Below are 140,067 nucleotides of genomic sequence, written 5' to 3'. Positions count from 1 at the left end.
AGATGCTACCTGGGGCCACAGGTGCGTGCGGCAGGGCTCTAAGGGGTGGTTTGCGGCTTCCGTTTCACTCGCTACCCCCTCCCCGCCTCCCCAGGGGCCGGCTGAGCTCTCGGATCCCTCCCCAGGCTCTGGCCCGCGGCAGGGCACGCAGTTAGCTCTGGGCTCGGCCTGCCGGCAGCCGGGACTCCAGAGGCTGCTTGGCGATGCGGAGCGCGTCTGGGCCTCGGCGGGCCGGCCGGGCGGGGGGAGCGGGAGGGGGGGCCGTTTAGCCGTGATAGATCCGCGCGCCGCTTGTCTCTTAATCTCCGGAGCGACCGATCGATTCGCTATTTCCCTTTGTTGCCAGAAAATTCGATCCTGGGCCTGGAATTAGGTCCCCGGCTTAATCTGAGCGGAAACCAGCGAGGGGGAGACAGAGACAGAGACACTGGGAGAGACAGAGACAGAGAGACAGTGAGAGACAGAGGCAGAGAGATGCTGAGAAAGGTAGGGGAAGGGCAGAGATAGTCACAGAGATTCTGAGAGATGGTCTAAGAGTTGGACCCAAAGAGGTAGAGACAGACGCTGTGAGAGGCAGAGACAGAGAGACAAAAAGAGACAGAGAGACAAATTCTGGGAGAATTAGAGATGGACACAGAGACCCTGGAAGAGACAGGGACAGAGAGTCAGTGAGGAGAGACCCCGCCAGAAAAGAGATGTCAGAGGTGGTCCAGCATGGTCCCGGGACAGCTGTGGAATGACTGGGACAGAAAAGGCATGTGGCACTAGGCCACCTGTCCCCAGGACATGGCCCCCCCAAAGGTCAAGGCCAGGCCTGCACTCCCAGCCAGGAAGTATGCAGACCCCAAACTTGGCTCAAATATCCTCCCCACAGCCCCTGGGACCTCTCACACCAAATATCCAGACCCCAAATATCCAGGGCCAAATTTGCAGATCCTCAGCTCTGAACTCTAGCTCCAAATCCAGACCTCCCAGCCCCCCAAACCCAACCCCCCATGCGGACCCCATCTCCAGATATCCACACCCCTAGTCCTGATCCCCAACCCCAAACAGCTTTTCATCCCCAATATCCAGTCTCTTGGCTCTGAGCCCCTAGGTCCCAAATTTCAAGCCCTCAGCCTTGCTCTCTACACCCACGACTCTCGCCCCTAAGTGCAGACCCGCCCTCACGTCTGGCCGCCAGCGTGCGCTCTCACGGCGCGGTCTACCGCGCTCTCCACACTCCCTGCGCCGCTGTCCTTGGACCCCTGCCCCGAGGGCGCACCTCCAGCCCTCGGCCCCTCCCTCCTCCCGGGAGTCCGAGGCAGCCCCACCCGCCCCCACCGCCCGGGAGGAGACCCCACCCGCCTCCCCGCCCCCAGCTTGGGGAACCCAGCTCTCTCGGGAGCACCTCCCGCGGCCAGGCCCCCGCCCCGGGCAGGAATCCCCGCCCCCCATCCCCGCCCCTGTGCCGGCCGCGGCGCTCACTCACTTTCCGGGGTTTGCGCATCCGCACAGGTCCGGGGAGAAGTGTTTAAAGTTCGGATCCCGCAGCCATGGCCCCCGCGGCGTTCTGGGGAGGGGGCACCTGGGCGGGGGCGGGGGTTGGGGGAGATGCCCAGAGCCCCCGAGGAGGGGACGGAACCAGAGAGGGCGGGAGCAGGGAGCGAGAGTCACTGCGAGACCCGGACACCGAGAGATGTCCGGAGACAGAGAGACGGTAGCGAAGCAGAGACAGGGAGATGCAGAGAGAGACCCCGACACGGAGACGCGCCAAGAGAGATGGAGACGCGGGAAGCTGGGGACGGAGCTCCGAGCGGACAGCGGCTCCGCGAGCCAGGCGCGGGGCAGCAGGGCCGGGGCGGGGGGCGCGGGGGCGGCCGGCCGCCGGCGCCTCCTCCCGCTCCTCCTCCCGCTGCTCCTCCGCGCGCGCTGCGCGCCTCCCGCCCTCGCGGCCGCCCGGCCCGGCTCCGCGCGCAGATATATGGAGGCGGCGGCGGCGGCGGGCGGTGCGGGGGAGGGGGCGGGAGCGCGATCGATGGAATATAATTTTCCTCAAACTCGGAAAATAAAGTTCAGAGCTGATCAAATTTGAAAACAGATGTCGAATCGCGACTCTAAATAAGGTTCGATCCCGGGACCGAGGGAGTGGGGGCTGGGGGCGGGGGTGGGTGGAGAGGTGGAGACCCCCTCTCCTCTCCTTTTCCCTCCGCTCCCTGCCCCGCCCCTCCCGAGGAGGACAGGCGGACAAACGGACGGGCGTGAGATGGAGGTGGCAACCACGGCGGCCAGGACCCCTGCTGGACACGCGGAACTGGACTCGGACGCGGCTGAAACGCACACAGTCTGGGGAGCAGACACACAGACATAGGGACACACCGATACACTAACAGCGCGAACACACATCGGGGACACGGCCTGTGGGCACGTGGACACACAGCTATCGTAGACACACACACACACACCCAGATGGACACAGCTGCACACACAGACCTACCCTGCCCCACTGCCACTCCCTCACCCCCTGACCTGCAGACTGGACACACACAGATCCATGGTGACATACAGCTACAGTCCGGCCTGACGCACGCCCTCTGACACACGAGCCCAGGGCATGTGGACAGGCAGAAGCCAGGTCAGGCACACTGACACTCCCCTTCACATGGACACGTGGTCACAGGGTCACTGAGGCCGTGTACACACACACACACACACACCCCTGCAGTGACCAGGGATCTGCTCTCATTGAAATCATAAGGACCTAGCCACTGGCCTCCGGGCCCTGAGCGGAGCCCCCTCCCAGCCCGCCCCACCCCAGAATTCAGCCCCCACTCAGGCGCCCTGCGCCAGCCTGACGCTACTGTCCACTGGCCACGCTCCTTTCCCCTCTCTTGCCCACTTCTCGCCCCTTCTCCTTCCCCTCTCCCCCTTGCCACTTCTCTCCCCCACTTTTCTCTCCCACCCCAGGGCCATGCTCTACCCGCTCAGGGGATCACCCCTGGAGTCACCTGCCTCCAGAGGGGAGGGTGGGTGGGACAACTCTGTGAGGCTCTCCCCTGCCCCGCTGACCCCCAGGTGCCAATGCCAACGAGCTGAATGGACGCAGAAGGCTCCAGACGGGCTCCAGCTCCACCCCACCCCGCGTCAGCACTCCTCACACGGACAAGTCACTAAACATCCCACGGTCTCAGTTTTCTCATCTGCAAAATGGGGCAATGATGCCAACTACATGCTAGAGTTAGACAGGACATGGGCACCATGCCAGTCTCCAAATAAACACCCTAGCTCTGGACATTAGCACTTCCAAATAATCATCCTGAAAATACTAAACATTTGGCCAGAAAATGAGAACTCCTTCCCTTGTCTGTACATAGCACAACACTCTCAAGAAGACAGCAGGAAGCCCCTGCCTCCACTGTCTCTACCCCATCATTAAGCTGAACTTGAGAGCCCCCGCCTTCCGGAAAACCAACCTCCTTGGGTATCTAAAACAACCCAGACTGTACATAGCATCCTTGAAGATCGCTCACCAGCTGGACCTGTATCTTTGGGGTGTCTGTGACCCCCACCATACCATAGAGAGCGTCTTCTGGGGCAACTTCACAGCAGGTGGCTCTGAGTGCTACAGAGCAGATTCTGAAATACCCTCTGGGGGTAGGATTTCTCGTCTGTATGGGAAGCTCTTTGAGAGAGAGACAGCACCCTTCAGGTGCATATACACCCTTTGAGAAAGCTAGAACACCATCAAAGCATCAAGAACACCAACTGGAACGCATTTGATGACTATGAAATGAGCAAAGGGACACCTGGGAAAAAAGAAAGAACACCTTCTGGGAGGAAAGAACTCAGCTGATGGTATGTTACACCCTTCAGTAAGACAACACACCTTCTGAGAAGACAGCGTGTATTACAATTTACACAGCCCCCATCCTTGAAATGTGAGTGGTACCCATAAGACAGCAAAGATGATCAGCCAAGATAGTTTTCACACCTTCTATCTCTAAGCCCTGCCTCCAGGAGAGATGAAGGCATCTCAGGGCATCAGAAACACTGTTAGAATGTAAGTAATACCCGTGAGGGGCTTACAATGCCCAATCAGAGCGTAGGAGGGACCCCTGGGAGAGCTGTGATACCCTTAGTGGCCAGGACCAGATAGACAGACATCACCCATCTGACTGCTCAGGAACCCCCTTCAGAGAAGATGTCTTCTGGATTACTGGCCTGTGCATCTTTGGGCAATCTACTTGAAGCCCAGGTGGTTGGGAGGATTCCGGAGAAGATGGATATCAGGGTGTGCCCTGTCCTGTGAGCACACAGTAGCTGCTCAATAAAAGCCAGGGCTCTTGTATGACATTTTCACATTTCCAAGGAGGGGTGTGACACTCAGCAGGGTGTGTATTCACTCACAGCATCACCAGCACCTACCTGACTTGAAGGAAGCATCTCACAGGAGGGGGACCATTAAGCTGCAGTTAACATCCCCAGGGAGGCTGCAATAGCAGACGGCTGTAGTTAACACCCCTGCTGAGAGAGAACATCCTCAGGGTGTTTAATGCCCCCTGGAAATGAGAGAGGGAGAGAGAAAAGAAAGAAGGGACACTCTCGTCTGCCTAAAGCACCCAGTGGGCTGAATTTATTACCCTTGAAGGAGAGAGAACACCTCTGGGTCTGTAACATCCATTAGACTCTTTTCAATGCCCCAGGGAGTGCGAGGACTCCGCTGTGAGGGCTGACGTATCCATTTAGGTTGAGGGTAACACCCTTGAAAGAGGTCTTCAGGTGCCTGAATACCACTAAAGGTGACTGAGGGTGAAACCAGGAAGGGCATAAGCTGACCACCTCCCTGAACCAGGAGCCCAGGAAGCAAGGATGGAGGGTGGGGGCAGAGGGTGGGGTTGGGCTGAACAGAAGCCAGGACAAGTGTCACTTTAATGTGTTTGTTCTGAGCAGGCACTGGCCCAAACTCTACTTACAGATTAACTCAACTAATTCAACAACCCTATGAGATAGGTGCTGTTAATAGCATCATCCCCATTTTACAGATGAGGAAACTGAACCTCAGAAGTGACTTGCACTTTGTTACACAGCTAGTTAGTGTTGGAAGTGGAACCTGAGCCTGGCGGGGGTGAGGAATGGCTGGGTGGGGGATGGGATGGAGGGGTGGCGGTCTGTGTTCCTAACCACTAGGCTATACTGCCCTGCTGCATACACCCCCACATATTCGATTCTGATCTTCAGCTCTGACCGACACCCCCCCCAAACAGAGTCCAACCCTATTCCCCCGAGGCTCTCTGCACTTCCTCTGACACAGTGATACCCCCACCCTCACCCCCAGGGCCCACACCTGGCTCCAGGGTCCCCGGGGCAGGGCTTGTGTCTGATTCATCTCTGGGTCCCCACTGAAGGCAGAGCCTGGGAGAGGGGGGAGGGGAGGACGTTAAAGAGCGCAAGGCGGGGAGAAGGAGCGGTGCAGAAGGGTCCCGGGAGGAGGGCAAGCGGCCCTGGGTTCCTGGGGAGGTGGCTGAGGAAGAGCAAGGGCAGCCGGGCTTCAACTAGGCCAGGCCAGGCCCAGGGTGTTGGGGAGCGCTGGGGAATCCAGAGCAGGGGGAGTCACGTCTGCGGGGGGAGGGGGAGCAGCCGGCATCCACACCCCTCCCCCACCCCTCCCCACCCCTCCCCCACCCTTCCCTACCTCCACCTCCTGGAAGATGGTGGAAGGATGCAGGCAGGGGGATGACAGGGAGGACAGACAGACAGACACACGGAGACACCTCCAGCCAGCGAAAGGTGGGGGAGGGGTGGGAGTCAGACAGACGGACAAAGACGGAGTGTTGAGAAGACTGGTGGACAGATCGGGGGAGGGGGGGTCCCAGGAAAAGGATGGACAGACTTAGGGCTTGGGGCGGAAAGGACAAACAGACAGCAGGAGAGAGTGGCCCCGTGCGAGGGGAGGACAGACAGAGGACACGCAGGGAATCGGGGGACAGATGGACGCCGGAGGGACGGCGGGGCAGGCGCGGCCCGCGAGGCCGGGGCCAGGCCGAGGGCGCGCGCGGTGGCGGCCGGAGCGGGGAGGCGGAGGCCGGGCGAGCGGCGGTGTTTGTGGAGCTGTCGGCTGCGGTGGAATTATGAAAAATAGCAGGCATCGGAGCCGGCCTTCAGCTTCGATTAGGGGAGATGGGACATGACAGGTGCGATCAATACGCAGCCGTTCTATAAAGTGTCAAGTAATGAATCAATTTCGACTAAATTTTCCATTTTTCAGAGGCCGTTCTCCGAGAGAAGAATATCCTCTTTTGTAAAGATATTATTATCGATTTCGGCGGCAATTTGACATCAGGGGTAGTTAATTCCACTCAGAATAAAATTGAAAACACTTGAGAGAGAAAAGAGAGAGGCGAAGAGTGAGACAGAGAGGGAGAGAGGGGGAGGGAAGGAGGGGCTGGGAAGAGAGAGAGATGGATGGACAGAGAGACAGAGAGAGGGACGGACAGTGAGGGAGACAGGAGCCCAGAGAGATGGGCGGGGAGAGACAGAGACACGCAGAGACATGGAGACACACAGAGAGAAATGTAGACAGCAAAGCCTGGAGTTACAGGGAGACAGAGAGACATTCCGAGAGAGACGCAGAGATAGAGAGACGGAAAGGGGCGGGGGGACCAGGAAATCAAAGCTGAGACAAAGTGAGCGCATCTAAGAGAGAAACCCTGGGCGTGAGAGACTTGCCGCAGAGGTGCAGAGAATAGGACAAAGACAAATTCAGAGAAAGAAAGATGGAGAAGGAGGCAGGAGAAACTGACAGACAGAGGGAAGAGACACTGAAAGTGAGAGATGAGAGGGAGAAACTTAAGGATCTGGAGAGAGAGACTGAGGGAGTGCTGAGTACAGAGAAGAGGGAAACAGGGAAGGAGGGAGATGGGGTGCGGGCAGAGGGGAGGAGAGGGGCGCAGGCTGCCCCGAAGGAAAGGAGGGGGCAGAGGCTGAGGGGCCCCTGGAGCGGAGGGTGCACAGCGAGATGGGGGGTCTGCCCTGAGTTGTCCCCCAAAGTCACTCTGAGTGGAGGGGAGGAGAGTGTGTGAGTGTGAATGTGTGTGTGCAGGTGTGTCGCAGTCCGAACGGCAGGGCTGGTTGAGGCAAAGGATGAGTGCGTGTGTTGTGTGTCTGTGAGCTTCTCTGGGGGGCCCGGAGGCTCTGATCCAGAGTTCCCGGGGTGTGACTGGGGCAGGGGTGTGTGTGTGCCCTTGTGTGTCATGACAGGATCCTGTTACTTGTGTGTTTCCTGGAATCCGTCCCTCCTTCTGTGCCCACACACGCCGTGGGGCCCTGGCCTTGCAGCCCCATGGGTCTCAACATGGGGCAGCGGTGACAGCATTTCTGGTTAGTGCCTGTCAGTCCCCCAGCTGAAATCTCCATTTATCCTGGAGCAGGTCACAGCCTGCCTGGAGGGGAGGAGAGAGGGGGCTGGAAGATAGGAGCCCTGGGTTCTGAGAGAGAAGGTGACTGGGGGCCCCAACGCCCGGGTCTGAGGGTGGAGGAGGCTGGGGGACTGGACTCCCGGGTCTGAGGGTGGAGGGGGCTGGTTCGCCTGGACACTCCTGAACGGGATGGTCTGCGGACAGGCAGCCCAGTGGGGCTGGGAAGCTCAGCCAGCCCGTCAGCCTCCCCACCAGAAAAGCCTGTACCTGCTGCCCCCTAGTGGACACGGAAGTTGGGCCAGCGGCGGGATATGGAGCCCAGAGGTCAAGGAAGCCCAGGGAGGGAACGCAGAGGGACTGCGCCAGAGGGGCTCAGAGACAGAGAGACAGAGACTGAGAGATCCGGACAGAGAAACAGTGGACACAGACAGGAAGGGAGATGAGGCGAGGACAGAAGGTAGGGAGATGAAGGAGCAAGGGTCAGGCAGACAGGATTGAGGGCTGAGATCCTGGTAGAGAGAGAGAGGATGTGACCGGGCCGGATTAGAGAGGGCCAGGGAAAGATGGGGGACAGAGGGGGATGTGCCCATAGGCAGTGGGAACAGAGCGAGAGAGAAAGGAAGACTGCTGTTGGACAGAGGGAGGCTGGGCTGGTGGAAAGAGGCAGGACAGAGAGCACCGAGAGACAGACAAGAGCCATGTGGACAGAAGGACAGTGTGACAGACGGGTGGGAGGTAGACCTAAGGAAGGGAGGAGGCGGGAGATGCAAAGAAGAAGAAAAAACTAGGGAGCAGGCAGAGAGATAGCAGACGGACAGAGAGAGAGAGAAAGGAAATACAGGCAGACAGAGAAAAGGAAAGAGAAGGGCAGACACTCAGAGACAGATGGACAGACAGAAACAAGCAGACACACCCAGAAAAACAAAAAAGAGGTGGACAGAGAAAGACAGGTGGACAGAGCGGGTATGGAGAAGCCAGGGCCCCCGAAGCCAAGTGGACACCCCTGGATGGAGCAGAAAGTGGTCCATGGAGGCGAGGGTGGACCTAGGACTGGGTGACACTGTGAGCTGGCTGGGGGTCCGGACTAAGGGGCTACCCGAGGCACAGCTTTGGCGTGGAGCTGCGGACAGGGCTCCCCTGGTCGGGGTCTCTGCCCGCCACCCCCTCCTAATCCCCCCCCTACCCGGCGGGCTGCCCGGCGGAGGCGACAGATTGAGCGATGAGACGCATTACGCACTTAATCCGCCTGATTGAATGTTTTGCTTTCGCCCAAATTGAAACATTAAACAACACGGGACGAGAAGAGGCGGCCGCAAATCACTCATGAAAGATTCATCTTCTCCCCGGCAGCCGCCACCGCCCGCCCCAGTCGGGAAACCATGGGGTGCGGGGCGGGGGCGGGGGCGGGGGCCGGGGCAGCGCCCCTGCCGGCTGTGTGGGCCCCCCCTGCCTTCCCGGCCCAGGGAAGTTCTTCCCACTGTCTAGCCTCCATCCCACAGGTGGTGACAGAGACTGAGACCCCCATCCCTGCCTGGATCAACTAGGACAACGTGATCTCGGCCCCGCCCCTCTGGAGGAGACGCCCATTTTTCTTGCCCAGATGGGAGTCTACCGCTCTAGCTCCCTTCTTGACCCAGCCTAGGACCATGGGGTGTGGAGGGGGCCGCTCAGTTGGTTTGGAGCAGGGAGTGAGATCTGAGAACCTTGTCCCTGTGAAGGGCCTTTCTGGCTTCTAGATGCATTCGTGGGGTTGGCACCTGGTGGGGGTGAGTCCGAGGACAGTGGTGTTCTGTCAGAATGAGTGAAGACGGGGGACAGGGAATGCGGGTGTATTTAGTCACACTGGAGTTGAGTCTGTCAGTCTGTCGGCCTCGCAGGGATAATCTCCTACTTTCTGTCCCTCTGTCTCACTCTGCCTCTGTTGTGGTGACTTGCTGGGTGACTGTGCCTGTCTCTGGGTGTCACTACCCCCATGCCCATGGGATCCCGTGTGTGTAGTTGTAACCCCTGGGCCTGCTCACATCTGTCTGTCTGCCTGTGGGTATCTGAGTATAGCTGTCTCTCCCTCTGCACCCCGTATGTAGTATTTTTGTGTGTCTGTGTCTGTGTGACTTTCAGGGTGTGACTATCTGTGACTTCCTGCATGTTCATCAGTGGGTGCTTGTGTGCCTGTCTGTCTGTCTGTCTGCCTGGGTTGGTGTCTCCAGTTGCTTGCTCTGGGTCTGCATTTAACTGTTTCAGGTCGGGGTCTGTTTTGGGCACCCCTCTATCTCTGAGACTGTGTGTCTCTCAAGCTCTCTCTTGTCTGGGTGTGCCTTTCTCTGTCTGGCTGAGAGGGCACCCAGGGCCCAGGCACTCACCAGAACAAGTGGGGCCAGGGTGGGGAGAAGCAGAGGAGAGAGGAGGCAAGAAAGACAGAGAAAGACAGGACAGCAGTGACGGTGACGCCTGAGAGCAGGGGAGCAGGGAGCAAGCGTGAGGGAGCTGGGGGGGGCCGTAGTGGGCGCCACGGCCGGAGCGGGTGATCAATATTCGATTTAGGTTTTAATTCCGGGGCTTTCGGAGCCTGTCAGCCCTGATGTATGAGCTCACACCGGGGCCGCCCAGCCAGCCACCCCACAGATGCCCATGGCCTGGTGGCCTGTCCTGGCCCCAGCTCCCTTGCCCGGGCTGGCTGCTGGCTGTGGATGAGGGGGAAGGGGAGAGCGGGGCTGGGAAGGAGGAGGCCCCGTCCGGGGGCAGAGGGAGGCGGCTACACACGCACCTGTGCACAAGTTCACCTAAGTTCACAGTTGAGTTCACGCCTGGTCACTCACTTATCCAGCAGACCTGCAGGCCTGCTCCTGCCTGCCTGTGCCGGATGGAAACAGGAAGGGGACCCTGGCTCTGTCCCTAGGGACCCCCAGAGGTCCTCAAACACTGTCCCAGGGACAACACAGCCCTCCTGTCAGCACGGGTCACACACATCTAGACACACATGCTACTGGGCTCATGCATACCTGTGTGCATATGAGCCCTGACATATGTCCACACATAATCCCCAACAATCAGGTGTCCGCACACTTGCTCCTGGACTCAAGTACACACCTGCACACTCCAACTCTGACACACATGTGACCTCTGACATACACACATGCCCACATACATAACCCAGCACCCACATGTGTCCTCACACATAACCCCAAGACACACACGGACCTTCCCCATTAATGGGAGGTGGGAGCAACCTGGGGAGACCGCCTTCTGGCAAGAGATCATAAAGAGACAGAGAGAGACCCAGAAACTCAGAGACAAGAGACTGACATGGCCACAGAGATGGAAGAGACACAGGCAGATACAAGGAGCATCGGAGAAAAACTCAAGAGATGCAAAGAGAGAAAAGCAGGGGAGGCTGGGGGAGAGGTGGGAGAGCAGTGGGCAGGAATCGTTGGGGGGCGGGGGGGGGGGCTCTCCCTTCTTCTCCAGATGCCCCCCCAAACGCTGTCTCTCTCTCAGGAAGATGGATCCACCGCCCTCCCTGATGACAATGCTGTCTGCGCAAACTTTAATTAACACTTTGAGTTAATTAGTTCGAGATCATTTAGGAGTAAAATGTTTTTATTAGGGAGGCTGCGAGCCTGTTGATGGATGGGGCGCGATTCGCTCTTCCGCCCGCCGGGGACAGCCGGTAAACAGAAATCAATCAGGGGCCTCCCAACCCAGCCCCCACCCCCCACCCCAGGCCAAGCTCCCGGCCCATCCCAGGCCCCTGGGGCTCCCGGGTCCCCGAGTCCACCTCTTTCCCAGGTCCAGGCTTCCGGACCCTCAGCCTTGGCAGGACCCCCGCCCCGACTCCTTCCCGGGCTCTTGGGCCGAGAACCAAGGACCTATTCGCGGTCGCGGGGGCGGGGGCGGGGTGGGGGTGCTCCACGTGCTGCCGATCAGACCCTTCCCTCAACTCCCTCCCACGGTCCCTGACTCCGCGTCCCCGGAACTTTGTCTTCGTCGTCTCGGCATCTCTGTCTGGCTGTCTCAACGGGTCTCTGCGAGGCCGCCCCGCTGACGGCTTCATCAGGTGTCCGGACGGCGGGCGCCGGGGGAGGGGGAGGCCGGGCCGGGCGAGGGGGAGGCCCGGGCGGAGGGGGCGGGGGTTCCGGGGCCGATAAATCTTCATCAGGCGGCGGCGGGGGGGCCATTAGGCGCTAATGGGAAGATGGAGGGGCCTGTCGGCCGCGCGGGCCGGGCCTCATTTGTCCTGCTTCCCGCTCCATTGGCCGCCGCCCCCGCCCCGCCCCTCCCCCGCCGCCGCCGCCCCTCCCCCGCCGCGCGCCCCATTTCCGCTTCCAACCTTTGGAAGGGATGGGTGGGGAGAGGGGGTGCAGAAAATCCGGGGGGAGGGTGGGGGTTGAAGAAGGAGGGAGTTGGATGACCGGGGAAGAGTTAGGAAAGGAGGAGGGGGTATCGGAGGCGGAGGGGAAGGGGGTTAGGCCGCTGAGGCAGAGTTTAGAAAGTGGGCGACATGGATAGAAAGCAGGCGGAGTACGCGGGGAGAAGGTGCCGCGCCTAGGGGTCAGGACGTGGAGAAAGTAAACAGAACTCCCTGGAGGGAGGGAGAACTCGGGAGGGGCACAGGGGACCCAAGAGGGGGCCTGGATCCCGGGAGGGTGGGGGACGGGAACCCAGAGGGGCGCGGGGTTGGAATTAGGGAAGGGGTCGGGTCACCGGCTCCAGCCTCCAGGGCGGGGGTCCCCGGGAAGGCGCGCGGGCGGCATCCCCCGAGGCAGAGGCGCGGCCCCCGCCAGCCGCCGCCCGCTCCCGGACTCGCGCCCCCCGCGCGTCCACTCTGATTTCTCGGCCCATTTTTCTTCCTCTCCTGTCACTCCGGCGCTCGCCCTCCCGCCGCCGGCTGCCCCGCCGCGCTCTGCTTCCCGCGGGAACCCCCGCCGCAGCCAGCCCCCCGGGCCGCAGCCCGGCTCTGCGCCGCAGCGCCCCCACGCCCGCCCGCCCGGGCCGCCTCTGTCCCCTCCAGACCCCCCAAATCAGTCATCCCAGAAATGGATCAGCCCGCAAGATCCACAGGAGGGGCCCAGCCTTGGGGGCAGCACTGAAGCTGGGGGTCCCCAGACCTGGGGATGGATGGGATCTTTAGCACTTCTGGGCCCCAGTCTCCAATTCCCCCAAAGGAGGCTGCAAACCCACAAACCAGGCGCCTGAGTCCCCACCATCTCTCAGAAATCCCTGAGAGATGAAATCCCAAGATGAGAGAAGAATCCCAAGCAGACCATAGACCCCTATGATCAGACCCATACCTTGAGCTGAGTCACCCCAAGCCATGTAAAGTTACTCAGACTCAGACACCCACTCTACCTACAGCCCAGCCCCAGACACCCCTAGACGAGGGTTCTGGACCTCAGCCCCATTCACTCCAAACTGCCATCCCAAGACACTGAGAGGATAAGGGAGCTGGGCCTCAGATCAGTCACCCCCAAATAAGTCAATAACTCCACAAGTCACCCCTAAAGTAGACAGTTATTCCCTCAGACTCATTCACCCCAGAGTTAGGCATTAGAGGCCCTAAAGTTGGCACGCCCGAACTAGACTTTCCTCACTGAACCCTAAGCAAACATCGGGACCTTGAGATAAATCACCCAGGAGCTAGACAAACAGGCCCCCCAGATGCTGTCACCCCACTCAGGGCATGACTGCTGCTGTCAACACAGACTAGGAAATGGGGCTGAGACTCGGTCACCCCAGAACTGAGCAACTCCAGTCCTGACAGCTGGGGCCCCCCCAGACTCAATCAGTCCAAACTTGGGATCTGGGCCCCACCCTGCTTAAGATTCCCCCAAACGAGACGGTTGGCTGGCTCCTCAGACTCAGTGTCCACTGAGACAAGGTCAGGAATCTCAGAGCAAGTCACCTTGACGTTAGTCACCTAGTTGCCCCGACAGAGTCAGACACCACTCTCCCCACAGCCCAGCCTTGCATCTGGACCCAATACTGGCAACTCTAACCGAGGCATTTGAATAACCAGCTTGACTAACTCCCCAACTTGCCCTCTGGAACTCCATCATCAATTGTCCTTAAAATGCACATCTGAGCTCCCTCCCCCATTACCTCCCCTAAGACTTGGGAACTTAATAAGTTAACCCACAAACTAGGCAGCTAGCCTCCCAACCTCAGGCATCCCCAAAGACAGAATTCTGACTGACACTGAAGCTTATTGATCCCCAAATTGGCTCCCCTGGTTGCTCAGCTGGTAAAGAATCCGCTTGCAGTTCAGGAGACCCAGGTTCGATTCCTGGGACGGGAAGATCCCCCTGGAGAAGGGGATAGACTACCAATATTCTTGGGCTTCCCTGGTGGTTCAACTGGTAAAAAATCCACTCTCAATGCGTTAGACCTGGGTTTGATCCCTGGGTTGGGACGATCCCTTGGAGAAGGTAATGGCTACCCACCCCAGTATTCTGGCCTGGAGAAATGGCCTGGACTATACAGTCCATGGGGTTGCAAGGAGTCAGACACGACTGAGCAACCAGAAACTACAGTCCCCAAACTACACCTCTGGCCCCCAACCTTCAGTTGTCCTACACTAACTATTAGTATCTCACAGGCTGTTACCCTAAAAGTAGGCACATCAAGCCAGGAACCCCCAAATCAGGCATGTGTAGTTGACCCTCAAGGTCAGTCATCCTGAAATAAATTCTGGGAACCTCATAATCAGAGAGACTCAAACTCAGAATGTAAGGTGCCTTCCTCAAACACCCCTGTGCTGGGTTGCGGTGGTCCCCCAAAAGATGCCCATGTCCTAACCTGCTAATGTGACATTATTGCATAAAGAGTCTTTGAAGATGTCATTAAGCTGGGGCTTCCCCAGCAGCTCCATGGAAAAGAATCCACCTGCCAATGCAGGAGACACGGGTTTGATCCCTGGTCCAGGAAGATTCCATGTGCATGGGGCAGCTAAGACCATGCACCACAACTGTTGAGCCTGCACTCCAGATTTGGGGATCAGTAGCTACTGAAGCCCCTATGCCCTAGAACCCATGATCCGCAACAAGAGAAGCCACTGCAATGAGAAGCCTGCATGCCGCAATTAGAGAGTAGCCCCTGCTCATTGCAAACTAGAGAAAAGTCCATGGAGCAATGAAAACCCAGCACAGCAAAAAAAAAATTAAATAAATAATAAATACATTTTAAAAAATATTTAGGTTAAAGAAAAAAAAGGATATCATTCAGTGATGGATCTCCAGATGTAGACCATCCTGCATTAGCTGGGGAGAGGTCCTAAATCCAATGACGATGATGATGTCCTTATAAGAGACGGAAGAGAAGCAAGCCACAGAGGCAGAGAAGGCCATGTGAGGACCGAGGCAGGAAGAAACCAGGAAGTATCCTCCCCTTGAGGCTTTGCAGGGATCGCAGCCCTGTTGACATCTTCATTTGAGGCTTCTGGCCTCCAGAACTGGGAGAGAATAAATTCCTCCTGTTTTAAGCCACTTGGTTTGTTACCGGCCACAGGAGACTAATTCAAGCCCTCCCCAAGCCAAGTCTCTGTGTCCCTAAGTTCAGCGATCCTCCCAGACTAGAAATGTGAACCCCACAGTCAGATGCCTCAAACTAGCCTCAATTCCCCAGCTCAAACTTCTGGATCTCAATCCCATTACCTACCATCATGATGTTGGGGATCCATAGTCACCCCCAAATTTGTTAACCAAGTCCCGAGGCTCATCCAGCCCCAAGTGTGTACATGGATTCAGAGCCACTGTCACCATTGAAATAAACGACAGGGACTTCCCTGGTGGTCCATCGGCTGGGGCTCCATGCTTCCATTGTGGGGGGCGTGGGCTCAATCTTTCATCAGGGAACTGGGATCCCACATGCCAAGTGTCGTGGCCAAAAATTAAAAATAAAAGAATTTTTAAATGATTTAAAAAATAAAATAAGCAGTGGGACCCCCACCGGCAGTAATCCCTAACCTCTTCATCACCACAGTCTAAACAACACCCGACACTTGAGACACCTCAAAAAGAGGCAGCTGGACTCTTGGTCTCAGTACCAAAGTAAAATAAGCATTAGAAAGTCCCTAGTTGGTAAACCTAAATTCAGCGTCTGGGCTCCAAGGTCGGTTGACCCCAAACGAGGTATTGAGATCCCCACATTGAGCCACTCCTGAACGGCGTCTAGGCCCTCCAAGGGCTAAGCCTCAGTGTCGTCACCCCTTAACTAGGCGCCCGGGTGATGAGCCTCAGACACCACCGTGTGCTGGGCTTAGTTGCTCGGGCCTGTCTGACTCTGCGACCCCATGGACTGTAGCCCACCGGCTCCTCCGTCCATGGGGGTTCTCCAGGCAAGAAGACTGGAGTGGGCTGCCATCTCCTCCAACCCCCACAACAGGCAACTCCAAACTCCATCACCCCTAAACCGGATAAAAGGAAGCCCAGTGAAAGTCACTTCACACCTTGGCTACTAGGCCTCAAGGCTCAGTGAACCCCAAATTGTATGTATTAATTGGTTAATCCCCAGCTAGTCAAGCATTCCCCCTCTAAAATGTCCCCCAAAACTAGTCTTCTGATACACAAGAGTGACACCCCCCAAGGAGGCATCTGAAGACAGAGTCAACTGCAGGTAACAAGGGGGGTCACCGTCAAACTTGACATTTAGGCCCCAGCTGTCATCCTGGGCTGGCACGTGGGCTCTCTGGTGGTCATCTCACCCTCACCATCTGGAAAGCCCATATTCGGCCCCCCAAAACTAGACATTGGGGCTTCCCTGGTAGCTCAGCTGGTAAAGAATCTGCCTGCAATGCAAGAGACCCCGATCCGATCCCTGGGTCGGGAAGATCCCCTGGAGGAGGGCACAGCAACCCACTCGAGCATTCTTGCCTGGACAATCCCATGGACAGAGGAGCCTGGCGGGTTACAGTCCAGGGGTGGCAAAGAGTCGGACACGACTGAGCAGCTAAGCAGAGCAAAACTAGACATCTGAGCAGCTGCCTCAGTTGTCCCCAGACTAGGGCTCTGGAGTCCCAGGACCTGCCATCTGGATGCCAGGGTAAGTCACCTCTAAGTCAGCATTTAGGGCCCCAGCATTAGTCGTCAAGTTAGAATGCAAAGATGGTACTGATGAGTCTACTTGCAGGGCAGCAATGGAGACGCAGACATTAGAGAACAGACTTGGCGACACAGTGGGAGAAAGAGAAGGTAGGATGATCTGAGAGAGTATCATTGAAACATACACATTACCATATGTAAGACAGGTAACATTACACATTACCCTGTGTAAGATAGGTAACATGTGGTAGGTAAGATAGGTAACATGTAAGATAGGTAACATATGGTAGGACTGTAGGCTACCAGGTCCCTCCGTCCATCGAATTTTCTAGGCAAGAGTACTGGAGTGGGTTGCCATTTCCTTCTTCTGGGGATCTTCCCGACCCGGGGATCAAACCCAGGTCTCCCGCATTGCAGGCAGATGCTTTACCATCTGAGCCACCAGGGGAATTGTAAGATAGACAGCCAGTGGGAATTTGCTCCGTGACACAGGGAACCCAAAACCGGTGCTCTGTGACAACGTCGGGGGTGGGATGGGGAGGGAGGTGGGAGGGAGGTTCAAGAGGTCGGGGACATAGGTATGCTTATGGCTGATTCATGTTGGTGAATGGCAGACACCATCACAAGATTGTCATTATCTTCCAATTTAAAATAAAATAAAACTAGAGTGTGGACCACAGTCTCACCCCTAAATTTACCTGGCTTCAGGGCCCCACAGTCAGTAAAGCCACAGCAAGTCCATCTCAGAATACACACCTGAAACCCATGGCAAGTCACCCACAAGCTTGGCATCTGGGCTCCCAGGGTCAGATACCCTCTACACCAGGGTGTGGGAAACCCATGCTTAGTGAGCCCCAAACTTCAGTCAGCTCTAAAGTAATCAATAGGACCCCCAAATGAACATGTTGTTTAGTCACTAGGTCGTGTCCGACTCTTTTGTGACCCGTGGACCGTAGCCTGCCAAGGCTCCTTTGTCCATGGGATTTCCCAGGCAAGAATACTGGAGTGGGTTGCCATTTTCTTTAACCAGGGATCTTCCCGACCCAGGGATCGAACTCTCGTCTCCTGCATTGGCAGGCGGGTTCTTTACCACCGAGCCATCTGGGAAGCCCCCACACGAGCAAAGGGGCTGCCAGATGTGGTCACCACGAAACCCCAAGCCAGTCAGTCTCAACTGGACAGCTGAGTCCCCAGGCTCACCCAGACTTGACAGGGAAGCGCCCCACGAGGCCCCTCCAGTCTTACCATCCAGGCTGTCTCCTGCTATCCCCATGGAAGTCTGCACTGTCACAGAGTTAGAACCTGGGCACCCAAATCAGGAACATGGGCTCATGAGCAGCAAAACTTGGCAGGAGGGACTCCAGTCACCCCAAATTCAGGATCTTCCCAAAGTAGGGATCTGAGTCCCCAGTTTTCATCACCTGCAACAACACACCTCAACCACCACAACCACGTGCCCCTAGACTCAACCTTGACCTTCAGGACGCTGTTGCGTTTGATTAAGGCAGTTGAACCAGCCTGATCCCCGAGCCAGAAAGCTCCACAGCCCACTGTGCCCCCGCCTTAGAGAGCCGCTCCTCCCCCAAGGCCTGCATTTGGGTCTTGTCCTCAATCTCCCCCACACTGGGTATCTCTGCCCAGGACCCGTCACCTCCACACTCACGTGCTGACGTGTCCCTATCTTGAAAGCCCTCGGCCTTTCATGTTGCAGACGTCCCCAGACCCAATCAAGAACCCCTCAAGTGGATCCTGGGTCCTGGCTCCCAACCTCTTCTGTTCCACTTTTTTTTTGGCCTTATCACACAACTTGCGGGATCTTAGCTCCTCAACTGGGGATTGCACCTGAGCCCTTGGCAGTGGAAGCGGGAACCTCTGGTCTGCCGGGGAATTTCTTCTCTGCTTTCAACAGCCAGACTCTTCAGCTTCAGTAACCCCTAAACAGGGCTGCACACCCAGGCCACGCTTACTCAGGGACCCTACCCCTGGGTGCAGGAGACCCCTAACTCAGTCTGTCCCAGGGGCATTCAGGCACCAGCACTCTCAGATTCAGCATTTGGAAGACGCCACGTGCCCAGGCTCTGCACCCCAAACCAGAGGACTCGAGTGACAGTTTCTGCCTCCTTGGACTAAAACTGATTGTCCTTAGTCTGACCAGCTGCACTACCACACCCCCAGTCTCTGCGCCCTAAGCTAGACACCTGGGCTCCCCCTAACACCCACTACAGTCTGGACTCCTGGCCTAATGCCCCAAACTAGACCCTGAACCTTAATCTCTGTCATAAGAAACTAGGTCCCCTCACCCCCTGTCACACCACCCTCAATGGAGCACCAGACCCTTGGTATGGAGACATAACCCGTCTCCACAGTGCCATGTGTCATCTTGAATCGGGTCATTGGATCCCCAGGTTGCATCTCCCCAAGCTAGCCAATTGAGTGTTCATCTGTCACTCCAAAGTAGACTAGCAGAACCCCAGTCTCTGACCCCCAACAAGGTACTCAGCCTCTGTCACCCACAGGAAGCAAGCTACCCCCCATCTCAGTTCCTTCCAACTCTCCACTGGCACCCCCACTCTCAGTTACCCCATCCATCACCCCCAAAGATATTTTGAGAACTCCAATTCTATCATTCCAAAGTAAATGATTGGCCTCACAATTTCTGTCACCCTCAACTGAACCATTGTTCACATACATATGTGCATGCTAAGTCGCTTCAATCGTGTCTGACTCTGCGACCCTATGGACTGTAGCCCACCAGGCTCCTCTGTCCATGGAATTCTCCAGGCAAGGATACTGGAGTGGGTTGCGTACCCTCCTCCAGGGGATCTTCCCAACCCAGGGATCGACCTTGCATCTCTTAGGTCTGCTGCGTTGGCAGGTGGGTTCTTTACTGCTAATGCCGTTGTTCACGTGAATTGGCTCCAGATCCAGGGACAAGCAGTCTCTGTCACCTGGAAGGGAGAGATGCTGTCCCCCCACCTATGTTACTTTTGATACCTGGTCTTATCACCTCAAACTAGACAGTTGATCCCAGTACCCGTCTCTCCCAAATGGACAACTGAACCCTGATCACTGTCAACCCAAACTAGACAAAAGATGCCAGTCATCATTCCAGATTAGAAAACAAGACAGTTACCCCCAACACCCTGGATTCCAGCCGCTCAGTCCCACAACACAGACAACCACACCCCAGGCTTTGTCACCCCAGACGCTCCCTGGGACCTCAGTCACTGTCATGTGAAATGAGACCCAGACCCCAACCTCGGTCACCCCAAATATGCTCTGGGACCTCGTGTTTATTCCACAAAACTAGACAGACTTCAACCTTGGCCACCCTCAGTGACTCTGAGATCCCAGTCACTGTCCTAACAAATGAGATAACCAGACCCCATTCTCTGTCTCCTCAAATATACCCTGGGACCCCAGTCTCTGATCCCCCAAACTAGACAACCTTTCTGTCACCCCCAATATACCCTGAGACCATGAACTCTGTCTCCCCAAAGCCACACAGCCATGCCCCTGGTCTCTCACCCCAAATAACCTTGGAGCCCAAGATTATGATCCCCAAAACTAGATAACAGATCCATAGTTAACCCCCCAAATATTCCTTGGAACCCCCAATTTGACCCTCAACAACCAGATTCCAGTCTGTCACTCCATATAGAACCAGAACCCTAAGCTCTGTCCCACGAAAGTAGGCAAGCAGACCTCCAGATTCTGTCAACTGAATGTCCCTGGAATCCAGTTTTTCCCCACAAAAGGGTAAAATCAAACCCTCAGTCTCTGACACCCCAAATATGACCTGGGACCCAGTCTCTGTCCCCCCCTAAACAAGACAAGGGTACCTCTAGGCTCTGTCACTCCACACTGGGCACCTGGATACATAAAATGTCACCTCCAACTAGAGACCTGGTGCCTGGCCCCTGCAGCCTTCATATCAGTCAAACTCCAGTCTGTCATCCTCAACTGGTCAACCAGAACCCTGTTCTCACTTCTGCCAAACTAAACAAGCAAACTTCCATTCTACGTCACCCTAAGCGCAACCCTGAAGTCACAGTCATTTCATCCCCAAATGAACAACTGATCCCTAATCTCCAAACTAGGCAACTAACTTCCAAGTCTCCATCGCCCTAAACCAGGTTCTGAATCCCAGAACCTCTGGTCTCTGACACCTCAGTCTAAACACATGAATCCCCATTTCTTTTTTTTTTTCTCTTCTGGCTGCCCTGGGTCTTCATTGCTCATGCTGTGCGGGCTTTCTCTAGTTTTGGTGAGCATGGACTTTCTCTAGTTGCGATGCACAGGCTTCCCACTGCAGTGGTTTCTCTTGCAGAGCACAGGCTCCTGAGCGCACAGGCTCCTGAGCGCACAGGCTCCGTAACTGAGGTGCACTGGCTTAGTTGCCCTGCAGCCTGTGGGATCTTCCCAGACCAGGGATCCGACCCATGTTCCCTGCATTGGCAGGCAGATTCTCAGCCACTGGGCCACCGGGGATGTCCCTGAATCACCACTTCTGATGTCCCAAGCCAGACATCTGGACCCCCAGGCTCTGGCATTTCGCATTAGACAAAGACACCCCACAGTCCTCTGAAATCTCATGACGATGGTAATCCTGGTCTCTGCCTTTCAAGACAGACAGGAGTCCAGTTGGTCTGTCACCCCAACGAGGCAGCCAGACCTGTGGTGTCTGCCTCTTCATACTATCCAGGTGGTCACCCCAGTGTCTTTCACCCATACTAACACCCCTATGCCCAGTGTCATCACCCTAAACTAGATAACCAGGCCTTTGGCCTCTATAAACCCGAGCCAGACAACCAGGCTTGTGTCTCTGAACCCCAAAAGAGATAATCAGACTACAAGTCTCAGACACCCCAATGGAGCCCACCAGACCCCAGTTTCTAGTGCTCCAAACTAGAAATGGAATCTTCAATCTGGCATCCCAAACCTTAGAATTTTGGCATCTCAGCCTAACAACTAGACTACCATTCTGTCACCCTCAAAAAGACTAGACCCCAACTCTGACACCCCTAAAGAAACTCCGGAGCCCAGTCTTGGTCACCAAAAACTAGACAATAAGATCCTCAGTCTGTCACCCCAGACTAGACTAGTTCCCATTATCCCAACCTTGACAAGAACCCCAGTGCCTAACACCTCCCAAAACTCTGTTCTCTGTCACTTCCAACCAGATAAAAGAGTCCCAGACCTGTCACTTAAACTTTGAGAACTAGGAACTTCCCTGAAAGTCCAGTGATTAGGACTCCACACCTCCACTGCAGAGGGTGCAGGTTCAATCCCTGGTTGGGGAACTAAGATCCTACATGCAGCTTGCAGCGTGTCAAAAAAGAGAAAAATTTGAGAACTAGATCCAGTGTTTTTAATCTCAAACTAGACAAGCAGATATTCTTCAAACTAAAAAAAAAAAGGTCTCCTGGGGAGTTCCCTGGTAGTCTAGTGGTTAGGATTCAGCGCTTTCCCTGCCATGGCCTGGGTGTTCAAGCCCTGATTGGGGGACTGAGATTCCACAAGCTAGGTGACAGAGCTGGAAAAAAAAGGCAAATGTTGTTTTAAAAAAAATCTCTCATTTGCTGTCACTTCACACTGGGCAAAGAGCCCCCCAATCTCTGGTGTCCTAAATTACACAAGGGCACCTCCAGGCTCTGTCACCACCAGCCAGGCAGTATTTCCTGTCTCTGCCACCTCAAGGAAACAACCAGACCCCCATCGGGGGGCCCCCAGTGCAGGGGGCCCCCTACCTTGTCATCCCAGACTAGGGCCCTGGACTCCCAGTGTCACCAGGACTCCCAGTCTGTCACCTCAAGCCAGATAAATGACCTCCAGCTTGACAACAGATCCTCAATTTCCGGGGCTTCTCAGGTGGTGCTAGTGGTAAAGAATCTACCTGGTAATTCAAGAGACCTGGGTTTGATCCCTGGGTCAGGAAGATCCCTTGGAGAAGGAGGTGGCAACCCACTACCCATTCCAGGATTCCTGCCTGGAGAATCCCATGGACAGAGGAGCCTGGCGGGCTACAGTCCACAGGGTTACAAAGAGTCAGACACGACTGAGGAACTGAGCACCCCAATTTCTATTACCCCAAATCAGGGACTGGACTCCAAGCTGTCACCCCAAACAAGACAATCAGATGCGCAGTCTGACACCCCAGGTGAAGGGCAAGCACTCCCTGATTCTGTCACTCTACACTGGACAAGTAGGTCCACTGTCCCTGTCACCCCAAACCTGAGCCAACGGGCTCTTCAGTCATGAAATTGACAGCCAGAGCCTCAATCTGTCACCCCGACCAGCCAGCTGGAACCCCAACCTCCATCACCAAAACAGACAACCAGACTTTTGGTTCTTGGTGAGACACCAAGTCCCCAGTTTCTGTTACCCCAAAACAAACCTTTCAACTCCGGTTCAGGAAGGGACAGATAGGGAAGTGACCCCCTACTCATGAACAGCCCCGTGGAAGCTGCTGGTCTCAATATCAGAATTAGGGAGCTGGAGTCAGTCACCGCCAGATGAGGCCTCTGGCCCGAGCCCCAGCCTCCCACTCCCGGACCCGGGCTTTGACGCCTCGCCGCAGTGACCTCAGTCCCAGACCCTCGGGCCTCGGGCCTCGGTCACCTTCAAACGAGGCAGTCTGACCGCTTTCACTCCAGGCCCGGCGACGGAAACTGGGCAGAGTGACCACCCACGCTGATGGCAGGCTCCCCTGGGAGTACTGGCATCTGGATTAACAAACTGAACAGCTTCAGCCATCCTCAAGCTGGGAACGTGGCCTCTGAGCAGACCCAGGAGCCTGACCCTCAGGCGCAGACGCTCCAGGTCTCCTCGGCCAGGAGGAGCCCATCCCGGCGCCCTCCCGGGAGAAGGGCTGGAGGAAGCGCTTTTCCACCCCCTGGTGGCAACCACTGGAACTGCGCCCCCGGTGCCTGGGAACACTGTGAACCCGGACACACGAGCCCCCTGGTCTCCCCATTTTGCCGAAAGCCTGGGGGTTCCCCTTGCCTGCACCCTCCCACACAGGCCAGTCACCAAGCCCCCACCTTCATCTTCCTGGATCTTCTTTTCCTGTCCGTCCTTTCCATTTCACAGTCTCTGCCTCATCTTCCCCAGCTTGGTTCATCCTCCATGATCTTACTGCCTCCAGCCCATCTTCCACAGGACCCCAAAGGATAGTGGGGTTTTTTGTTTGTTTGTTTTGTTTTTTGCCACACTGGGCGGCTTGTGGGATGTTAGTTCCCCACTAGGGATTGAACCTGTGCCCCCTGCAGAGGAAGCACAGAGTCTTAACCACTAGACCTCCAAGGGAAGTTGCTTGGGGATATTCCTGACATTCATACCTGACCTTCTCCCTTCCTTGCTCAAAAGCCTTCCATAGTTTCACATTGCCTTAAGCTATAGTTCAAAAGCTCCGCGTGGCTCCCAGGTCCTGCCTGCTCTGGCCCCTGACATCCTCTGCAGGGTCATCCCTTTATGGCTCCCTTCACCCCACCCACAGCAGTGCCGTGTCATTGAGCAAGTCCTGCCTCAGGGCCTTTGCACTTGCAATTCCCTTGAGCCAGAACACTCTTCCCTGAGACCTCTGAGGGGCGAGCTCCTCCTCACTGCCCGCAAGTCCCTGCCCCTCTACTCTAGTCTAGCCCCGACCTTCCACAATTACCCTTTAGTCACATCCAGTCTCCTGTTTCATAGGCTTGGCCGTCTGAGAGCTTCCTATTGGTTGGTTGTTTGGTCCATAAATGTGAGTTCCAAGAAGGCAGGGCCTCAATTGTGGTGCTGTTCTTTCTTCAACGGTGGTGCTGTTGTTTTTAAGCCAGCATGTCTAGTAGAAACAGGATAGCAGCTACAGATGTAATGTTATATTATTTACCTAATCACACTTTTTGGCCGTGCTGTGCGGCATGTGGGATCTTAGTTCCCTAACCAGGAATCGAACCCTGGTCCCCATAGTGAAAGTGCCAAGTCCTAACCACTAGACCACCAGCGAATTCCTTGACATTTTAAAAAGTAAAGAAAAAAGTGAAAGTACTAATTTACCCTAACATATCCAACCCTAGCATATCCAACAGGTACCCAACATATCCACCAGCTTCCCAGGTGGCTTAGTGGTGAAGAATCTGCCTGCAATGCAGGAGACTGCGGTTAGAACCCTGGGTTGGGAAGATCCCCTGGAGAAGGAAATGGCAACCCACTCTAGTATTCTTACCTGGAGAATCCCACAGATAGAAGAGCCTGGTGGGCTACATTTCACGGGGGTCACAAGAGTTGGACATGATTTAGCAACTAAACAACAACAAGATCCAACAGATTATCCTTCCAACACATAACCAATATAAAAATTATTAATGAGATATTTTACACTCTTTTCTGACTAAGTCTTAGAAATCTGGTGTGTATTTTATACTCACAGCACGTCTCAATCCAGATCAGCCATGTTTCAAGTAGCTAGTAACCATATATGGCTATGAAGTCACTCAGTTGTGTCTGACTCTTTTGCAGCCCCACAGACTAGTTTGCCAGGCTCCTCTGTCCATGGGATTTCCCGGGCAAGGATACTGGAGTGGGTTGCCATTTCCTTCTCCGGGGGATCTTCCCGACCTAGGGACCAAACGCAGGTCTCCTGCATCGCAGGCAGACGCTTTACCGTCTGAGCCACCAGGGGAGCCTGCCATACATGGCTGATGGCCACCATATGTGATGGAATTCCGGAACAATACTGGGCACTCAGTTCAGTTCAGTCACTCAGTCGTGTCCGACTCTTTGTGACCCCAAGAACCGCAGCACGCCAGGCCTCGCTGTTCATCACCAACTCCCTGAGTTTACCCAAACTCATGTCCATTGATTCAGTGATGCCATTTAATCATGTCATCCTCTGTTGTCCCCTTCTCCTCCTGACTTCAATCTTTCCCAACATCAGGGTCTTTTCCAATGAGTCACCCCTTCGCATCAGGTGGCCAAAATATTGGAGTTTCAGCTTCAATATCAGTCCTTCCAATGAACACCCAGGACTGATCTCCTTTAGGATGGACTGGTTGGATCTCCTTGCAGTCCAAGGGACTCTCAAGAGTCTTCTCCAACACCACAGTTCAAAAGCGTCAATTCTTTAGCACTCAGCTTTCTTTATAGTCCAACTCTCACATCCATACGTGACTACTGGAAAAACCATAGCCTTGACTAGACGAACCTTTGTTGACAAAGTAATGTCTCTGCTTTTTAATATGCTGTCTAGGTTGGTCATAACTTTCCTTCCAAGGAGTAAGCGTCTTTTAATTTCATGGCTGCAGTCAACATCTGCAGTGATTTTGAAGTCCAAAAAAATAAAGTCAGCCACTGTTTCCACTGTTTCCCCATCTATTTGCCGAGAAGTGATGGGACTGGATGCCATGATCTTAGTTTTCTGAATGTTGAACTTTAAGCCAACTTTTTCACTCTCCTCTTTCATTTTTATCAAGAAGCTCTTTAGTTCTTCTTCACTTTCTGCCATAAGGGTGGTGTCATCTGCATAACTGAGGTTATTGATATTTCTCCCAGCAATCTTGATTCCAGCTTGTGCTTCATCCAGCCCAGCGTTTCTCATGATGTACTCTGCATATAAGTTAAATAAGCAGGGTGACAATATACAGCCTTGACATACTCCTTTTCCTGTTTAGAACCAGTCTGTTGTTCCATGTCCAGTTCTAACTGTTGCTTCCTGACCTGCATACAGGTTTCTCAAGAGGCAGGTCAGGTGGTCTGGTATTCCCATCTCTTTCAGAATTTTCCACAGTTTATTGTGATCCACACAGTCAAAGGCTTTGGCATAGTCAATAAAGCAGAAATAGATGTTTTTCTGGAACTCTCTTGCTTTCTCAATGATCCACCAGATGTTGGCAATTTGATCTCTGGTTCCTCTGCCTTTTCTAAAACCAGCTTGAACATCTGGAAGTTCATGGTTCACATATTGCTGAAGCCTGGCCTGGGGAATTTTGAGCATTACTTTACCAGTGTGTGAGATGAGTGCAACTGTGCAATAGGTTGAGCATTCTTTGGCATTGCCTTTCTTTGGGATTGGAATGAAAACTGGCCTTTTCCAGTCCTGCGGCCACTGTGCACTCGGTGGGCCCTCAATAAACACTTGCTGAAAAGAATTCTGAACTAGTGAGTTTTGACGAGACCGGAGGTTGGGGAGGCCAGCCTCAGCTGGCTGTGTGGGGCACTGTGCCTCTGCTGGCCACCGCTCTGCCCCGTGGCTCTTCCTGTGGCCGGCTCTGCGTCCCTCAGAGCGCACGGGAATGTCACCTCCTGAGAGAGCCCTCCTGGACCCGGCCCTCTGAAGTAGCTCTTCAGCCCCGTCTGTCACCTCTTTGTTGTCTCGCCTGCCAACTGCTTTCCCTGCCACGTGTCTTTCTTCTTAGTCCGTGGTTGTACCACAGTGGCCTTCACGTTACAGCGAAGAGCCAAGTGCGTCTCTCTCACCTCACTCAGGAAAACCAACGTCCTTCCCCACCAGAGGGAGGGCAGTTCTCCCGTCCACCCGCCCCCATCCGCTCCAGCCACACGGGCCTCCTCGCTTTTCCTCAGACCTCCAGGCCCACTGCTGTCTCCTGGCATTTGCACCTACTATTTCCTCTCACCAGAACGTTCTCCCTCTGGGAGGGAGGGATCTGTGGCTGCTCCCGCTCTCAATTTATTATTATTCAGGGGCTTCCCTGATAGCTCAATTGGTAAAGAACCCGCCTGCAATGGAGGATCCCTGGGTTCGATCCCTGGGTTGGGAAATCTCCTGGAGAAGGAAAAGGCTACCCACTCCAGTATTCTGGCCCAGAGAATCCGTGGACTATAAAGTCCATGGGGTCGCAAAGAGTTGGACACGCCTGAGCGACTTTTACTCACTTCACAAACTAAAGGTGATTAGCCACCAGTATCTAAGTGTGAAAGCTAGTAGGTCTTTTTCCAAAAAAATTTTTTTTCCACACCACATGGCTTATGGGATCTTAATTCCCTGACCAGGGACTGACCCTGGGTCCCTGGCAGTGAAAGCAAGGAGTCCTAACCACTTGACCACCAGGGAATTCCCTCCCTCACTCAATTTTTTTTTTAACATGATTTATGTATTTAAATTGTTTGGCTGTGCTGGGTCTTCCTTGCTGGGCACGGGGCGGGGGTGGGGGGCTTCTCTCGTTTCAGAGTGGGGGCTCTAGGGGCGCGGGCTCAGGAGCTGTGGCGCATGGGCTTAGCTGGCCCGCAGCACGTGGAATCTTCTTGGCGTAGGGATCAAACCCATGCTCCCTGCATTGGCAGGCAGATTCTTAATCGCTGGAACCACCAGCGAAGTCTGCCTCACTCAATTTAAGTCTTCACTGAACATCACCTCAGGGAAGCTTCTTAAACCTATAACTCATTTCCAGAACTTCCTCTATGAAGAGTTACCATGAAGATGGCCATCCTTAGAGAGGCTTTGCTTGTGTAGTGGCCCCTGTCTGGCCTCTGGGAGCCTGGATTTCAGCAGGGTCCTTGCTGCTCCCTGAAAGAATGGCTCTTGTGTCTACACTGTTTGTGCAAACCACGTTGTTTATGCTGAAGACCTGCTTTCTTTCTGGGTACTGAGTCTGTGATGAACTTCTCTGCAGACAGCATTTCACTGTTGCGGCGACTGCACTCAATCTGGTGATCGCACTGGGAGAGGGCTCTGGGAAGCTTATGGTTTCTTCTGGACTTCGCCCCACGTGCCTTTTTTCTTTGCTGATTTTGCTTCATAGGTAACAGTGCCTGTAATGCAGGAGAACTGGGTTCGATCCCTGGATCGGGAAGATCCCCTGGAGAAGGGTATGGCAATCCACTGCAGTGTTCTTGCCTGGAGAATCCCATGGACAGAGGAGCCTGGTGGGCTACAGTCCATGGGGTCACAAAGTGTCGGACACAACTATGCGACATTTTGCTTCATAACCTTTCACGATAATAAATCACAGCTGTGAATATGGCTAGTGCCTGAGTCCTGAGTCCTCCTAGCAAATCATGAAACATGGGGGTGATCTCAGGGGCCCCGACATACTCTTTTCTCCTCCTTAGAACTTATCACCACTGACCATCCTATCATATTTGCTATTTATCTTGCTTATTGTACACTTCCCACTCCCACCTGTGTCCACGGCCCACCCCCACCTTCTTGGTCTCTGCAGGACCCCAGCATCACCAGCACAGACCCACAGAAGACCTCGGGAGAATATTTGCTGAACAACTGTAACAGTTTTATTCCCAAAGCTGGAGTCCCTCCCTGGTCTTGATGTGGGAAAGGGGCCTTTGGCCGGAGCGGAGTGAACAGGGGCAGCTGGCTCCAGAGGCTGGCGGGCCTGCGAAGCCACATCACACAGGTTCCATCTGCAGCTCCTCCCCGTCCACAGCCTCCATCTGGTGGAAGGCGGCGTGGGAGCCAATGACTACGAGAGTGGCTCCTGCAGGCAAATGGGCAGTTCAGGGCCTGGTGGCCTCACCTGGCCCCCACCGCCCACAGTGCTGCCTAGACCCTGTACTCACCCAGGACCCAGAAGACGGCAGAGCCCGCGCCAGCCAGCCAGAAGAAGGGAAAGGAGACGCCCCCGGCCAGGGCATACTGATGGGCAGGGCTCACCTCACGACCTGCGGGGCAGAGGGCACTGGGGCAGCTGTTCCGACTCGTGCCTCCTCCCAGAGTAACCCCTGATGCTCCCCCAAAATTCTGGTCTTGCAAGCTCCAGGAGCCTCAGGGTCTAAACTTGTGCCAACCCTTGGCCCCACTCACTGACCATGGGAACACAGAGTGCCTTCCTCAGCCCCCTGCCCTCTGCCCTTCAACCCCACTTCTGCTAGGAAGCTCCCAGCCTCCCTCTCCTGACTATAGTTCTGCTCCAACCTGCCCTCGCGCAGATCTGGAACCTCCGACTGGCAGCCCAAGAGCCAAGTCTGACCTGGGGATGTCTCTTTTGAGTCTGCACATTATTCCAACAGAATTTGGTTTGTGGCTGCCGGAAAAACTGGCTAATTTCACGTAACAAGAGGCTGGCCCTCTGTATCCACGGATGGAAACCCGTGGATCATTGTACTACATCATTTTTCATAAGGGACTTGAGCATCGGTGGACTTTGCCATCCATGTGGGGGCTCCTGGAACAATCCCCTATGGACACCAACGGGCGGCTGTACAGATGTCTGGCTTCTCATGGTGGAGTGGAAGGTCGGATCTGCAGGTACTGGTGGCGCAGTGGCTGAAGCCAAGTCGTGTCTATGCTCCAAGCACTTCCTCCATGCCCTGGGCTAGCCCGACGCACCCCTCCACCCAGCCCACCTTTGTCGTGTACATGACCAGTAGGCTTCTGAAGCATTCTATCTTAGGTCTGCCTGTCCATCTGAGCCCAATTCCCTCTTATCTCCACTCCAAAGCCCTTGAGCATCTTCTAGTTGGGAACTCAGGGCCATCTGTTATTTCCAAACCCTCTGCCAGCACTGCACATAATGTGTGACTTAGTTCCCTGATGGGGGATGGAACCCATGCCCTCTGCGTTGGAAGCATGGTCTTAACCACTGAACCACCAGGGAAGTCCCCAGGCCTGTCTTTCTTCTCGGCGGTGTTTCCGGTGCCAGTCTTGGACCACCTGAGCCACAGGGCTCAGCTTTCCTCTCTGAGAAATCCCAAGATTTCCACTTCTACCCCAGGAAGCAGGAAAGGGGGTGCACGGATATAGGCCAGTGGGAAGTCGCCACCTGGTGGCCGATGTGGGTACGTGCAGCTGACGTTTTTGGCAGGAGGTTTAGGCAGCAGGGAGAGGGAAGGAGGAGGTTTGAGGATTCAGGCGGAGGTGGGTTCTGGGGTATCTTCTGCACTTGGGGGATAGCAATTTTGGGGGGCTGAGAGTGGTGGGAGCATCAGGTGTGTCTGAGACTTTAAGGGACCGAGTTTGGAGGAATCTAGTGTAGATAGAGGCTTGGGCAGACGTGGGTTCAAAAGGACCTGGGTTTGATGTCAAGAGATTTGCGTTCCAAGAGACCAGGATGTGAAGAGTCTGGGCAAGGGATTTCTCACCGAACAGCACAAACTTGGACTGCAGTGTGCGCAGATAGAGGATGTAGCAGGCGCCAAAGAAGACAGCCAGAGCCACCAGCAGCATGGGAGACGTCGCCCTGGAAGCGGGCAGGGAGCCATGCGTCAGGGAGCTGGGGCTAGGCCAGACAAGGAGGCCCTGACCTTCCCACCGGCGGATGGCAGGGGATCTGCTTGGGGTCGGGGAAGCCTAGGTCACATTTGGTCACACTGAATCCTGGCCAGGCTGATGGCGGGGACTAGGGATCTGGCCCTTTTGTGAAAACTTCCGGCAGAACTCTCCCACGGGAATGGGGCCTGGTCAGTGAGAGGTGGGGCCGGATGCTGAGGGCGGGGTCGGCCAGCGCGGGCCACGCAGCCTGGTGGGGGTAGGGACTGGGGCGCGGACGGGCCGCAGAGGCACTCACACACAGTACAGGATGAGGCCCAGAAACACGAAGACATAGTTGCTCTGGTAGTACTCCACGTTGCGTACGAGGCGCTGGCACAGCTCGCCCAGGTTGCGGGGCCGCGAGAAGCGCCGCTGGTCCACGAAGGAGCCCCAGGACCGGATGGTCGCACGGCGCCGCTCCAGCCACTCACGGCCCGCGCCAGATGGAATCAGTTTCGGCAGCAGGGTCCTGGTGGGTGAGGGGCCACGTCAGCGATCGACCGACCGGAATTGAGTCCGGACCCTCCAGCAAGAAGAGGACCGAGGGGGGCCGGACTCCGGGGTTCTGGGGTGGATAATGGTCCCAGGCTCCTAGATCTCAGGGGAGATAGGGGCTGAGGGCCCAGACTCCAGAGTCCTCGAAGAGGACAACAGAGGCCCAAACTCTTATGTCTAGAGGTCGGGATTCCTAGGACCCCCAGGGAGGAGCGGTCGGGGGACCAGGACTCCCGGGTCTAGGTTGCTCACGCGGCGCTCAGTCCTTCCGCCTCGGCATCCCTCTGCTGGTCCTTCTCGGTCGCCATGTCTGTGTTGTCTGGGGAAGAACTAAGGAGCCCAGGGCTCTGCAGACCCCGCGGGCCCCGCCCGAGGCCGGCCTCACCCAGCAGAGCTGGAGCGGACGTGTAGCCGTCCTGGAGCCGCTGGGGAACGTTAGTTCTGCTGTCGAGCATTGTGGGAGTTGTAGTCCTGATGGTGCCGGCGAGAATGGGCACCATGATGGTGGTGTGACTCGCGAGGCACTTTGGGAGTTGTAGTCGTGTAAAATAACCCAGAGCCCCTCTGAACATTGTGGGAGTTGTAGTTTCCGAATCCGGACGCGTGGAGTCGGGGAAGGTGGGCTGTCAGGAGTCAGGGCGTTAGGCGAGCTCTAAAGGAAAGAAGACGCTGTGTACTCCCCCGTGCGGGCTATAAAGGGGACCGTGTAGAGCTGTCATTCTGTCTCTGGGAGGTATAAAAAAACACTTGATAAAACACTCAGATGTTCTGATTCAGCAGATCTAGGGCGAGACCCTTCATCCGCGTTTCTAACAAGTTTCTAGGTGATGTTGATGCTTCTGTTCCATGGCCCACATTTTGAATAGCGAGACTAAAGAATTCGTGGGAGTCTATTCCTTCCTTCTTTAAGAGGCTAGTGATGGGGCCGTGGTTGCTGGAGGGGGTGTCTAAGGTGGGGAGCAGAGCTCCACCCCCACCCTTGGGCTCCCAAGTTAGAATCTATTAGGATTAGGAATCTAGGCATGTCCCTGCTTTAGTTAGGGTGGAGGGAAGTGTAGGGAAAGGCTGAGATTTTTTTTTTTTTTCATTTTTTCATTCAGTTTTATTGAAGGGATGAGAATTTTTTAAAGATGTAGATGTCATAACTAAAGTAGCTGGGATTCTGGGGTCAGAGGTCAAACTTCAAGCTGTGTTGACCTCATCACCTCCCTGAACCTCAGTGTTTTCATCTGGACAGTAACGATCCTGGGGGTACCACACTCATGGGATTGAGATTGGGTTGAATGATTCATGTGAAGTGCTTGAAAGAGTCTTGATATTTCACAACTGTTCGATAAACAGTAGTCCATGCTATTGCCACTACATTATCATGGCTGTTATAATTATTTCTAGAGTTCAGCTTTCTCAAAAAATTTTAAAAATTTTATTTGTTTACTTTGGGCTACATCAACTCTTAGTTATAACACATGGTGCTTAGTTGCTTTGTGACATGTGGGATCTTGGTTCCCAGACCAGGAATCGAACCCAGGTCCCTGGCATTGGAAGGTGGATTCTTAAGTACTGTATCACCAGGGAAGTCCCAGCCTTCTCACTGGCCCCTTGGATGTTCCAAACAGTGGCTGGTGTCTGAGACATGGGCCTTTCTTTCCCCTGGTTCCCAAAATCTTAACACTCTCAGTCTTTGCCCCTGCTGCGGGGTGAGTTGTAGAAAACCAGCCAGAGTTCTAACGCGGTGCACCAGAATGGCCTCAAGAAATGTGTAGAAGTTTCAGGAAGCCTGGGTTTCCTTACACAGACTGAGAACCTCATTTTCCAAAGCTGGGTGGGGCTAAAGGAAAATACCCAATGAGATATTTGGTGGCTCAGGCGGTAAAGAATCTGCCTGCAATGCGGGAGACCCGGGTTCGATCCCTGGGTCGGGAAGATCTCCTGGAGATGGGAATGGCTACCCACTCTAGTTTTCTTGCCTGGAGAATTCCATGGACAGAGGAGCCTTGCAAGCTATGGGGTCAAGTGAGCGACTAACATTTTCACTTTTCCTCTTTGTCAACCCCAGGCTTTTAGTAGAAGCTTGTTCAGGTTTCCCACTTGGGTCGAGTTGGGCTTCAGGAAATCGGCGTAGGGGGTTTCTTGTGAGTCCACAGTTAGTCCAGAGCATTAATGGGGGAGCAGCCCCCTGATTTCAAAGTAATGGGAGCAGTGGAGGTAACCGGAAGAGCCTCCAAGAGGAAGATGAGTCTTGAGGAACAGAGGGCTGGAGGCATAGACCCAACTGCCTTCTTCCAGGGCCAACCTTGGGGAAATGGGATTTAACTTCTGTTATGAGAGCTCTGGGGCTTCCTCATAGAACACAAATAAAAGTAATTTCACTCATAATTCATGTTTGTGTTCCTGTGAGTACTTGCTCAGAGCAGAGCACATAACAAGCAAAGCCCTGGAGGTGTCAAAAGGCATGGGCTGTGGACGGTGGGGTCGAGAGGCAAGGACATTGTGGGGAGGGACCCACTGAGTGGGGCAGGGGGGACTTGGCATAAGGGCAATGGGAGGGAGGAGCCCCTTGAAACAGGGATTGTGGGAGGAAGCCCTAAGGCGGAGATATTGTGAGAGATGGGAAGATCCCTGAGACAGGGGGATGAGGGGAGACCAGGGAAAAGGGGCCTATAGCAAGTGAGCCATGAATTAGGGGGATGGCCAGAGATAAGGGAGTCCCTCCAGCCTGAGGCCTCCTTCCTGCCTCTTGGATCCCTGGAAGAAATGGAGCTGGGAGAGTAGGAAGATAGACAATTGGAAACCTGGGTTTCCGAAATCTGCTGTGTGACCTCAAGGAAGTCTCTGCCCTCTCTGGGCCTCAGATTGCTCACCTGTCTATGGGAGTATTCCTCACCCTGTACCTGATGAATAAAGGAGGCTCTCTGGCCCCCCTAAGGGAGGTCCAGGCTCACAACACTTATCAGGACCAGGCTCTGCCCTGGGCATCACAGACGGTGTCTGGTCACGGCCCCTATCCTCCGACTGTCTTCCCCTTCAGATTAAGGCACTCTTCCTCAGCACCGTCTTGTGCAGTGGGCATGCACACACACTCACACTCATGTGGACTCTCAGCATCCCAGACATTTGAGCTGGGAGGCAGGTAGGCCAAGGACCAGCCCCAGGCCCTCCTCTCACTGCCAACTCTGTTAGAAAGACCGTCTCAAGGGAAGTGGTAGGGCTGCCCAACCAGAAGGGCTAAAATTCAAAAGACTGACAATAACAAGTGTTGACAAGGATGTGGAGCAACTGGAACTTTGATGCATTGTGGCAATGCTGATGACACAAGAGCTTTGGAAAGGGCTGGCTATTTCTGTGAAAGGTAAACACAGTCTATCCCTGATCACCAATTCCATTTCTAGGCATGTACCCAACAGAGATGCCCACATGTGTCATCAGAGGCTCCCAAAAGGGAAACAACAAATCCATCAACAGGAGGATGGATTGACAAATAGTATAATAGTCACACAGTGGAAAACCCTGCAATGAAAAAGCGTTGGCTACCAATACCTAAGACACCATGGATGACCCTCATAGGGGTCCTCTCCGGTATGAGAGGATCCAAAGCCTGACTCTTTCTCCCGTGTTCTGATCCCAGGATCCCATCACCTGGCGAATTCACAGTGTCCTCACACTAACCCTTGTTGGGTCTAAAACTCCGTGATTGGATGACTTTGAGATTCCATGACTCCCAAGTTCATGCCAGGCTAAATTTCTGGGCTTCTGTGAATCACCCAGTCATGGGCGCCAGCACAGGGAACGCTGTCCCGCCCACACTCCCCCCCCTGCTCCCCCACTCCCCCAACAAAGCAAAGCGCGACACACATGGCTTCTCTCTCCCCACTGATATATTTGATAATCGTCCAGAACCAGAGACGGCATCAGCCAGGGGGCGACGGGGAGTAAAAAAGAGTCCAGGGAGGGGTCTGGGAGGCAGGGGTGAGGTGGAGAGGAACAGACACACACAAAAGAGAGGGGGGGGCGGGGGGAGGAGGCAGGGGGCGGGGCGCGGGCGCGGGGGCGGGGCGCGAAGCCAGTCAGGGGGCGGGGCGTGGGCGAGGGAGGCGGGAGATTGCTTGGAGGGGGCGGGGCCACGGGGAGAGAGGGCCCCTCCCCCAGAATACAAAATAAGGGGGACTGGAGTGGGCGGTCCTGGGCTCGCGGGGGCAGGGAAGAGACGGGAGACGTGGTGGGGCTGAGGTCAGTAGTAGGTTTCCTTCTCCACCCAACCTGGAGAGACAAAGGAGGAAAGAGACAGAGACAGAGAGACAGCGACACAGAAAGAAGCCCAAAGGGGCAGAGACACAGGGAAAGACACCGGAAGGAGGAGGCCCGGAGAGGAGGGGAGAGGGAAGAGGTGCCAAGGGGATGGAGAGACAGCGGAAGGGAGGAGGGGGTACGGGAGGGGCGGGGAGGAGGGGGAAGGCAGAGTGAGGTCAGCATCGTCACCAGGCGGCGCTCTCCCGCCTCCCGCTCCAGCTGCCCGGTCCCATTCCCCCCAGCCTCCCACCTCTACCCCGCTTAGCCCCTCACCCCCGGGGTTCCTGCGCAGGATGAGTTTGCGGATTTCGTCGTAGACGAAGATGAGGAAACTGTAGGGGAAGGCACAGAACCACCAGCTGGGCCTGCGAAGAAGCGAGAGGAGCGAGTCAGCGCCGGGCAACACGTTGGAAAGGAGGGGCCAGGCCCAGAGCACTGCCTCCTCGTACCCAAGGTGACGGGTGCCCTGGCCATGGCTCTGGGTTTGGGTCTACAGAGCCCCCCCACCCCGCACCCCGTGAGGGTGTTCCACTGCAAAGGCTCCTGGGAGGACCCTGGAGCAGGTGGTACCTGAGGGGGAAAGGCACTCACTTGAGAGGGTACATGCGAAGGGCCACGTCCATGCCTGGGCAGTAGGACAGGAAGGCTGCCAGGGCTGTCTCCTCAAACAAGCCGAAGATCAGGATCTTGTTCCTGCAGGCACAGTCAGGGCTGGACCCAGTGAAGCCCACCCGGCATCCCCACCCCATAGACACAGAGGCACCCCCACAGGCAGAGGGAGAGAGACAGACAGGGAGACACGCAGGGATGGAGACAGAAAGAGGCAGCGAGGCACAGATGGGTCCAGGGAGATGGTGACAGTGAAATATGAAGACAGACACACAGACAGGCAGGGGTATAAAAAGATAAAACAGATCTGGAGAGAGACCCAGGAAGATCCCAGCAGTGCGCGGGTGCACACACACACACACACACCGAGGTAGAGAGGGAATTCAAGATAGGTGTGACCACTGGAGAGAAAATGAACTCAGAGGCAAAACCAGAACAGACAGACGTGGGGCTGGACGGAAAGCAGCCACAGCAACCATGACCCTCACTTCATGCCCTGCTGGAAGACAGAGTTCCTCCGGGTCTTGCAGATGATCAGGTCAGCCCACTGCACAACCACTATGCTCACAAAGAAAGCCGTGTGGCACGTGAACTCCACCACCTTCCTCTGCTCGTAAGTCTGCGAGGGTGACAATGCACGTGTCAGTCAGCGGTCAGTGTGGCCGCAGCCCTGGCCCCCACTCCTTGCCCACGTGCTCCTTGTGTGCACCCCTGCGTAGGTCCCCAAGGCAAAGTGGGGACTCTGTCCAGACGGGGTGCCCTGGGGGGACATGTCTGCCCTCTGTAGCTCAGAGCCCCTCAGGAAGAGTCAGGCAATGGAGAAGGAAGGAGAGAGTGTGCTGGTGACCTTAGCTGTGGACCAGAGACCCTGGGGGCCTCCTGGGGGGACACTGGCTGGGCTTTGAAGGGAAGACAGAGACTGGGAAGGGGGGTCTGGCAGGGCAGAGAGCCTGGCCAGGGGACAGGACCACGATGGGTTGAGGCAAGAGCGCCAGGAGACCCCTTGTGTCCGGGGGAGGGTCTTGATGACCCCTAGGGCAGAGGGGCCATCACAGGAAGCCACCTGTGCATGGATAGGACAGCTCACCGTGGCCCAGGATGCTGTGGGCAGAGACCCCTGCTGGGAGGCCCACGGCCACGCTGTGGGACCCAGCCCTACGCACCCACTGCTGTCCGTAACTGTCCTCCAGATCGTTAACCGTGCGGTCATCCCAGTTCAGCCGGATGCCCACCAGGTTGCCAGGCAAGAAGCCATTTTCTGCCAGGATCACGAAGTAGGAGAAGAAGCCACCAAGAGCCTGGATCATTCCTGGAGGAGGAGGGTAGGGAGATGCGGTGAGGCTCAGGTCGGGGCGGGCAGCCAGCCCAGGGCACCTCTGGGGCCCTTGAGACGCGCACAGGGGTCTGGTGCAGCGCTGGGTCCCCTGGCCTGAGCATCCTCCTGGCTGCGCTCCCAGAGGACGACCTGAGAGCGCCACCTGGTGGTGAGCATCTGAAACGGGCTCCCTGGAGCAGCAGACTTAGGGAGGGGGCTCCCCAGAGATGGAGAACATGGAGGCTGCCTCCCACTTGACCCGGGCCACTTGGCCATCAGGAAATCCCTGAGGACCACTATGCACGAATGACTTTCCCAGGCCTCTGACCACCACCACCAAGCCTCTGCTGGGACACCAGTAAAGCTCTGCACGCCTCACCTCCAGCAGCAGAGGGAGGAGGAGGCAGGAAGGGGTGGGGCTCGCCCCTGCCCTCAGAGAGCTCACAGGCTGACAGGTCGTCCCCAGCATGCTGGGGGGTGGAGCAGTGGCGTGGCCCTCCTGGGGCCAGCCCTGACCTGCCACTCAATATTCGACATGCCCCCCGGGGAGGCCTTTTCTCCACCCGTGCCTGCCCCACCTCAGTGACCACCCCCCATCTCTAAGTCACTCCTTCCAAACTTGTGGAGTCCCACACCAAGCCCACAGAAGGGGAGTCCAGAACCAATGTCACCTCTGGAACTGACTGAACCCCACTGTAACTGTTGCCAAGCCTCCCACACTGCGATCCTTCCTGACCCCATATTAGGTAAAAATGCCCACCCCTGTACTCACCCTCTAGCGCCCTAACCAGTCACCTAATGCCACCCTTCTAGCAGGAGTTTTCTTCATCTTGAGGCTAAAAAACTGGCTACTAACCCATGAAAAGCATTGACTCTCCCCCACCCACTACATTTGCAGTATCTTCATTATCTCTGCTCCTTGCTCTTAATACATTCACTCCCTTCTGAAATGCTCTGTGTCTGGAAATTCTTTTCCAGCTCGTGCTGGTACTGCCACGACTAGACCTCTGGTAGCATGTCCTGCTTTTCACTCCACTCATTCAACACGAGGTTCCCAAGCGCCCAGGTGGGCCAGGCGCTGGGCATTCAGCCGTGAGCCAGGCGGGGGCCCAGGTCCTCACCGATCTGTCCGTAGGCCATGCTGATGAGTCTCTCATTGACCAGCTTGTCGGTGCGTGGGTTCCTGGGCTGTCTCTTCATGATGTCACTCTCGGCAGCCTCGTATGCCAATGAGATGGCAGGGACCTGGGCGGGAGAAGCTGGTGAATCGGGGTGGTGGTGGGGGACCCGGCCCTCCCGGAGTCTGGGGGTGGCCGGGGCTCACCATGTCGGTGCCCAGGTCGATGCAGAGGATGGTGATGGTGCCCAGAGGCAGTGGGATGTTGGCCATGATGAACAGCAGGAAGGGCGTGATCTCCGGGATATTGCTGGTCAGGGTGTAGGCAATGGACTTCTTCAGGTTGTCGAAAATCAGGCGGCCTGTTGGCAGGGGTGGGCTCAGACCTCAGCACCCACGCCAGGGCGCCCTAGTCCTGGTGCCTCTTCCCTACCCAGTCCTTCCTAATCCATCCCCTCACCACCCACCTTTCCATTCAGACATCCGACCAGGTTGCCTCTGTTCAAACATTCTCAAAATACAACCACTTAGGAAGACTGTGTAGCAGTTTCTTTTCTTTTCCTTTTTTGGCCGTGCCGCGTGGCTTGCAGAATCTTAGTTGCCCCAACCAGTGATTGAAGCTGTGCTCCCAGCAGCAAAAGTGCAGAGTCTTAACCACTGGACCGCCAGGGAGTTCCCAGTAGCTTTTGTTAAAGTTAAGCATCCCTGCCTTATTGACCCAACAATCCTCATCATAGGTTTATGGGATGAGTGTTTATGTCTACCAAAAAGCCAGTACAAGAATGTTCACCACAGCATTGAAAGTCACTCAGTTGTGTCCAACTCTTTGCGACCTCATGGACTATACAGTTCATGGAACTTTCCAGACAGAATACTGGAGTGGGTAGCCTTTCCTTTCTCCAAGAGATTTTCCCAACCCAGGGATTGAGCCTGTCTCCTGCATTGCAGGAAGATTCTTTATCAGCTGAGCCATAAGGGAACCCCAAGAATACTGGAGTGGGTTGCCTATCACTTCTTCATCAGATCTTCTCGACCCAGAAATCAAACCGGGGTCTCCTGCATTGCAGGCAGATTCTTTACCAACTTTATCATTATCTTTATCAGGGAAGCCCCACCATAACATTATAATAGCCAAAAAAGAGGGACTTCCCTAGTGGGCTATTGGTTAAGACTCCCTGCTTCCACTGCAGGGGCGTAAGTTTGATCCCTGGATGGAGAATTAAGATCCTACAAGCCAAACAGCACAGCAAAAAAAAAAAAGAAAAAAATACATACATACATATATATATATATATATAAAGGAATTGCCATACTTATTTTTTTTTAAAGGCAGAGAAAGGCAGGCTGCTCTGTAGGCAGTGGTATAGATGGTATGATCACCTTTGTGTAAACAATAGGCACCTGGTTGTTCACACCTGCTGTTGCCTATCCCTGCCATGTGTTGCTCTCCACAAACTACTGGGGTCTCACCCTAAATATTTATGGGTGGTGATTTAAGTGAACTTCAACATAACCCAGTGTGTGTACTGAGCTGGGCGGTGTGATGTGGGGGTTCACTGTGCCACTTGCTCTGCTCTGCCACCTCCCCCTACTGAAGTTAAACTGTGCTTCTTCTTTCACTTCAGAGAGGCCTTCCTTGCCCCTCCTTATGTAGGTGGGACCCCTGCTGGGGCTTCCCTGGAGGTCCAGTGGTTAGGACTCTGTGGTTCCAACGCAGGAGGTGCGAGTTCAATCCCTGGTGGGGGAACTAGGATCCCCAACTCCATGCAGTGCAGCCAAAAAATTTTTTAAAAAGGTAGGACCCCTGTTATCACCTATCATAGCACCCTGCTGGTTTTCTTCTTAGGACCTGTCACAATAAGTAATTATTTGGTTTTTTTTGTTTGTTTGTTTTGTGTTTTTTTTTGGGGGGGGGGGAACCGTGCTGCATGAAATGTGGGATCTTAGCTCTCTGACCAGGGATAGAACCCGTGCCTCCTGCATTGGAAGCATGGAGTCTTAAGTACTGGACTTCCAGGCAAGTCCCTGTAATTACGTTTGTTATGTTATAATTTGTTAACTTGGGGAAGGCCCCCCAGTTCCTGGAGGGCAGGGACCATGTCTGCTTTGCTCACAGCTGATTCTCCAGCCCCCAGCGTGATGCACAAGGGAGGAGCCCAAAAAATGTCTGGGAGGCATGAACTAGGGCACCCATGAGTGTGTGCTCTGCACATGCGTGGAAGATGTTTTGGGGGGACGGTGAGAAAGGGTTAACTGTGTGTCCTCTGGGCCACAGGAGACAAGGGCTCAGGGCATTTAACCTGAGGCTGTAGGCTCAGCTCTACTATTTGACTTCTTGCTTATCACAAGTTATTTTTTACACTGGGCACATTTGAAATCTGAGAGAGACTGGAAGAAAATGCACCACAGTGTGAACAGTGAATATTTCTGGACAGTGAGGTTGTGGGTGATGCTAATGTGCTTCTTAATGCTTTTCTGTGTTTTCTAAAATTATCGTGAATTACTTGGATGATCAGAATAAAACTGAACGTGAACAAGCCCCATCTGCGGCCGCATCCAGACCCGTCAGGAAGTGGTGCCCAGGGGAGCCTGAGGTCTGGATTCTTGGTGGCCTGGCCTCACCCGCCAGCGCCCCTACACAGCCTTGCCTCTGCCTGCAACTCCGTTCACTGGCATTTCTCTGTGTGAAAACTCCCACATGGTCCTGGGGACTTGGCACAGGGACTCCTGCCCACTTGGGGAAGCTTCTTGGCCCCCGGCTGCAGACTGGGGGAGGGGCCTCCTCAGGGCCCCTCTGCTGGACCCTCTGCCTCCCTGAGGTTGTACTTATGAGTATTTTTTAAATACTTCCACCTCTGCCTTGCCCAACAGACTGGGCTCTCGCTGGGCAACACGGGGACCCTGAAGTGTATCAGCTCAGTCCTGCCCCCAGGGAGCCCCCGACACTGCGGGGGGAAGAAAATTGAAAAGGACAAGCTCAGGCTGTGCAGGGGGCCTGGTGGGATTCCGCGGTCTCCCCGTCGTGCACCCGCTGCAGCCCTGGCCTGTTCCCCTCAACCTTCTCTGGTTTCACGCAGGGACCCCAGTCTCCAGGGCCACCTGGGCTGACTCACTCACCCTCCTCCACACCCGTGACGATGGAGGCAAAGTTGTCGTCCAGAAGAATCATGTCGGCTGCCTGTTTGGAGACGTCAGAGCCAGCGATGCCCATGGCCACCCCGATGTCGGCCTTCTTCAGGGCGGGGGAGTCGTTCACGCCATCTCCGGTCACGGCCACGATGGCTCCCTGGAGGGGGACAGGGTGAGCACGGCGCCCGGAGGCCTGGCACCACCCTCTTCTCACCGTGGATCCTGGAGTCCAGGCCCCCAGCCCCCTTCCCCTGAGGGACCCCAGCCCAGCCCACCTGTCTCTGACAGCCCTCCACGATGATGAGCTTCTGCTGGGGGGAGGTGCGGGCGAAGACGATCTCGGTGTGGTTCTGTAGGATCTCATCAATTTGCTCGGAGGTGAAGTCCTTGAGGTCAGTGCCGTGAATCACGCAGGCCTTGGCGTCCCTGGGGAGAGCAGAGAGTGGTCAGGACATGCGGACAGACCCACAGACAGGGGAGGACGGACCAGGCTCTGAGAGAGGGACAAAGGGCTTTGCAGGGGTGGCGGTGGTGGGATCAGAGATGAAGGGAAATGGGAGAGGAGGGGCTGCAGGAGGGATGGAGGGCAGACCTCAGGAAGAACTTTGGGACCCTGGACTTAGAGGAACAGAGATATGCAGACAAGCAGGAAATGGAAACAGACCCAGAGAGAGACATGAGGATGGGAAAGCTAAGGGAGTCAGAGCATAGATGAGAGACAAAGACATAAAGACAGGCAGGAAGACAGACTGACGGACACAGGGACGAGGGATATCATAGAATCCTCTCAGATGGGAATTACTAGCAGCCCATTTTAGAGAGGAGGAAACTGGAGCTCAGAGAGGCTAAATGACTCGCCCAAGGTCACAGAGCTCATGCGTGGCCAAGCTGGGATGTGAGCCTACCCCTTGCCAGCCTCACGCAGCTGGAGCACCAGGCTGCTCATCATTAAGATAGAAGTGGAACGGGGCCCAGATGCTGAGTCAACAGAGGAGACCCAGGAGGAAGGGGACCCACCATCCCAGAGGGGCCCGAGTCGGGCCGGGCGGGGCTCACCGGGGGTTGACCTGGCTGACAGGAATGTTGAGCCGGGCAGCAATGTCCTCCACAGTCTCGTTGCCCTCCGAGATGATGCCCACGCCCTTGGCAATGGCCTTGGCCGTGATGGGGTGATCGCCGGTGACCATGATGACCTGCAGGCATTGTGTGCAAATGGTCCAGCCTCCCCGCTGGCCCCTGGAGCCCTGGCCCTGCCTCCCCCGCTGCCTCCCGGGCCACACCTTGATGCCTGCACTGCGGCACTTGCCCACCGCATCGGGGACAGCTGCTCGGGGAGGGTCAATCATGGACATGAGGCCCACGAAGCAGAGGTTGTCGGTAGTGAAGTTCACATCATCACAGTCGAAGGCAAAGCCCTTGGGGAACTGCTCCTCGGGCAGGTAGTAGTGGCAGAAACCTGGTGAGGGGAGAAAGGAACGGGCGCTCCAGCCTCCGTCCTCCCTGCCTCCTGCCCACAGCTCCCATGGCAGCAATCAGACTCCCCAGCTGACCAGAGTCGGTCCACACTCACTTCTGAAAGATGGCTTCCCCTGTCATTCATTCAATCATGGTGCATTCTGGGAGATCCTACTCTGAGCCAGGCTCTGGCTGGCTCACATCCCTCCTTACCCTCCGGTCCCTGCCCCAACTTGGCCCCACCCCTGGTGCCCACCAAGCACGCGCTCGCCCAGGCCGCCGAGCTCGAGGTAGGCGTTCTGGAAGGCCTCCTTCATCTCTTCATCCAGCGGCTGCTCCTTGCCGTGTAGCAGGATGGTGGAGCAGCGGTCCAGGATGCGCTCGGGGGCACCCTTCATCACCAGCAGGTACCGGTTGTCATTGGGGTCCTCGGTCTCGTGGATGGAAAGCTGCGAACAGAGCCGGGGGTGGCCGTGCCTGAGCCTCCCAGGGACCTGGAGGCTATCTGTGCCCAGCCGGGGGGAAGAGGACTCCCTGCCACCCCCTCGGGTGCCAGGATGCCACGGATGCCAGGACGGACCACCGCCGGGTTCCCCAGAGGGCACTGCCTGGATCTCTCTGCTTGAGAGATTGTCATCTGTTTCTCAGACTCTCTCACAGAGATCTCTGCTCATCCCTGCCTGTTTCTGCCTCTTTGTCTGATGAATATTTCTTCTCCTCTGTGTCTCTCTCACAAAAATCTCAAGGGTCCTGAGGACGCGTGCATTTCTCTCTACCTTGCCCGATGTCTCTCATCTCAAACTAGACCCCATCACCAAATCTGTTCAGCTCACCTCTGGAGTACCCAGATTCTGAACTCTTCTCATCTCCCCTGCCTTCCCATTCAGCCACCAGCATCTCTCATGTGAAATGTCACAGCAGCACCCCCACATCGAGTCCCTGTGTCTGCCTTCCCCTCCCCACTGTATTTTTATTTCCTCCTCATGGTAGGCAGAAGGAGACTTTAAAATATGAGAGTCAGTGAAAAATGGTGCAGCCACTTTGGAAAACAGCCTGGCTATCCCCACAAAGCTTAAACATAGAGTTACGACGTAAGCTGGCAATCCCCGGGTATATACCCAGGAGGCATGCAGACGATGTCCACACAGAAACTTGTAGCGGATATTCACAGCAGCATTATTCATAGTAGCCAGAGGGTGCAAATAACCCAAATGTCCATTGGTAGATGAATGGATCAACAAAATGTGATCTCGCTATACAATGCAAAGTTATTCAGCCATATAAAGGAACAGAGTACTGATACGTGCTGCAAATGGAAGGAAAGGGAAGTGAAAGTCGCTCGGTTGTGTCTGACTCTGTGACCCCATGGACTCTACAGTCCATGGAATTCTCTAGGCCAGAATACTGGAGTGGGTAGTCATTCCTTCTCCAGGGGATCTTCCCAACCTAGGGATCAAACCCAGGTCTCCCACAGTGCAGGCGGATTCTTTACTGTCTGAGCCAGCAGGGAAGCCCTGAGCCTGGAAAACATGATGCTGAGTGAGAGAACTCAGACTCAAAAACACATATTGTAGGATTGTGTTTACATGAAGTGTCGAGAATAAGCCAAGGCATAGAGACAGGACGTAGATTAGTAGTTGCTTAGGGCTTGGGGAGAGGGGGGGAGGTAGGGGAACAAAGCCAGAGAGTGTGAGGGTATTTTTTGTGTGTGTGTGAGGGTATTTTTTGAGATGATGGAAATTCTCTAAAACTGACTGAGTAGATGCTAGCTATTCTATGCTGTATATACTATACTGTACTATATACTATGTGTGACTATACTAAAACTCTTGGATTATGTACTTTACGTGGGTGATCTATGATGGTGTATGAACTAGATCTCCATAAAGCAGCTTTTAAAAATGTGAGTCAGGTCCCATCTCTACCCTGCTCCTTGGCTCACGTTCCCCCCAGGGTCACACCCAAGTTGTGTCCACAGCTCATAAGGCCTGACGGGACCTGGCCCAGCAAACACAGCCCTCATCTCCCACCATGCTTTCTGGCTCCACACCCCCTGACTACTGTTCAGATAGATACCTCAACACATTCCTGCCTCAGGACCTTTGCACATACCATGCCCACTGCCCCCCAGATACCTGGCAGGGCTTCCTCCCTCAGCACGGTGACTGGCTGACAGATTCCAAATTTTCTCAAGTCCTCATGCCTCTGTCATTGTCTGTCTCCTGGCACAAGAGCATACGTTCCACAAGAGGAGGAACTTCACTGTTTCACTCACTGCTGTTATGTCTCTTCAGCACCTAACACAAGCATCTCAGACATATGGTGGCTACTTAAAAATATATCTGCTGAATGAATGAATGAGATCTCTGGCTGGTTCCCACTCTGCTACAGGAAGATCTTTACTCCTCTGCCTCCCACTCCCATAGAGACCTCGCTCTCACTCCCATCTCTGTTCCTCTCTCCATTATCAGTCCCATTTTACAGATGGGTAAACTGAGGCTCTGGGAAAGTTAATAGCTTGCCCAAAGCAGGAGGGCAGTAGGGCAGAGCTGACTGCTTTTTCAGCATCACAGAGAAAGTGGAGAGCCCCAGGGTACCTGGTATTTGTTAGTGGAGTTGAAGGGGATCTCAGCCACTTTCTTATTACGTTCACGCATCAGCTTCACGGAGCCAGAGGACAATTCGATGCACTTGAGCAGAGCAGATTCAGAAGCATCCCCGGCCACATCCCTCTGTAGGGCAGGAGAGGGGGCTGTCAGAACAGAGAGTGGGGTGGGCAGGGGCCGGGCTGAGGCCAGTGGGAGGTGGGACCCACCTTGAGCACGGGGACATTATCCTGACCCCCCTTGAAGACAGCACGGTTGCAGAGTCCAGCGATGTGGGACAGGGCCACCCAGGTATGCGAACTCTTGTCGAATGAAGTCCCTGAAAAATCCACCAGTCAGGGCAAGGGACACCTGGGGGGTCCAAGCACCCTTAGTCCTGTCTGGGCTCCACCCTCACCTGACTGGTCCTCAGTGGTGTCGGCCTCGTGGATCTGGTTGTCGAACCACATGTGGGCGACTGTCATGCGGTTCTGGGTGAGGGTCCCTGTCTTGTCTGAGCAGATGGTGGACGTGGAGCCCAGGGTCTCCACAGCCTCTAGGTTTTTCACAAGGCAGTTCTTCCGAGCCATGCGCTTGGCAGTCAGTGTCAGACACACCTGCAGCGTGTGCAAGGACAGGTGAGTTACAGGTAGAGTCAGGTGGCAGGGCTGGGCCAGCAACAACCTGACTGCTGAGCCCAAAGAGAATCCTGGGCAAAGAATCACCCAGAGACTCCACCCAAGGCACAGACCCATAGAAATGGGCTCAGATGCACCCCCCCAAAATATACTAGAATGTTCACAGCAGTGACATAATAGTCCCAAACAGAAACAACCAAAATGTTCCCTAGCAACAGAAGTGAAAAATGGAGAAATAAAAGATGGGAATACTATACAGTGATGAAAAAGGATAAGAGATCACTGCCTACAACCACATGGGTGAAGCTCAAAACTAACATTCAGCAAAGAAGAGGCAGAAACAAGAGTTGCTGCTGAATGATTCCACTGACGTGAAGTACAAAAAGTACTGTTTGAAACCAGGCTATCCTAGGGGTAATCCTGGGGTTGTGGGGGAGGAGCTGAACAAGGTCTTGAGAGGGTTTCTGGGGAACTCCATCTGGGGGCAGCTGACCTAGGGTGTCTTCAGCTGACTCCAGCTCATCAGGTTGTATGTTCACATGTGCAACTCTCGTGTGTACCGTGTAGGTCAATAAAAGGCCTTGACCTAGAGTAGCTTTGACTATGCTAATATGGAAAAGTTTGCAGGATCTATTGATTCTAAAAGAATCAAGGAGCAGAATAGTATTCCTAGAATGGTCCCTTCTGTGTACCCTGAAAACAGTTACTACATATGTGGGAATATGCCCACCTCTGCTGGGAACAGTGCAGTGAGCCTGCTTCTGAGGGGGGTTGAAGGCTAGGCTAGGTAGTGGGTTCAGACTTATTTTACTTTTAACTATTTTAATATATTCTTTTGACTTTTTACCATGAGAGTGTGCTTCCTAATTTTGTAAGTTAACTTCAAAAATGATAGGGTGGTTAGCTTGTGGGATCTTAGTTCCCCGACCAGGGATCAAATCCAGGCCCTTGGCAGTGAAAGCACAGAGTCCTAACCACTGGACAGCCAGGGAAATCCCTGTTGGTTTATTTTGTTCAGGAGGCCCTCTGAGTCCCAGGACCCTCCTTATTCAATGTCTGGGAGGATTTGGCCCTTGATGTCTTGATTGCAATTTGTCCCCCCAAGTTGCAATCAAGATCATTGCCATTGGACTTCAGTGGCTAAGAATTCACCTTCTAATGCAAGAGGCACAGGTTCGACTCCTGGCCGGGGCACTAAGATCTCACAAGCTGTGTGGGGCAGCCAAAAAATAAATAAGTAAATAAAATAAGATCATTGCCTAAGGGTTCTGCATGCAGCAACTAAGACCCAGTGCAGCCAAATAAAAAAACTTTTTTAAAGAAAAGATCTTTGCCATTGGGTCCCCAGCCCCCTCCTCCCTCAGACCCGGGGGTCTGGGCCTTACGGTGACAGTGGCCAGCAGGCCCTCTGGGACATTGGCCACGATGATGCCGATGAGGAAGATGACAGCCTCGAGCCAGGTGTATCCAAGAATGAGGGACAGGATGAAGAAGGAGACACCCAGGAAGACGGCCACGCCGGTGATGAGCTGGATGAAGTGCTCGATCTCGATGGCGATGGGTGTCTTGCCCACCTCCAGCCCCGAAGCCAGAGTCGCAATGCGACCCATGACGGTGCGGTCACCCGTGGCCACCACCACGCCCCGAGCCGTACCTGTGGGGCCAGAGGGTTCGGGGCTGAGGCTCAGCGAGGTGCAGAGGGACCCCGAGCCCCGGAGGCGCATCTGTCTGTCTGGACCGGCTCGGCCCCACCTGGGTGCCCGCCCCACCTTGACTGTCTCACCTTCCACGCAGTTGGTGGAAAAGAAGGTGATGTTCCGGGTCTCCAGGGGGTTGTCGTGCGTGCAATCGGGGGAGCGGGTCTGGGGCTCTGATTCGCCGGTCAGGGAAGAGTTGTCCACCTGGGGTGGGGGCATAGGGGACAGTGCTCAACCTCGGGCCTGGGCTCAACTGGCATTTGCTCAGAGGCGATTTCAAGATTTTTGTTTGTTCATTTGTTTTGTTAATGAGGTGGAAATCTCATTAATAAAAGAAACCTGTGTCTGTGGAGGTCACAGCTAGAGACATAGAAGTCTGGGTGTCTGTGTCTGGAGGACAGAGGTTGGGCTCTTGAAGGTGGAGAGGGTGCAACTTCTAGGCAAGGTCAAAGGTACTTGCAGGTCTGAGGGAGGAGGAGGAGGCCTGGACTCCTGGGTCTGAGGGAGGAAGGGCTGGGGGCTTGGATTCTTAGGTCTGAGGGAGGAGGGGCTGGGGGCCTGGACCCCTGGGTTGAGGGAGGAGGGACTGGGAGCCTGGATCCAGGGTCTGAGGGAGGAGGGGCTGCGGGCCTGGACTCCTGGGCCGCTCCAGGAAGGGCAGAGCTGGGCCCCACGCCCACCTTGCAGCCATGGGCTGAGATGATGCGCAGGTCGGCTGGAACTCGGTCTCCACCCTTGATCTCCACCAGGTCCCCAACCACCACCTCCTCAGCGTTCACCTGCATCTTCTCACCTTCCCGGATGACCAGGGCTTGCTGCGGGTGGGATGGAGAAGTGTCACCTCCCTGACGCTCTCTGCCTGAGGTCACTGGGCATAGCCTCGGCAGCTGTCCACACCCCACCTGGCCCCTTCCTGGGCACCCCTCACCTGGGGAACCATGTTCTTGAAGGATTCCATGATCTTGGAGCTCTTGGCTTCCTGGTAGTAGGAGAAGCAGCCAGTGATGATGACCACGGCCGCCAGCACGATGCCCAGGTACAGCTGTGGGGAGACGCAAGGTCACGGCCCGCCCCACAGCAACTCCCCACCGGCCCTACCCTGAGATGTGTGCAGTCTGGGGAGAGAGCTCTGAGTCCGTGGGCTTCTGCAATTGTATGTCTGACCTCAGGTCTGTGTCTGTATTTGAGGGTCTGTGTCTCTCTGGCTGTCCACGTTTGAGTCTTTCTCTTTTTAAAATGTTGGTTCTATTTATTTATTGGCCTCGCCACACAGTTTATGGGATCTTAGTTCCCTGACCAGGGATCAAACACAGGTCCTCGGCAGTGAAAGCATGGAGTCCTAACCACTGGACCACCAGGGAATTCCCTTGAATCCCTCTTTCTGAACAAAAGTGTGTCTGAGCCTCTGGTCTGTCCATCTCTCTATTTTGTGGGTCTTTCAGCCTGTGTCAGAGAATTGGTGGGTATGCTATTATTCATGTGTCTGTCTGTGTTAAGGTCAACATGCCTGTCTGTCTGACTGAATGCCTGACTTTAAATGGATGAGACTGTTTGTGTTTGACTCTCTCTAGGTGGATCTCTGTCTCTGTCTCTGTCTGTTGGTCTGCGTAGGTCTGAGACTCTGGGTCTGTTCACCTGTTTAGGTTTTAATTTCTGAGAATCCTGTCTGCGCTTGACTCTCACACCTCTCTGTCCGCCACCAGGTTATGCCTGCGACTGTGTGTTTGGGTGCTTGTGTCTGTCTGTCTATCAGTCCATGTCTGTGTCTGTGCCTGTGTGTCCGAACTAGGTGGCTGTGCTTGAATCTATGTGTTCGTGTGACTGCCTGCACTGACTCTCTGCACTAGTGTGTACATGTGCATGCATGGGTGTGTGCATACAAGGATCGCCATGTAGTCAGAACACAGGTCTATGTTTATGAGCATCATGTCTGTTGGGACCGTGAGTGTGTGTGTCCCCTGTGCTGAGTGAACAGCACGTGGGTGTGCCTAGGTCTCTATGCGAGCCCATTCAGTGAGCATCTTTCAGGCCATGACCATCTGCTAGTGTCTATCCTCAAGGCCAGTGATGTCACACAGCTTTGGGATGGAGCCCCAGCTCATACTTCCTAATGTGTGACCTTGAACAAGCAACTTGGCCTTTTTTTTTTCAACTGTACCACGTGGCTTGCAGGATCTTAGTTCCCGACGAGGAATCGAACCCAGGCCCCCCCACATTGGAAGCGCCAAGCCCTAACCACTGGACCAACAGGAAGTCCCATACTTGTCTTTTCTGCACCCGTTTTCCTCCTTACATCTCTGGTTCTCTCACCGGGTGATTGTGAACGTTAGATGGGAAGAAGTCGGAGGCAGGGCTTTGAAAAGTCCAAGGGGAGAAGTGAGACATGCCTCCGTGTCTCTACGGGGACAAGCTCCTGGGCGGGGCCGGGTGGAGGGCACTCACGTTGTCGCCAGAAGGGTCATCCTCTGTGCCCGCCTGGATGCCGTAGGCCAGGAAGCAGAGGATGGCCCCGATCCACAGCAGGATTGAGAAGCCCCCGAAGAGCTGGCGGCAGAACTTGACCCACTCCGGGGTGGTCGGCGGCGGTGTGAGCGCGTTGGGCCCATCTCGGGCCAGGATCTCCTGGGCTTTGCTGTGGGTCAGACCCTGGGGGACACAGGACTCACTTAGGGCCCTCCCAGAGAAGCCCTGGCACCCCCAACACTACAGAGCACCCTCAGGCCTTGGGGGGTCACACCTACCCCCCACCCCGGGGACCCCTGTCCCTCCAGCCCAGCCTCACCTGTACACAGTCGGTGTTGTATTTCCGGCAGACCTCTTCCACCGACATCTTGTGCTCTGTCTGAAGAACAGGAGTTTGGGGGGACATCGGGTGAGCATGGAGGCCTGGCGGCGGGGGGGGGGGGGGGGGGTCGTTGGGGGAGGGGCCTGCTCCGGGCAGGCGCAGAGGCTGGGACTCACCATCGCCACCTCCTTCTTGAGGTCATCCAGGTCCCGGCGGTCTTTGGTGCCCTTGCTCTTCTTGGGCGAGCCCTTGTCATCTTTCTTGTCCTGCGAGGTGGCGACACGATAGCTGTCAGAACCACCAGACTGCGGGCGAGAAGGGGTTACAGGGGGCAGCGCCCTGCGGCTGTGCAGCTGCGTCTCCGGGCAGGCCCTGCTCTGGGGGGTCCGTCTGTCCCTGCCCTGCAGCCTGGGTGTCTCTCAGAACTCCCGAGGCCTGTCTCCTCCTATTGCTTCCAACTCCCCAGCCCCTCCCAACGCCCCCACCCCACCCCCCATCTCTGGCCCCTTGGATTTCTGTGTCAGCGAGCCTCCATCTGGGTCTGTCTATGCCTCTCTCTCTGTCTGTCTCTAGGTCTCTCCCCTTCAGTCTCCGTCTTTTTTGTCTCTGTGTGTCTTTCTGTCTCTTTCTCCCTCTCCCTGGGCTTGCCCAATCCCCACCCCCACCCCCCAAGTGTCTGTCTCTCGCTATGTCTGTTGGTCTGTCTCTCTTGATCTGTCTCTCCGGACCTCTGTTTGCGCCTGTGTCTTATCCCCTTCCCTTCTGTCTCTCTCTGTCTCCTTCTGCCGCTGTACCTCTCCCCCTCTCCAACTGTCGGGATCTCCATCTCTCTGATCTCAGTCTCTCATCACTTCACATTCTCTGTGTCTGCAGCTTGACGCGTGTCTCTCTGAGTCTCTCTCTGATCTCCGGCTCTTTATGTTTTCCATCTCATACAATGTCCGTCCCCGTCTCTCGCACTCTCTCCCTGAGTCTGGCTGAGTCCGTCTCTCTGTGTGCTCCCTGGGCCCCTATCTCTTTCCAAGTTGGTGTGTGGGGCTCTTAGATTATCTCTGAGTGTCAGTATTTTCTGTCCATCCTTATCTCTTCTCTGTCTTCATCTCTCAAGGTACCTCCTTTTCTGTAATGCTCGATATGCCTCTCCCTGTCTCTACTGTTTCAACTGTCTTGTCTGTCTATCTGTCTCTCACGGCCTCGCTCTGCGATCTTCCTCTCTACCCTCGTATCTCTCACTCTCTCTCTCATCCATCTTGGCATCTCTGTGCTTCCAGCTCCAGGTCTCCCCCATATAACTCCCCCAGGTCTCTCCCTGTCTTTTCTTCCTGGCTCTTCTCTTGGGTCTCTTCTCCCAACTCCATGGATGTCTCTTTCAATGGACCCAGTTGGGACAAATGCCCAGGAGGTCGCCTGTTGGGCCCAGGGATGGTGGCCTGGCTGGATGTGCAGTCGGGACTGAGGGGCTTGACTGACAAGCTGTGGGCCTAGCTTCTCTCCTGGGGGCTGGCGGAAGCCATGAACGTGTTTGGACGGGGGTGGGTATGTTTAGGTCTCTGAAGGACATACTAGCTGCTGGCTGGGATTCCAGGTGCAGAAGAGCAAGAGGCAGAAATCCTCCAGGCCTGGCGTGAACTGGATGTAGTGTGGGGGGAGCGATGGAAGTTCCAGTTTGGGGGCTTGGGCTCATGGGGAAGGCAGCATCCTTGGAGGCTGGCAGGAGGGGTGGGAACCGCTGACAAATCTTACGGGCCCAGAGCCAAGCTGGGATCCCAGGCTCAGCGCGGCTCAGCGCTAATCCCCTCGTGACCTTGTAGAGGGTTGAGCTGCCTGCTCTCTGCCCCCAGACCCAGAGGCTGAGCCCGGGGGGCTACTGCATCTTAGAGGCCTGGGAGCCTGGGTTTCAGGGGGCAGGAGAGTGGCTTGGCCCTGGGCCAGCCCTGCAGCAGTGCTGCGTATGACATGGAGCATGGAGATTCGGGGGGCAGGGAGGACCCTCCTCCACCCCCGCTTTGGGAGGGGTCTCAGCCTCTGCAAGAGGCAGACCCAAGGACGGAGAGAGTGGAGATACAAGGTCGTGGGCACAAGTTAGAGAAATGAGAGGCAGGCAAGAGAGGAGAGAGGGGGCCTGGAGGGAGGTGGGAAGAAAACTAGCTGCTCACCCCTGAGGCCTTAGGGAAAGCCAGGGAGCTGATGCTTGGGTCCCTGTGAGACCCAGGGGTGGAGCTCCAGACTCCTCCATCTGAGAGAGGAAAGGCTGGAGCCTGGACTCCTGAGTCTGAGGGAGGAGGGGCTGTGGGTCTGGACTCCTGGATCTGAGGGAGGAGGGGCTGGGATACCCCGGTCCCTGGCAGGCGAGCCTTGGCTCCTGCTTGCCCTTGCCATGACCAGACTCCCTTGGGGGCGGGCTTCCATCTGTTGGAGGGGGAGCCGAGGCTTTCCCAGTCAAGGCAGGAGGCCCAGATGGGCGCACTGCGGGGCGGGAGCACCTCGGAGGGTGGGGGACACGCCTGTCTGGCCGCTGCAGCCTGCCTCTGCAGCTCCTCGCCATTTTCCATGCTGCCAGCCTCGGAAGCTGGCTGAACTCAAGCAGGCTCTGCCCCTCAGCCCACCCCTCCCTCCCCGTTTCAAGGTGTCTGAGGCCTCGTCTCAGCGTCTCTCTGTCGACCTCCCCTTATGCCCTCTGTCCCCTTTTCCTGTCATTCAGGCTTACTCTGGTTGTCTCTAGATGGGATATGTCTGCCCTTGGGTCTCCTCATCTCAGCCTCAGTTTCTCTGTCTCTCCATGTCTCTCCTTGTGTGTCTCTCTCTATCTTTCCATATCCTCCTGCCTCTGTCTGTCTCTTTCTTTGTCTCTATGTCTCTTTTTCTCTGTCTCTTTGTCTCTTTCAGAGCATCTCTCTCTGTGTCCACTCATTTCTCTCTGTCTTTCCAAGTCTCTGTCTCCCATGTCTGAAGCGCTTACTTCTCCTGTCCCACGTCTTTTCCTAAGACCCGTCCCCAATTTCTTATCTAAGGCATTTAGCCTCAGTCCTCTCTTCCACTCTGCCCACGGCTTCCCTTCCATTTCCACTTACCTGGAAGCCATCACTGACTCCCACCTACCCCTTCTCTCTCCCAGTCCTCTCCCCATCCAATTCTTCTTCCCTTCTCCCCTCGCCCACCCCCATCCCCCGATCTGCAGCCCCACCCCCCCCACCTCCGTCCCTGGACCCAACAGCCTTCATCCGCCATCTTTCTCCCCATCCCTCATATTCCCTCTCCTATCCCAACCCCCTCTCCCTTCATCCCACCCAGCCCAGCCCACCAGCCTCCTTCCCCCCACCCCCTCCCTCTGGCCCCGCCCCAGACACTCAGGGAGGGATCCAGGGCTGCAGCTGGGGGGTCAGGTGGTCAGCCAGGGAAAGAGGCGGCATCTGCTGGAGAAACTCACAGACAAGGACACACGGACACAGAGGAAAGGGCATAGCCGGGCATGCACAATACCCCACAACACGCATTTGCACACACAGCCCTCAGCCAGGCACTCATTCTCCCTGCCGTGGCTCTCCTGCTACACCCAGCCCCCAGATCTGCTCCCCCAGATTAGGAGGTAGACACACGCTGCAGAACCAGACTGCTCCGCACTGCGGAGCACCCCCATGCGGGCCTGGAAGGAGAAAGGGAGGTCATCGGGTGTGCATCTCATAGCCTGGACCTATCCCCGCCTGGCCACGGAAGCAGACAGCCTTCAACACCCCCAGACACAAACACCAGCGTTCAGACACACCCAGACACGGGTGCAGGCATTCAGACATGACCCGGGCCACACAATCGCAGGCGAACGGTGTTGCCAGGCCTGACAGAACCAGGAACGCACACACGCACACGCACATCTTCGGCTGAGCAGGGAACCACAGCAGGTCAGACAGAGGGGCCGAAGGCCGGTCCGTGCCCCGCGGACCCCGCACACAAAGGACACGCCAACATGCGCCACAGACTCCCGCCGACCCAGGCGGCCCCGCGCACACACTCAACCAGCGACACAACCACACGGACGGGCCGGGTCAGCCGGCTCCCAGGGTCCTGCACTCCGGTCCCGGAAAGCAGAGGTCCTAGAGTCCTCGCCCCCGCTCTCCGCAGACACCCAATGTCACTGGACCCACAATGTCACACACACAGGCGCGCACGCACACACACACACACACACACACACACACACACACACACACAGAGGCATCGCCTGGCTGGCCTGAGCACCTACCCCCATCTTGGCGGCTCCGGGGGACAGGGGCACGCGGGCGGGGCAGGGGCCGGGGCAGGGGGCCTCAGGGTGGGCTCAGGCGCGGGCTCGGGCTGGGGGCCTCTGCAGCGCCCGCGCCTCGGTCCGCGCGTGGGTCCGGCGGTCAGCCCTACCGCACAGAGTCTGCGGCGCCCGCCGCCGCCTCCGCCTCCTCATATGCCCGCGCCCGCGGGGGGGCCGGCGCCAGCCAATCAGGGGCGCCGCCGCCCTGATGGATGGCCCGCGGCCCCGCCCCCGGTACTGCAGCTGTTCTCCCCGCCCCCCAGCCTCCGCAAAGTGGCCGCTCGGCGGCGAAGGGGGAGCGCTTCGGGAGGCGGAGAACCCGGAGACCTCCCCCCCGCAATGAGGGACCTGGAAACCCACGCAGTGTGGGGTGTCGCCTCCAAGGAGAGGGCGCTGAGTGGGGAGAGCCCCGGAGCCCCCCTCATTGTGTGCCACCAAAGGGAGGGGGCGCTGTGGAAGGTGAACCTCGGGTGGGGGGAAGCCCCGTAAACCACTGCAATAAGGCAGGAAAGCCAGAGCACCCTTCTCTGCAATGAGGCAGGGGGAGCCCTGGAGACTAGGGTGCTGTTCAGGAGGGGTAGGTGGAGGGAACCCAAGAGGCGAGAAAGAGACCCCGCAATGAGCAGGGACGCTGCAGAGGGGGGCGGGCCCCTGAGGCCCCCTCACCGTGTGACCACCCCCTACCCACTATGGTATGGCAGTTATCCAACGAGACACAACTGCACAGGTACACAGGAGACTCATCACAGCCAGAGAATCCCACCAAGCATCGGACTCACACCTGACCATCACCCAGAGAGCCCAGATGCTAGGGACACCCACCAACACCACCCACCACACACCACCAGTTTCACAATCACATTCCATCACACACCAGCTTATCACCTCCCACACATCCTACAGTACCCCATCAAAACAAGCCCAGAGACTCACAAACACATAGCAAGGAAAACACACGTAACACACACACTGCACACCCCATCACACCACAACAGAATCACAGTCATTAAATGCCATGCAGAGGAACACACACCCTTAAAACACCACCTCACAGACACACACGTCACATGCTCCATCATAGCTGGCCTTAAACCATCTCACACAGAGACCAGCAAACATATAATCTATGGGCCCATGAACCAGTACACATTCACACTCAGCACCGTCACACAGACACAGGCCTCACACTGCCCCAGGCACCACTTGAACCTTTGTAGACTCTGCTGTGTAGTCACACAACATCACACACACTCCTCCCCAATATATCTGGGCATATGCAAAGACCCTCCATGCAAAATTGTCAAAGTATTGCTAATTGTGAATGACAGACAAAGGGTGCACACAGACTCATGCACGGCACAATAATTCACAGACACAGATCACACAACACCATCCCACACACCTCACACACTACACTTATCATGTATTGCAGTGCTGTCTTATACAGTTGTATTGTAGCTTCAGTGTAACACCCCCAATGCCCACACTCCCACGCTGTGCACATCCCAGCTTGGTATATATTGATATACACACACACAGATGCACAGCTAGCACCCACACCCCAGGCTTGCCACAATACAAAACACCCCATTGGCCACCCACTGGAGCCTGAGGAGTTACAGCCTCCCACCCCCACCTCTCTGCTCTATGAGGAACACTCCCAGACTCTGGGGATGGCAGAAAGGGCAGAGAGCAGCCAAGAGCCTGTCTCTGTAGCTTTTTCAGAATGTGGGTATCCTACCACTTATGGAAGTCAAGATGTGGGGGACAGGCAAGGGGGATGAAGGTTAAGGACCAAGTCACTGATATGTGTGAAAGGCTGAAGGCTGGAGTGAGACACAAAAAATGGGAGACTCAAAACCACAGAACCACAGGACAGGGAGACTGAGTCAAAGAGTAAAAGGGGGCAGGAAGGTGGGTTCCTTCATTCCTCCAGCACCCAGAGCCTCAGCCCAGTCCTGTACTCTGACCCGTCCCCATCCTTCCCTGCTGTCCTTTGTTGCCATAGTAACAGGGAGGCAGCATATGCAGCAAAGGAGGCTGGGCTTACAGATCTGGCCTGTCTCCATGGAGACTGGGGGGGGGGGGGGAGCCACATCTTCTAGCCCTGGTAGTTGGCCCCTCTGCGGAACTCTGTCCCCTTCCAGGAGGAGGATGGGAGGGAAGGAGGGAGGCTCTGTCAACATATTATCTTTTTCCTCTCCACCTTATCCTGCAGGGATGAGCCTGGACCATGGCAGAGAGATTGGGGGGATGGAGAAACCTGGGGGGTTTCAGGATCCCAGGAGATTCTTGGCCCTCTCTCCTGCTCACCAGCTGGGCTGGGGGAGACTGCACCCCAGACAGGCTCATGTCCCCCCTCATGCATTCCCTCCTCAGTTTGGGGAGACTGATGACTGTGCATAGTGTTCCCAGCGTGAGGCTTTGCGGAAGTTGGGTGGGGGAGGAGGAAGATTTACGAAGGTCACAGGGATGGATGGGGACAAGGGAACTCAGCAAGAGAGACGGAAGGAAAGACTAAGGGGACGAATGGACACAGAGTTCAGAACCAGAGACATGCAAATAGGAAAGGAAAAACAGAAAGATGGACAAAGACAGACAGACCTACAAAGACAGAAATGAGGAAACAGATGGAGGAGACAGATCAACTGCATTACTTAGTGATGACAGAGCAACACAGGGACATAGAGAGTCAGGCGGACATGTTTGGCAAACTGTGGGAGACAGAGATAAAGACTGAAGAGACAGAGCAGAGATGCGGGTGGGGGAGACTCAGAAATGGGAGACCTGATGCTTGGTATTGGGACAGAGAATGGGAGAGACCAGAAATGTCTGCAGCCATATTCTATCACCTTGACAGACTGACATTCCTGCTCAAGGGCAGAGACATTGATTTAGTTTCTAAGAGATGTGGAAACAAGAAACATCCTGAGACACAAGCTCGCCCCCACACCTGCCTCTGAAGGGCACACATGTGGCAAGTGTCTGAGACACGGAAGAGGCCAGGTTGAGACGGGGTGCTGTGTGCCAGGCGGGGTCCCCCGGATGTGGCGTGCCCAAGCACTGCGAAGGCTGGCAGGTCCTGTCGGGGAGACAGGGCGATGCTGCGCGCCAGGCCGGTGCTGAACGGACAGCTCCCGAGCTCTGGGCCGCCTGCCCGAAGGGCGGGGCCCAGCCTCGCTCCTCTCCCTCGCTCGATCTCTAGCATTTCCACTGTTCGGGCCCCCTAACGTCTGCATCTAGTTTTCCAAGGCTTGTTTCTCACCCATCTCTGCTCCACTTCAGTCTCTGCCTCTCTCAGCCCCAACTCCCCCGGTCTCTTAACTTCTGCTTTCTCTGTCTACCCCTCCTCTCTCCCATTCTGTCTCACCCTTGTCCCACCTCAATATGGCTTGTCTCCCTGTGTCTTCCTCTTGGGCCTGTTTCCCCATCCCTCTCTGCTCCCCTCCGTAATCTCGCCCCATCGCTACTTCATTTCTGTCTCTTCCCCATTCCTGTCCCATCTCTTTCTCTCCACCTCTCCATCTCTCCCCCTTCCACTCGGCCTCGTTTTGGCTCTGGCTGTGTGACCTTCACTCGTCCTTTCTCAGCGGCAGTTTCCACAGAAACCTCCAGCAGGGCGGGGGAGGGCGGGGACAGAAAGCAGACCCACCCTTTTCCCCCGGCTCCACCGGCCCTTCGGCCTCCCGCCCCCCTACCTCCCCCTCCACTGGGATTTCTCACTTCCTCTCTTGGGGGCTGGGGAATTAACGTTTTCAGCAGAAACACAGGATCAGGGTCACAGACACTGAAGGTGGTCTCGGGGAGGTACACACATGCACATGATTACAAAGCCAACAAATCACCCTGGCCCAGGCACACACCTGTCACTGTCCGGGCTAGCCGGCGCACCACCACACTGAACTGATCACTCGCCCTCCCCTCCCCCAGCCCCATCTGGTTTCTGTCATTCTATGTCTCCTTTTCCTGGTGTCTCCGCCTCTCCAGATCCCTGCATCTCTCCATCTGTCCCAGGGAGAGCTGCCTCCTTCTGTCCTGGGAGAAGGTCAGTGGAGAAGGGCCAGCTGCCCGGACCTGCGCTGACCTGCTGTCTGTGGGCAGGGCGGAGAATCGAGAGAGTGCAGGGGTGCCCATCCAGTCTGTGGTTCTCAGCAGTCTCCCTGGGGGGTGGGGAGGGGAAGCCCAACTCTTCGGTGCCCTCACTCCCCCAGGAAATGAGACCCGCGGATCCCCAGCTTTGGGGTTTTGTTCTTTTTTTTATTCCAACAGGGACTGGGCTGTGGCAGGGGGAGGGATGGGGGCCCAACTGACCCCCTCCCTGTGGGGGTCTCATAGAAATTCGGAGGTTTCTCCCCAAAAAAAAGAGAGAAAGAGAAGAGTCGAGGGGCGCCAGGGGACACCCATCTGCCCAGAGGCTTCCCACTTCTCCAGAAGTGGGGAGGGCTGCGTCAAGTCTTGGGGAGCCTGAGCAGTCCCAGGATGGGGTTCTCCCCGCGGACTGCTTTCCGCTTCCGGGAACTACCCCTGCAGTCCCGGGCCCCGGAGGCCTCAGTCCCCGCGCTCCTCTTTGTCCGCAGGCGGGGGCGGCGTGCAGGAGTCCGCGGCTCCCTCCGGCGAGTCCAGTAGGGGGCGCAGGCGGGCTCTGGAACCGAGCCTCGGACTTCACCGGGAACCCAAGGCAAAATCGCGGCGTCCGGCGCCCTGCGGGCGCAAGTCCCGTCCCTCGCCCACTGGGGAAGCGAGGGCGACCGGGGCCTGGGGCGGGCCCGGCCCCTGCGTCAGTCCGGGCACCCGCCCGTGGTCACTCGTGCTCGGCCAGCTCGCGGGGGCCGGCGGGGCCGGGCCGGGGCCGGGGCGGGCTGGTGGCTTCGACGGGGGCGCCCAGGCCACGCGGGGGCGCGCCGGCCCCGGACGCCCGCAGCGCCTGGATGCGCCGGCACTCCTGGCAGACGCGCACGTGGGTGCAGGGCGTGGGGGCGGCGGGCCGGGCCCCGCCTGGCGGCCCCGGATCGTCCAGGAGGCGCTGGGGGCCCCCGTGCGCGCTGCCCGCATCCGCGCCAGCGGAGTAGAGCTTGCCGTTGCTAAGGCGCATCTCGCGGACGGCGCGCAGCGACAGCAGGGCCCGGCTGGGGCCGCCGGGCCGCCGGCGCCGGCGGGAACGCGACGTCTTGCGGCAGGACACCGCGTGCCGCAGCTCCTGCAGCATTTCCTGGCACACCGACACCTGGGGGCGGCGCGGGGCGGCGGTCACGGTCTGCGCCCTCCTTGCGGCCGCGCCTCCTCCCTCTCCACCCCTCTGGTCCTCTAGGCAACGTTCTTCACGTCCTCCGGCTCTCCCCGCCCCACCGCTGTGTTCACCTCTTTCTCTTTCCCACCTGCGCTCTCATCGTCTCCCTTCCATCCTCTCCTCACTCCCTACTCTCTTCCCTCGCAGGTCCCTTCTCTCTCCGTACTCTTCCTTCTTCTCACCTCTCAACTCCTGTCTGTCCTCCACTTCTCTCTCCCTTCTCCCTTATTCTCTGGATTTGTTCTTAAATCGGCCCTTCACCTCCGAGCCATGCTCCTTCATCTCTTCCCCTCTCTCGCCTCTTGTCTTTTCACTCCAGAGTTTCTGACTGCGTCTATTCCTTCCCTCCTACTTGTTCTCCATCCTCTGTCACTGATTCCTCTGCGCGGTACTGACCGCCTACTGGTGGCTCAGATGCTAAAGAGTCTGCCTGCATAGCAGGAGACCCAGGTTTGATCCCTGGGTGGGGAATATCCCCTGGAGAAGGGAATGGTTACTTACTCCAGTATTCTTGCCTGGAAAACCCCATGGACAGAGGAGCCTGGAGAGCTACAACCCATGGGGTCGCAAAGAGTCGGACACAACTGAGTGACTAACATCTTCACAACATACTGGCAGACCACCTACGGTGTCCAGGCACTGTCTGGGAGCATTAGGGCCACAGCAGAGAACAGATGGAAGCCCCTGCCCTCCTGGAGGTTATATTCCAGCACGCAGAGACAAAACATAAAGACATAGTATGTTCGATGGTGATGAGTGCTTTGGAGAAAATTTAAATTTGGAAAAGAGATGGGGGTGTGGGTGGGGAGCAAGGTTGAATGTTGAGATGAGACCTTAGGGGAGATTCGTTGAGAAGACGACCTGCAAGTAGACAAAGGCAGGGCGGGGATGAGCTGCATGGGACCTGGTAGGAGGGAGGGCAGACATTTCAGCTAGATACAGGTGCGGAGGTTCTGGAAGAACCTGGAGCAGGTCAGAGAGGCCAGGGAAGGGTGGCAAGGGGGCATGGGAGGAGAGGAGGTCAGAGGAGCCACGGGGGCTGGCTTGTTTAAGGCCCAGAGTCCACGGTAAGCATTTGGCCTTCACTCTGAGTCAGATGAGCTGACTCACTGGAAAAGACCCTGATGCTGGGAAAGATTGAAGCAGGAGAAGGGGATGACAGAGGACGAGATGGGTGGATGGCATCACCGACACAATGGACATGAGTTTGAGCAAGCTCCAGGAGATGGTGAAGGACAGGCAAGCCTGGCGTGCTGCAGTCCATGGGGTCGCAAAGAGTCGGACACGACTGAGCGACTGAACAACAACAGAACAACTGAGTCAGAAGAGTTTTAGATACAGGGCCGCTGTGCCTTCACCGGATCACTCTGGAGCTGTGCTGAGAAGACTGTAGGGAGGCCAAGGGCAAGAGCAGGGAGCCCTCTAGGGAACCACTCTGATCACCAGGCAAGAGATGGCAGTGACCAGACCGGTGTTGTGGCGGCCAAGGAGGTGAGAAGAGTTTGAATTCTGGGTGTGTTTCAAAGGTGGAGCCAACAGTTTTTGCTGAGATCAGGAAGAGGGCGTGAGAAAGAGGGAGGGGAACGACCGACGGCCTTGCCTGATGGGCGGGCAGGAGCTCCGTGTTGGCCACGTGACGTCACGTACCGCCTGGTGGACAGCCAGGTGGAGAACAGGGAGCTGAATTTACAAACTTGGTGGGTTCAGGGCGAGGTCCCTGGAAAGGATACACACCTGGGGGCTATGGTAGTCAGCCTCCAAGATCCTGCCCCGGGATGCTCACACCCTTGTGTAATCCCCTTTGCCTTTGTAGGAGGGTCCCTGTGTGATCCACAGAATAAGGTTAGGTCGGCTGACATTTCGGCTTTCTCTTGGATCCCTCGCTCTGGGGCAAGTCGACTGCCACGGCCTCAGGACACTCAAGCAGCTCTATGGAGAAGTCCTGAGTAAGAACTGAGGCCTCCTGCCTGCGGCCATGTGAATGAGTGTATTTTTATTCTATCTCAGGATGTTTTGACTTCTTAAACATCTTGCTAGCCAGGCAGAGACCGCCCTCCCAGAGCTAGCCGATTCTTACGGACAGCGAAGGGTTGGAAACCTGCCTTTCATACGAAAACCCAACCAGTTCTGAATCTATACTCCCCCTTTATCTGACTCACACACCAAACCCTAAAACAACCCAGGGCAGGTACCGGACGAGTAGAGACCACCCCTCTAGCCCAGAACCTGCTAACAGCGTTCACATGGCCGAGTACTAAGCCGTTCCCCCACTTGTCTTGCCTTTCCCAATAAAGGTTTGCTTATTGCAAACCCAATAAGGTCTGCTCAAGGTTTCTCTCTCCCTTCTTCTGCTTCCTGACCAAAGCTGGTGCTTTCCTTGTGGCCCTAGCGGCGTTGGTGGTCGGGGGGCGGCGGCAATCTGTTAGGTGATATAAGTAATAAATTCTTCTTTCCCTGGCACTGGCTTCTCCGTGTCATCACCCAGTCACTCCCATAAATTAAAACCCCAAGTACATTGTGAGACAGGGAGCCATCCTAGAAGTAGATCCTCTAGCCCCAGTGGGGCCTCTGTGCGTGCGTGCTAAGTCACTTCAGTCGTGTCCAACTCTGTGCAAATCTGTGGACTGCAGCCGCCAGGCTCCTATGTTCATGGGATTCTCCAGGCAAGAATACTGGAGTGGGTTGCCATGCCCCCTCCTCCAGGGGATCTTCCTGACCCAGGAATCAAACCTGCATCTCTTATGTATCCTGGATTGGCAGGCAGGTTCTTTACCACTAGCGCCACCTGGGAAGCCTCCAGACAACAGCAACTCCCCATGACATCGTGCACGTGACCTCATCAGAGACACTGAGGTGCCAGGACCACCCAGCTGAGCCACTCCCAGATTCCTGACCTGTGGAAACTGTGAACTGGTATCAGTTTGCTGTTGGAAGTTGCTAAAATGGGGGATAGCTTGTTACGTGGCAAAAGATGAATAATGCAGGAGTCATCAGCATACAGTTTTGCAAACCATTTGGCTGGAAGAGATCACCGAGGGAGGGGAGGAAGAGAAGAGCTGTTCAAGGCCCGAGCCCTAGGGCCCCCCAAGGAGAATGTCAGAGAGGTAGGAGGAAGATGACAGGAGCAGGGACCAGAGAGGGCTGAGGAGATGGTGACCAGCTATGTGGGAGCCCAGGGCTACCTCACCGTGATGAGGCTGGAGACTCAGGCACTGGATTTCAGATGTGAAGGTCGTGGGTGGCGAGACTGGCTTCGGCAGAGGGGCGGGGACAGAAGGTGGATGGGAGTGTGTCCAAGAATGAATGGAAGGACAGAAACTGGAAACACCCTGTCGAGGCTACCACAGAAGGGAAGAAATGGGCTGGTGACCAGGAGGGGAATCGGGGTGGAGAGAGAGGATTCCTTGAAGATGGGAGAAACGATAGTGTATCTATCTGCCACCCGGCTTGATCTGATAGAGAGATGAAAACTGATGATGCTGGAGGGAAGGAGGGAAGGCTGAGGAATGTCCTTGGGAAGGCGAGAGGGGAGGAGGGAACCGGGCACAGGTGGAGGGAGTGTTAGCGAGGAGGAGCGTGGACGCTCATTTGGAATAACTAACGGGCGCGTGGGGAAGGCAGGCGGGTGGCGGCATGTGGAGGTGAGGGCTGGCAGGCTCTCGGACTCCTCTGTTTTTCTCAGGCAAGCAGAAGCAAGGTTAAGGGCTCACAGCGAGGAGGGGGAGGAGGGGCTGGAGGCTGGCAGAAGGCGGGGAAGGTGGGAATCTCAGAGGAGCAGTGAGCGGCGGGGTTAGCGGTGGAGTGTGGGTGGGCAGCCTGCGCACACAGGGCGTGAGAGCGGCCAGCACGCCTGCTTCCTTGCTGCCGCATACAGCTGCATTCTCCTTGCCCCATTGTCTCTCCTGCTATTTCTTCCTTATCTACCACCTCATTCTCTCCAGGGAGCCTTCTCTCTGGTGCCCCTCCTCAATCCTTCCCCCGCATCCTCACTGCTACCTGCGCCCTCTTCCCCCTCTATCCTTCCTCATGTCCGTGGACCCTCTCTCTCGTCTTCCTTCTGCCCTCGCCTTTTTTTTTTTTTTTTAATTGGCTGCACTGCAGCTTGTGGGATCTTAGTTTCCTGACCAGGGATTGAACCGGGACCCTCTGCCTTGAGAACACCAGTCCTAACCACTGGACCACCAGCGAAGTCCCTGCTCTCACCTCCTTCTGGAGCTCCAGGACCCCTGGAAGATCGTCTCTCCCCTCCCTGGCTCCCACCCCTTCCCCCGCATTCCTCCAGGAATGGCTCCCAATGCCACAGTCTTCACGACCCCACCACCACCCCCAGGGTCCCACTTCTCCCCGCACACCCTTCCTCAGCCTCCTTACCTCTTCCGACTCTGCCGACCTCCGCGTGGACCATATGAACTCCATGACCGCCACGAAGACAGCGATGATGAGGCCACAGATGAGCACGACAAAAATGCCCCCGATGTTCTCCATGCCCAAGCCTGGGGGTGGAGGGAAAGAGCCAGGGGTCGGGCCTTGTGGGTGGGGGAGGAGCAGGCCAGTGAGGGGTCTTCGGGAAGGGCAGGGCATGCAGGGGCGGCTGACCTTTGGCTCGGTGGTCCTCCTCCTTGGGGCAGCGGCCCCCCTCCCACCACTTGCGCTTCAGGATCTCCAGCCGGTTGTTCTCCTGAAGCTGAAGGATGGCCAGCGTGATCTCATCCCGGAACGGGGAGCCTGGACCGGGCACACGGCGGGGGCGGGTCATCAGGACCCTGGAGCCCTGCCCCCCAAGGCCCAGCTCCTCTCCTCCCGGCTCTGCTGCATGCCCAGCATCTTCCCTGTCCACCCTCTATCTGACTGCTGCTCGCCACCTCCCCTTAACCACCCCTGGGCCAAGCCCCCGACTTGTCACATTTGTCACCATTTCCCCCTCCTTGGACAGCAAGGAGATTAAACCAGTCAATCCTAAAGGAAATCAACCCTGAATAGTCATTGGAAGGACTGATGCTGAAGCTGAGGCTCCAATACTTTGGCCACCTGATGGGAAGAGTCGGCTCACTGGAAAAGACCCTGATGCTGAGAAAGACTGAGGGCAGGAGGAGAAGGGGGCGACAGAGGATGAGATGGTTGGATGGCATCATCCACTCAATGGACATGAGTTTCAGCAGACTCTGGGAGACAGTGAAGGACAGTGAAGCCTGGCGTGCTGCAGTCATGGGATTGCAGAGAGTCAGACACAACTGGGCGACTGAACACCACCACTCCCCTCCTTGTGGCCCCCACCCTTACTCCCCACTGAAGCTCTTCTCAACACAGCAGCCAGAGAGACAATTTCAGAAACACAGTCATAGATCACACCTCTCTGGTGCTTAAAACTCTCCAATGACTTCTGTTTGCAGCTAGAAAAAAAAATGTTCACAGGTTCAACAAGATGCTGCATTCACTGGTCCTGCCACCTGGGGCTCTCTTAGGACCTTTGCTTCTGCCTGGAATGTTCCTTACTTCACTCAAGGTGCAGCTCAGATGGTGCCTCAGAAGGGTCTTCTCTAACTCTATTTGAAATGCCAGGGTTTTCCCCAGCAGCCCAGTGGTTAGGACGCTATGCTTTCACTGCGGGGGGCCTGGGTTCAGTCCCTGGTTGGTGAACTAAGAAATGGCAAGCCACGTGGTGCATACAAATTAAAAAAAAAAAATGACAACAAGCACCCCACTCCCCGTCCATCTTTTCCCCTAATTTACTTCAGAGCAGTTGTGACCACATGACATCACCGTATAAGGCTATGTGTTAACTGACTGCCATTTTTTGCCCCAGTAAACAGCTCAGGTGGGGGCTGAGCAGCTAGCTCCCCACTGTGGCCTCTGAGTACCCAGCACAGTCCTAGCACACAGTAGGGCATCAGACCTGCCACATGAATGAGTCCCCACCACACCTCTCCTCTGACTGGCCCCAAACCTCGACCACCTCTTTCCTCCCTGCCCTCAGATCCTTCCCTTAAACCATCCTTGGGTCCCACCCACATCCTACCCTCTACTAATTATGATAATTCTTTTGTAAAAAATATTTCTTCTGTGGACCATTTGTAAGGTCTTTATTGAATTTGTTACAATATTGCTTCTGTTTTATGTTTTGGTTTTTTCACTGTAAGGCATCTTAGCTTCCCAACCAGGGATCAAACCTGCGCCCCGCATTGGAAGGTGAAGTATTAACCACTTGTAATCCAGGTTGGTGTGACTCCAGATCCTGCCTCTCAGAGCACCAGGTGCCACGGTTTCCCCGATAACATCACTGACCTTACTGCAAGGCTGCTAAGATTTGGGCTCGTTTGTTATGTAGTCACAGGTAAGTAATGCAGCAATCATCAGAATATAGATAGGCTTAAAGCCAAAACTGGGTGACCCAACCGGTGGTGAGTTTCCAGCACCAGCCTTGGAAAAACACGTCCAGGTCTCCCTGGCAGATCCATCCATCATTCTTCCTCCCTCCCTCTCTCCCTCCCTTCCACCCATCCAACAACATCCACTGTTATTTCCAGAGCACCTGTGCTGAACCAGGCTGTGGGTCTGGTGCAGAGAATGCGAAGTCAGTGGAACCACAGCCTCCCCCTGGAGGGGCCCTGGGGCCAACGGGAGAAGGTGGTGAGCCTCACAGAGTTCTCTCTGCCGCCCTGCAGGGCTGGAGTGGATGGCTCCGAGGCCTGTTTATCCAGGTGTAGGGCTCAGAGGCTCAGGAAGGTGGCAACACCTGCCCAAGGCCACACAGGCAGGAGCCTACACACAGCACACCCAGCCTGCTCAGGGAGGGTCTGGCCCACCCCATGGCCTGCTCACACAGCTTGGTTCCGGCTGCCCGGGGCCCCAGGGCCGCCATACCCAGCGGCATGCCGATGCCGTAGCCCTTGGTGTCGAGGAGGCCCCCGATCTGGGTGAGGTTGCAGTTGAGGCGCCGGTGGTACTCGTTCATGGTGGACTCGAGCAGGAAGGCGTAGCGGGAGTTGAGGACGCGGGCGATGCCCTCCTCTGTGCTCTTGACAAACACGCTGGGCTGCTTCGACTGCATGTAGTTCCACATCCGCTGGTACGTCTGGTACCGTGAATTCTGCGCAGAGGGAGCACAGAGGAGGGGAGGAGGACGCGTGAGGGTCCTCCCACTCCTGCCTTTCCCCGAGCCTGGTCCTCTGCCCTCCAGGAGGTCTCCCTCAAGCCGAGAGAGCAAGGAGATCAGAGGAAGACAGAGCCAAGGACAGAGAGAGACAAGACAGACAGACCGCTCAAGGCCAGGTACAAACCATCCCCACACCCACCAGCCCAGCAAGGAACCTGAGGACCAAAGGCATGGGAAGGAGGGGGCATGGCCTGTTTTCTAACCCTCTTTCTCTCTCCCACCCTTGGGTCTTGGTGCGTCTTGACGTCCAGCCTGTCTTCCCAGTGTTCCCAGGGTATATCCAGAGAAGCTGGGAGCAGAGGCTGCACCCCCATTAACACCCCAGGGCCCAGCCAGCTTGAGAGAGACCTCCATCCAGGCCAAACAGGACAGCGCTCCTCCTCCAGGCCCGGCGGGGACCTTCTGAGCAATGCCCTCCCCTGCCCTGAGCCGCTGTGCGTGGCGGTGACCCCACACCGAGCCAGGGTGGCCCCGGGGCCCCACCTGAAAGAAGGTCATGGTGGAGCCGGCGTGGATGGTGCCGTACTCGATGTTGGTCTGGTCCGCCAGGTCGTCGGCCGACTCCACGGGCACCTCCATGCGCTGCACGGTGAGGAAGGCGGCCAGGTTGGCCGTGTAGGAGGAGATGATGATCAAGGTGAAGGCCCACCTGAGGGGTGGGAGGGGTGAGCTGCGGGCTGGCGCCACCCCTGCCACCTCGCCCCCGCGGCCATGCACCCCACTGGCGGTTCCCCTGCTCAGCGACCCCAGCATCTAGAAGGCTGACAGGGGTCACAGAATCCCACGGACAGAGGAGCCTGGCAGGCTACCGTCCATGGCGTCGCAAAGAGTTGGGAGGGGCTTGGGATCATAGAATCTGGAGCCAGATCCCTGGGTTTACATTTTTAAAAAGATTTTTATTTATTTATTTGGCTGTACCAGGTCTTAGTGGAGCATGTGGGATCTAGTTCTCTGAGCAGGGATTGAACAAGGGTCCCCTGCACTGGGAGAGCAGAGGTGAAACCACTGGACCACCAGGGAAGTCCCTTCTCTGGGTTTAAGTATTACTTCCACGGACTTCCTGGTGGCTCAGACAGTAAAGAATCCATCTGCAATGCAGAAGGCCCGGATTTAATCCCTGGGTCGGAAAGATCCTCTGGAGAAGGAAATGGCTACCTACTCCAGTATTCTTTCCTGGAGAATCCCATGGACAGAGGAGCCTGGCGGGCTACAGTCCATGGCGTCACAAAGAGTTGGACACAACTGAGCGACTAATACTTTCTTTCCAGAGACTTCTGCTCCCAGAAACACAAGAGAATAAGACAGTCTGGAAATACCCTCTCACTGTGAACTATTAATAGAAAACTGGACGTGGTATAGGAAATGACCTTAGACAAAGGACCACAGGCATCACAGCACCAGGATCCCTGAGGAAAGAGGAATAATGAAGTAAGACTTGCTTGCCATTACTCAGCTGGACTTAATTTATAGACAGCCGTGCCAGGAAGGAAAACCCAGAGTCTGGCAAACTCACTGAGCTGTAGAGATGGAGATCAGAGATCAAGAAGGCCAAGATGGCTGGCATTCATGAGACAGAAAGCCCAAGAGGAAGAAGCAGAATGCTCCGAGTTCTAGTAATCTGCATAGCTTTCTCTTTTGAATCTTTGGCTGAATGTCAGTCTGTGTATGCACTGGATAAAACTCCAAGTGGTCAGATAAGAATGACTTTCAAAGGGAGAACAATTTCCAGGGCTCAGAGAGGGATAGGAATCTTTTGAGCTCCTAACCAGAGTAGAGAGATTTCTTTGAATGCATAAGACATTCAATAGAGATCCAAAAGGATAACACATTAGAATTAGAGTTAAGTTAGCCCAAGAATATGTTATGCTAGACCTACCCTAAAAGAGCTTAAAAACAGGCCTGGAAAGGCTCAAAAGAATCCACAAGTAACTGTCTTGCAGGAAAAAAAAACAACAAACCCCAAGATTCTTTAATACATGCAACAATGTAAACAACATAAAATCCACAATGTCTGTCATCCAATAAAAAAAATACCAGATAAACAAACGTGCAGGAAACTGTGACTTACAACTAGGAAAAAGTTGCTCAATGGAAGCCGAACTAGAATTGGCAGAGATGATGGAATTAGCAGACAAGGACATTAAACAGCTATTACAAAGACATTCAGAATGATCAAGGATGTAAAGAAAAACATGAACATATTGCAGAGGGAAATGGAAGAAAGGAACAGAAATCTGTGTATGAAATATACAACATTTAAAAGGAAATTTTTATTGGAAGGATCTACACAGATTAAACACTGCAGAGAAAAGAAAACAGATTTTGAAGACAGCAAAAGAATCTATTCAAAAGAAACACACGAACACAAAAAATGAAACACAAAGAGGGAAAAAATGACCGACAATGAGCACAGAGCCTCAGTGGCCTGAGGAATAATACCAAGTGGTCTTACATCCATGACTGAAGTCCCAGAGAGAGAAGAGAGTAAGGGGGTAACAGAAAAAAATATGTGAAAAAGTAATGTCCAAAATTTTTCAAAGTTAGTCAAAATTATAAGCTTGCAGGTCCAAGAATCTCAATAAATCCCAAGTAAGACAAACGTACATACACACATGTTATTAGTTATTTCTTGTTTTAGAAATAGCTAGTAACATTTTACATCAAGTTTATAAAGTCTGAATTTTTTCTGAATGAATGCAATTAATTTTTATAAGTAAATGCTGGGTTTTATGAGTTTTCCAGGTGGCTCAGTGGTGAAGAATCCACCTGCAATGCAGGAGACATGGAGACCCAGGTTTCATCTCTGGGTCAGGAAGATCCCCTGGAGAAGGAAATGGCAACCCACTCTAGTATTCCTGCCTGGGAAATCCCATGGACAGAGAAGCCTGGCGGGCTACAGTCCATGGGGTCGAAAAAATACACGACTTAGCAATTAAACAACATCAAACAAATACCAATAATTATACTGCAGGTAAATGGTCTCAGCCTGGGGTTGGCAAACTATGGCCCACAGGCCAGATCTGACTTTCTGTTTTTGTGCAGCCCACAGGCTAAGAGTGGCTTTCACATTTTTAAATGCTTAAAAAGAAACTGAAGGAAGAGTAACAGCTCATGACATGCGACACATAAAATTCAAATTTCACTGTCAATGTCCATAAAGTTTTATTGGGGGAATTCCCTGGTGATCCAGCGGTTAGGACTCTGAGCTTCCAATGTGGGGGGAATGGGGAGTGGGTTGGATCCCTGGTTGGGGAGCTAAGATCCCACATGCCCCGCTGTGCAGCCAAAAAAGAAAGTTTAATTGGAACACAACCACACGCATTCAATCAAGGCTGCTTTTGTACCACAATCAGGGTTAAGTAGATGCAACAGATACCATATGACCAGCAAAGCCTGAAATATTTATAATTTGGCCCAATACTCAAAAGTTTCCCAATCCCTAGTCCAAGGCCTAAGTACGTGCCGTCTATAAGAAAACTACTTTAAATATAATAGTGTAGGTAAGCTGACAATGAAAGGATGGGGAAAAGACATACTATGAAACACTACACTAAAAAAGTTGGGGATAGCCCTGGTTGGTCCAGTGGCTAAGACTCCGTGCTACAGTGATTGAACAGGGGGCCCTGGTTTGATCCCTGGTCAGGGAACTAGATCCCACATGCCGCAACTAAGATGCAGTGCAGCCAGATAAATAGGTACTTTTTTTAAAAAAAATCTGGGATGGCTATATGAATATCAAGAAAGGTAACCCCAAAACAAGGAATTTATCAGGAATAAAGAGGAAGTGAAAGTGACTCAGTCGTGTCCGACTCTGAGACCCCATGGACTATATAGAATTCTCTAGGCCAGAATACTGTAGTGGGTAGCCTTTCCCTTCTCCAGGGGATCTTCCCAACCCAGGGATTGAACCCAGGTCTCCTACATTGCAGGTGGGTTCTTTACCAGCTGAGCCACAAGGGAAGCCCAAGAATACTGGAGTGGGTAGCCTATCCGTTCTTCAGCGGATCTTCCCAACCCAGGAATCGAACCAGGGTCTCCTGCATTGCAGGCAGATTCTTTACCAACTGAGCTACATAATAGCAAAGGGGTCAGTTCATCAAAAGGACACAACAGTCCCAAACATTGATGCACCTAATGACAGGGCTTCAAAATTCATGAAGCCAAACCTGATAGAATTGAAAAGAGAAACATAAAATTTCTCCAAAATTATAAGTGGTGATCTCAACACTCTTCTCTCAGTAATTGATAGAATCAGTAAACAGAAGGGCAGTAAGCATATAGAAGACATGAAGACAAGAGTAACCTACTGGTCCTAATTGACATTTACAAAACACTACACCCACCGACAGCAAAACACACATTCTATGCCAGTGCATGTAGAACATTTACCAGAATAGACTCTATGCTGAGTCATAAAACAAGTCTCAATAAGTGACAAATGATTAAAATCCTACAGAGAATATTCACTGACCACAGTGGAAACAAAGTAGAAATCAAGGTCCCTGGAAAATCCCCAAATCTTGGCTCCATCACTGATGAGCTGTGAGACCACAGATTCACCCATGAGGTTAAGTATAATCGTAGGCCCCCATAGGAATTCCCTCACAGGCCAGTGGTTAGGACTCTGTGCGTTCAATATCAAGTGGGTGGGTTCAGTCCCTGGTGGAGGAACTAAGATCCCATAAGCCTCAGAGTGTGACCAAAATCACAGCATTTATAATAATAGTAATGATGATGATGATGATTGTAGGCTGCTCCTCATAGGGCTGGGCTAAGAGTGAGTTACAACACAGGCCAAGTGCCACGCACGTGTGTGCCTTTGTGGTCCTGGTGACTCAGGACGGACTTGGGAAAAGAAGTACCCACCGGCCTGGCTCTAGACCCAAAGGTGGTCACCTGTCTTGGCCTGGCCCTCTGTCCTCCCATCAGACAGATGAGAGGGGTTAGACTCCCTGCCGAAGTACAGATACAGATCTGTGGGGCCTGAAGTCAGGAAAGATGCCAAGAGGTCCTTCCAGACCACTCCCTCCTCCAGCGGATAATGATGAAAAGAGCAGCTGTCCTCTTCTGAGCATGCATGCACACTCCCGTGCTAGGCGCTGGGATGCGGGTGGAGTGTAGGATAAACGGATGGATAATACGCCTTTTCCTAAAGCAACCCAAACTCAACACACACAAAGTTCCAGGGTCTGCCATGAGCTCTCTGGAAGCCAAGTCTCTTCAAACCTACCCCACTGGTCAATGCTGTCATTCACTCAAGACAAAACTATTCAGTGCCTGGTACACCCCAGGTACCCCGAGACCTCAGGGACAGCATGGCAGACGGGTGGTGGCGATGGTGGGGGTGATGGGGCCATTCACCAAGACTGAGCCTGGGGACCAATTTGGGAGTAAGGACGTGAGCTCCATTTTGGGCAAGCTGAGCTTGAGGATGCCTGTTGGGCTCATGGAGGGATCTGCAGTTGAGGACTTGGGAAGGGAAGCTGGGGGTATAGAGTGGTGGTTCCTGGGCAGGGAGCGGCCCTAGGGTTGTTTAAGGAAAGTGCTTGGTGAGGTGTGGGGCACTCTGGTGACCAAAGTGATTGTGTGGGGTCCTGATGTCAGTGGGTGGGGACAGGTATTGACCAGGCAGCCCAGTCTAAACATGGAAAATCCCGTACATGATTATCTGACTCTTAACTCCCTGATACATAAAAATCAGGGCTTCCTAGGTGGCGCTAGTGGTAAACAGTCTGCTTGCCAACACAGGAGACTCAGGTTCTATCCCTGGGTTAGGAAGATCTGGAGAATGAAATGGCAACCCACCCCAGTATTCCTGCCTGGAGAATCCCATGGACAGAGGAGCCTGGTGGGCGATGGGCCTTGGGGTTGCAAAGAGTTGGACATGACTGAGCATGCACGGACATAAAAACAAAAATATTTTTGGCATGGCTAGAATAGAAACCAACATTTCTAGAAAGATACCTATTGTTTAGATTGAGGAACAAAGCTGGATGTTGTTTTGTTTGAAACCTTGCCAAGAACTGTTCACGATTTGGGGAAACCGCGTCTCTGACAGCAGCCCTGCTGTGGTATTTGAGTCACTGTGTGAAGACACTTGGACCAGCTGCGTTGATGAGTCTCACATTCATGGTGATTTGTATTTATACAGATATACTTATCTGCCAATGATTTCAAAGCATCACGCCTCAGGTGACATCATTCTATTAAAAGGTCTGTCTTCTCATAATTGCAATGGTATCCACTACCTGACCACTGCAATCTGTCTTGGAGCACAGTCCCGCCCAAGCATTTAGGTATTGCTCTCCTACTGTTTTATCATCAATCACTTCTCCTTTTCTCCTTTGTATTGAAACCAGGGCATTATATTGATTTGTTCTGAATCATGTGTGTAGGCTGATGTATTTGAAACCTTTGAATTTCATTAGGGCAGAAAAGAGATGTTACCAAATATTTGTTATAAAAACAGGGCACTGGGCTCCTTGGTGGCTAAGTGGTAAAGAATCTGCCTGCCCATGCAGAAGACATGAGTTTGATTCGGGAAGACCCCACATGCCACAGAGCAACTGAGCCTGTGTACCACAACTATTGATCCTGTGCTCCAGAGCCTATGAGCTGCAGCTACTGAAGCCCAAGTGCCCTAGGGCCCGGGCTCCGCAACAAGAGAGGCCACTGCAATGCGAAGCTCGTGCACTTCAGCTAGAGAGTAGCCTCCACTCGCCACAACTAGAGGAAAGGCCACGCAGCAACGAAGACCCAGCACAGCCACAAATAAATAAAATAATTTCTTTTTTTTAAAGAAGGCATTGAAGGAGTCCCCTAGTGGTCTAGTGGTTAAGGGGGGCTTCCCCGGTGGTGCTAGCGGTAAAGAACCCACCTGCCACTGCAGGAGACCTAAGAGACATGGGTTCAATCCCTGGGTTGGGAAGATCCCCTGGAGGATGGCATGGCAACCCACTCCAGTATTCTTGCCTGGAGAATCCCATGGACAGAGGAGCCTGGTGGGCTACAGTCCACAGGGTCACAGAGAGTCAGACAAGACTGAAGTAATTTAGCACGTGCACACGCTAGTGGTTAGGAGTCTGCATTTTCACTGCTGTGGCCTGCATTCAATCCCCAGTCAGGGATTGAGATCCCACACGCTGTGTGGCGTGGTCAAAATAAACAAATAAATAAAGTAGTGTGTGTGTGTGTGTGTTTTTTTTTAAGAGCACATTGAGTCTGTGAGCACTGAAGACTCACTGGTGTGGAGTGAGAGAGAGCAAGGGCAAAGGAAGCCATGCTGAAATGGAAGAGAGGATCCAAAAAGGTAGGAGGGAGCCAGGAAGACAACAGCAGCCTAGGAGCAAAGAGTTTCTAGAAAGAGGATGGCTAACAGGCTGTGCTGGCCATATCAATAAAGGGGGCCCATGTGACCCTGGTGGAGTGTGGGGAAGGGAGCAGAATGAGACCTGAGGTTTGGGGGCTTTCTTTACCAGGAGGGCGTGAGGAGAGGGTGACACGGCCTGAGAAGTTGACAACGGCAAAGGACCGACTTCAAGGGAGTGACTGGGGGAGTCCAGGAGGGACAGGGCTGGGGTCAGAGTCTGAACTCGGAAATACTGATTTTCAAAGCAGAACTGGGGCCTCCCTGCTGGTCCAGCGGTTAAGACTTGGGGATTCCAGTGCAAGGGATGCAAGGGAACTAAGACCCCTCAGGTCATGGGGCATGGCCAAAAATGATAAAGAATCAAGGCAGAACTGTCCCAAATAATGATGCGCCCTTGGGTGTGGCTGCAGGAGGCTGTGGCCCGGGTGAACAGGAGACGAGGGGCCCAGGAGGCGGGCTCTGGGTGGACTGCTGCTGCTCCTGTGGCAACCACATCCCCGGGGTATAGAACACCCAGCTGGGGAAGACGGTCCCTGACTGAGGAGCAGAAGGGATGGGCTACAGAGAGGTGGTCACTGGTCCCCCACCTGACCCGGGACTCGGCCAGATCCGTCACGGTGGGTCCCTGCCTGCCCTGCAGCAACCTCCTCACACATGCCACTCCTGCCAGGCTGGGAGGCGCCTCCCTCTCCTTGGCAGGCCTGCCTCTGCACCTTTAGGACCCAGCCTAGATGTCACCTCCTCAGAGGCGCCGTTCCTAAGCACCTTCATTCTCCACTGTTCTTTCACTGCACCCTGTTGGATTCTTCAATAGCTCAGCCTATGTACATCTGATACATCGTTACATTTAAAATACTAATAAAATTCACTTAGGATGTGTGGTAGGCTGAAGAAAGCCTTGCCCCTAAGACGTCTGTCTATATGCACATCCCTGGAACTTGTATGTTCCTTCACAGAGTAAGAGGCTCTTTACACGGGACTTCCCTGGTGGTTCAGTGGCTAAGACTCAGCACGCCCAGTGCAGGGGGCCCAGATTCGATCCTTGGTCAGGAAGCTAGATTCCATATGCTGTAACTAGGAGTTAGCATGCTGCAACTAAAGACCTGGCATGTCACAATGAAGATCAAAGATTCTGAGTGCTGGAACTAAGACCCAGTGCAACCAAATAAATAAATAATTTTTTTTTTCTTAAAAAGGGTCTTTGAAGATAGAACTAAGTTAAGCATCCTGAGATTGAGATATTGACCTGGAGTATCCAGGTGGGCCCATGGAATCACAAGGGTCCTTATAAGGGGAAGAAGGAGGTCAGAGTCACAGAGAAATTTGAAGATGCTATGCTGCTGGCTCTGAAGCTGGAGAAAGGGGCCACGAGTCCAGGAATGCAGGCAGCTTCTAAAAGCTGGAAAGGCAAGGAAATGGATTCTCCCCTAGAGCCTTCAGAATTGGCCCTGCCAACACCTCGACTTTAGCCCAGTGATATCTATCTTGCACATCTGACCTCCAGAGCTGTAAGAGAATAAATTTACATTGTTTTTAAATCACTAAGTTTGTGGTAATTTGTTGCAACAGCAACAGGAAAGGAAGGCAGGGTGTAACTCCTGAAGTGATGCCAATTCCAAAATGTTTAAAAGAAATCATTGAGATTCAGAAGTTTCAAAGCCAGTGGGCCAAGCAAATTGAAAATAACTGCCAGATGGTAGTTAGTTGCACTTAGCTTTGAGAGAGAGAAAAACCTGCCACCATTATGGTTGGTCTTGAATGAACAAGTTTTGATTCAGACAATATCATTGGGATACATTCCTGGCATAAAATATGACGTCCTTGTGTTTATTTATCTGTTTACTTATTTATTCTCAGCTCCTTCACCTCTTAATTTCTCACCTGAGTATGTGGCACATGCAAAGGGCTCAGAAGCACTTTGTGCTGAATGACTATTGATGCATTGACTGTAACTGACGGGGATGGGGCCCGACGTCTTGGGTTGCCCTGGAGAGGTCACCAAGGGCCTGGGGAGCAGAGCCCAGGCTCAGGCAGCACCCAGGGACTGGGGGGTGGGTGGCACTGGGGTGGGAAGCTGGCTCAGCCCCGCCCTGCCTCGAGCCAAAAGCATTCTCTCTAGCAAGTCACTTCCTCTCTCTGGGTCTCCGTCTTCCAATCCATAAAACTGGGAGAATGTTCCTTGTTCTAGGCATGCTCCTTGGCTTTCTGTGGTTCTAAGGAGGAAAAGGAGCTTAGAAGAGTTACGTGAGCTGCAACCAAGCCCATCTGCTATTTAAAAGACAGGATGGGGACTTCCCTGGTGGTCCAGTGGTTAAGACTCTACACTCCTAATGCAGGGGGCACAGGTTCAATCCGGGTTGGCGAAGTAAGGTCCCACATACCATGGGGCTAAATAAATCAAAGACAGGGTGGCAAACATGAGCGCTTATGGAAGCAAGGCCAGAAAGTGAACGAAGGAGGCAGAGGGGCCTGCGGCCAATGGAACAGACATCGCCACCAAGTGGGAATGCCAGCTGAGCAATACCAGATCTCCCAAATCTTTGAGAAAAGTGAGAAATCTGAATTTGGGGAGTTCCCTGGTGGCCCCGTGGTTAGGACAGCGGGCTCTCACTGCCGAGGCCCCGGGTTCAATCCCTGCTTGGGAAACATTCCTGCAAGCCATGTGGCATAGCCAAAACAAAACAGAAAAAGAAAGAAGTCTGGGGCTACCCTGGTAGTCCAGTGGTTAAGAACATCCAAGCTCCCAGTGCAGAGGGCATGGCTTTGATCCCTATAAAACCTGGGGAATTAAGATTCTACATGCCACGTGTCCAGCAAATAAACCAATTTAATTAAATATTTTTCTATTTTTTTGTTTTTTAGAAAGCAAGAAATCTGAATTTGTAAGTGAATTTGCCCAATTTTTAAATGCCAACCAATCCAAAAAACGTAAAGCTATGAGCAAGACACCACTGGTTGCCAGTGTCTGCTCTCTGGTATGAAGCTTCTTAGAGCTTATCTCGGGGGCAAAATAAGTTCTGTTCAAGGTACTGGGTCCCCACGGGGCTCTGAGGGAGCAGCTGTCTCTGACTGGGCCTCAGCCTTGGCCTGCAGACAGTGAAGGCTGTCGTGGCTCAAGGATTCTAGTCTCTGATTGCCTGGGGCAATGTCTCAGACAGCGACTACAATGCCCACGCTGTCCTGATTATAACCCTTCCCGTCAGCAGAAGCGCTTTCCCATCATCACCTCGCTGGATCCTTACAGCCTGAGACGTGGGCATTTTCACTCCCATTTCTCAGATGAGGACACTGAGGCACAGAGAGGGTACAGCCCGTGAGCGGCAGAGCTGGGGCTCAGCTCCCCCTACCCTGAGTCCCGTCACACGGCTGGCGTGGGGAACAAGAATGGGCCCAGGTCTCAGGAGGGTCCCCCCCCATACCCCACCAACCCCGGTTGGGGTGGGCAGACAGCCTCTCACCAGACTCCGCTGACGCAGCGCGTGGACAGCGCCCGGGGCATGATCTCCGAGCCCTGCTGCATGAAGCCCCCCACGGGGAACCAGAGGCTGTTGCCCAGTGTGTACTGGTTCTCCAGGATGTGGGGGCGTGCCCGCAGGCACGGGTGTGGGTTGTACCACTCATAGGGGCTCAGCCTGTGGAGAGACACAGGGGGTGGGAAGAAAGAGAGAAAACAGGAGAGAGAAAGGGCCACCGTGATCAGAAGAGACGGGAGGACACACGTGGAGAGGCAGAGAGACAGACGGACAGGGAGAGACACGCACACAGACAGAGACAGAGGGGGCCAGAGAGGAAGGGGACAGAAGAACGAGAAGGGGACAGGCCTGCAGAGGACCCCGGAGCCAAAGTCAGAGACACAGGGAGGAAACACAGAGACCGGGCCGGAAAGGGAGAAGGGAGGGCGGCTTCAGGGAACCCAAGACTCCGAGTGGAGGCCGAGACAATCAGGACAGACAGAAAGGGCAGCCGTGGAGGCCCCGGCTCCTGCCTCCTCCCCGCCCCCTCCCTCCCAGGCAGCAGGTAGGGGACCCACCTGGCGGCCAGGAACAGGACGCAACTGACGGCCAGATAGGCAAGAAGCATGAAGAGCCACACAGCCGGAGAGAAAGGGTCCAGGAAGGAAAAGTAGCCGGGCTTGCGGCCCTGGTGGGAGAGGGAGTGAGGGCAGAGCCCCCCCGCCAGCCCCTCCCAAAGCCCCGGGGCCCACAGGCCCCACCATGGCAGGCGAGGTCCAGCCCGCAGCCCCTGCCTCCCTTGGGCCTCAATGCCGCCCCCCAACCCCATCCCCAGCCACGTCTCCAGGGCAACCATACCATATGCACGCGGTAGAGGATGCTGATCCCCAGGGTCATGAAGGGCTTGGAGAAGTCGATGACCTTCTCCCGCTCGGCTGTGATGGTGAACGCAGCCACAGCCAGGTCTGCCTTCTGCTGGAGGGGAGGCGGGGCGCGGGGGCAGAGGGGTGGGCCGGGGAGACAGATGGGCAATCAGAGAGAACTGTACCGAGGGAGCGATTTGGAGTATCAGAAGCCAAGAGAGAGAGACACAGAGAAGAGGACGGCAGGAGGAGCCAGGGGACCAGACTGGCTCCGGGAGTGCACCCTGGGCCCCCTATTGGACCTCTGTCATCTCACGTCCTCCTTCCTCCCAGCTGCCCTGCCTCATCCAATCTCTCCCACTCCCCTCCCCCACGTCAAGCTCATCATTTAAGACCCTGCTTTATAAAACCTACCACTGACCCCCCGCCACTCCCACCACACCAGGGTCCTGAGATCTCATCCAATCTCTCCTGCTCCCCTCCCCCACGTCAAGCTCATTTAAGACTCTGCTTTATAAAACCTACCACTGACCCCCCACCACTCCCACCACACCAGGGTCCTGAGATTGGAGTCAAGATACCTGGATGCTGACCCACTCAGGACCCTCTGGGAGTCTAGGTTTCTCTTCGGTATGAACAATTAACAACAGGTAAGATTTATCAAGCTTACTACGTGCCAGGCTCTGAGCTAGATGCCACTTTATAGGGTTTATCTTGTATAATCTTCTCAACAGCTCCCTGGGGGCCACTACTAGCCCCATTTTACAGCTGGGGAGACTGAGTCTCAGAGAGGTCAAGGCACTAGGGAATAAAGGCACAGCAGCTGGGGACCATAACGCAGAGGCGTGACCTCCACTGTCCTGCCCCCAGCAGGTGCTAGGGATCCAGGAGTGTGAACACAGGCATCCTGAGACACAGGACTAGGCCCAGCTCCATTGAGAGAATGACCTCGAGAGGATCTGCATGTGGTCTTGCGTCAGGGAAGGGGGGTGGCTGGGGTCCAGGTCTGACATGGTAAAGGGTAGGGGGTGGAGAAAAGGGTGTGTTGGGAGGTCTGGCTGGCACACTGGGATGCCTGATCCAAAGAGGCCATCTTGCTCTTGCCCAAGTGGACATCAGCCAGTCGTTAGCTGTGGGCAGGACCCAGGCTGGGAAAAAACCTGGCACTTTACACACACATATACACACCCCACACACACACACACACACACACACTGTACATAACATATGAGCACTGTACACGGTCAAGTCTACACCAGCAACAACACGTGCGCACAAAGCCAAATCCATACGTGCACCCACGTGGACTCAGGCAGGCAGACATACATGCAGCAGCATGTAGGGTGGAGTGGTGATGTAGGAGGCATCCCCTAGAGGCACAGCACACACGTGAACACATGGCCTCATGTGCACACACACACGACAGAGAAGGCAGGGAGCCGGGACAGGCCGGATGCGGGAGGGGGAGCCCGGCTCTGACCCAGGTGACCGGGGATAGGGGTTCCATGTGTCAAAGCCTCAGATTGCTCCTCTGTAAAATGGGGGCAGTAAGTGTGGCGAGACGTCTCCTGGGTTGGGACCGGGCTCCCAGGATGCCTCTTCCAGGAATACCGGCTCCGCCCCCATGGCCTCAACTGGGGCCAGCACTGACTCCCAATGCAAGCACAGACCTTCGACCCTGGGGCTGAAACAGAAAAGTCAAGGTCCTAGATCACTGGCCTGGGAAGAGGAACATACTTACCACCTCTGAGGGGCTGAGTTTGAGAGCACAGGAGGGAAGAGAGGTTGGGACAGAACTGGGGTAAGGAGAGAGAGCTCAGGCCTCAAAGGAGAGAGGTGGCACAGGCTGAAAACAGAACCAGGGTCACAGGGCGATCATGTGGGGCCCACATGAAATCCATGATCAGGGGAGAAGAGACCAATCTGAAAGCTAGCTCGACATCAGGGAAAGAGGACAGACCCGAAAGACAAGCCAAGAGTAGAGGGAGATGACGCAGGTGACATGATTCCCACAAGGTGGGGGACAGACGACACGGCCCCAGTGAGACTTGGGAGCAGAGATGGTGAAGCCAGAGGCTTCGACATGTGGCAAGGGCCCAGAGCACATGGGATTCACAGCCCACCCTCGGGAATTTCTGGATGTTGAGAGTAAGGAGTGGTTCCCTCTGGTTTTTTTTTTTTTTGGCCCACAACTTGCAGATTCTCAGTTCTGTGACCAGGGATTGAACCTGTGCCCCCAGCAGTGAAATCACAGAGTCCTTACCACTGGACCACCAGGGAATTCCAATTTCCTCCTTTCTCATGCATTTGCTCCTCTTATGACTAATATGTGAATTGTCAGGAACAATGCCAGCAAATATAGAAATCTTTATTATATTTTACGCACCCCAGAAGGTCTGTCTTGGCAAAAGTCCTCCATGATAGCCCATCAGCCTCCTCACTGCCACACTCCGCTAATAACACCCCCAATCCAAAGTGAGAATCATCTGTTTAAAACCCAGGGGTGGCTTCCCCACTGCACCCAAGACAGTGTCCAGGGTGGGTGGGGCAGAAGGGGAGGGGTAGGGGACTTCCCTGGCGGTCCAGTGGCTAAGACTCTGTGCTCCCAAAGCAGGGACCCGGGTTCGACCCCTGGCCTTGTCACAGCTGAGACTGAAGATCCTGTGTGTCGCAACTAAGAGCTGGTGCAGCCAAATAATTAAATATTAAAAAAAAAAAAAAGAAAGCAAGGGGCAGGAAATTCAGTGGAGTGGGGACCAAAGCCCAGCAGGGCCTTGCAGGCCAGGATAAGGCAGCCAATTCTGCTCCAAGGACAGTGGAGGACATCACATCAGAGGGTATGAGCAGGAGGTGACTGATCTGCTTGCCTTGAGAACAGACCACAGGGGCAAGAGTGGAAGCGGGCATAGGGGTGAGATGGACAGGGAGAAAGCTGACTAAAGGTGTCCACGGAGATGCTGGAGGCAGGCAAAGTGGTGGTGGTCAGATTCAGGTTTCATTCTGAACAGAGGACAGACAGATCCTGAAAGGCTGAAAGTTCCTTCTAGATCCCTCTCAGAGTCTTAAAACTCCCCCTTCCTTTCCACTTCCTCCTCCCCGCCTCTTCATTTCCCAAAAGAGACACACATTCCTTCGAGAAGACTTCCCTCCCCAAGGGGACCCTGACAGCTTCACCTCTGGGATGAAATCGGGAAGAAGCCAAATGATAAGCCACCTGTAGGAATGATGGTGGGGGGTTGTCTAAATGCCTAAAAACCAACCACTTGTGACTGTCAGGCTCCCCCCAACCAGCTCTGTCCTCCAGCTGCAAACCACCTGTGCTGCGCCGTTGGCTCCCTGTCAGGCTCTGCCAGGAGGGGGCGCCAGAGGAAGGCTGCAGGGCTGGAGAAATGAGGGTAACCTGCACTTTCCAGGGGCTCTCCGCTCCCAGCCTTCCTTCTGCACCAAAGGCAGCCGCAGTTCTTCCCAGGACAGCAGACAAATCCAACCTGCAGCTTCCTAGCACTCGTAGTGGGCTTCCCCGATGGCTCAGTGGTAAAGAATCCGCCTGCCAATGCAGGAGACAGGGATTTGATCCCTGGGTCGGGAAGATCCCCTGGGTAAGGAAATGGCAACCCACTCCAGCATTCTTGCCTGGAGAATCCCATGGACAGAGGAGCCTGGTGGGCTACAGTCCATGGGGTCACAAAAAAGTCTTGACATGACTTAGCGACTAAGAACAACCACAAGCACTTGCAGAAGAAGCCTCACAGAGCCCTTCCTCAAAGTTTCCAATAGTGTCAGCTCCTCTCCATTTCTTCAGAACTTGAGACAGAGTGGCTTCCTGACTTGCTACCTCCGTGCCTGAGAGCAAGGGTGTGTGAACCACAGCCAGGTCTAGTGCATCTGCCCAATTTTGTAAATAAAGTTTTACTGGAACCCAGCCAGCCTCACTCGTTTAGGGATCATCGACAACTGCTTTCCAGACAAAAGAAGAGTTGAGTAGTGACAGGCTGACCTGGAAGCCGGGACTATTTACATCCGGCCCCTTGAAGAAAAAGTTGGCCTCGGACTTCAACTTTTACCCTCTCAGTTACCTAGTTAGCAACTTCATTCCTAGTGAACACTTCTCTTCATTCAGATATCTGGAGTGACCTGTTTCCTGGTAGGACCCTGACTGGTGCACAAATGACAATACTCAGATCACACAAGTGCTCAGGTCACATGGTCACTATCCATGTGCAGGTGTTCAACCTCTATGGGAGCCCAGTAATGAGCAGTTTCTCAAGCTGAAAACATAGTATCTGCAGAAAAGAGCCTGGTTTGCTTCAAAACCCCGGCGGTCTGAAGTGAGTGCCCTCCTGCTGCCTGCATCCCTATTTGCCACCAGCACTCTGCACATCCCTGGATCTGTCGGGTCATCAGATCTGGGTGTCAGTCAGGTCAGATTGCATGAAGCCAGCACCTGCTGCAGAGTCTTTGTACTCTGGGCCTCCCTCAAAATGAAAGTCTTATGAATTGTCTGGTAAAAGGACTGAAGCAGCACATACAAGTGAAACCCAGGGATGAGTTGCCACTCAAATCCAAAAATCCCACCAAACATACACAATACCAGACCAACAGCAACTCCACCTCAAAGATCTGAGGCTCAGCTCTATTGGGCCTCTTGAGTTTCTAAGTTTCAGTCTTTCCAACTTCTCCTTTCCCCTTAGCCCTCAGGGTGGTGGGTGCTTCCTGCTACCTTCAGGATCCCTTAGTTTCCTTTTTTACTCTTTAGGTGAGCAGGTTCACAACTTTCACTTTGTTATTTAGTTGTTAAATCGTGTCCCAACTCTTTTGCAGCCCCATGGACTGTAGCCCACCAGGCTCCTCTGTTCGTGGGATTCTCCAGGCAGGAACACTGGAGTGGGTTGCCATTCCCTTCTCCAGGGGATCTTCCCAACCCAGGGATAGAATCCCCCATCTTTGCATTAGCAGGTGGATTCTTTCCCACTGAGACAGCAGGGGAGCCCTCTAACAACTTTACATGCAGTTAACAATTCTTTGTGGGTTTTTCTCTGGCTGCACTGTGAAGCCTGCAGGATCTGCCTGGATGCTAAGCAGAGGAAGCATGGAGTCTTAACCGCTGGACTGCCAGGGATTTCCCAAGTGAACAATTCTTTTTTAAAAAGATTTGTCTTTAAAAAAAAATTGTCTATTTTTGGCTAGGCTGGGTCTTTGTTGCTGCACAAGGACTTTCTGTAGTTGTGGCTCACAGGCTCGGCTGCCTTGCAGCACATAGGATCTTCCCAGAACAGGGATGAATCCATGTCCCCTGCACTGGCAGGCAGATTCTTAACCACTGGACCACCAGGGAAGCCCAACAAAGAGCTATATTAAATTCTCTCTGCTCCAATAGCTGATAGGAGGAAAAATCGCTGGCAGTCCAGTGGTTAAGACTGGTATAGATGGGACTTCCCTGATAGCCCCAGGGGTTAAGAATCTACCCGGCAATGCAGGGGACATGGGTTCGATCCCTGCGAGGTATGCCCCACATACCTTGGGGCAACTAAGCCCGCACCTCACAACGAGAAAGTCCAGGCATCACATGGAAAGATCCCACGAGATTCAATGAAGATATGACATGTTCTAACTGAGACCTGATGCGACCAAATAAATAAATATTTAAAAATAAAATTTAAAAGACTGATAGGGATAAAAATAGATAGTTACATAGATGGCTGTAGAAGTCACAGTAGGGGATTGTAGAGAGGCGAACCTAGGGAACTTAGAGAGACCATTCTAAGGTAAAGTGAAAGCGAAGTCACTTAGTCGTGTCCAACTCTTTGTGATCCCATGGACTGTAGCCTACAAGGCTCCTCTGTCCATGGGATTTTCCAGGCAAGAACACTGGAGTGGGTTGCCATTTCCTTCTCCAGGGGATCTTCCCAACCCAGGGATCAAATCCAGGTCTCCTGCCCTGCAGGCAGACTCTTTACCATCTGAGCCACCAGGGAAGCCCTACTCTAAGTAAGGGTCACTCAAGAAAGCTATTACAACATCCTGGGATGAAGCAGGTTTGCTTAACTACAAAGTCATGAGTAAAAGTATGAGATATGTCTCAGGTCATTAAGTGAAATAAAAAAAAAAAAAATGAAGCTTGCATTGTGCTGGTTGAGATCAGCAAAATAATGATCCTTAGGATTAAGGACAGAGATTTAAGGGAATGGTTGACATTTCAAAGCAAGAGACTGTCGTTACATGGAAACTGAGATGATTCAACATATTTTAGGACATGTTACCACCCTTCTGTTGATTTCAATAAGCTCTGTGACAGTCCTAGTTTGACCTCATAGGGTCAAACACTCTCCTATCCAAAAGAAAAGAGAAGCTAGTGATGTAAGCCTGACATCCACTGGAAGAAACAGGAAAAAGTCGGTCCTTCCCCTCCTCCACTTTCCTTTGATTATAAGTGTTAGTGTTCGGTCAACTTATAAGGGTATAAATTGCTCAGTCGTGTCTTCTTTGTAACCCCATAGACTGTAGCCCACCAGGCTCCTCTGTCCATGGGATTTCCCAGCCAAAAATACTGGAGTGGGTAGCCATTTCCTTTTCCAGGGAATCTTCCCAACCCAGGGATCGAACCTAGGTCTCCTGCATTGCAGGCAGATTCTTTACCTTCTGAGCCACCAGTGAAGCCCCAAATGTAGTCTACTTGATCCTTGGGGCACAGCCCTCTCACCTGCCCACTTTCACCCCACACAAGCAAGTAGAATATTAGTAATTCTACTTCCTGCCTATCAATTTGCCTCTCCCTGAATTCCTTCTGTGCTGAGACTCAAAGAACCCAAGTTCAGACACCGGGTGAGTGATTCTAATTAAGAGACAGTGGATTGAGAACTTTCCTGGTGGTCCAGTGGTTAAGGATCCATGTTGCAGTGCAGAGAACTCGGGTTCAATCCCTGGCGGGGGAGCTGAGATCCTACAAGCTGCAGAGCGACGATGCCCATGCACCGCAGCTACTGAGGCTGCCTGCGAGCTCTGGAGCCGGAGAACCACAACTAGAGAGTCCGTATGCTGCAACAAAAGATCCCGTATAAGGCAGTGAAGATGCTTCAAGCCACAGCTAAGACCCGACACAGCCAAATAAATAAATATTAAAAAAATAAAAAGGACCGTGGGTTCGAGTCCCAATCTGAGTTTTGGTTGGCTTTGTATCCTGGCACATGGGTTCATCAGAGGTGCACAGTTTTGGCACTCAGAGCCTCCACTGCAGGGGGCACAGGTCCAACCCTGGTCAGGGAACTGAGATCCTGCATGCACACTGTGACCAGAAAAAAAAAAAAAAATAGCCGATATGATTCTGCAAAGAGATCAAACCAGTCAATCCTAAAGGAAACAAACCCTGATATTCACTGGAAGGACTGAAGCTGAAGCTGAAGCGACAATACTTTGGCCACCTGATGTGAAGAGACAACTCATTAGTGAAGACTCTGATGCTGGGAAAGACTGAAGGCAAAAGGAGAAGAGGGCGGGAGAGGATGAGATGGTTAGACAGCATCACTGACTCAATGGACGTGAATTTGAATAAACTGCAGGAGATAGCGGAGGACAGGGGAGCCTGGCGTGCTGCGGTCCATAGGGTTGTAGTCAGACACAACTGAGTACCATGATTCTGTTCAAGTAACTGGTGCTGTTTTGTCTCCAGATTGGACCGTAACTGACTGATAATCAGCAGTGGGTTTACTGCCAACTTCCTTACTAAATGCTAGTTCCTGCTCTTAAGATCAGTTCAGCAGAATGTTGCCAACATGATGGAGGAGTGCAACACTGTATCCAGGGACCAGGTTCTCAGTGGTCTAGATAATGGCAGAAAGCAAGAGAATTGATGTCAGCCTTCAGCAAGACTGAAGGTTTGTACTCCCGGCTTCTGGAGGTCCTTGGAAAGTGGTATGGAGACAAAAGCATTTGCCAGGTCAGTCAGTAGCTCGCAACAGCTGCCAAGGGCTGTGCTGACGTGCTCCAGTAAAGACACTTCATTTGGGCCAGCAATTGCAATTGCAATCACCACCCGACTGCATTTACAGTAATCCACAGTCATTCTCCGAGATCCATTTGCCTTCCACACAAGCCAAACAGGTCAGTTGTTTTTGTCTATTTGTTTTTTGGCCATGCCTTGTGGCATGCAGGATCTTAGTTCCCTGACCAGGGATCAAACCCATGCCCCCAGCACTGGAAGCCCAGTCTTAGCCACTGGACCTCTAGGGAAGTCCCCAAACAGGCCAGCTGAACAAAGATGAGATCACTACCCCAGCTTCTTTTGAGCCATTAAGGGTGGCACTAATCTCTGCAGTTCCTCCAAAGGCGGTAGAATTGCTTTTGGATTTCCATCCTGGGAAACGTGAGGCGTTCTGGGGGCTTCCACTGGCTCTTTCTATAACAATGATCCTGACTCCATGGGTCAGAAAACCAGCGTGGGATTCTGCCAGCTCCCACACACATCTGTTCCAATTATACAACCCAGACCTGGGAAACACAGAGTGAGTCCACAGACCCATCAGGCCCCTCCTGAGTGGAACTTGGGTTCAGACTCCATCGACCACGTGGTCACAGAATCCTTATGGTGGTACACCAGTCAAAACAGGAAAATTCAAAATGCCTTGCCATCTATGAAAATGACTGGAGGTTGTCTGAAAATCTAAAAACCCATCAAATCCTCAGTGCCGAGACGGAGCTGGTGTTAAAAGAAACTGGGCTTAGAAAAAGAGAAAAGAAGGGATTTCCTTGGTGGTCCAGGAAATGGCAACCCACTCCAGTATTCTTGCCAGGGAAATCCTAGGGACAGAGGAGCCTGGTGGGCTACAGCCCATGGGGTTGCAAAGAGTCGGACACAACTTAATGACTGACCACGTGTGTACACAGTGAACTAAGGTATTTTATGCCATGTGGCACAGCCAAAAAAAGATAAGAAAGAACCTGGTACAGCCTTTCCAGAAAGCAGTTCCACAGTATATAACAAAAGCCATACAAAGGGTTTTCCTCTTTCACCTGGTAATTCTATTGAGAGTCAATTCTAACCAGCTACGATGCAGGCTAAACTTTTGTTCATGAAGATGTTTGCTTATAGTTGTTTATAACAGCACAAACAAACAGATAAAAATACCTGAAAACAACTAAAAAACGCTTCAATAAATTACAGTACATCCACATGGGGGTTAATGTGCAGCCGTGTGACATTGTGTTTAGGTTAAAACGCTAAGAGTATTTTTAGCCTTTCGGGTTGGCAAAGATTTTTTTCAAAGATTGATAATACCCATTGTTGGCAAGAGTGTGGGAAATTTGACATTCTTGTGCACTTTGGGTGGGAATATAAATTGGTGGAACCTTTTTGAAGGGCCATTTGGCAGTATGCACTTAAAAAATATTCATACCCTTTGACCCACTGCTTGGAATTTATCCCTCAGGAACACCCCCACCAATCCACAGGCCCAGCTGATGGTAGCATTGTTCATGCCTGCAAAAACTGGAAACCATCCAAATATCCATCAATAGGGGATGAGTTAAATAATTCATGCTCAGTCGCACAAGGAAATCCTTTTGTCTCCACTTGAATTTCAAGTAGGTATCTCCAACGATCCACACCCTGAGATAACTCTTATCCTTCCCACTCAGAGACGGCCCCTCCTATATCCTCCCCACCGAGGAAACTGGCTTTACCAGTTTTGCCCAGCTGTTTAGCCAAACCCTGCAGTTACTTGACTCTTCTTGGCCCCTGGCACACACCCTACCTGGCGGTACACTTGACCCCAGCACAAGGCAGCATCTTCTCTCTGTGACCTTCCAGTGACCTCTGAAATGGACCATCCTGTCTCTACTCTTGGACCACTACAGTTATTTCCCAGCCACCACTGCATGCATGCTCAGTCATTCAGTCACGTCCAATTCTTTGCCACCCTGTAGACTGTAGCCCGCCAGGTTCCCCTGTCCATGGGATTCTCCAGGCAGGAATACTGGAGTGGGTTGCCATGCCCTCCTCCAGGGGATCTTCCTGACCCAGGGATCAGGGTCTTTTATGCGTCTTTTATGTCTCCTGCATCGGCAGGCAGGTTCTTTACCACTAACAACATCTAGGAAGCCCTAACAAGAGTAATCATTTTTAAATGCTTTTGAAATTAAGTCAAGGCCCTATATCCATGTAATGGAATATTATTCAGCCTCAAAAAGGAAGGCAGGGGACTTCCCTGGTGGTGCAGTGGGTAAGACTCCACACTTGCAACGCAGGGGGTGCAGGTTCCATCCCTGGTCAGGGAACTAAGATCCCACATGCTGCATGGGGTAACCTAATAATAATAACAACGTGTAATAGTAATATCATGTGGGTGTGTGTGCTCAGTAGCTCAGTGGTGTCAGACTCTTTGCGACCCCACGGACTGTAGCCAGCCAGGCTCCTCCATCCATGGGATTTTCCAGGCAAGAATACTGGAGTGGGTTGCCATGCCCTCCTCTAGAATAATAATAATACTTTTTTAAAAAGGAAGACAGTACTCCTCACGCTATAATGTGGATGAACCTCGAGCACACTGCGCTGTGTGGAAGAAGGCAGACTCAAAAGGCCACGTGTTGGCTGGTTCCATTCACACCAAATGTCTAGAATAAGTAAGTCATGGAGACAGAGAGCAGAGTGGTAACTGCCAGGAGCTGAAGAAAGGGGGAAATGGCAGTGACTGCTATTGGGTTTGGGTTTTCTTTGGGAGTCATGAAAATGTCTTGAAAGTAGACAGAGGCAATTGCTTTACAATATTGTGAATATACTAAATGCCACTGAACTGTATACTTTAAAATGGTTAATTTTATATGAACTTCTCCTCAATAAAAAAAAGAATAAAGAAATTAGATCATGGTACCTTCCCTGCTTAAAACTTTCCAGCGGCTCCATAACACAATAAAAACAAAATCCAAAAGAGAAAAAAAAAATAAAAGGAATTCCCTGGTGTCCAGTGGTTGGGAATCAAGTGCTTTCACTCATGGGGTCCAGGTTCCATCTCTGTTGGGAGAACTAGGATCCTCAAGCCACGTAGAGAGGTCAAAAAGAAAAACAAAAAACAAACAAAAAAACACACTCAAATTCCTTACTCGTAAGACCCCAGTGACCCAGGCTCTGTTCTGGGACCTTGAATCCCCCCCTCGCCCACTCCCTACAAATCTCTGTGACGGAGGGAACATCATTCCCATTTCAAGAGGGGAAACTGAGATCAGAGAGATGAAGTGGCTTGTCAGCGATCACGTGGGAACACTTGAACCTGAGGCCGGCTCCATCTGGCATCTGACCAGCTCACAGCCGTGGACACTGTGGTGGCTGCCTGGGCCCTTCTTCAGGATGAGATACTCATGGCCCCATGTGTTGGTGGCTGTTTGCTCTGTATGTGGAAGAAGCCCCTTGACATCCCCTGAGGACAGCCCCTCTCCAATGATTTGTCCCTGGGGGCATAAAAGCCTGGCCCCTTCCCTCAGGGGGACATCTTTAATGGCCACCCCCGCTCCAGAGCTGCCCGCAGGACAGTCATGACTGCCTCACAGCTCAACTCCTCCCTCTGCCCAAGTCTGCTCCTCCCCTCCCACGTGCTAAGTCACTTCAGTCATGTCTGACTCTTGGCGACCCCATGGACTATAGCCCACCAGGCTCTGTCCATGCGACTCTCCAGGCAAGAATACTGGAGTGGGTTGCCATGCCTTCCTTCAAGGGATCTTCCCCACCCAGGGATGGAATCTGGGTCTCCTGCATCTCCTGCATTGGCAGATGGATTCTTTCCCTCAAGCCACCTTACAAGGCAGATTTCTAAGGGTGCCCCCACACACCTCCTGCCTGCTAATTTCCACCTGGAAATCCGCTTCCTGATCTCTTAAGCGCCAGACCAAAGTGCACAGAGTTTAGCCTGCAGGCCTGGGGAGGTGACAACTAATGTGTGTTACTCACTCAGTTGTGTCTGACTCTGCCACCTCCTGGACTATAGCCTGCCAGGCTCCTCTGTCCATGGGATTCTCCAGGCAAGAAGATTGGAGTGGGTTGCTATTTCCTCCTCCAGGGGATCTTCCCGACCCAGGGATTAAACCCGTGTCTCCTGCATTGCAGGCAGATTCTTTACCACTTGAGCCTCCAGGAAAGCCCCTAGAAAGATCCTACTAGAGGACAAACTGGAATGGAGAAAGACGGGAGGCCCAGAGGAGGCGAGGGGCGGGGCTGAGTTCGCAGCGTGATAAATGGACCATAATTGGAGCCTGGCGTCTGAGCCCTGCACCTGGCCCGGGGGTGGTTGGGGAGCTGCTGGTGCCCTGGGCTGCCTTCCCTCTGGAAGTCGATCATCAGCTCTGGGCCAGCCTGCCGGGGTGCCAACCCTGGCTCTGCCTGTCACCAGCCATGTGCCCTGGGCATGGTATCTGAGTGCCTCACTCTGCTCATTACAGAAATCTGTGCTAACACCAGGCATTCCTCAAAGGGGTGGCCGTGAGGAGTCAAGGAGTTGTGTTAAGTTCATAAAGTTCAGACAAGGGCCTGACACAGCATGAGCATCACCCTGACCACTCCAGGCTTCCCAAGGACCTGCTGGGTGTCTGGGAAGGACACGGGCCTCAGGTCAGACACACCCATCTGCAGCCTTGCGTGTTGGGGCCGGTCCCTTCACTGCTGAGCCCCTGATCTCACATCGGCAGGAGGGCAGTGATCGTCTGGGCCGGAAAGGATTGTTAGAAGAAGTGACACTTGCAAAGTTCCGGGTACGTGGTGTGAGGTTCACTAACGTCAGCTGCCGCCGCCGGGAAAACAATGGGGAGTGTCTGCGTGAGGCTCAGTGTGCTTGGCCTTCCACAGCACGCAGATGAGCCTCAGCGAGGCCAAACTCTGCCCATCCTTTGCACAGTCAGCCTGCTCCTCCTCCAGTGTTCTTTCCCTAAATGTCATCGCTGGTGCCCAGTTGCCCAAATCAGAAACAGGAGGAGCACTCACGTCCTCTCTCCTCCGTCCCTCATCCCAGGCAGTCACCGAGTCTAGGCCCTCTCCAGCCTCCCCTTACATCCCTACAGACCCTCTGGCAGCCCCTGCCTCTCCCCACCCCATGACTGTCTCCTCATTTGAGCCAGCTCAACCCTTTGTGTGCAGGGGGTGCATCCCATGGGCCGCCAGCTGAGGACCAAAGTCTTTAACCCTAAGAGCAAAGCCAGGCCACTGAATCCCCAAGGTGTACCACAGCACCTGGTATACAGTTGCTGTTGTTGTTCATTTGCTAAGTCGTGTCTGACTCTTTGCAACCCCGTGGACTGCAGCCCACCAGGCTTCCCTGTCCCCCACTATCTCCAACTCAAGTTCACGTCCACAGAGTCAATGATGCTATCTAACTATCTCATTCTCTGCCGCCCTCTTCTTCTTTTGCCTTCAGTCTTTGCCAGCATCAGGGGATTTCTCCTACTGGTAAACGGCAGGCACTCAATAAATGCTAGCTGGCTGGAGGGCAGATGAATGCATGAATGGATGCCTGTGCTGACAGGAATAATACTAACAACGATAGAGAGTTCAGGCACACAACACCAACTGCTTGGGGGGCCCTGTTCCAAGCCCCTACACAGATTAATTCATTTTACACTCACAACGACCCTATGTGCCAGCATCTGTTATTTCTTCGGTTTTTCACGGAGGTTAAATAAGTCACCCAAGGTCACTCAACAAATGCTCCGCAGAGATTCAAACAAGACCCAGGACCCAGGAGCATAAACTTTTCTGATTAGCAGCCACCAATCAGCAAAGCTCCCAATCCTGCTCCGCTCACCTCAGGCACCTTCACATCAAGTCCTAAGACACAGGGAGTTAAACTATTGCCCAAGGTCATACGGTTATAAATAAGACTTCTTCCTTGATGAATGGACAGGCGTCCAGTTGACGGTGACTTTGGTTGGGTGGGGAGTTGTCCTGGAATCTTATTTCTGGGGGCCCTGGTGAACAAATAGTTCTGAGCTTCCATGACTGGGGACCAGCTATGGCGATGAGGTCACAGGTAAGGCTGCCAGTGAGGTGGGCATTAAGGCACCAGCTTCTGCCTCTGGGCTCCTCAGGTCCTAGCTTCAGACTCTTAAACTCACCCAGGGCTGAAGCTTTCAACTGGCTGGCTGCCTGCAGAACAGTGCCTCGGGCCTGCCAGTTGGAATTGGCCGGGTCGGGGTGAGACTGAGTCACCAGACCCTGGGGGACACCCCACCTCCTTCTCCACCAGAGCAGCTGTTTGGTCCAGGGTTCTGAGAACCCTTTCAGTTGGAAAAAAGGTTCTGCAGTCAAAACAACTTTTGAAAATCAGTGCCCTAAGGGATCAATGTCCTTGTCAAGCAGAGTGGCCTTTTTGAGTTTACCCTGGTGACATTCAGGGGCTCACATGCAGTGAATTCTGGATGAGAGAGACAGGAAAGTGAGAGCCTCCAATGCCCTCTGCCAAGTCTAATGTCAAGGCCACCCTGACTGTTTATGGCCACAGGTCCCTGCTCCACACACCTGCCCTGGGCGTGCCCTAAGCCAGGGGCATGTTTGTCTTTTCTGGGCATTTGCCCATGCAGCTTCTAGTGCCCGGAAGAAAAAGGAACTACAGGGTGGTTGCAGTACTTCCCTGGGGTCCAGTGATTAGGACTCCACACCTTCACTGCTGGGGCCCTGCGTTCAATCACTGGTTGAGGAACCAAGATCTTTCAAGCCTCGCAGGGCAACCAGAAACAAAGAGGAACTCAGGAACTACATATGACCAGCAACATGTGTGATGTATCTGTAACTCTCATTACAGACCTGTCAGCTATCATTAGTCCCCATCCTAGGAAGGGGAAACTGAGGTTCGGAGCAGAGAAATGACTCACCACAGCACTCGTACCAGGGTTGGCCTGACTCCAAAATAGTCTTTCCACTGCACCCTCACCTACCACCTCCCACCTGCCCTCACATCCTGCCCACACTCAGGGTCCAGCTGCTCTTCTGATACATCCCTCTATCTCTTACACACACCCCACCCAGCTGTTTGTAAACGCCATTTCTTCTCCTCCAAATAAGTTCTCCTCCTCCCAAACCCCACTTCACCCAGCTGACTATTTCACACTCTTTGGGAATCTGCTGGGATGTCACCTCTCCCAGGAAGCCCTCCCTGGATCCCCGGCTGGGTCAGGATCCTGTAGGTCCCTCCTCTGAGTTTTCCCTCTTGAAGCCCGGAAGTCTCTGTCTTGTGGTCATTTGTTTTCCTGCATCCCAATGGGGCCCTGAGCTCTTGGAAGCAGGGCCCAGGTCCCCTAGGCTCATCGCTACACCCTATGCCTAGCAAGGTGCAAGGCACACACTAGATGTTCAATAAACATCTACTGGAAGAGTGGACTTGCAAAAGCAATGGGCAAACCCAAAGTCCAGCTCCTGGCAGGTGCCGGGGCGCAGTGCACCTGAGGTGCAGTCCCCGGCCGCCCCTCCTAGCTCCGCCTCCCACAGGAAGCTTCCTCCACCTCCCCCAGCTGTCCAGTCCCTCCAGTTCCCACTCCACCGTCTCCTTCATTCACTCGTCTTTGTTAGTCGCTCAATCATGTCCGACTCTTCGCAACCCCATGGACTATAGCCTCTGTCCATGGGATTTTCCAGGCAAGAATATTGGCGTGGGTAGCCATTCCCTTCTCCAGGGGATCTTCCCAACCCAGGGATTGAACCCGGATCTCCCACATTGCGGGTAGATTCTTTCCCGTCTGAGCTTTGAGCAAAGACAAAGCCGAGGCGGCACGAGGGAGGCATCCGGAGGCTAGACACAGGAAGTGACGTGCACGGCCTTTGACACCGGAAGTGATGCACAGTCCCCTTCCCATCTGTGCTGGCCCCGTGGTGCTCACCAGCCACAGGGGCACAGCACATCATGGGCTGGTGCCGAGTGTACATGCCAGGCTGGCCCTGAGGCCCCACTGGCTGCCCACCCTCCCTCCTCACCCGGCCCACGCCCCTTCCGCAGCCCCAGCCCCGCCGTACCCGGTTGATGAGCTCGCCCACCATGCCCGTCCAGGAGCCGTTGGGCTCGGGCGCCCCGTACAGCCCGTCCTCCACCAAGCGCAGGCGGTACCGGAAGCGCAGCAGCTCGGCCAGCTCCCGCAGCATGTCCACGCAGAAGCCCTCGAAGCGCTCGTTCCCGGACAGAGCCTGGAAGTTGGGCCGGCGCATGACGTACGGGTTTTCCTGGGGAAGCAGGAGAGAAGAGGGGGCGGGGTCAGAGACTGGGCATCGAGGGGACGTCTGGGTCCCAGAGTCCACGCCGGGCAGCTAGATCCGGAACCTGCTCGCAGAGCAGGGATGACGGAGTCCTGGCCTACCTACATCCCCTGTTTACTAATGCTCACAGCCAGGGCAGGGTTCGGGAGGGGTGGGATAAATTAGGAGGTTGGGATTAACATATTGTTGCTTAGTCGCTAAGTGGTGTCCAACTCTTTGCCACCCCATGGACTGCAGTACTCCAGGCTCCTGCGTCCTTCACCGTCTCCCGGAGTTTGTTCAAACTCTGTTACTGAGTCGGTAATGCCATCCAACCATTTCAGCTTTTGTCGCCCCCTTCTCCTTTGGCCTTCAATCTTTCCCAGCATCAGGGCAGGGTCTTTTCCAATGAGTCAGCTCTTCCCGTCAGGTGACCAACGTATTGGAGTTTCAGCTTCAGCATCAGTCCGTCCAGTAAATATTCAAGGTTGATTTCCCTTAGGATTGACTGATTTGATTTCCTTGCAGTCCAAGGGACTCTAAAGAGTCTACTCCAGCACCACAAATCGATAATCAACAAGGACCTACTGTGCAGCCCAGGGAACTACACTCTGTTTTGTAATAACCTATAAGGGGAAAGAATCTGAAAAAAAAAAAAGAATATATAAACGTGATCACCAGATTGGAGACCTGAAACTAACAACACTATAGATCAACTATACCTCAAAAAAATATAAATAGCTACCAAAAAACATAAATACTCAGAGCCAAGGAAAAAGCACAGGGAAACTGCAAGCCCCTAGCAAATCCCAGGGAGCTGGTTTGATCTCCACTAGCCAAGTTAACATTCACTCAAGTTCAAATGGGAACTTCCCTGGCAATCCGGTGGTTAGGACTCAGCACCTTCACTGCTATAGCCCTAGGTTCAATCCCTAGTCAGAGAAATAAGATTCGACAAGCCAAGCAGCAGAGCCAATTAAAAAAAAAAAAAAGCAAGCTCAAATGGCTATGAGGAAGGCAGGTAACCGGAGTGAATTAGTCTGCATGGCGTGCATGCATGCTCAGTCATTGAGACCCCATGGACTGTAGCCCGCCAGGCTCCTCTGTCCATGGGATTCTCCAGGCAAGAATACTAGAGTGCGTTGCCATGCCCTCCTCCAGGGATCTTCCCGACCCAGGGATGGAACCCACATTTCTTGCGTCTCCTGAATTGCTGGCGGGTTCTTTACCACTAGTGCCACGTGGGAAGCCCCTTGAGATATATTACTTGTAATCCAAGTCATACACATATATGCCTGCAGCTGCACGTGCATCACTACACTTAGTTCCACAAAGCAGTTCTTCTTACAACTATGGCAAAATAGCCTGATATTTTCTGTCCTGCTCTGTTTCATTTTTCTACACAATCGACAGAGACCCACTAAACTGACTTCATGAGCCACCAAGGGATCCAAGAGGATCTGCCCCACCAGGATTTAGCTCCAGCCCAGCACTATCATGAGAGTGTCAGGCCTAAGAAGCCAGATGGTGCAATGTTAAGAGAATTTGGAAACCCAGGTTGTTTTGTAAAATCTCCTGATTATAAAGGTTAGCAACAATCCAAATTCTAATACCATCTTTTTTTTCTAATGCTTGGCAGGCTAAACAAACACCTAACAGTTTGCAATCTCTGGCTACAGCCATTTTGCTATGCTGACGCTTATTTCTGAGGGGTTTGAGCAGACTTTACTGACTCTTATTGTGCCAAATGAGGCAAAAGCAGAGAGAATATTCCAAGTGTTAGTAAGATGAGGTATAGGAAGATGATGGCAACAAAAGGGAAATTTATCTGTGCAGTTATTGTCTAAATGGTTGTACAGTGTCACCTTGGACTTAGGAATATAAGGAGTTATGACATAGGAACCAGCCGGAAGAACCTTGGCCAATAATATCCACAATGGTTACCATATGGACGGGAACACCTGCTGAGTACCAGCTCCTGCGCTGAGTGTGTTCTCTGGATTTTATCCCTTTATTTCCTCACAGTGACCTTACACGGGTGGTATTCTTAGACTCACTTTACACATGTGGAAAGGAGGGCTTGGACTTCCCTGGTGGTCTAATGGTCAGCAATGCACCTGCCAATGCAGGGGACCAGGGTTCGCTCCCTGGTCCAGGAAGATCCCACACGCCCTGGGGCAACTAAGCCTGTGCTCTGCAACTGCTGAGCCCGCACTCTAGAGCCCGTGCTCTGTGACAAGAAAAGCCACCGCAATGAGAAGCCTGTGCTCTGCAACTAGAGAGTAGCCCTGGCTCGCTGCAGCTAGAGAAAGCCCACGTGTGTGCAGCAGTGAAGACCCAGCACAGCCAAAAATTAATGAATGAATGAATTAAAAAAAAGAAACTGAGGTTCACAGAGGTCATCCTGCTGCCTCTCACTGAATACAGAGCTGAGCTCTGGGGTGGACGCACAGTATTTTGCAGCTCCTCCCATCAAGAGGTAGAGTAGATTTCCTCACGTGGGGCTGAGGTGTCCTCAAGACTTGCTTTGGCCAACAGAGTGTGGTGGAAGTAGTGCTGTGGGACTTTCAGTGCCTGGGTCCTCAGACAGACCTCCTGGGACCTCAGCGTAAGGAAGCCTGGGCCAGCCTGCTGAAGGATGAGTAAGGATGAATGGACCAAGGTGTGCTGGCCAACAGCCTAGCCTCAACATCAGTGGCACGAAATTGCAGTGACCGCAGCAGAACCGCTCAGAGAATTCCTGGGGGTCCAATGGTTAGGGCTCCATGCTCTCCCTGCCAAGGGCCTGGGTTCTATCCCTGGTTGGGGAACAAAGATGCCACAAGCCTCAAGATGCAGTCAAAAATAATTAAGTAAATCAATACATCACTTTTAAGGACTCTCCTGGGGGTCAAGTGCTTAGGATTCTGTGTTTTCACCACCGAGGGTGTTGGCCCAATTCCTGGTCGGGGAACTAATATCCCACAAGCTGCATGCTGTGGCCACATTAGAAAAACAAAACTGTTCAGTTGACCCATAGCATTGTGAGAAATAGTAATCATTATTGCTGGAAGCCTCCAGGTTTGGGGGCAGTTTGTTATACAGTGGTAGATACTATAGTGTTAGTCACCCAGTCATGTCTGACTCTTCTTGACCCCAAGGACTATAGCCCACCAGGCTCCTCTGTCCATGGGATTCTCCAGACAAGAATACGGGAGTGGGTAGCCATTCCCTTCTCCAGGGGATCTTCCCTACCCAGGGATCGAACCTGGGTCTTCGGCATTGCAGACGGACTCTTTACCATCTGAAACACCAGGGAAGCCTGATAGGTACTAGAAGGTAGCTATAAGGTACTACAGACTGGATTCCCGGACCCCAGCAAAGCCCCTGAGCTGAGGGGAGATGGAGTGGAGGGAAGGCAGTACTTCTCTCTCTCTCCAAAGCCCCATTTCTAAATCCAAACTTGTGCTGAGAGTAGGGATGAGATAATGCTAATAATAGCAGCAGCAGCTAGCATTTCTTGTGGGCTTGCTGTATGACAGCTATTCTGTCAGCGTAGGAGGTCGGTATTATTACCTCTATTTGAGAGATGAGGACACAGGTCCCTAGAAGTGAAGTAGTAAGTGGTTGAGATGGACAAGTCAGGCTTAGTCCACAGCTCTGCTCTTAAGCTCTGCGCCAGACTAAACTCAAGTGGACAGAATCAGAGAGCAGACCTGTGAGTAGCCAGATACAGAGATGGCGGTAAGGGAAGGGAAAGCCAGGTATCGAAGCCAGAGAATTAGAAATTAGGAATTCTCTACACAAGCAAGCGTTAGAACTGGAAGGCTCTGGTACAGACCTCTTGACATACACAGGAGGAAACCGAAGCTCAGAGAAATCAAGTGTCTTGCCCAAGGTCACATAACTGAAGCAGGGCAGTGGGAAAGGGAGACGGAGCAGAGGTTGGATTTGAAACCCACTGCTGTACTCTCCAAAGCCCTCGTTCCTTCCATCAGGTCGATCTCCCAATTCAAAAATGAAGCATCTGGCCTGTAGATTTGGGTTCGAAGCCTCAGGATCAGGGTGGGAACTGACAGAGTCAAAAATAAGGGCTGAGGCCTGGGAACAGAACTCAAGGTCAGAAAACAGTGATCTAGCATTCAACCTGCAGTCCCAGACCATCAGAGCCGGGGGCCTGGAGGAGCCTCTAATCCAAGGTTTTCAGACTCCTTCAAAAAACAATCTTCTGCAGAAAACCCAGCATTGGAGACAGTGGGATGTTGTTAAGTCTGATTCTAAGAATTCATCCAACGAGTGGCTATGCACCTGCACACAAAAATGTAGGTCCAGGGGAGTCATGGCAGCGTTTCTTGTAGCAGGAACAAAGACTGAAACAGCCTAATTTGGAACAGGTTAAAAAGATTATTGATGTCATCAAAGAATCCCAGGCAACTACTGAAATAACAAGTTCTATAAGATATATTAAGAGGAAAAAAACAAGCTACAGAACAACGTGTACAATATGCTATTCTTTGTGAAGGCAAGAGTGGGGATGTGCTTGTATATGCTCAGATATTTCTGGGAGGATGGGGGAAAAATGGGGACTGGAGAGGGAAGGAGACAGATTTTTTTTCACTCCTTACCCACCCTGCAAGCCTTGAATTCAATTTAATGGAGAATTAAATTGAATGCTATTTAATTCTATTTAATTAACTTCTGTCCCACCCCCAGTTTAACATTTTTAATTTTGAAATATTTAAAACATCTTAAAGATGATATGTAAATGTATATGAAAATGCAAAAGATAAAAAGAACCAAAGCAATCCTAAAGTAGAATATGAAAGCTGAAGGATTTACCATAGCTTTGACACAACTTAAAGCTGTGGTGTTTTAAGACAATGTGGCAGTAGAGCAAAGACAGACAAACAGTACAATGAAGAATTTGTACATCCACAGGTAAATGTATACTTGATTTAGGTGGTGCTCGTGGTAACCTGCCTGCCAATGCAGGAGACGTAAGGTTCAATCCCTGGGTTGGGAAGATGCCCTAGAGGAAGGCATGGCAACCCACTCCAGTATTCTTGCCTAGAGAATCTCATGGACAGAGGAGCCTGGCGGGTTACAGTCCATAGGGTCACACAGAGTTGGACACAACTGAAGTGACTTATCATGCAAACATGCATAATTTACTTTTCGAGGGCGGCGACTGAGTCTGTGGAACCACCCCAAGAGACGGAGCTACCATATCCCCTCTTCCACTTCCCGCTGCAAACAATAAAAGGTCATTCGTACGGTTAAAAAAAAAAAAAAAATGCATAATTTATGATAAGGGTAAGACTGTACAGAAAAGAGAAAGAATGAACATTTGATAAATGATGCCTATCAATAAAACATCCATGTGGAAAAAAAGTATTCTGACCACCCCCTCCTCACATGATATATAAAAGTCAATTCTAGGTGGACTGTAGATCTAAATGTAAAAGACAAAATTATTACAAAGAAACATACAGGAAACTAGCTTTATGATCTTGGGGTAGGCAGACAATTCTTTTTTTTTTTTTTTTTTGTCCATGCCTTACCACATGTTGGATCTTAGTTCCCCAACCAGGGATCAAACCCATGCCCTCTACAGTGGAAATGCAGGGTCTTAATCACTGGACCACCAGGGAAGTTCCGAGAATTCTTAAATTCTAAAAGCATTAAACAGAAAGGGGAAAAAATGGATAAAGTGGACTTTAGGAAAATTAAAAATCTTTTCCTCAAAAGATACCACTGAGGGGAATTCCCTGGTTATTGAGTGGTTAGGACTCCACGCTTTCACTGCCAAGGGTTTGATCTCTGGTCAGGGAACTAAGATTCCAAAAGTCACACAAGTGTGGCAGAAAAAAAGAAAAAACAAACCTCTGAAAGTGAAAAGGAAAGCCACAAAGTGGAAGAAGGTCTCTGCAATGCATATTCTGACAAAGAACTTATATCCAGAATACACAAATACATTACAAATCAATAAAAATGTCAGATATCTCAAATTTCTGAATTTACAGAAAGCTTTGAGCAGGGACCTCCCAGAAGGAGATTCCAAATAGGCAATAAATGAAAAGTGTTAACTTCCTTGACCATTAAGGAAATGTACATGAAAACCACAATAGGGTCAGCGCCTTTCTGCACTCAGCACCGGCAGAAGTGAGTACCAACTGGAATCCTTCATGCACCATGGGTGGGAATGAAGATGGGCACCATGGCTTAGGAAGATGCTTTGTCAGTATCTGCAGAGGCTGCAAACCCCAACAATGCTTCTCCTGCCTAAACACTCGACAGGAATGCCTATCCGCTCACCAAAAGGCATGCGACAGAGTATCCACAGCAGACTATTCACAACAGCAAAAGAACTAGAAATAGCTCCAACACCCATCAATTTGGTGGGTAAATAAATCAAGGTTCGTTCATGTAACACAACATGTAACACGACTAAAGGCTTCCCTCGTGGTTCAGCGGTAAAGAATATGCATGCCAAGCAGGAGACATTGTTCGATCCCTGGTCCAGGAAGATCCCCTGGAGAAGGAAATGGCAACCCACTCCAGTATTCTTGCCTGGAGAATCCCATGGACAGAGGAGCCTGGCGGGCTACAGTCCATGGGGTTGCAATGAGTCGGACGTGACTTTGTGACTGGACCACAAGACTAAACCATTTGCAGCAAAGTTGGTGAATCTCACAAACGTATGCACAAGAGAGAATATAGAATATGATGCCATTTATCTGAAGTTCAAAGCAGGCAAATCTGCTATGTGGTGATAAAAGTTGAGACCATGGCAGGCGTTATAGACCTGAAGGGGCATATGGAAGGCTGCTCCCACAAGTGTGCTCAGTTATCGAAAATTCAGTGATCAGTACACTCATGATTTGTGAAAGTTTCTGTATGCATGTTAGGCAAAAATTCCCTTGAAACGGAAACCAAAAATGTTAAAGTAGGATGGGTTCTGGAAACTTCTTCACAAGCTGCTTGCCTCGACCTTTTCATGAAGCCAGGACCCAACTCCATATCCACGACTTGCTGGAGCTCAGTTTAAAGAACCTTGATCTAGTCCACCACCCTTCACTCTGTCATGAATATTTTAATTCCCTCATTTTACAGGAGGAAGCTGAGAACAGAGAGAAGAGACCCACCCTGGTCACCAAGTGTACAGACAGCTGGGCCAGGTCTAGAACAGAAGTGAAGGCTTGGAAAGAAGCAGAAATCGACGTGTTGTGGTTCAAGGTAGAAACACGTCGGCCCTGCCATCTTCCAGTTGGGCCACTCATGTCCCCTAACCCTCCTGTGCCTTATTTTTGTCTGAAAATTGGGAGTCACTATGGTACCAGCCTCAGGACTGCCATGAACACAGTAACACCAGCAAAGGGCTCAGCACACAGCTCACAGACTCTGGTCATGATGATTGCTATACTCTTTTCTGGGAGGGAGTCATGCCATGTGGCTTGTCTGAGCTAGGATCTTAGTTCCCTGACTAGGGATTGAACCCATGCCCCCTGCCATGGAAGTTTGGAGTCGTAACCACTGAACCACCAGGGAAGTCTCAGTTGCTATTCTTATTGAGGATACCAGGTCAGGAGAAAAAAGGAATTCCCACATGCTCAGCACGCTTTGCCAGAAGGACGCTGCCAGGGGAGTCCTCTGATCTCACGCAATCCTCCCATAGCCTTTCAAGGTGGGACTATTAGACTCATTTACAGATGAAGGTATGGAACCTAGAGAGTTGAACACTGAGGTCCAGGTGAAGTCAGGAATGCAAGTGAGGTCTGTCTGACCCCAGAAGAACCAAGGAGCAAGATAAGATGTCATGCCTTAATGAAAAGGAACGCCAGGAAAGGAGAAAACGCTCTGGAAGGGCTCGGCACGGCATCATCCCCTGGGCCTGTCCCACACTCCCAGCTTCCCTGTGGGACCTCTTTCAGTCTTGGCACCAGCCTGATCTCTCAGCTCCAGACATGTGGGCCTCACACCAGGGATAACCCCAGCCTTCACCCCATTGAGGACCTCCTCCTGCTCCTTCCCTCAGCCCAGCCCATCAGCACCCCCATCAGGTCCCTCCCTCCCCACAGCCCCAGCCCAGCTCAAGCCTCATCCTCCCATCTGACCTGGAGCATCTCTCTCCTGCAGCCTCCCTCAGGGCCCAGCTTTTGCAAACATCCAGATCTGGCCCGGTCCCTTCTGGTTTAACAGTCTCCAAGATACATGCCAGCCACTTCAGTTACGTCGGACTCTTTGCGACCCCATGGACTGTAGCCCACCAGGCTCCTCTGTCCATGGGATTCTCCAGGCAAGAATCCTGGAGTGAGTTGCTTTGCCCTCCTCAAGGGGATCTTCCCAACCCAGGGATCAAACCTGCATCTCGTCCATTACAGGCAGATTCCTGACCACTGAGCCAGCAGGGCAACCCCTCCAAGGTACAGAATGAGCATGACTAAGCTCTTCAGAGGCTAGTCCCCACTTGTCACAGTGCTCACCACTCCTCCGTGTTCACTGGGTGCCAGGCACCATCCCAAGCCCTGGGGACCAGAGCGGAAAATAAGACAGGTCCTGACAACTTCGTGCCCCTCCCGCCGGCACCCAGGCTGACTCACGTCTGTGTCGCCAAGTGCCTGGCACAGGCCCTGCCCAGAAACATGAGTCTGAGAAAGTTTGTGAACGAAGGGGCACACTGAGGCTGCTGCCTCCACATCCAACCTGGCCAACACTTCCTGAGGCCCCTCCTCCTGGGAGTTCCCGCTGCCTGGGACGCCAGGCCCCCTCCTCTGTGCACCCAACTCCTACACAGCTTCTAAAGCCCCATCTAATGCCACCTCCTCTGTGAAGCCTTCCTTCCTCAGACTTTTGAAAGTTCAGGCAGCCCCTCCTTTCTGTGGGGCCCCCTTATCACCCTGGCTGGGAATGATTGTGTCCAGGTCCACCTCCTTCATCAGACTGGGATCCCCTCCCCGGGGCCACTCGAGGACAGAGAGACCACGAGACCACCTGTGACTCATCCCAGTGCCTCCGGGATTTGTATCACATCTGGTGCAGCTTCAGTAAATATTTGTAGAATGAATGAGAGAATGAATGACTCCATCACAAGAAAAATGAAGGTTAGGAAGAGGACAACACGGGCTCAGGGGCCCTGGGGAAAAGGGGAGACAAGTGTGGGAAGAGGCCAGAAGTCATGACTGTGCTCTCCTGACATCCCCGCCCTGATGTCCGCCCCTGCTCCCCACCCAGAACCCCAGGAAGCCTCTGGGGTGCACTACGCTTCCACGAGTGCAAGGAGGTGGTCCTTCTCCCAGTCAGCTTGGCCTGGCCCTCAGGGCCCCTCGGTGAGGCTGTTAGGAAGTGTCTGGTTTCCCGTCTGCAGGCCATCTGTCCCTCCCCAGCAGGCTCACTGGCCCTTCTCCAGAGGAACTCGAGGCCCACACCAGGTCAGGAGTTCCCCAGGGACCGAGGGAATGGCTCAGTGTGTGACGCGCTGCTTTAGGGGCCTCTGCCGTCCTGCGGAACCCATGTAATCCTCCCAAGGTCAGCGACCACAGCTATCGGCCGGCCCAGCTCACAGTGACTGGGGGGCTCCCCCAAGACAATGGATGCTACCCAGGCAGGGACCCAGCTGCTCTGAAGCCCAGTGGCTCGGGGCACCCTCCTGCTCCCCAGGTCCTGAGCATCTCCCCTCCCTGACCTCCTGGCAGGAGGCACAGGGTGCAGGGGACAGGGCAGGGGTTCCAAGTATGTCCCTCAGCTCCAGCCAGGACCCACCTTGTAAACTGCTTCCTGACCATCAAAAGGAGAAAGATAGGAGCAGCTGAGAAGTTTAAAGAGTGACACCTGCTAGGGTCTAGCACGGTGCCTGATGTGAGAGCAGGTTCATAAATCCTCACTGACACACAAAGGCTCCTTGGTCTCTGACCTGGTAAGACGTAGGACTGGCACCCCAGGGGCTACAGGACCATGATCGTGCCAGGGCTCAGGAAGGAGAGGACTGGACCTTCAGAGCACAGTGCTTAAGACCCAGGCTGTGGAGATTTAGAGACATGGCGTCCCTTTTGGCCATGCCTTATACTTGCTGTGTATCCTGGCCAAGTCGCTTAACCTCTCTGAGCCTCTTCAAGATGGATATTAAATAAGGTGGCGTGTGTCAATATGCTCGGAGGGCAAATGTGACAAAATGACCTCTCCCGTGATGGTGATTCATGGGGGCCTACCCTGGGCCGGGTGCCGTGCGAGGCCCTGCCTGCGGTGCCAGTGGAATGCTCACGCTGACAGCAGTTCCCGTCTCTGGCAGGCATCGGCAGGCTGGCAGCTCCCAAGGCTGGACCTGGCTCTGAGGTCAGAGTCTGTGCCTGCTGAGGCTCCAGCAGCAGTTAGGTGGGTGACATCTTGTCCACAGTCAGGGGTCGTCTGGTGCCCGGGTGACATCTCCCTGTTCTGGGTTTTGGGCCAGCCCTGGCAATCCCTCCCGCCTTCTCACTAGGACTGGGCCGGGGCACCACTCAGCAAAGGCCACTGCATCCACGGCCCACCCCCACGAGGGCCACTCACTAGGATGGTCGTAACCACCAGCGTCTTGTTGGCCAGCGTCTGCGACAGGTTGATGTCCAGGGTGGTGGCGTTCATGGCCAGCGTCCGGTTAGAGTACCACACCCCGATCTGAGGCAGAGAGGGCGCTGTCAGCACGGGCATTTCCGCCCCCCACCCCTGAGGATGCCTCAGCCCTCGGGCCCTGCCCTACCCTCGCCCCCCACCCCACCAAGGCCCCCCGGCATCGCCCTGGGGAAGCTCACCTCCCGGTGGCCCTGCCGAGACTTCTCCAAGATGCGCAGCGTGTAGTTGGTCCTCTGCCCTTTGCTGTTGAACTCGACCCGCCCGGTCAGCCCGTCATACTCTACCTAGCAGGGCGGGAGGAGGGCAGAGGGAGGGGTGGCAGGGGCCCGGAGGGAGGAGACGACAGAGAGAGAGGGAGAGGGACCAGGAAGGACAACAGGTGAACGAGCAAGACCACGTGCCGGCAAAAGGAGAGGAGGCGGGACAGAGAAACGGACAGGAACAGCACAGACGGAGGAAGGCCAGGCCCAGAGAGAGCAAGGAGGCGGGGGAGTGGGGTGGGAGACGCAGGGGGCGCGGGGGAGACATAGTGAGTGCCCCCGCGCCCAGGCAGGCTGCCGCGCCCCCTCGGCCCGCCCCGCTCCGCGCTCACCATGCGCAGGTAGTTCATGAGACTGGTCCCGTGGGGCCAAATGTTGGCCGACGTACAGGCCAGCGGCTTCACGCCGATCTCCTGGCTGCGGTTCAGCTCCCGGACGGCGCTCACCACCACGTGCACGGCGTCAAACATCAGGGCAGCCGACAGCTGGAGGGTGGACGGTGGGGTGGGGGGCAGAGATGGGGAACGAATGGGAAAGACGGGAGTTCAGCCAAGGGAGGCCCGAAGCTCCGTGGTGTTTACCCCCAAGCCCTCAGACATTCCTCTCTCCAGGAATGTAAAATCATGAGGTCAGGAGTGAGGAGGGGTTTCTCGGGGGTCGGAGATGGCAGGGGGAAGGGCAAGCAGGCTGCCCGAGCCGTGGTCAGGGCGGCTTTTCCTGTGGGGCATGTGCCTTGGGAAGGGCACATCCAAGAGGGTTTGCCTGGACGGCCAGCTGTCACCCCCACAGCGGGGAGGTTCGTGGGCACAGAGATCCATGCGTGCATGTGGTTGACACGGGTCATGGAGGAGGGGAAGGGAGACAGCCACAGCCCGTGTCCAGGGACACACTTATGTGGGCGGGGCTGGACAAACGTGCATATTTGTCTATACATGGGGGGAGGGGTGTCATGTGCAGGAAACAGGAGGGCATAAGGGTTATGAGCCCACAGCCAGGTGGCAGATGACTCCGCTAGAGGCCTGGCTCTGCTATTAATATTTCCTGCAGAGAGCTGAGTCCACACCCCTCCCCAAATCTCCACTTCCTCCCTGATAAAAGTAAAGGTAACAGTTAACTCTGCCTCTGAGTGCTTATGTGGGATTCCAGGGAGAGAACGCATGCAAAGAGCTCAGAACAGCGCCTGGCACTCAGCAAGGGCTCGACACGCACAGGCTGCTGAGCTGTGTCTGTGAATTCGGGACGTGTGTCTTGGAGAACGTGGGAGAACGTGTCTCAGCGGGCTGGGTGTGACGGTCTGAGTAGCCGTGTGGTGTCAGTAGGTGCAGGGTGTGGACAGATGCGCATCTGTCCTTGTATGTGCGTGAGGGCCCTGCACGCACACGTCTGAACGCGTGGCTCGGTGTCCGTGTAAGTTTCTGTGCACGAAAGTGTGTCTTCTAGGTACCCTGGTGTCTGACTAGATGTCTGTGAACAAATACACATTAAGTATGCATCTTTTGTATGTCTGCATTTATTCAACACATGTTTTTGGACATCTATCCTGAGCCAGCTGGTTTTAGGTGTGGGGATACAATAATGAACAAAACAGACAGCAAACCCCTGCCCTCATGGAACTTACAACCTAAATCTCTACAAATGCATCTAAGCACAATACAGAGCAAGCCACGGGGTGATTAGATGAGCAAAGACAGGTGCTGCGGAGAAAAACCCAGCGGGGGGGGGGCTAAACCTGGACGGGTGTTAGTCTCTCAGCCGTGTCCGTGTTCGACTCTCTGTGACCCCACGGACTGTAGCCCTCCAGGTTCTTCTGTCCATGGGATTCTCCAGGCAAGAATACTGGAGTGGGTTGCCATTTCCTTCTCCAGGGGATCTTCCCAACCCAGGGATGGAACCTGGGTCTCTCGCATTGCAAATAGTGGGTAGTTGGCCATTTTTAAAATAGGGGGGCATTTGAGCAGTAACTTGGTGATGAGCGAATCGCTAGCTCCCTGGGGATGTACATGCAGAGCAGCAGGAAGAGCAAGTGCAAAGGCCCTGGGGTGTGCATGTGCTGGGGCACCTGGAGGTGTGGCTGGAACAGGTGGAGAGGAAGAAATGGGTCAGATTTAACCCCAGGGCTGCACCATGAGGCCTCCTGGATGTACTCGGAAAGCAAGAGGGGTACCAGGGGGTTCTGAGCACAATTGGCCGAAGCCTGAAGGGGCCCCGGAAGTGTCTGTGTGCTGGGAGGAGGGCGCGAGCTCACCGCAGGGCCGGGGTAGGTGCTGGCTTCACAGTTCTCCCTCCAGGACATGTTGAGGCTGCGCACGAACTCAGGATAGAAGGGGTGCGAGGTGTTGAACATGGAGAAGCCCAGGATGTTGGAGGAGTCCTCCACGACCCCATCCAAGTGCAGGATGGGGAAGTCCTGGGGCCGAGAAGAGGGCGTGAGGCTGGGGCGGGCCCACCTGGGGCAGAGGCGGGTGGGGGCTGCAGGGGGTACGCACCATGGTGGTGAGGATGTACTTATAAAACGCTGAAGTCATCCCCAGCTCCGAGGCCTGGAGAACAGAGGAGGCAGAAATGGGGAGAAGCCGAGAGACACCCCATGGGAAACAGTAAGAGACACCCGGGGACAGAGAGAGACAGGGAAAAAGGAGATGCATGGAGACAGAGGGAGACCTCGGTCCCTCCCATCCCACAGGGTGGCTGGCGCCCCAGGTGGGATGAAGATTTTGTTGGAGGGAGAATGACGCCCTCAAGTGCCCACCTTTCTCTTTAGGTCACTTAGAAGACTACTTCTCTGGAGACAGCCAAAGGGACACCTCAGAAAAAGGGTGGTGGAAGGGTAGGTAACCTTAACCCCAGGTTACCCCAAAGCCAAGTCTGGGGCTGCTAATATGTAGGGCTCAGCCTGGTCACAGGTCAGAAAAACTACGCCTTGCCATTTTTAAAAGCACTTTGCCATGAAAGGACGTGCATTTAAATCTCAAGATTTGGGGGAATTCCCTGAAGGTTCAGTGGTCAGGACTCTGCGCTTCTACTGCAGGGGGCACAGGTTCGATCCCTGGGGGGGGGAGGGTGTGGGGTGGGAATTAATAGCCCACCTGCCCACAGCATGGCCAAAAAAGAAAAAAATTTAGAAAATAAAAAATAAATAAATAACTCTCAAGATTCACATTCTCACAGTCCTCAAGAACAAAGCTAGAAGACATCTTAGGTCTGCAGTGCCCAGTTCTGTCCCACTCGGATCATTAGAACAGGAAATGGCACCAGCCTGCATTGCCTGCATGGCAAGAGCTATTAGTGCGTGGTTACAGCCCCTTCCAGGACGGGAAAGTGCAGGCCAGAAAGGAAGGTGATCACTGGTCACCCGCTCACACAGGAGCGGCTGGGACCCTGGCCCAGGGCTGCCCTGCCTGCCTTGAGAACCCAAAGACTTTTCTCTCAGACGCCTTCCTCAAGAGTCCCATGGATTCTGTCACACTTCTTCCTAGAAGCTACACTCAGCAATGACATATGGTTTTAATTTTTTAAAAGCTGGAGAAAAATAAATAATACAGATCAGATTATAAGGAAAATTAAGAGCAGGGAACAATGAATGATTAATGAATGTGGGTCACTGGTGGGTGGCACTTGGAGGGCCCTGGGGTGGGAGGAGAAGGTCCTGGGACTGGCCTATCCTGGGTGGCCTTGAGTCAGTCCATCTCTCCCCCCAAACCTCTACTTCTTTATTCACAAAATGGTATCATACTTGCCCTGAAGGGTGGGATGAGAGCCAAATACACATATATATACTGTGCTATACGCTAAGTCCCTTCAGTCATGTTCATCTCTTGTGACCCCATGGACTGTAGCCCATCAGGCTCCTCTGTTCATGGGATTCTCCAGGCAAGAATGCTGGACTGGGCTGCCATGCCCTCCTCCAGGGGGTCTTCCTGACCCAGGGACTGAACCTGCGTTTCTTACATCTCCTGCATTGCCGGGGCGGGGGGCGGGGTTCTTTACCACTAGTGCCACCTGGGAAGCGTCTATAATATATTTGTTTGGCTGAGCCATGCAGCTTGTGCAATACTAGTTCTCCGACCAGGGATGGAACCCATGTTCCCTACAGCGGAAGTGTGGAACCTTAACCACTGAACCACCAGGGAATTCCCGAGAGCCAAATTAAAGAAGACACGTAAACGCCCCAACACAGAGTCGGACAAGCACTCAGTAAAGACCGCAGTGCACTCCCAGTACGCCAACATCTGCTCTGGGCCAGGGGCCATCCGGGTGCCTCCCCACCATTCCCTCATTTACCCTCATGGCAGCCCAATGAGGTAGGAAGTATTCTCAAATAGGGGAGGCAACTGTCCAGGATCCAACCAGGGGTGCAAGCGGGAAGAGACAGAACTTCCTGGTTAGTGTTTGCACGTGAGAAGCGGGACTCTGGACCGCCACGCAACCACTGAGGCCCGCGGGCCTCGGCTGACTTGCTCTGTCACCCCCATGTTTCTGCTCCTGACCCTGCAGGGAATCAGAGACGGGGCAGGGAGGGACCCACCTTACGGAGAATGAGGTGGGAGATGGATGCGTTGGCGTCGATGATGATGGTGGACACTTTGTCGTCACGGATCTCCTTGAGCAGCGGTGTGGGGTCCCGGCTGTCATCCAGCATCCTCACAGACAGCGTCTCCTTGGAGATGAGGAAGCCGCGCACCAGCTCCTCCAATCGCAGCAGGCCTGAGGGAGGGAAGGGGCCCTGCGTTAGAGACCCTCCGTGCGCCTGGATGGGAGTGGCCGCTCCCTGCTCCCTGGCACGGGGTAGCTGGGGAGAGGACGCGGGGCAGCTGTCCAGAGCGCAGCTGGCTCTCTTGGGGTGCTGGGCCAGGACCTCCCCTGACCTCCGAATGCCTGTCTCCTGCCACCTTTCTGCCCCCAAGGGGCTGCATCACAGCCACGCACACTTCGCACGTGCGGAGCCGCAATCTGCTCTTCTCGCCAAACCACCAGTCTCTCGGGGTCAGTGCACAACTCCAGCCGGCCAGGCGCTCAGGCCAAAACCTTTGATGGCAGCCTGGCTTCCTCTCCGTCTCACATCAGCGCCCAATCCACCCAGGCTTGAGTTTCAAAGCATACCCCGTGGCGCCGAGCCACCATCACCGCCCTGGCCCAGGCCGCTGCCATCTTCTGCCTGTTACAACGGCTGCACTGCCCCACACCCCCGGGAGAGCCTGTTCCCCGGGCAGCAGCCAGAACTGCTGTAAGCAGGTGTGTCCCCGTCTGTTCCGAACCCTCCGACGCCTTCTCATTTGTTCAGAGTGAAGGCCAAAGTCCTCAACTCCCCCAAGGCCCTACTCCATCTGCCCATGTGCCTCATCTCCCTGACCTCATCTCCTCTCAGTCACTCTCAGCCATGCTGGCCTCCTCGTGCACATACACACACACACACCAACACACACACACGCCTGGTGGCCTCCGCGCCTGCTGTCCCCTCTGCCTGGAACGCTCTTCTCCAGATCCCCACTTGGCTCCATCCCTCACCACCTTCAGATCTCTACTCAAATGTCACCTCCTCAACAAGGCCCAAGCCCACCAGCCCATTTCAAATACCACCCCCTGCCCCAGCTCTCCCAGTTCCTGTCATCTTCCTCTATTTATCACAAGACTTTATACACACACACACACACACACACACACACACACACACACACACATATACATATTTTTTTTTTGGCTGTGCGTGCAACTTGGGATCCCAGTTCCCCAACCAGGGATCGAACCCACAGCCCCTGCATTGGAAACTCGAGTCTTAACCACTGGACTGCCAGGGAAGTTCCTGTTCACAGGACTCAACACTGCTGGCTGGACCACGTCTCCTCTATGTTCACCGCCTGGCTCCTCTCATTAGCTCTGACAAGGGCAGGGACCCCTGGCCTGGCTCACACACAGCTTCATCCTTAAGACCAAGAAGAACGTCTGGACCACGGCAAGTGTGCAGGAAATACCTTATGAAAGAGGACTTCTTCCTGGAGGTGACTGAGCGCGGTCCTCTCTCTCTCCAGCTGCACACCCACAGGCCCACCAGCCCCACCAGCCCCCTAGACGTCCCCTCTTGACTGTCTCAAGGACACCTCAAACCCACTGCATGCCCCAGAACTGACCGTCCCTTCCTCCTCGGGCAGGACCTGGTCACCCCCTCTGGCCTTCCCTCATGATGCTCCTCAGATCCATTCTGGCCCCTCCAGCTCCTGCCACCACCTGAGCCCTAACCAAGACCATCCCTCGCCACCTCTGGGGGCTCTCCGTGCCACATCTCCTGTCGCTCTCTGAGTCTGCTGTCTACACCGCAGCCAAAAGGCCCAGAGAGCTCTTCCTGCGACACACCCGCCTGGTGTGGTCCTTGCCCCACCCTCCATCACCGGGCTTCCCTGATGTCTCAATGGGTAAAGAGTCCACCTGCAATGCAGGAGACACAGGAGACACATCTGTCTTCCATCCCTGGGTGGGGAAGATCCCTTGGAGGAGGAAATGGCAACCCACTCCAGTATTTTTGCCTGGGAAATCCCATGGACAGAGGAGCCTGGCGGGCTACAGTCCATGGGGTCGCAAAAGAGTCGGACACGACTGAGCAACTTAGCACATCGTCTTCAGGATAAAACACAAGGCCCGGAGCGATGGAGCCCCATCTCCGGGTCCTGCTTCATTACTCCTGCACGGGGAGCATCTTTGAGCCTCCCTGGGCCTTGTCTCTGCCTTGCTTTCTACTCAGTACCCACGCCTTCCCTTCTCTCCCACCTCAACTCATCCCCACCCTTCAGGTCCAGCATAGAGGTCCCTTCCTCTGGGAGGCGGACTCTGAGGCTCTCAGACCAGGGTAGGATCACTCCCCACTTAACTCCTGAGAGCTCGCATCACTCTGAATCACAACTGCTCGACTGCCGTGTGGCCCAGTGGCCCCGGAGCTCCGGGAAGTCGGGGACCGAGCCTAGCACTACTCACTGACGAAACGCCGAGACCTAGCAGGGGCCTGCTCGGAGTCATGCTTAGTGATTATCTGCGCATTAAATGGTCTCTTTGGGGTGGGGAAGTGAGAAGGGGGGTGGCCTATGGAACCAGAGATCTGGGTTCCTAAAGGGAAAGGGATGCAGGGACAAGGAGAGACTGTGTCTGACTCCCCCAGACCTTACAACCAGGGGGCACAAATGACTGTGAGAGACTAGATCTCTTGGGAAGAGCAGTTCGGGGAAATAGAAAACAAAGCCTCCTGCTCTCCTCCCTCGTGGGAATTCCCTGGCAGTCCATCGGTTAGGGCTCCTCATTCTCACCGCCAAGGGCCCAGGTTTGACCCTTGGTCAGGGAACTAACATCCCTCAAGCTGCAAGGCATGGCCAACAAAATCAAAGAAGCAAAAATGAAATAAAAAGCTGTTCTCCTCCCTCACACTCGGCCTTGGCGCAGATGAGGCTGGCCGAGGGGTAGTTGAAGGACTTGAGGATCCGGGAAACGGCCAGACTGACGTCCTCATTACTGGGGTACAAGCTGACGGACGCGAAGCGGAGGTACTGAAGGCGGGGTGTCTCCTCAGGACCCACCTTGATGTGGGGGATCTAAACAGAGAAGAACTTGTGTTTCCATCCTGCTCCCCTTCCCCAGCCCTCAGCCTCCATGGACCCGCCCCCCACCCCAGGCTCCCCTCTCACCTCCTTCTCTCCACAGATATGGCTCACGGTGGAGGCAGACGCGGGGCTGGAGGAGGGTCCCAGGACAGACACAACCCCCTTGGGCAGGATCTGACACACTGTGAGGGGCAGGAAGAGACCGCAGATTCAGGCACTTGCTTCCTCTTTTCTGACCCCGCCCTTGGGGACCCTTCCCTGGCCCGGGAGAGAACCCGACACTCCACATAAGGCTGCCTGATCCTTCTCCCCGTGCCGGACACCCAGAGGCCCAATCCCTGACCAGGCCCATCACAGGGGAAAAAAACAGAGGGGCCACGAGACACAGGGAGACAGGGAGACAGGCCAACGGACGGCCAGGTCAGAGCAAGAGAGAAACAAAGAGGGCAAGAGGACACCAAGGACCTCCTTCTGGCTTCAAATCCAGTGTCTGGTTTCTCAACCTTTGTCTTTGTCAACTTTTTTAACCACACAAAACCTAGAATACTGGGCTTCCCAGGCAGCTCAGTGGTAAAAGAATCAATCCACCTGCCAGTGCAGGAGACACAGGAGACGCACGTTCCATCCCTGGGTCAGGAAGATCCCCTGGAGGAGGAAATGGTAACCTGCTCTAGTATTCTTGCCTGGAGAATCCCATGGACAGAGGACGCTGGTGGGCTGTAGTGCATGGTGGGGGGGTCATCCAACACACCTTCTACCCCGAACTGACAGCCAAGGCTCCCTCTATGCTCTACACCCCAAACACCTTTCCTCTGTTGCATTTACTGGCATTTACTGGCATTTACCTTTTCTTTCTCCTTATACACGTGTGTGTCTCTAGGCTGGGAGGCGGGCAGAGTCTTGTTTTCACCTGCCCCGTGCTCATCCCCATAGCAGAACATGAACTTTCCCTCGGGGAAGCACATGGTTCCCAGAGCTGATTGATTCCTGACCCAGGATCAAAGAATCACATTGTTCTGGCCACAGGGATCGGTTCAGAGATGGGGACGGGCTCAAACTAGGCCACTGAGAGCCTTCCCCAGGTCTGCAGCTAAAATTATCCCTGGCTTTGCTAAACTGGAGAGATGTAAAGTTTTGACCAGTTGTGGCCATCCTGACACCAACTGGGGAGGGCATTCCTGAAAACAAAACCAACTGAGAGCAAAGTAGGACCCAGAGAGGAAGATGCAGAGCTTCCTGGAACATCACTTGAGTATCTGCATGCCAGAAACAATCCAGGGATATCATTCGAGGACCTGGATCCAAGCAAGCCCCAAATTAATCTTTAGGTCATTTTTTGCTGTTGTTCAGTCACCAAGTCGTGTCTGACTCTTTGCAACCCCGTGGACTGCACCATGGCAGGCTCCCTTGTCCTCTACTATCTCCCCGAGGTTTGCTCAGATTCATGTCCGTTGAGTCGGTCGGTGATGCCATCTAACCGTGTCATCCTCTGCCGCCCCCTTCTCCTTTTGCCCTCAATCTTTCCCAGCATCAGGGCCTTTAGCGACAGGACCTGATAAGTTGTTTTTCTTAAGTCAGCCTGAGTTGGGTTTCTGCCACCCAACAGAGAGCATCGTAACTAAACATTTCATTTTCCTCCAAACTTACTACCTGCGTGCCTTCTGTGTTGGTGAGGAGGGCGGGGTCACCATTCACACACACCACATCCCTGGAAATGATCCTCAGCTTTGATCTTTCTCCTAATGGTCAAGTCACCAAGTCCTGTCTCATTTCTGTACTCAAATTTTTTCACATCTTTCCCTCTCTCTTCAACCCCTCCTCCCCTGTCCTACCTAGCAGTGTCAACTCAGGCACTCACCAGCCTCCTCATGAGCCACCCAAATCTAGCCTCTAATTTCCACTTTCACCAGCTCCCTGCTCCAAACCCATCAATGACTCCCCACTGCCTGCACGTGAAGATGGCATCTTTCAGCCTCCTCGAGCTGACCTGTCAATCTGCCCAGCCTCACCTCCCATCACCCAGCTATACTCCAGTCTCTCACGATCTCTGCACACAAGTCCTGAGCCCAGGTGGTCAGGCTGAGTGCAACCCCACATCGTGTTCCTTGGCTCCAAACACTCAGTCCTCCCCTCTGCCCCAGCTCCAGACCACAGGCACGTGCCTGGAACACCATCTGCCTCCACACCCTCCAACCCAGCCTCTCAATTTGTGTTCTGTGCTACTCCAGCCAAAAAAGTCTAGGCGTCACTGGACCCCATTTGGCCTCTCAAAGATCCAAAACAAACATGAACAGAATAAAGGCTCTGACAAGGTCTGCAGGGAAGAAATCTGCCTAACACTCGTTTGAAGGCCACATCTCCCACAAGTCTGTGTTCCCAGCACGTCTGTTCAAGGGACATTCGCTCAGTCTGTGAGTATTCAGTAGACTCACGCACCCCCTACTAGAGGGCTGCATGTGTTTCACAGGCTAGATCTTGAGCAATGCCTCTCGTTCTAGATCCTGCTCATGTTTCAGAGCTCAGTTTCAGGTTAGTCTTCTCCAGAACACCTGCGCTGTCCCCGCCCCTGAGGCCCCCAGCCCACTGGCTGGGCCCCTCGTTACTTAGCTCTGGGGGCTAAGCATCCCCAACCAGTCATGAAGCTTGTCTTTCAAATGAGGCCCTCGGGTCCTCCAGGGCAGCACCCAGGCTGGAGCTCTCCCTGCTGCCCCACACACTCAGCAGCGCCATCTCTGGGAAGGAGGAGGCAGTGCAGCCATGAAGGAAGGGGCAGAGGAGGCCAGAAGAGAATAGGGCAGGCTGAGGGAGGGATGGAGGCAGCAGCCCAGCCTGCCTCACCCCCGCCCCCCGTGGCCCTGCTCACTGGTGTCCGTGGTCTCGTACTGGCTGTCCCGCTGCAGCTCAAAGATGTCCACTTCCACGCGGGCCTTGGCTGGGACCTCGATGATCCCGTTGATCTGCTCCCGGGCCAGGGCCAGGGCCAGACGTTCGCCGCGGCCACACACGGTCTGGTCGTCCAGGATGGCAGCTGAGGGAACACAGGAGTTGGGGACTGTACTCCTGCGTCCTGAGGGAGGAGGGGCTGGGTTCCCGGACTCCTTGGCTCTGAGATAGGGCTGCAGGTGGGGTGAAGGGGTCCAGACTCCTGAATCTGAGGTTGGAGAGACCTGGGATCCCGACTCCTAGGCTCAGGGGGAGGAAGGAGCTGGGCAGGGGCTGCCAGACTGCGGCCCAGACCCCTGGTGCCTGAGGGACCGGCATGATCAGAGAAGAGCCCCAGGGCCCAATGGGAGGGTCTGTGGGGAGGCGGGGCGGAGGGGGCTTTAGGGCCTCACCCATGCGCAGTGATGAGAGCACCTGGCAGCTGGGGCTGGCGAAGGCAACAATCAGCAGCAGCAGCAGCTCAGCCGGCATCTTCCTCCCCTCCTCATGGGGACGCAGCTGCCGCGGCCCCCACTCGCCACCTGCAGGGAGACCCCCCGCCCACGGGGAAATTGCCCAAATGGGGGCTTCTGAGCCCCTCTGCGGACTGCCGCGTGGGGTGGTGACCACAAAGCCTGGGACACAGTTGCTGAGCTCTGAAGGCCCCTGCCCTCATTAGAGCTGACAGTACTGAAGGCATCGCTGGGGGCACCGAGACTCAGAGGAGACTAGCAGTGGGGAGGGGGGGCAAAGCTCACAGCACCCCAGCACCGAGGGGGAGAAGAACTGATGGAGAATGTTCACAGCTACCCAAACGGGAGGGAGATATGAAAAGGATCTCAGGTAAGAGCAGATTCCAGGGACTATCTCCACCCCAATAGGAAACCAGGAAGTGCCACCCCCCACCCAGTTCCGCCGCTGTCTCTGGGCAGGCAGCTGTTACTAGGCAACAGAAACCGGCTGGAGAGGATGCAGTGGTTGCTAGGCAACCCCATCCCAGGCCTCACTTGCCACCTTCCTGACGTCCCTGGTTCCCACAATCCCACGGGGAGAGAAGCCTGGACATCCGGGGTCTGGAGGGGAAAGTATCCGGGAGTTAAGAAACTTGGGAAGAGAAAGACACATGGAGACACACAGATGGAGACAGATGGGAAGATCCAAGGCACCTAAGGGGTTAAAAAAGAAAAAAGGAAAAAAAAAGAAAAAGAGTAATGAGAGAGAAAGACAAAAACAGAGAGAAGAGAGGCTGGGGGTGGCAGAGATATGAAAAGACTCAGGAAAGGAGAAAGGGAAAATAGGCCAAAATATAAGAGAACAGAAAGATGATACGAAGACAAGAGAATTGGGAGAAACAATGGAGAGAAACAGAGAAGGAGAGTTGTAGGGAGAAGAGGACAGGACTAGGAAAGAGAAAGAAGGAGAAGACAGAAGACAGGGAGACATGGAGACAGAGAGAGAAAGGGCAGGGCAGGGAGAGGAGGAGAGTGGGCAGGTAGAAGAGAGGGAAATCAAGACACAGGAGGGGACTTCCCTAGTGGTCCAGTGGTTAGGACTCCACGCTCCCAGTGTAAGGGGTGCAGGTTCAATCCCTGGTAAGGGAACTAAGATTCCACATGCCAAGCAGTGTGACAAAAAAAAAAAAAAGACACAGGAGGGACACAGAATAGAACATGAAGACACAATGTAGAGAAGACACAAATCTACTCAAGATGCCACCAGAAAGCTGGATGGAAGGAGTGAATAAAGCAGGGGGGCCCTATCCGCTGAATCGCATGCCAAACTATGGCCCCCCACCCTGCTCGAGGGAGCTGAAGACTAGCGGAAGGCAGTGAGTCTTTGCTTCCCACAATTGCTCCCAGTGCCCTTGCCTTCTGCAGGGGGACCACTAGGCAGGGATGAGTCTGGCCAACTGCATGGCTCCCCCTGGTCAAGGGCAGGGCCCCATGGGAAGGGACACTTGGGTTTCCATGGGAGAGGGTTCCTGAGAGGCCTGGAGTGGGGTGATGTGAGCCTGGGGGGATCCCCACACGCCACTCATTCCCATGGGAGGAGGGCTTAGGCTGGGGAGATGGCAGAATGAGACCCACCAATGGAGGAGGCAGAAGCACACGGCAACACTTCACATCATCCCTTGTAGCCAGAAAAACCTAGGCCAGGGCCACTAGAGACCCCCTAGGTCCCTGCTCTGCCGCCACCTCCCAGGTGACCTTGAACAGGTCCCTCTCTCTCAGGACCTCTGGGAAAGACAGGCTGGGGGTAGGAGGGCCTACTGGACCGCCTGGGGCCTCTGGACTGTAATCCGCATCACAAGTGAAGCCCTGTCAAGGGTGCAGGATGGAAGGAAGCAGGGCGAACCCAGAAGAACTCACAGGGAACAGGGGTGTGGAGGGGCGGGGCTGGGAGAGTGAGGGGTCATCCTGAGCTCCAGGGGCTTCTGGGGACAAATCAGGGAGGAGACTAGAAACATAAAGATCAAGAAAGAGACAGGGGCCAGAAAGGCAGGGACCCGCAGGTGGCAGACACAGGTGGGAGCTGAAAGAGACAGTTCAAGGACTGGGTTGGGGCAGCAGATGGACACAGAGGCACAGGAAGGCACAGACAGAAAGACAGGCAAACCAAAAGGAAGTGGGGCTCAATGAGAGAGAAGGACACACAGACATCACCTAGAAGTAAGACACCAGAGGGGACAGAGACAAGGGGGAGAGCGCACAGAGAGAGGAGGGCAGGGAATCAGGCCCAGAGACTTAAGCAGAGCCAGATAAAGATGGAAACACAGCAGCTGAGTGAGCGGAACGGGCCCTGCCAGGAGAGGAAGACAGACAAGTGGGCAAGTGAGAAATATCGCAAAGGAGAGAGGGCAAATGGGGTGAGGGATAGAGAGAAAAGATGAACAGAAACAGGAACAGAGGGGAGGAGAGAAATCACCAAACTCTTACAAGGAGGGCTAGTCGGAAAGAGAGAGATGGAGAGAAAAGGTCTATGAGCTGCACAGCTTCTCTGGAGAAGAGGAAAGACCAAGCAGGAGAGACAGACACAAGATTGAGAGACAGACTCCCCAACATGGAGAGAGGAGAAAGGAGAGTCAAGGAGGGAAACTGAGGGAGGGAAGAAGAGTGAGTGACCTGGAGGGGCACAGGCAGGGGACAAGCACCCACACACAGGAGCATCCATCCATCCATCCATCCATCCGCACAGAAGGGGAGGAATGGGAACCGGAAGCCAGGCAGGGGGACACAGAAGGGGAAGAGAGAATAGGGGGCCCGGGAGATCACCGTGGGAAAGATAAAGTGGGCCACGAAGCAGGGCAGTGGCTAAGGAGTGAGGGATGGAGGAGACAGGATGAGGAGTGGATCTGGGGGAAGAAAGCAGAAAGTAAGAGAAGGAAGACGGCCTCCAAGCCCGGAGGTGGAGAGAGAGGCAGACAGGTGAGCAGAGGCCCAGGCAAAGTGAACAGTGGACAGAGGGCAGTGGGGAGAGGCTGAGACCAGGCACAGGATCCTCCCAGACAGAGAGGAGACAGGAGAGTTTTGGGAGACGGAGGGAGGGGAGGGAGACGGGGAGATTCATAGAGACACACCAAGAAAGGGCTGGGCTCACCGCAAAGAGAAAGAAGTTGGACAGAGTCAGAGAGAGGTCCAAGAGACACATGAAATAGGAGATTCAAAAATGGAAAAAGACACTTCCAGGAGACAGAGACCGGCTGGGATGGGGCCCACGGTAGGTGGAGAGGATGAGGCTCAGGGGAAAGGAGAGAGACACGGAAACAGAGTGAGAGAGCAGAGCCGGTCACCACGGACCGAGGCTGGAGAGCAGGGGTGGAGACCAGCCAGGAGTCCCGGAGGCGGAGTGAGATCGCAAGTCAGAGCCAAACCAGACCCTCAGGAGCCCAGCAGCTGGGGGGTTGGGGGGCACGGCTGAGCTGGGTAATGAGAAGAAGGGGTGAGGAAAGGCTGAGGGGAAATGAGGTGGGGAGATGGAGGGTGCAGGGCAGGCCCTTGGTGGGGGAGGGTGTCTGCCGGTCGGGGGCAATGAGGGGGATGTGGGCCCCCCACCAGCCGGCAGTGAGCCCAGCCTTCCAGGCCCAGGCCCAGCCCGCACCCTGCAGACACTCACGGATCCTGGTGGGACGGAGGGCTGGGCTCCCTCGAGGCCCGAGGATCAGATCGACAAGGGGGAGATGCTCCGGCGCTGGGCGGTGTGGCTGGGGCCGGGGGAGAGGGCAGTCCACAGGGCCCCCTCCCCCGCCTCCGGCGGTGGCCCCCAACTAATCCCAAACAGGGGGCTCCCCGGGGGGCAGGGAGGAAGGACAGGTGGAAGAGAAGAGGGCGGACCAGGGAGGGGAGGAAGGGGAAAGGAGAAAATGGAGGAGGGAAGGGGAGAGAGGAGAGGGGGAAGGAGGGAGGAAGGTGAAAACGCAAGGGAGGGGGCACAGGCAGAGCCGGGGGAGGGGGAAGCCGGCCCAGGCAAGGGCCCCCGCCCCCTCCCCTAGCCGGGCCGGCCTGGGGGGGCCACGGCGGGCGAGGACTGGGTGGCGACACGGAAGCCGGCCATCAGGAGAGGTGGGGGAGGGGAGGGCTGGGTGGGGGGGAGGGGGCCACCCCTTCCCCCCTCCCCCCTGGAGCCCCGGGCCGGCCCTGGATGAGGAGCTTGGGGCCTGGAGTCCTCAAGCCCTCAGCCCGCGCCGGGAAAGCATGCTGGGGGCGGGGAGAGGCGGACGAGTGGAGGGGCTGGGGGAGGATGGGGTGCTGGGAGACCCCGAGAAGAGCCGACGACGACGACGAGCCGGGTAGGAGAGGTGGAGAGATGGAGAAGAGGGAGAGGAGGAGGGAGGGGAGGATGGAGAGGAGCAGGTGGAAGAGGAAGGCGGAGGAGGGTGGGGTGTCCCGGGGGCGCCCAGCGCAAGGCCTCGGCGGGAGGGCCTGGCCACGGACTCCTGGTCCCCTGTGAGGAGCAGCCACCGGCTCCGGGCTCCCAGCTGGGCCTCCCTCCCCGCCGCCGCCGCCGCCGCCGCCGCCACTTCTCCCCTCCGAGGCCGCCGCCTGCCTGCCTGCCTGCCTGCCCGCCTGCCGCCCGCGCTGGGTCCTGGAGCGCAGGGGGGCGGGGGGAGAGAGGAGGGAGGGAGGGAGACAGGGAGGAGGGCGGGCAGGAGGACGGGAGGGAGGCAGGCGGAGATAGAGAGAGAGGAAGACAGAGAGAGGGAGAGATCAGAGGGAGGGGAGTCGGGGGAGGGGGAGCCCGTTGGTCCGGGCTGGGGGGCCCCCGCGAGGAGAATGCTGATGAGGGCAAGGCGCTGCATTGGACAGAGGGCCCACCCCTCGGGCCACCTCCTCCACCACACCATGCCACCGCCCTGCCCAGGCAGCCCTTGGGCACAGGCGCCCACAGGAGACAGAGGCTGAGAGGCAGGGAGACCTGGGGAGAAGGCCGTGCAGCTGGGGGAGAGGGCTACGGAGATGAAGAAAAATGCAGAGAAACGGCAAGACAGCCATCAAGAGCCACAGAGGTGGCCCAGGGTCCACAACACCCACAAGGACAAGGACAGGAAGAAGCCCAGCGCAAAGAAAGGGCCGTCGAGACAAGGGAGCAGACCACAGAGACGAGCTAAGCACCTCAGAGACAAGGGCAGCTGGTGGACCCAGAGAGCCCCTCGTGAAGATGGGGACAGAGGGAAGCTTGTGGACTGAGGCCCTCGGGCACAGAAGGCATGGGGAGTGGTCTGGGGTGACCGGAGAAGAGGCCTACAGAAACTGGAACAAGGATGCACGTCACGGAGACTGGGAGGAGGGCCAGGGAAAGGGGGAGAGGGTCCTGGACCTGGAGGGAGGCCCCCAGATACCAGGAAACCCAGAAAGGCAGAACAAGGACACAAAAGACCTGCTGAGGCAGGAGCAGCGGGCCTGTGGGGAAAATGGAGTAGCCCCTAGAAATAGAAATAGCCCCCATGGAGATGCAGGGATGGGTGGTGAGTAGGGGAATTCTCCATAAAGGAGAGAAATCCCAGGGACCTGAGTGGGTGGGGAGGAGAGTCACCCACCCGAGCATGGAGGCAATGGGAAAGGGCAGGGAGCTGGAGGGCAGAACCCACAGAAGTGGGAGACTCCCTCCCTCTGGGAGAGAGCTGAGCAGGGCAGGGGGATGGCAGAGAGAAGCGAGAAGCAGAGACACCGATCTCGATCTCGGGGTGGGGGTGGGTGGTGCACGGCTGGGTGGGGGGTGAAATTTGGGGGGAAGGAACATGACAGTTGGCGCTGAAGGCTGAGTCCGTGACTCACCACCACCCCCAATGCTCGTGATGGGGAGGAGACACTAACACACTCACGTGCAGCCCCCAGCACACGTGACCGCATGCCTCGCGAGAAGGCACACAGTCGGCACGTGGCAACTCTCACACTGGCCTGGCACAGAAGTCCCTCTACAGCTGGCACGTGGGGTGGCCCCAACATACATCTGACATGTATATTTGACCCTGAAGGACTTGTTCCAGTTTCTGTAGGCCTCTTTTCCGGTCACCCCAGACCACTCCCCATTTGTCTCTGACTTTGCATACCCCTCCTCACATGATTTAAGGAACCCGCAACACCCACTCTCAGCTCCAGCTAGGTCTGAAAGCCCAGATTTACAGTGGCCTCTAGACCAAAGACCTTATGCACGGACCCCAGCATAGAATGATATTCTGTCTAAGCTGATCCTGTCCCAGATGCCCTAGTCCCGTGCCACCACCTCCAGAAAAACAGATGCAGGCCTCAGCTTACTCCTGCATCATCTGAAGTGAAGGGACCTAGTCAATCCAGATAAACTGAGAATTCCAAGCTGAAGGTACAAGCAGAAAGATAAGTCAAGCTGGACCCTTCCATTTTCAAGTGGGGAAAGGAGGCCTCTGCAACAGTGAGAATCTGCCCAAAAGCATGGAACCCCAAAGGCTGAGTCTAGCTTCCAGGTTATCTGGTTCCTGCCCCTGGTGATTTCACCCTGAAGGCAATAATGATTCATCTGGACGTCCCAGATGGCACTAGTGGTAAAGAACTCACCTGCCAATGCAGGAGATGTGAGACGTTGGTTCGATTCCTGGTTCGGGAAGATCCCCTGGAGGAGGTGCATGGCAACCCACTCCAGTATCTTGCCTGGGAAATCCCATGGACAGAGGAGCTGGGTGGGCTACAGTCCATAGGATCACAAAAGAGTCTGATACGACTTAGTGACTAAACAACCACCACCTGGGGTTCATCTAACATCCCTTCTACCCTGAATCCACAGCCAAGTTTCCCTCTACACTCTACACCCCAAACACTGTTCCTCTGTTGCATTTACTGGCTCTCTTTCTTCCCTTTTCTTTCTCCTTATACACGCATGTATCTCCAGGCTGGGAGGCAGGCAGAGTCTTGTTTACACCTGTCCAGTGCCCATCCCCATGGCAGAACTTGAACTTTCCCTCAGAGAACCACATGGTTCCCAGAACTGATTGATTCCTGACCCAGGATCAAAGAACCACATCATCCCGGCCACAGGGATCGGTTCAGAGATGGAGACGGGCTCAAAGTAGGCCATTGAGAGCCTTCTCCATAGGGTGGCAGAGTCAGACACGACTGAAGTGACTTAGCATGCATGCAATGCATTCATCCATTTGGTATGATGTTCTGGATGTCCCACCTGAGTGGGAGCTAAGAGTGTACATCTTGGAGTGAACTCCTGGGTTAGAATCCTGGTTGTGTCTCTTCCTAATGATGAGACATGTTAATTTCTCTGAGCCTCATTTTCTCTGTAGAGTGAGAGCATTAGTTCTTCCCTCCTTTCTAGAGTTATTGAGAGGATTATGTTGGAAAATGCATGGAAAGCACTGAGCATAGGCACTTCCCTGGTGGTCTAGTGGTTAAGACTTAATGCTTCCAATGCATGGGGTATGAGTTCTATCCCTAGGTTGGAAACTAAGCTCCTGCATGCTGCACAGCCAAAATAAATTGTTTAAAAAAGGAAGCACTTGAGATTCTAATAAAGATAACTCTTACACAACTTTTTTGATTTAAATTTAAAAAAATTTTATTATAGTTGATCTACAATGTTGTTAACTTTTGCTGTACAGCAAAGTGATTCAGATATACATATACATGCGTTAATATTTATCTTATTATTACACATTTGGTTATGTTGGGTTTTAGTTGCAGCATGCAGGATCTTTCGTTTGCAGTGCATGGACTCTATAGTTGTGGTGCACAGGCTTAGATGCCCCAAGGTGTGTGGGATCTTAGCTCCCTGACCACAGATTGAACCTGCATCCCCTGCATTAGAAGGCAGATTCTTAACCACTGGACCACCAGGGAAGTCCCCTCATATTCTTTTCCATTATGATCTATCACAGGATATTGAATAGAATTCCCTGTGCTATACAGTAGGTCCTTGTTGTTTATCCATCCTATATGTAATAGTTTTTATCTGCTAATTCCAAGTTCCCAATCTTTCACTCTCCCACCCCACCTGCTTGGCAACCACAGGTCTGTTCTCTGTATCTGTGAGCCTGTTTGCTTCACGGATATCTTCAATTGTGTCATGTTTTAGATTCTATGTATAAGTTACATCATACAGCAATTGCCTTCCTCTTAATTCACTATGATAAACTCTAATTTCATACATATTGTTGCAAATTGACATTATTCATTTTTTATGGCTGAGTAGTATTCCATTGTGTATATATACCACATCTTCTTTACCCATTCATCTGTTGATGGACATTTAGCAATGGGAGGAGGGGGAGCAACTAGAACAGCTGAATCTCTTGCAGGTCCCCTCCTGTCCTTGGGGAGTAGAGTAGCTCTGGCAACGCATCACAGTGCAGGGAGAGGAGCAACTTGCTTCCAAGGCCCTGAGGGCCATCCATAAGGGGATGTGAGTAGGCCAGAGCCCCTCAAACATATGGGGATTTCAGCCTTCCTGAGCTTATGGGCCATCAGCCTGGAAAAAGAGCACCCTAGAAGAAAGTGGAATACAGTTCAGACATTACAGGGTCACCACCTTCAGGTTCTCACCCTGGCTGTCTTTCAGGTCATCTACCCCCTACACATCTTTCTTCAAATGAAACTGCCAGAGCTAGCTGGCCTGGCGTGAGACCTTAGTGACTCTTCAGTATGGGAGGTGGAATGGGGGCCAGATTTCCAAAAAGGTAGGAACTCAGACCTCTGGCCTAGGATAGAGGAAGTCTAGGAGTACCATGGCAAGGAAAGAAGGGGTCCAGGAGATTCCCATTGCCATCTCCTCTGTCCTGGCTCTGAAAGCCTTGATAATGAAGGCAGAAACGTCACTGTCCTGGACTTGGGTTTACTTTGAAATTCTCCTGCACCACAGGCTGAGTTGAATGGAGTTTGGGGGAAAATAAGGATCCATCTGGGTACTTTCCCCAACCCCCCAAGCAGTTTCCTTCCTGACTCCCTCCCCACGTTCCTCAGTGACCTCAGAGAGCATCTCCCTGCCACCCTAGATCAGTCCATGTCCTCTGTCCCCCTGCTTTATTTTCTTTACAACTACTGTCACTGGCTGTCTACAGCTACTTGTGTACTTGTATTTTCTTAAAATATTTATTTTTGACTGCACCTGGCCTTGCTATAGGTGGGCTTTCTCGAGGTGTCGGGAGCAGGAGCTACTCTCTATTTGCAGCACACAGGCTTCTTTTTGTGGTGGCTTCTCTTGGGGCAGAGCACAGGCTCAATAGTTGTTGTCCTCTGGCCTACCTGCCCCGATGCATGTAGGACATTCTCAGATCAGGAATGCAACGGGTGTCTCCTGCACTGGCAGGCGGATTCTTAACCACTGGATGAACCACCAGGGAAGCCCTGAATCTGATACTTTTATATTCTCAGAAATTAAAATCCAGGAGGGCACAGACTTTTCCTGTTCCTTCTCTATCCCTACAAAGATTAACCTTGACATGGCATATTGCAGCCGCTTATTAAATATTCACGATAAAAAAAAATTAAAAATTAAAAAATAAAATAAAATAAAATAAATATTCACGATAGGAAACAAATGCCCCTCCTGTTTACTCTTTCTCCAACTTCCATTTCCTCCCTTCTCCTTCAGATCTTCCTTGCTCGAGTCCCTATCCGTGCTTTTCCTCCGACATTTCTTCCTCCCCTCTTCCCTCAAAGGTCCCTCGGTTTTTCTGCCCTTCCTTCTTTCTGCATTTATTCTTCTCTAACAAAGTAAGTCTAGAGCCTTGATTTCCCCTTTTTCTCCTTCCATACAATTGGTGTTACAGCATCCCCTGCGCGCTGACCACAACTTCATTCTCTCCCTTCGCTCTTCGGGGATTCCTAAGCCTCAGCTCCCCCGCCTTCGCCGCCCTCCGGGTGTCTGTGCCTCAATTTCCCCTACTTTCCTCTTGGAGAACAACCCGCCTCCCGCCCAGCGGCCCCAAGATGGCGCCAGAAGCGTCGCTCCGCCGCCTGACGTCATCGCGCCGTCCTCCCTTCTCCACCCGTCAAGAGGGGTCGAGGAGGAGGTGGAGGAGGAACATCCTTCAGAGGGCGTAAGGAGGCGGGCCCTATCAGTCGGGGGCGGGCTAGTGAGAAAACATCGCTGGAGGATTGGTTGGGTGCTGCGGAGGGAGACCAACGCCCGATACTATTGGTCCAGGGCTCGGAGACGTGAGCGTCGATTGGCCGAACGGCAGAGGCCAGACGGACGATGATTGGGCGCACTCGGCCATCCGCGCAGCGGCCAAGGAGGAAGGTGGGAGGGGCGTTGCTGCGGGCGATCGGGGGCGAGAACGAGGCTGCGGAGCAGGCGAGAGGTGACGGCGGGAGCTAGAGAGGGCGCAGCGCCAGGGTGGCCGCTCAAGGGGAGCTGCGGCCGGGGTCCGGGTCCGGGTCCGGTCCCGGGGCGTGCGAGACGGCGGAGGCGGGTACGTGCGAGCGGGCGAGTGAAGGGCCGGCGGGGCTCCCCACCCTGCCCGCGCGGCCTTCTCTCGCCACCTCGCCTGCGCACTGAGGACCGGAGGGGGGGCGCGCACCGGGAGGTGGGGCGGAGCGGCACCAACGGCCCGCGGGGTGCGCGGGAGACCGGGCCGGGGCGGCGGGTGGGAAGGGGGCGAGAGTCGCGGGAAGGGCTGAGTGAGGAGGGACGGGGCTCGGGCTGGGCGCTGGCGGGGAGTTGGGTGGGAAGGGAGGAGTTCGAGTGTCCCCGGGAGGGTCTCTAAGGCTCCAGGGAGTACGCGGCTAAGGGCTTGGCGGTGGGACAACCCAGGACGAAGGCTGGACAGTTAGAGGACAGCTGGGTGCCCGGGGAGGGGTTCCGGCCGTGAGAACAGAGGTGGTTAAGTTGACGTAAAGTGAAAATCTAGTTATGCCTGGAGAGTTAGGCCCGTGAGTTAGGTCTTCAGTGTGAAAAGATACCAGGAAATGGATATGCCTAGAGGGGAAATTCAGAGCTCAGGCCGAGGTGGAGGTCCCAGTGTGAAGGATGGGGATGAGTTCCATTAATATGAAGAGTTAAACTAAAGTATGTGGGGAGGGAGGGCGAGCGGGCAGCGTTGGGCACTCTCGAAATGGGTTGAGAGACTTGAGAATGAGTCTCTGTGTAAAGAAGTTTTATGTTATATGAAGCTGTGGTCTTCGTGTTTATAAAATAACTTGAGAAGTAGTCTTTTTGGAAAGTACCAGGAATTAGGTCAAGGTGAAGAGTAGGAATTGGGGGCCCTGGAGGATTTTAGGGTGGTGAGAGCTATCTGTGTCTAGGGTGGGGCAGGGGGTCTGGGTAGACCCAGGGTTAATAGGCTGATGAGAGGAGCTTGGGTGTTAGGAAGGAGGATCTGGCTGGCTGTCAGGTTTAGGGTGCTGATGCAGAGTTTAGGTATTCTTAATGAGATTTGGACAGTGGGAGGAGTCTGTGGGAAAGGAATCTAAGCCATTATGAAGGGTAGTCTGGATATTCTTGGATTGGATAGAGTATGTGTGGGATCTTTTTGTAGAAAAGAGGAATTTGGGTATCAAGAGGGGATCTGAGCATCCCTGGAGTGGGTTAGGGTGGGGTTGGGTCTTACTGCGGATAAGAGGGGCTTTGATTGATAGGAAGAACAGTGTCTGGGCGTCCCTAGAACAGGTTAGGGTGGGAGGAAGGGTGTCTTTCTGCAAGGAAGAAAAGGTTAGATTAGTAATGTGTGAGGGGGGGGGGGGTCTGTCCCTGAATTGGATTAGGGTGAGGGTGGGTCTTTTTTAAAGAAGGATCTGGGTATCCCAAGAAGAAGTTAGGGTAGGAAGGGTCTTTTTTCGAAGAAGAATATGTGGAGAGAGGTTCTGGGAATCCCTCTATTGTCCAGGGTGGTTGTCTATGAAGAAGCGAGGCTTAAGTTAGTATGAAGGGGGGCCTGGGTACCCCAGAGGGACTTAGAATTGTAGATGAGGTCTCAGTGCACAGAAGAGGTAGATGATTAATGCGAAGAGTGTCTGGGTGCTCTGGAGACGTGAGTTAGGGTGTGGAAGGGGTCTAAGTGTGAAGAAAGTTCTGGCTGTCTTTTGTGAAGCTGAGTCTAGAAGTTCTATGTAGGCTATTAGGGTTGTGGGAGAGAGCCTTAATGTGTAGAGGGAGTTAAGTAATTTGAAGAGAGGGACCTGGGAATTGAGGGAAAGTGGTTAAGGTGGGCAAGGTCTGGGTGTGGAGATGGGTTAGGCCAATGTGAGAAAAGTTTATTGATGTGAGGAACCTGGGCACCAAAGGGAGAATGTTAGTGGGTGATGGGCTATGTGCAGAGGAGGTGGGGTTGAACCATGTAAAGGTGCTGAAGGTGGCCAGGCATTGGGACAGTTTGAGTGGTTGGAGCATAAAGAGAGAGAGACAACCTGGGGGTGGAAGCAGAGGAGGAGCGAGCTGTGAGCAGTGGGTGCTCTAGGCCTGTGTGAGGACCCTCCTGGGCACCTGGGGTAGGGATGGGGCAGTGTGTTGGTAAGGAGTCAGTAGAGGAAATACTGATGGAAGAGGTTCCTGTGTGGTAGGCTGGGGCCTTGGGCCAGCTGTGGGGCAGGAGAATGAGGGATTTGACTGGTTGCAAGGATCTGGTGGTGGGAATTTAAAGGGAGTTGATTCAGAGATGAGATTCAGGTAGATGGACTGGGAGGGGACTGTGGGAAAAGCTTTGTGCTTGGTGTTCTTGTGTGTTCAGGAGAGGAAGGGTTGTTAGGGAGTGGGATGGGGTTAGAAATATGGAAGCAAAACGTTAGAGGGGTAAATTGATCTCAGGTTTTGGTAGAGGAATGATGAAGGGAAAGAATTGTCCCTAGGTAGGACTGAAGAAGTGGTGACTTAGATATGATTTGTCCCCACATCTCCCAGCCCAGGGTGTTGCCGCCGTCATGACTGAAGAGTCAGAGGAAACGGTCCTGTACATTGAGCACCGCTATGTCTGCTCTGAGTGCAACCAGCTCTATGGATCCCTGGAGGAGGTGCTCATGCATCAGAACTCCCACGTGCCCCAGCAGCACTTCGAGCTGGTGGGTGTGGCTGAACCTGGAGTCACTGTGGCCGCAGAGGCAGCTTCTGGCACGGGCCTCTATCAGACCCTCGTCCAGGAGAGCCAGTACCAGTGCTTGGAGTGTGGGCAGCTGCTCATGTCACCCAGCCAACTCCTGGAGCACCAGGAGCTGCACCTGAAGATGCTGGCGCCCCAGGAGGCCGTGCCAGCTGAGCCACCACCCAAGGCGCCGGCCCTGAGCTCCAGCACCATCCACTATGAGTGTGTGGATTGCAAGGCTCTCTTTGCCAGCCAGGAGCTCTGGCTGAACCACCGGCAGACGCACCTCCGGGCCACTCCCACCAAACCTCCGACTCCAGTTGTCCTGGGGTCCCCAGTTGTCGTGGGGTCCCCCGTGGGCCAGACCCGCGTGGCTGTGGAGCACTCATACCGCAAAGCAGAAGAGGGTGGGGAAGGGGCAGCTGTCCCCTCTGCAGCTGCCACCACCACCGAGGTGGTGACCGAGGTGGAGCTGCTCCTTTACAAGTGTTCGGAGTGCTCGCAGCTCTTCCAGCTGCCAGCCGACTTCCTGGAGCATCAGGCCACCCACTTCCCTGCTCCCGCCCCAGAGTCTGAGGAGCCCGCCTTGCAGCCAGAGGCTCTGACCCCAGCACCGGCGGAGGTGCCTGTGTCTCAGCCTGAGCCTGTGCCATCCTCTGACCACAGTTATGAGCTGCGCAACGGGGAAGCCCTTGGGCGAGATCGCCGGGGGCGCAGGGCGCGGAGGAACAACAGCGGAGAACCAGGCGGGGCAGCCACCCAGGAGCTCTTTTGCTCAGCCTGTGACCAGCTCTTTCTCTCACCTCACCAGCTACAGCAGCACCTGCGGAGTCACCGGGAGGGTGTCTTCAAGTGCCCCCTGTGCAGTCGTGTCTTCCCCAGCCCTTCCAGTCTGGACCAGCACCTTGGAGACCACAGCAGTGAGTCTCATTTCCTGTGCGTGGACTGTGGCTTGGCCTTTGGCACGGAGGCCCTCCTTCTGGCCCACCGGCGAGCCCACACCCCCAATCCTCTGCATTCGTGTCCGTGTGGAAAGACCTTTGTCAACCTCACCAAATTCCTTTATCACCGGCGTACCCACGGGGTTGGGGGTGTCCCTCTGCCCACAACACCAGTCCCCCCGGAGGAGCCGGTCCTTGGCTTCCCTGAGCCAGCCCCAGCAGAGACTGGAGAGCCGGAGGCCCCGGAGCCCCCCACGGCCGAGGAGAGCTCGGCCGAGCCCGCCGCCCCAGGCACTTACCGCTGCCTCCTATGCAGTCGCGAGTTTGGCAAGGCACTGCAGCTGACGCGGCACCAGCGTTTTGTGCACCGGCTGGAACGGCGCCATAAGTGTAGCATCTGCGGCAAGATGTTCAAGAAGAAGTCGCACGTGCGTAACCATCTGCGCACGCACACGGGCGAGCGGCCGTTCCCCTGCCCGGACTGCTCCAAGCCCTTCAACTCTCCCGCCAACCTGGCCCGCCACCGCCTCACGCACACAGGGGAGCGGCCCTACCGCTGCGGGGACTGCGGCAAGGCCTTCACCCAGAGCTCCACGCTGAGGCAGCACCGCCTGGTGCACGCCCAGCACTTCCCGTACCGCTGCCAGGAGTGCGGGGTGCGCTTTCACCGGCCCTACCGCCTGCTCATGCACCGCTACCACCACACGGGCGAGTACCCCTACAAGTGTCGCGAGTGCCCCCGCTCCTTCCTGCTGCGCCGGCTGCTGGAGGTGCACCAGCTGGTGGCCCACGCCGGGCGCCAGCCCCACCGCTGCTCGTCCTGTGGTGCTGCCTTCCCCTCCTCCCTGCGGCTGCGGGAGCACCGATGCGCAGCTGCGGCCGCCCAGGCCCCGCGGCGCTTCGAGTGCGGCACGTGTGGCAAGAAGGTGGGCTCCGCCGCTCGTCTGCAGGCGCACGAGGCCGCCCACGCGGCAGCTGGGCCGGGGGAGGTCCTGGCTAAGGAGCCCCCGGCCCCTCGGGCCCCACGGGCTGCACGCACACCCGTTGCCTCCCCAACGGCCCTCGGGAGCACGGCCCCCGCTGCGCCTGCGGCCCCCACGCGTCGACGTGGCCTGGAGTGCAGCGAGTGCAAGAAGCTCTTCAGCACGGAGACGTCACTGCAGGTGCACCGGCGCATCCACACGGGCGAGCGGCCGTACCCGTGCCCGGACTGTGGCAAGGCCTTCCGTCAGAGTACCCACCTGAAGGACCACCGCCGCCTGCACACCGGGGAGCGGCCGTTCGCCTGTGAAGTGTGTGGCAAGGCTTTTGCCATCTCCATGCGCTTGGCAGAACATCGCCGCATTCACACGGGCGAGAGGCCCTACTCGTGCCCCGACTGTGGCAAGAGCTACCGCTCCTTCTCCAACCTGTGGAAGCACCGCAAGACCCACCAGCAGCAGCACCAGGCAGCTGTGCGGCAGCAGCTGGCCGAGGCCGAGGCCGCCGTTGGCCTGGCTGTGATGGAGACTGCAGTGGAGGCTCTGCCCCTGGTGGAGGCCATTGAGATCTACCCTCTGGCTGAGGCCGAGGGGGTCCAGATCACTGGCTGACCACACCTCGTTTCCCTCTTCAGCACCACCAGGCCCGGTTGCTGAAGAAGCTCTACCATCCCCTTAGGTCTCTGTACATACTGTGTCCCTTTCCACTTCTCCCAACTGCCATGTAAGTTCTGTAACTGGATTTATTGTCTTCTGAGGGGGTGCTCTAGGGTCCTTGACGTGAATAAAGGTGGGCCCCCCCCACACCTGTTAGCACTGGTGGCCCCAAGGTAAAACAGTCAATAAAGACTGAGTTGGACGTTTACGTGCTTTTGTCTGGCCTGACCGTGTGGGATGGTGGAACTTGAAAACTGTGAGCCCCCAGGTTCTTGGGTCTGACTTGTCATGGCTGCATCCCCAGTGCCTACAGCAGAGCCTGGCAAGCAGTGGAGCTCAGTAAACGGGAACCCAGAACCTAAGAGGAGGACTTGGAGTCAGTGGGCTCTCGGAGCAGGGACTTGCCTCTGGTCAACCACACTGGGGCAGTGTGGTTCTCTGACCACTAGAGGTCCCCACAGCCCCATGGAAAAACCTGAAGCTGTTTCTGCTGTGGGGCAGGAACATTTAGGAAAGTCTTCAGGTGGTTCTTAACCACCCTGTCGCCCCTACTCTGGCCTGATGTGAGTGGTCTCCTCCAAGGCCATCTGGTGTTCTCACCATGGACCCCTGAAGGCAAATGCACGTGTTGGAAAGTTATGATCTCAGGGGCAGTAGAGGAGGTAGCTTCTGGGACAAGATCCAGCTGAGGGGCTGGAGAAGATGAACAGTTTCTAGGGGTAGGAAGATTCTCTGACACCCACCTGGAGTTAGCTAACAGTTGCTTGTTGTGGCGGGAGAGGTGGTTGGGGTGGCTGGCTGATGTTTGAATGCCTAATTTGTCTCAAGTGTTTTCCTACATTTTTTGAAATCTTCACCCTGGTCCTGTGAAGAGAACATTTTATAGGAAAGGAATCTGAAGTCAAAAGTAGTGAAGAAACTTACCCAAGGTCATTCAGCACACTCAGGGCAGAGCTTGAATTTCAGCGTGCTTTCATTTGACTTAATCACCTCTGCTTTCCTCTCCGTTCTGCCTTCTGTATCCTTGAGGAGGAGGGCGGTGGAGAGATGCTGAGTGTGTGACTGGAAGTGCCTGACTTCCATGCTAGTCTTTGTCTCCAAGAGCCACACCAAGAAAACTAACAGCCCCACCCCCAGGGTTACTCCAGTCTTTTTGTTAGGATTCTTATTGGAACCCTAGTGAATGAGAGGTAAAGGGAAGCTCTTTGCATTGAGACCAGTGGAAAGGGAGGCCTAAGAGCTTCCCTCTCAGCCTCTCCATTGCTCTTGACTGACTACCTTCAGCAATCCTGTAGCCCTCTGGGCACTGGGTCTTAGGCTTAGGCTTAATTTTTTTAAACAGTAAAGCGCTCAGCCTTTTGATATCTTGAAAGCTCCTAATGAAGAATAGCACTTATCTGTTAAGCCGTTGTTTTCTACCAGAGTGTGTTGATCAAGGGCTCCATCTTTTAATAACCTCATACCCTACAGAAAGGACTCGAACCACCTTAGCCCAGCATGCCAGAGCCCCTTAATCCACAAGTAAAGATTCATTCTCAAACTGCTTGCTTTCAAGAAGAGCTGTAACCTTGAGAAAGTTATGTCAAATAAATACTTAGAGCAGTTAGAGGATTTCTCTTTGCAAAACCAGATAAAAATCAGGCTGAATCAAGGGACAGGAATGGAGGGAAAAACCCTGAGGGTTCTGGTTGGCTCCACAATAAAGATGCTTTCAGCAGAGAAGCAAGCTCTGTGACAGTGTGGGGGGCAGGGATCACCCTTCCTCTATTGTGGTTCCTTTCTAGAACCTCTAGTGAAAACTTTTTAACACTCCCTCATTGAGAAAAGTTTATGTGCACAAACATGTCTATGAACAAGTCATTGTTCACCCCACTGAAACTTCCAGTCTTCAGTTGGACCATGGTCCTAAAGAAGATGCACTAATCAAACCCTTGTTGGATGCTGAAGTTTGAGTTGGACAGGCAAAGGCTCTTTAACTTTATGTTTGGGAATTTCCCCAGAGATTTGGATCCAGCAGCTTGTCTCAATGAGACCTAGGAATCTGCATTTTGAACACAGCAGTTTTGGTGGTGGTGACTTGAAGACTCTACAAAGAACCTTGCGTTGCTAGATTTTTTAAGTTAGATGTAGAAGCTGCTTAAGCAGAACACTCAAGGGAACAGAATGGTGGTCCTCTAGTGACAACATGTTCCTCAGGATGTGTGAGGCCCAAGTATGACTGCACAGGGGAGGCTGCTTGGAACAGTTGAGCACATTTACGGGGCCACAAGTGGATGCCGCCAAGTTTAGCTCCGGAGTGCTCTTGCATGTGCCATCTGTGATTGTCACAGACTGGCCTGGGAGATAGAGTCCTTTTAGGTCTATATGGTTCTGACTGCATCCCCCTACAGGGAGAGGACTGGAACAAAAGACGTGTCTTCCAGCCCAACATGCCACTGTCTACTGACTTGGCTTGAGAATTGGAGAAGCACTTTTCTGTCTTGCCAGAACAGTGTGGTGCTGATTATCTTTTCTTTTTTGGCTGCACCATGTTGCCTGCAGGATTCTAGTTCCCTTACCAGGGGTGGGACCTGTGCCTCCCTCCAGTGGAAGTGCAGAGCATAGAGTCCTAACCACTGAACCATCAGGGAATTCCCAAAGTGCTAACCCTTGTTCTTTCAAAATGATCAAACCCTCTCCTACTCTTTTCTTCTGTTCCCCTATCCCTCGCTATTGAGTTTACAGAATCCCCGCACCTCTGTGTCAGGCATACATCAGAGGGTAGAGTGATGACAGGAAGACCTGACGACAGTGAGACGACCCACTGATGATTTTCAGCACTGAGATCTTGGGGATCAGCCCATGGTCTGGTGTGTGAAACAGTTGTTCCTGCCGAATGACAAGCACGAAAATTTGAGTGAGAGCCCTAATGTCATTCTGAAAAAGAAGTCAGGTGTGTATCTTGTTTCACCAGACAACTTCAAAGTCAACTCTTTTTAAATGGCCTCTTAAGTCCTCTGTGGATGGAAGTAGGGAACTGCTCTCTGGCTTCCTGATTTTCTCATAGTACTCATTTATCCTACATGTTGTCCCTGTGTTACAGATGCTGACATTGAAGGTCACATACTGAAGGTCACATCTATAAAATGGCCTAAGACATTTATTTCTTTTGGTTGTGTCACACGGGCATGTGGGATCTTAGTTCCCCGACCAGGGATCGAAACTGAGCACCCTGCAGTGGAAACATGGAGTCTTAACCACTGGATTGCAAGGGAGGTCCCCGGAAGTGAGATTTAAGTTCAGGAATTTGAATTCATTCTAAGATCCCAGACTTGTTTTTTTAATTGGTGAAAAAAAAATTGCTCAGGCCTTACTTCTGAACATTCAACAGCAGTAAAGCCTTCCCCTCCCAGGCACACCCACACCTACCCCCACACCCTGACTTCCCCACCACCTTTCCCAAGATAGGAGACCAAGGACAGCAGGCAGTGTTTCTCTCTGTACAGTTTTTCATTTTTTATTTTTTGATGTTGTTCAGATGAATGACACACTCAAGTTACAAAAATGGGGCCTTAAAAGAAGCACATTGTACAATGAACAAGCAGATTGGAGTTAAGAACACTGAAACGCTAACCCGCTACCACGAGAAGAGACGGGGGGGTGGGGGGGTGGGGAGGGGAGGGGCTACCAACACAGGGGACAAACAGAACTGAAAGGGGGCTAACTTGGGGAGAATGGAGGAGAGGCGGGTCTCCTCCAGGGCCTGCTCCATGTCTGGGTAAGACTCTGGTCTCCCTTGCCCACTACTCGCCACCTCTTCCCCTCCCCATTCGAACCTGGTCTTTCAAAGGGGAGAGACACACACCCCAGAAAGGGCTGAACCAGTTTCATCTTCACAAGGTGGGATGGTCACCTTACCCTCGTGAAGCCTTGGATTTGGGAGGTGAAGGTGGCAGCAGTGTCATGAGAAGCCAGAAGGGAGCCGGCAGAGAGGAACTGACCAAAGATCAGGCTCCTGCTTTTCTCCAGACCCCTAGCCCCTTCCCCACCCTACCATGATCCAAAGGGCCTCTCCACAAGCTGCCAAGAGAGGCCCCCAGTCACCCTGCAATCATATAAATAAATAAATACTGAGCCCCTAGGCTTGGGGGGACAGGTTGGGGGAGGGACAGCAGGGACAGAGGAAAGGAGAGGAAGGGGAAGCAGAAGGGAGGGGTCACAGACATAGTAAATAGTTGTCTCCGTCCCAGCAACGCTTCTCTCTGGATTTTTCTCTCCTTTTTGTGTTTGTTTAACAAGGAGCTAACATCTCAAGGACAAATACTTAAAAATATACATTATTTTTTCTTTCGTTCCCCTTTCTCATCGTCATCTTGCTTTGGAGACTGCTGAGGTCAAAGTTCAAACCACATGAAGGAACTGCGGCTTGGAGTTTTTGTGTATTTTTTTTTTTTAATTTTAATTTTTTAATTTTTTTCACTTTTTTTTCCAACGTATAAAAAGGTAGCGGAGTTGTCTGTGGGTTTTTTTTTTTAATGGTTAAATCTTTGGTTTGTTTCTTTTTTCTCTTGGAGGCCTTTATCTCTCGCACTTGCCTTTCCCACTCGGAGGCCAGTGGGGGCCCGCGTGTCTCAGTCTTGCTCAGTCTGTCTCACTCTCTCTCTCACTCAGCTCTCCCTACCCTGGGCTAAAGGGAGAGAGGCACCCTGGGATTTGGGTAGGGGAGGAGATCTAGCCAGGTCAAGAGGTGCCCTCACCACATGGCCAGTCCCGTACCCCATCTTCCCAGGGTGCAGGGCTTGGAGACCCTCTCTTGGCCTTCCCCAGGGAGGAGACATGCGGGAAACTCAGAGCCTTACCCCTCCTCCTGGTCGTAGCCCCAGTTCATACAGAGCCTTGGGTTCTTCATAGCCACTGACCCCACTTACCCTCCCGCAGTCCTTCCTCCCACTTCCAGCCCCTACCCTCTCAGAAGAGACCAGAGAGAGGTGTTTTAGTTACTGGCATTTTTTTTTTTTTTTTTTTTTTTTTGGCACAATTAAAAGGTCCACCGTTAGGTAGACCCAGTCTCTGTCCCTCCCTTGAGTAAGGAGGTCAGGGTTGGGGAGGAGAAATTGAGGGCTCCCACTTTCTCCAGTCCACTCATCCTTCTTCCTAGCCCAGGCCCCTGGCCCCCCACCTCAGACATCTCCCCTAGCCCAGAACCTGGCCTGGGGTCTCCTTCCCCAACCCTACATAAAGTTCCCCAGCCCCCCAACTCTCTCGCTCGCACACAGACACACGGACACAGGCTCTGTACAGACCACAAAATAAAAACGATGAGATAGTTTTGTTTCCCGGAGTCGAGACGGGGGAGGCTGGAGTGGAAGGGGCAGAGGGAGGTGGGGGGCATGAATTCCCCCATCACCTTCCTAACCCTGGCTCCCTCAGCCCCCCAGCCCCTTGCCCTGGCTGGCCCCCAGCCAACGATATTTGGTTTCCATTTTTTAACATTAAAGTTCTATGAGGTATTTGGTGCCTTATCTCGAGTCCTCGGGGGAGGGGGGCCCGGGGGGAGACCTGGGGCACACTTGCCCCTCCCTCCCTCCCACCCCCTTCCCAATATTTGGTTTCACAGCTGTAGTTAAAGCTTGGGATTTGGTTATTTTTTCCCCCTCCCAGGAATTTTCTTTTTCTCTTTGCTTTTTCTTTTCCCAGACAATGGGGGTTGGATGGGGAGGGTCCCCACCACCCTGGCTGCACGGGGGTCCCTCCACCAATGTCAGGGCATAGGCCCATCCCTGCCCCCTGCTTCCTCCTCTCCTCTCTGCCCGCTTCCTACTGGGTACTGGGGTGGAGGAGGAGCAGCAGTCCGGGACACAGGACTTGATGGGGGAGGAAGCAGGATGAAGTGGGTGGTGGTGAGTCCTGGATTTTCTTTCCTTTTTTTTTCCTTTTTTCCTTTTTTTTCTTTTTTTTTTTCTTTTTCTTTTTTTTCTATTTTTTGGTCTAGAATCAGTTTTTTGAGTCATCTCCACCATGCCTTCCATGCTGCCTGTCTTCTCAGAGGGGTTTTTGGTTGCAATTCCTTTCACTTGGCTCTGCTCAAACGTCCTTCCTATCCGTTCATGAGCCCGTGGCCCCGTCTCCACCCTTGGGCTAGGGCCCAGGCCCGCTAGCCAGTCCCTTCTCTTCAGGAAATAAAAACGGACAAACTCAGAGGTAGGGTAAGGGTGGGGAGTAGGTTCAGCGGAGATGCTTACATTCTGGCGAGGATGGGTTAACGGGCATGCCAGGCCCCATCGGTGCCAGGGTGGGAGGGGCAACTGCTCCACCACTTCCCAGACAAGGCACCCCGAGACCCCTGAAACAGCTGAGTCTCTGCTGCCTCCATGGCCCAGCCCGAAAGTTTCATTTCCCAGGTGGGAGAAGGGAGACAAGAAAGAAAGTGAGAACGCTGAGGCCTCGGGGCCCAGGGTGGCATCTGAGGCTCCGTCTGCCTCTCCTGGGAGTGTTGGGCAGCCCCGCCAGGCTCCTGGGGCTCTCCCCTCTCTCTGTGCCTGCCCAGCCAGGGGCGGGGGCCACTCTGATTTCAATGGCTCGCGTCCTTCACAGCAACACTTTGGTTTGAGGAGAGACACAGAAACAGGAGATGGCGAGAGGTGAGAGAGGAGGGGAGGAAGAGGGAGGGACAGACGAGAGAAAGGAGGAGATGGGAGAGATGACAGACTGAAGAAGACAGAAGAACTCAAAAGGAGGAATCAAACCACCCGAAAGTTTGTTAGTTTTCCTTCGTCCATTCTTTTTTGCTTTCTCATTTCTTTTTTCCTGTTTTGTTTTTTTAAAGCTTTTTCAGTTGATTGGGGGCGGGGGGGGGGGGAGGCAGGGAGCTTGGGGCTCTTCACCTCGGTCCCTGACACCCTCTCTCAGCCCTGCCCACCCGCTTCCATCCATCCTGGCTGAGGGGCAGGCTCGGCCCCAGCCGCCCCCCTCCAGCTTTCCCGAAGACGACGTCCATGAGGTATTTGTGAAGAGAAAGAAGCATCCATCCTTCCATCCGCCTTGGGGACCAAAGGCCTGGACCACTGGTGCAGGGGCCTGGCTCCACCTTGCGGCTCCTTCTTATTCGTTGAAGAGTCCTCATCTTCTTTCCCTTAAATATATATATATCTATAAATTCTTTCTTTTTTCCTAGTTTTAATTTATTGTTTGTTTGGTTTTTTTGTTTGGTTTTTTTTTGGTTCAAACTTTGTTGGCCTCCCCAGTAGCAGGAGGGCAACGTGGCTCCCAGCAGCGTCTCTCCTCTGTCCATCGAGATGCGTCCGGGGCTGGGCAAACCTGGGGTCCAGCCAAGACTCGA

General features: G+C 54.3%; 4 protein-coding genes across 6 annotated transcripts; 1 reads left to right on the top strand and 3 right to left on the bottom strand.

The window, feature by feature from the left end:
* Positions 1-28,631: 28,631 nt before the first annotated feature.
* Positions 28,632-31,564, bottom strand: RABAC1 (Rab acceptor 1). The gene is made up of 5 exons (XM_065926229.1): positions 31,377-31,564; positions 30,886-31,098; positions 30,461-30,558; positions 28,940-29,041; positions 28,632-28,857 (listed from the first exon to the last, which is right to left on the bottom strand). The coding sequence occupies exons 1-5, from the start codon at positions 31,430-31,432 to the stop codon at positions 28,769-28,771; spliced, it is 558 nt and encodes a 185-aa protein (XP_065782301.1). The 5' UTR covers positions 31,433-31,564; the 3' UTR covers positions 28,632-28,768.
* A 3,788-nt stretch (positions 31,565-35,352) lies between these two features.
* ATP1A3 (ATPase Na+/K+ transporting subunit alpha 3) lies at positions 35,353-58,228 on the bottom strand. Its single transcript, XM_065919369.1, has 25 exons — positions 57,974-58,228; positions 55,136-55,321; positions 54,979-55,041; positions 50,918-51,007; positions 50,739-50,798; positions 50,399-50,602; positions 48,885-48,998; positions 48,637-48,771; positions 48,043-48,160; positions 47,645-47,913; positions 46,040-46,238; positions 45,852-45,961; positions 45,634-45,768; positions 43,293-43,485; positions 42,862-43,037; positions 42,638-42,774; positions 41,857-42,007; positions 41,570-41,738; positions 38,660-38,814; positions 38,457-38,580; positions 37,184-37,329; positions 36,509-36,639; positions 36,003-36,104; positions 35,685-35,776; positions 35,353-35,381 (listed from the first exon to the last, which is right to left on the bottom strand). The coding sequence occupies exons 1-25, from the start codon at positions 58,226-58,228 to the stop codon at positions 35,353-35,355; spliced, it is 3,543 nt and encodes a 1,180-aa protein (XP_065775441.1).
* A 1,040-nt stretch (positions 58,229-59,268) lies between these two features.
* On the bottom strand, positions 59,269-121,123 carry GRIK5 (glutamate ionotropic receptor kainate type subunit 5). 2 transcript variants are annotated; one of them, XM_065926184.1, is made up of 20 exons: positions 120,796-121,123; positions 117,096-117,224; positions 116,624-116,788; positions 113,845-113,942; positions 113,586-113,751; positions 110,706-110,884; positions 108,667-108,720; positions 108,426-108,587; positions 106,513-106,665; positions 106,100-106,204; positions 105,858-105,965; positions 95,121-95,324; positions 79,140-79,256; positions 78,860-78,969; positions 78,288-78,461; positions 67,944-68,109; positions 67,169-67,394; positions 64,904-65,032; positions 64,679-64,800; positions 59,269-60,244 (listed from the first exon to the last, which is right to left on the bottom strand). In XM_065926184.1, exons 2-20 carry the CDS (start codon positions 117,172-117,174, stop codon positions 59,822-59,824), a joined length of 2,940 nt encoding a protein of 979 aa, XP_065782256.1. In that variant the 5' UTR covers positions 117,175-117,224; positions 120,796-121,123; the 3' UTR covers positions 59,269-59,821. The 2 variants fall into 2 exon arrangements, with proteins under 2 accessions (XP_065782256.1, XP_065782257.1); XM_065926185.1 differs by having other exon boundaries at positions 79,140-79,253; positions 120,796-121,122.
* A 6,289-nt stretch (positions 121,124-127,412) lies between these two features.
* On the top strand, positions 127,413-132,957 carry ZNF574 (zinc finger protein 574). 2 transcript variants are annotated; one of them, XM_065926191.1, is made up of 2 exons: positions 127,413-127,570; positions 129,994-132,957. In XM_065926191.1, exon 2 carries the CDS (start codon positions 130,014-130,016, stop codon positions 132,702-132,704), a length of 2,691 nt encoding a protein of 896 aa, XP_065782263.1. In that variant the 5' UTR covers positions 127,413-127,570; positions 129,994-130,013; the 3' UTR covers positions 132,705-132,957. The 2 variants fall into 2 exon arrangements, with proteins under 2 accessions (XP_065782263.1, XP_065782264.1); XM_065926192.1 differs by having other exon boundaries at positions 127,423-127,459.
* The last annotated feature ends 7,110 nt before the right edge of the window (positions 132,958-140,067 follow it).

This window comes from Muntiacus reevesi, chromosome 2, assembly GCF_963930625.1.
Source record: "Muntiacus reevesi chromosome 2, mMunRee1.1, whole genome shotgun sequence".
Taxonomy (NCBI): domain Eukaryota; kingdom Metazoa; phylum Chordata; class Mammalia; order Artiodactyla; family Cervidae; genus Muntiacus; species Muntiacus reevesi.
The sequence above is the reverse complement of the archived record's forward strand: the minus strand, read 5'-3'. Positions and strand labels throughout refer to the sequence as shown.

Coding starts and splice junctions, on each gene's coding strand:
- RABAC1 (XM_065926229.1), bottom strand. CDS start 31,432: ATGGCGACCGAGAAGGACCAGCAGAGGGATGCCGAGGCGGAAGGACTG. Junction 31,099..31,376: donor GCGGAAGGACTGAGCGCCGC/GTGAGCAACCTA, acceptor CTCACCCACCAG/GACCCTGCTGCCGAAACTGA. Junction 28,858..28,939: donor TGCCGTCTTCTGGGTCCTGG/GTGAGTACAGGG, acceptor ATTTGCCTGCAG/GAGCCACTCTCGTAGTCATT.
- ATP1A3 (XM_065919369.1), bottom strand. CDS start 58,228: ATGCTAGAGATCGAGCGAGGGAGAGGAGCGAGGCTGGGCCCCGCCCTT. Junction 50,799..50,917: donor TCAAGAAGGAGGTGGCGATG/GTGAGTCCCAGC, acceptor CCTGTTCTTCAG/ACAGAGCACAAGATGTCGGT. Junction 45,962..46,039: donor CACCACTGAGGACCAGTCAG/GTGAGGGTGGAG, acceptor TGGATTTTTCAG/GGACTTCATTCGACAAGAGT.
- GRIK5 (XM_065926184.1), bottom strand. CDS start 117,174: ATGCCGGCTGAGCTGCTGCTGCTGCTGATTGTTGCCTTCGCCAGCCCC. Junction 108,721..110,705: donor CCCACCTCATTCTCCGTAAG/GTGGGTCCCTCC, acceptor TCTGTTCTCCAG/GCCTCGGAGCTGGGGATGAC. Junction 60,245..64,678: donor GGTCGGCAGAGTCGGAAGAG/GTAAGGAGGCTG, acceptor CGCCGCCCCCAG/GTGTCGGTGTGCCAGGAAAT.
- ZNF574 (XM_065926191.1), top strand. CDS start 130,014: ATGACTGAAGAGTCAGAGGAAACGGTCCTGTACATTGAGCACCGCTAT.